This window comes from Haemaphysalis longicornis, unplaced genomic scaffold (genome assembly GCF_048455015.1).
Source record: "Haemaphysalis longicornis isolate Haplotype H1 unplaced genomic scaffold, Haemaphysalis longicornis Haplotype H1 scaffold_8, whole genome shotgun sequence".
NCBI classification, from domain to species: Eukaryota; Metazoa; Arthropoda; class Arachnida; order Ixodida; family Ixodidae; genus Haemaphysalis; species Haemaphysalis longicornis.
The window spans coordinates 37,822,478-37,966,656 of NW_027526445.1; the positions used below are offsets into that span (position 1 = coordinate 37,822,478).

General features: G+C 49.9%; 1 protein-coding gene, 1 long non-coding RNA gene and 2 pseudogenes across 2 annotated transcripts; 3 read left to right on the top strand and 1 right to left on the bottom strand.

The window, feature by feature from the left end:
• Nucleotides 1–8,322: 8,322 nt before the first annotated feature.
• On the top strand, nucleotides 8,323–69,390 carry LOC144148250 (uncharacterized; annotated as a pseudogene).
• Nucleotides 69,391–69,924: 534 nt separating this feature from the next.
• On the top strand, nucleotides 69,925–71,646 carry LOC144148251 (uncharacterized; annotated as a pseudogene).
• A 22,663-nt stretch (nucleotides 71,647–94,309) lies between these two features.
• LOC144148252 (uncharacterized) lies at nucleotides 94,310–95,092 on the top strand. Its single transcript, XM_077679817.1, has 2 exons — nucleotides 94,310–94,527; nucleotides 94,870–95,092. The coding sequence occupies exons 1-2, from the start codon at nucleotides 94,310–94,312 to the stop codon at nucleotides 95,090–95,092; spliced, it is 441 nt and encodes a 146-aa protein (XP_077535943.1).
• A 2,103-nt stretch (nucleotides 95,093–97,195) lies between these two features.
• On the bottom strand, nucleotides 97,196–121,331 carry LOC144150087 (uncharacterized). Its single transcript, XR_013318427.1, has 3 exons — nucleotides 120,755–121,331; nucleotides 115,606–115,763; nucleotides 97,196–97,645 (listed from the first exon to the last, which is right to left on the bottom strand). It is a non-coding gene; the product is annotated as an uncharacterized LOC144150087 (long non-coding RNA).
• Between the last annotated feature and the right edge of the window lie 22,848 nt (nucleotides 121,332–144,179).

Consider the following 144,179-nt stretch of genomic DNA (forward strand, 5'->3'; position numbering starts at 1 on the left):
TAGGATCCCGTAACGCCAAGCGGTGTCATATGCCTTCTCAAGGTCAAAAAATACCGTTGTGCAAAACTGTTTGTGGATGAAAGCGTCCTTTATGTATGATTCAAGGGCGACAAGTTGGTCATTTGTAGATCGCCCCGCCCTGAAGCCTGCCTGGCAGCCCTCGAGAAGACCGTTGTACTCAAGGAAGTACACAAGTCTCCTGTTTATCATCTTCTCGAAGAGCTTGCAAAGGCAGCTTGTAAGGGCGATGGGCCGATAGCTAGCAGGAGAGGAAGGGTCCTTTCCTTCCTTCAGGAAAGCCACTACTATGGCCTCCCTCCAAGAGCGAGGAATGTGCCCCGAAAGCCATATGTTGTTGTATAGATGTAGGAGTGTTTCAAGAGTGTTTGGGTGTAGGTGTTGTATCATGGTGTATGTGATTTTGTCTGCACCTGGAGCTGAAGGCTTACATGTGCTCAGAGCAACCTTCAGCTCATGAATTGAAAAAGGAGAATTGTAAGAAGTGTGCGACTTCTTGCTATCACGCAGGGACTTCTTTTCCGCAGACGTTTTGTGCTTCATGAAAGTGTTTGTGTAGTGTGATGAGCTGGACACGTGTTCGAAGTGTTGTGCAAGTGTGTTGGCCTGGTCTTCGAGTGTGTCCCCTGTTGTGCTAACCAGGGGCAGGCTGTTTTTTTGTTGTCCTTTCAGCTTGCGTATTCGTGTCCAGACTATGTGTGTATCAGTGTATGAGTTGATGGAGGTGAGGAAGGTGCGCCAACTCTCCCTTTTCGCCTCACGACGCACTCGCTTCCCTAAAGCCTTTGCCCGTTTAAAAGAAATGAGGTTGTCTGACGTGGGGTACCGGCGAAGGACACCCCACGCCTTGTTCTGGGCCTCTCGCGCCCGCCTGCAGTCCTCGTTCCACCAGGGCCTCCTTGGGCTGCGGGACCCACTGGAGGCCTGGGGAATGGACTTTTCGGCGGCATCGAGGATGTGCGCCGTGACGAGTTGGGCGGCTTCCTCCACGTGTAGGTGTTCTATGGATGTGTGGTGTAGTTGAGATGTTTGTGTGAATGTGCTCCAGTTTGCTAGTGATTCATTAAACCTTTTATGGGAAGATGGACTGCTCGGGCCTGTACCTATATACGTCAATGAAGTGGGGAAATGGTCACTACCATATGGGTCTGTGCCCACACCCCACTCAAGACATGGAAAGAGAACTGCGGAACCAATAGCCAAGTCAAGATGCGAGTATGTATTGTGTCCTATGTTATGGTATGTAGGCTGTTTTTTGTTGAAAAGGCATGCTCCGGAGGATGTAAGGAACTTCTCTATCAGGCGACCTCGGGCATCCGTTCTGGTGGAGCCCCAAAGAGAGTTGTGCGCATTAAGGTCGCCTGTTAGTATGTATGGTTCGGGCAGCTGGTCAACCAGTGCCTCGAAATCAGAGCTCAGAAGTGCAAAATCAGGAGAGATGTAAATGGAGCATACCGTTATCAACCGATTAAAAATTATGGTACGGATCGCTACAGCCTCGAGGACAGTGTTTAAAGTGACAGGGTGGCATGCTAATGATTTCCGGGCGATAATGGCCACACCTCCTGAGCAGTGGGTGCAGCCAACCCTGTCCTTTCTGAATACCATGTACCTATTTAAGAAATTTGTTTGTTTAGAGTTGAGGTGGGTTTCCTGGAGACACATAATACTTGGCTGACTGGCATGCAGAATCTCATACACATCGTCAAGATTTTTAAGGAGGCCTCTGCAGTTCCATTGGATGATATTTTCTGTTCCCATTATTAAAATTTAAGAATTACTGGAATGTGTGTGTTCGTGTGTGTTCATGTGTCGTCTTTCGGGGCTGTTACTCTTGGATTCGGCTTTTTGGGCCTTTCTGTAGGCTTGGAAGTCGGTGGCCGCTCCTTGCGCTGCGTTGCAGGCAGGAACGGCCCAACATCCATCTCGTCGTCGGATGTCCGAGGGGTGCCCGATGGACCGGGCCCCCCGGACTTGGCCCCCCTTCGGGAGCCCTTCGTTTGAGCCGCCACCGTCGGGGGCGCCAGAGGTGGCACAGGCGGTGCGGTGGCGGTAGGAGCCGGTGCGGGGCCCGTGGTGTCCATCACCTCGGTACCCTCCAATGGACTGGAGGACGGGGAGACAGAGGCGGGAGCGGCACCGGTCCCGACAGAAGTGGTTTGCACCACAACCGCTGCTGCCTCAGCAAGCGGCGTGGTGCCGGGTTGGGCTGCATGAGGCAACCCAGCGGGGGGCGGGGGTGGGACCAGGTCAGACTCGCTGAACTGGGTCCCTGTGGAAACCAGACGCCGCTCCGCCCCCCGGCGAGCCGCGTCTGCGTATCTTCCCAGAGGGAAAGAGGCGAACCTCTTTCGCGCCTCTGGGAAGGTGATGTTCTCCGTGACCTTGATGTTAATTATCTTCTTTTCCATTTGAAATTTTTCACACTTGCGGGAGTAGGCTGCATGCGCCCCCCCGCAGTTCACACAAGAGAGGGTGTCGGATGTACAGTTGTCACTCGGATGGTCATGCGACGCGCATTTTGCACACGTCGTTCGGCCACGGCAGGAGTTTGTACCGTGCCCGAACCGCTGGCACTTAAAACAGCGCCGCGGGTTCGGGATGTAGGGACGGATGGAGCAACGGATAAAACCTGCATTGATGTGTTGTGGCAGAACTGCGCGGTCGAAAGTCAAGATAATGTGCTTGGTGGGAATCTCCTTGTCGTCTCTGCGGATAGTGATGCGTCTCACGGCAGTGACGCCCTGATCCTTCAAGCCGGCAAGGAGATCCGCATCCGTTTCGTTCAAGAGATCTGTCTCGGATATCACACCCTGGGAGCTGTTGAGGCTCCGATGGGGTGTGACCCTGATGTCTAGATCAGCCAGTCTAGTCTGAGCTAGAAGCTTCGTGGACTGCTGCTTGTCATTTATTTCGATGAGGAGTTCACCAGACCTTTGTTTTTTGCATTTATATGATTTTCCTACTATGGCTTCAAGATACTTGGCGATCAAGAAGACTGACTGAGATGCTAGAGGGTGGGTTGGATTGAGCGATTCCATCACAAGAAATCGAGAGAAATTATCCGGTTCAGGAAATGTTAAAGATGGCAATTGGGGAAAAGATACTTCGGTGCGGCCCCTTTTCAGGGACCGATCACGTTTGGGGGGGGGGTTTGAAAATGCCATAGAGCATAGTATAAAAGCAGGGAGACTGGGGTACTTTCTTCTTTGACCTTACCCTGGTAGCCAAAGAGGTCCCGGAGCTCCCTGCCTGGTAGACAGACAGGGAGCCCATCCGCCGGAGCTTGACCTGGGCTCCGACGGCCACCGTTCGTGGTTTCTAACCCTCCACCTATAAACACATCGCCACGGTTGGATCCAGCTTATGTTTGGGGGCTCGGGGTCCGCGGTATCGCCAGTACCGTCACCAAGATTGCTCAAGGTGCCCCGTGCGGGGATTTTGTTAACTGCTGTTTCTTGCTTTAAGAAGCCAGCTTGCACCTATTCAAGTGAGTGGGCACACAGTTAAAGATGCAAACCCTTAATCTGCCTCTCCCCTACCATGGTGGCTCACTTTCATAGAAAAAGTGCCGCTTTTGCGAGCTGGACGGCTGTTGCAAGCCGTGGCAATACTCACGTCTGCTGGAGGGGCCAACTTGGTTTCCGAATGCAGCCTTGCCTTGTACAGCACAGCCTATCCTGCTTTAAGATCTATGAAGTCATTCAACTCGATCGTGTATCGGGATCTGCAGAAGAAAAATCGTGTCAGCAAATAATGAATTTATGCCGGACAGGCACCCACTGTTTCAGTTATACTTGCAGATACCTCCACCTATTTCCCTCCTGGTGCTACATCCAAAGCTAATTTGTTACGGTTTGTCTCATCAAGTATGGTCATCTGTCATAACACAGCTAGTCATAAAGGAAAGTCCTTCACTGGGTCAGAAAACACTTTCTTTTTTTAGAGTAGTGATAAACTAGGCGACTGAGCCATCCGTATTCTGACACCTTATTATTCTGTCACCGAGCTGACAAGCATGATTGGTGCATAGGGTCATTTGTAGCCGCAACCGTTACTACAGCCTTGTTAGCTAACGGAAACCTCGTTCATGGCACCAAATTACTTGTGACTGCATGGTAACAACAACAAAAAAAAAACAGCTGAAATGGAAACGCTATTCTCGCAAACTTACCAACGCTGCATGCCACACACACCTGCCTTAGTTAATTTACCGTGATTGTAGAAGTTTCCGTCACGCAAAACTACAGTGCACTTTTTGGAGCTGCAAGCTCCGTGTCAAAATCGAGTGTCAGATGAATCGAGTAATTTTTGTGTATGGTCTTACTATTGATTATGACAAACTTATTACCAACAAAAGAAGAGTGTGTGCATTGTTCTTCTAAAAAAATTATATCCTTTTTTATGCCCGGCAGACTTGTGTCATGCTACGGCCAACTCGGTTCTCTTCCATAAGGGCATGAATTTGTGTGTTTAATTACGTGGTCTTAGCTGGCGACTGACGGGCCCCGATTGTATACAGACCCCTCATCATCATCCGAAAGGGAATAAAAACATTTCGGTTTCGAACCACGTCGCCGTCGTGGTCCACACTATATGCATTTAATCGTTCGACAGGCTCATAGCATCTTTTACGCATGTCACCGTTTCCTTAATAGGGTGCGCTGTTAGATGTGAAGAGTCGACTCAAGCGAGCAAACAACCCCACCGAATCTACAGGGCACAGTTTTCGAAGGGGGTGGCCGTCTTATCTGCGGCTTTCGCCGACCAGAGCGCTAAGAATGAGTCAGAGCCTTGAACGAAAACAACACAAAGACTTATATTTGGACAGGCAAGCCATCAGAAGCGTTAACAAACAGATATTACAAAGTAGAGCAGTTAACTAAAAAGAACACGAGCAGTTCGATGCATATGAGAGACAGAGTCCCACAATATTCACCGACCGGGCCCGACGATGCACCGCTGTCGGAGGCGATTCGGCTACCTGAGTAACCGTCACGTTGCTTTGAAACGACGCCCCGCGCGACAAACGATGTCATCTCGAATGCCGTGTTACAAACCGGCCTACAAAAGAATGCGAATGCATACCCCAAAAGCCACAAACAAGTACAATAAAACGAGTGTGCGCTTTTTTCTTTGCCCGTGCGTGCACGTGCTGTGAGCGGCACGGGTACTTCGCAGTTAACCCTATCCAAACGTTTGACAAACGCATCGACTGATGACAGACCACTTACCAGCGAGCTGTCCGCAGCTGTCGCCGTATCCAAATGCTGATAGCGGCCGTTCCTCGTGTGACAGGGGCACATAAAAATCTTTCCACCAAATGACACTAGTCATTCTCAAATAAGAAAAAACGATGGCCCAAGGCAAGGCTTGAAGCTCCGGCCGCACCGAGTCACCGGCCGCGCTGCGTTGATAGCACGGAGGTTGTTTACATCCGGGCAGCAAGTCGTGCCGCCAGGGCAAGTTGAGTCGCTGCAGTCGGGTGCGTTGGCGCGCTGGCACGAGAATTTCAATCCTCTATATATGCGCAAGCAAGCGAAGCAGATGAGCATTGCAATTGTTTGAAACTGCGAGAACTGCCTCTTTGTTATCAGCAGAGCTTGACAACACCTATCGCCAAAATAAACAGATTGAAACAACATGGCCGCGCTGTCTGCCTGTGATCGCTGGCTGAAGCATCTATACGGCTATACGTACGGTATCGGGTTTGTAGCTGCATGCAACCGTCGCGTCCTGCTTACTCGTTAGCATTAGGCCACGGTTGAAGTGCTGATACACGGAAACAACAGAAGACTAACATGGCGACCGCCCGCATGAGATGATTATCCCAGATGGGGAGTTTATTTTGGACGTGGTACTATACAAGAAACCGAACGCCATCTCACAAATGGTGTTAAGTGGTTCTAAATCCTCCCTTTTGCTACACGGATGGGCAACGGTACTACCATGGAGGTTCGTCCACATTTTTAGACCATGCGTAGGGAGTACATTTTTTGCTATAAGTACTTTTCAGGGCACATTACTTGATTAAAACTTCATTTCCGGCTAGTTTGCATTTACAGTGTAAAGAGAGCGATGTTATGCCGAGCCATCGACTAATCAAAGCGGCGTTGCAATATCGTACGAGCACCTAGCTTTGTAAATAAGTGTCCGCATTTTTACTCGCAATGCCATGGAATGCTACAACGGCAGTTATTCTGAAGAAAAAATAAATTTCGTACGGTGTACTTCATTTCGATTGAAAGCAACAAAATATCGGAACTGCGCCGAACTCCATTATCCTGGGCAAACTTTAGTTGGAGTTTTGTGGAAATAACAGCGCGAAACGCGACGCTAACACGCGCATTTGAAGGCGGCTCTGAGCGGCCGCCGCGCTCCGTTCCACAACGTACGTCACGTACGGCCGCCGGTAATGAACGCCTTTTCTATTAGAGAGTTTTAGCAGTCCGTATGCTTCGTTCATTATGTTCGTTACGTTGGTTACTTTTTCACCGGGACTCGACTGCGCATGCGCCAGTTGTTCCGTGCGCGGCCGGCGTCTCTCCCTGCGCTGTTTCCGTGTTACCGTAACTTACGTAACATGGTGGCCAGCCGTGCTCCGTAAGCTGCTTTTACGGAGACGTAGAGAGCCGATCCACAGTCACGCGGAAGTGGGATCCCCAACTACATCCGCTATAGACGTCAGCGCCTCCTGAGTTGAAGATTTGATCTAAATGATGATCGGGCCTAGTAGTTTTTGGGTTCGAACTTAATCGGTGGTGTTCAAGGCCATTCCTCCACCTGTACGGCGCGCGACCATGCCTTCACCTGCGCTCGCTCTGGTGCCTTCGCCGCCGCCGCACCCGCTGCCTCACAATGCGTCCGGCCGAGCGCGATTTTCCGCTCGTGATGACATTGCGATCCTCTTACAAGTGATCAACTGCAATCGGTTCACTGAACCTGCCCGGTGGTTCGAGCTGGTTAACCGGGTCAACAGACTTCTAAAGCGGTCCTAAGGAGTAAGGAGCGTGAGGGAGAGAGTTGACCTTATCGCTGGCCATTTTGTTGCCCAAGAGCGGAAGTCCCTCCAAAAGTAAGTAGACGCCAATTTAGGCCATTATTTTTCACGCTGTGTCTGGAGTGCCGTCCGACAGTACTATAACAAAGGCTGCGTCTAATGTCACGGCAGCCGTGAGAATGACCTCCGAGAAATTATAACGGCAGTTTACTTAAAAAGCTGGCTGACATAAAATTTGCTGAATACCTCCAAACGTAACCCACCGTAACCTCCAAGCCAAGCTCAATAACCTCCAAACGTTACCTCCGAGCGTAACCCAACATAACCTAACCTAACGTAACCTAACCAAACGTATCATAAACTACCCTAATCCAACCTAACTCGAACAAACCTAACTTAACCCAGCCCAACAACACTGAACACAATCTATATGAAACCTCATCCAACCATTTCCAGAAGTCTTCTGTGGGGATCTCTTGATATAGTAATAACCAGAATTAAAAAAGAAAACAGCATAAACAAAATCACGAGTGAAAATTTCAGAAACTATGAAAGCTAAAAAAAAAAGTCCCCCTTACTGGAGTTGAACCTGGGCCTTCTGGTTAAAAAAGCAAGTGCGACACCACAGCGCAATGGGAGCAGCTTTCATACGAGTTATTACGAAATATTTGTCCCACCGAATCTGTGGGTGGCGTGCTTAGCCAATCATAGGCAACTGCCATGAGAAATTACTATCGGCAATTTTCATGGCTGCCGTGATAATAGACACACATATGGACAACCTGCGTTTTGTAAAACAAATGCCACATTTTGAACTACATCGCTCATGCTAACGGAAAGCTAAGTAACCTAATCTCAACTAATGTAAAACGACCTAACGAAGAGGAAGCAATCAATTAAAACTGCAGCCTAAGCCATGAAAACTGTAGTTCAATTTCAAGGCGAAACAAGCAAAACAAAAGAGGCAGGAGTTGATTTTGAGCCACCGTCCTTGGAATGAAAGAGCTAAAACGGAACCCCCACACCACACCAACAGATGGTTTGGAGAAAAGGAAGGGGGGGGGGGCGGGACGAGGGAGTAGCATAGTGCTAAATATTCTAATGTCGTCGGGTAGCGCTCTAGCCATGCCTGCAGTAAGGTCCTTGGCCTGCAGTGCTGAGCTAAAGGACTGCACTCCAGACACTGCGTATTTTTTATCCGCAACGTTGCATTGTAATTGGCAAAACTCTACTGTAAATTCAGATCGGGCACGGAGTAAGAATATTACGAACGCGACCGCCTCCTGCAACAAGTGGTTGACCTCATGAAAGAATGCGGCCACAAAATTAAGAAGCCGATGAAGCGAACGAGAAAGCCACTGCAAACTCTCCAGGCGCAAGACTACGAGTCAAGTTGTGTCACGGGGACCGGCTTGCAGACGACGCACTTGCGGAGAGTCGCCGCTGTCGCCTACCGCGACTCGCAGAGCATGGGCTTCGAGGAGGACACACCGGAGAAGCAGGAAGGTGAGATGCTCTAAAAAATAAGAAGTGGGAATACGTTGCCTACGATGATGATGAAATAGACGTTTCAAACGGTGGCGATCATCGTCCGGGCATCTTGCTACGACCTGTAAATCTAGGGCGTTCAGCGTATGAAACGCTGCCCAGTAACTCCTGATGGCCATTACTCATTACTCTAAGTTAATAATGCAATCGTTTACAGATTATCCCGAGAGAAAAGGTAGCTGGTTCCAGCTACCATTTTCTCTGGGTGTACTGCCTGAATTGATGGATTGGTGTTAAATGTTTGTGTTATACTTGCACAGAGTATGAATGCGGTGTAAATTCATGGATGCTTATTAATTCCAAACATAGCCAAAATGTTCAGGCGTTGCCAAAGCAGCAGGAATGATAGCGCCTGTTTGGTATTATTTTTGTGGATATTAAATTTTACTCTGAGAATTTTCTGGGCAGAATGTCGATACAATCCCGGCATGAGACAGATTTAGATTAAAACTTCTCCAAAGTGGTGCATTGCACCTATGTGCAGATGTGTCAAAAGGTATTTTGGTGTTATTGTAGCCAATGACTGTAAGGCAAGCCAGTGTAAGTATGTCATGCTTGCAGTGAGGGTGAAGTGTTCCTACCTCCTTTTGAGCACCACTTTATTCGTGTTCTTGCATGGTTTATGCATCGCCACAATCTGCCAGTTACTGTTCTGTATGGTCTGTGTTTTATGCTACTTTGTGCTGCTTGGTATTGTCATAACTTTCAACCCTCAAATTTTATTACTGTGAAGGACGTGTAGGTGCAGTTAACCTAAACCAGTATGAGAAATGAACCCCTTGGAAGAGTTAGGTGAGCATGTTTTTTATTCAAAAATATTTAACGTGAAAGCAATGATTTCTCACGAATGTACATTTTTATATATTTATACAGCCAAGCTGCAGGCAGTAACTCAGTGGATGTACAATCACAGGTGAATAAAACAGCCACTCAAAAATATGCACCAGAAAGCAGAGATACTGCAATTTTTTCTATGCAAATTGACTGATTGCACGGTTCAATTACAATAATCAAGGGTGATAATAGTGCATTGGAGTCCATGTTTTAATCATTGCGTTCTATTTGACCGTGACTGCACATATGGGTTCCTTTTTATTTGGAGAATAGTAGCTCTACTGCTGTTATCTATTACATTTTACTGCGCCAAGGGTTTGTTTCAGCGCTTGCAGCAAAACGTTTTGTGTGCACATTTCGATCCATGTTCAAGGCCGCAGGGGGTTCTGAATGCATCTGTATCCCTCAACTATGGCATGCACCCTAATATAGCTTCGAGTCAAACCTGAAATTCATCGTTGAGGTAACAAAGAAAGTGCTGCAAAAGAAAGAGGGCCTGCCTGGATGTTACGTCACGATAACACCCAGTTTGAAACCGCTGGCATCTGAGCATGCATTATCACAGTAGCATAACCACCTGTTTTTTATTTTGCCGTTTTGGGCACTGGTGCTACAATGGCTACTAGCTCTACCACGCATGCTGTTGGCAGTACTGGGCGTGGGATGAATAGGATGTTGCTTGGTTTGTGCAGCTGCTGAGTCATTATTCGGAAACTACATCATCGCTCAGAATAGAATGTGTAATGTCATTCTGTAAACCATCTATGTACGTATCTCGTTTCCCGCTATTTAGATTCGGGTTGGGTGCCGATGGTGATGTGTGCATTCCTTAGAGCTGCTTTTAGCGTTCAAGTGGTCATGCTTTGAGTTCAATGAACACGCTGAACGGCATGTGAGCGCGTGATTGAGCGCAGTTGTTGTTAGTTTTCCTGCGTATGGGAAAAGCATGATGATGATGGTTGGGTTTTATTGGCGCAAGGCCGACTATGGGCAAAGAGCGCCAAAGAAGAAGTTACTGAATTATGATGAGACGTACATACTAAAATATCTGACTAAAAGTAAAGGTGATGCAAAACAAAAGACAATGGAGATGGCTGGTGTATAGGGCCAGGGTGATTACACATGGTATGACAAGAGCTGCAGAAAGTTTACCTCAGCTAAAAACTTAAAAACACGTTGACTAGAAAACATGGGTTCGTCGGCTAAAAAGTATGATGGGTGCAAAGGAATGTGTCGTCTGTATAATTCAGGGAAATGTTTGTGTCGTGTTGTGTCAAGTGCCTTGCATGTGATTCGTATGTGGACTACGGATAGGCCCTTTCCACACCTGCTACACGTGGGTCCCGAAGTTCCAGTGAGCAGGTGGGAGTGCGTCGCATGTGTGTGACCTATCCGCAGCCTAGCCAGGGCAACTTCAGTGTATCTGTTGTGTGAGTCAGTAATGTAGCGTCCCAGTTGCGGTTTTGTTACGTGTAGTTTGTTGTCTGTTTGTTGACTCCAGTGTAGTTGCCATGTGTTACGAAGCTGTCGTCTGATGTGTGTCTTTAGGTCGGTGTAAGGTACTGTTGTTATGTCAACTGTGGTCATGAGAGCAGCAGCACTAGCCATTTGATCAGCGGTCTCATTGCCAGGGATCCCACAGTGACCTGGTACCCAGCATATGGTTATTTCTAAATCTGAAGCATATGCAGTCATTATGACCTTTAAAAGAACATTGATTACATAGTTTTTTGACGACCTTCCTGATGACAATGCCTGCACAACGCTTAGAGAATCTGTGTAGACGATGGACTTTCGAATCTTATGTTCGAGGATGTGGTTTGAAACGAGTAATATGCCATAGGCTTCTGCCGTGAAAATACTGGTATGAAAATTCATTGTCTTAGTTACGGTAAAATTTGGTCCGTGTGCTGCACAAGATACAGTAAAACCAGTTTTCGACGCGTCGCTATAGAATTCTGCGCGCCTGTACTTGTCCTGCAGGAACAGGAAGTGCTGCAGAATTGCACTCCTTGGTACCCTATTTTTTTCTACTAATGTGAATGATAGGTCGCATGATATAGGATGTAGATGCCATGGTGGAATTAAATTATGGATGGGTGTCTTGTGCGTATCTGAAAGAGGGACCGTGAGTGCAGAAGCCTCCTCCCTAACTCTGAGAGAGAAAGGTAAGGAAATAGATGGCCTATTTAAAAAGAGTTGCAAGTTTGATGTATTGTTCATGATGGGATTAAAAGGATGGTTGGTAAGGGACACAATCTTAGATGCATACAGCAAGTCAACATACTCCCGCTGATGCCCTAAACACCACTTGGCGCACTCGACATAAAGGCTTTCGACAGGGCTAGTGCGGAAAGCGCCGCATGAGAGGCGAAGGCCAAGATGCAGCACTGGGTCGAGCATTCTCAGTGCGGTCTTTGTCGCCGACCCATACACGACACTGCCGTAGTCGAGCCGGGACCCCGCCAACGCTCTGTACAGGCGCAGCAGGAGTTGTTTGTCGGCCCCATAAGATTGATGTGAGAGAACCTTAAGAATATTCATTGCCTTTAGGCATTTACATTTGAGCTGTTTGACATGAGGAATGAATGTAAGTTTTTCATCGAATAACATGCCTAAAAACTTGTGCTCCTTGTTCACAGGAATTGGCACATTCGCAAGAGTGATGTCTGGGTCCGGGTGGACCCCACGCTTCCTGGAGAATACAACACAAGAGCTCTTTCCGGGATTAATTTTAAAACCATTCTTGTCTGCCCAGCCGGCAAGCTTCTTGACGCCGAGCTGGACTTGACGTTCGCAGATGGACATATTACATGATTTAAAAGATATCTGCACGCCATCTACATACATGGAGTAAGAAATTGTAGGCGGCAGTGACTTCCCAAGGGAGTTCATTTTTACTATGAAGAGAGTGAAGCTTAGAACTCCGCCTTGCGGCACGCCATTTTCTTGCACGTGTACCTTTGACAGTGCAGAACCAACTCTGACGCGAAAGGTTCTCTCCGACAAATACCTAGCAAGTGTGTTAAACATATTACCAGAAACACCGAATGACTTCAGGTCACTGAGGATCCCGTAGCGCCAAGCGGTGTCGTAGGCCTTCTCGAGGTCAAAAAACACAGTCACGACATACTGTTTATGCACGAAGGCATCCTTAATGTAAGATTCAAGAGCTACGAGTTGATCATTCGTGGATCGCCCCGCCCTGAAGCCTGCCTGGCAGCTCTCGAGAAGGCCATTATTCTCCAAAAAGTACACGAGCCTCCGGTTTATCATCTTCTCGAGAAGCTTGCACAGGCAGCTGGTCAGGGCAATGGGTCGATAGCTAGCGGGAGAAGAAGGGTCCTTCCCTTCTTTCAAGAATGCTACAACTATGGCATCCCTCTAAGACTTTGGAATGTGCCCCGAAAGCCATATCTTGTTGAAAAGGTGAAGAAGTGTTACAAGAGTGTCTGTGTGTAAGTTCTGTATCATTGTATATGTAATGTTGTCTGGGCCTGGAGCTGAGGGTTTACACGTGCTCAGAGCACCCCTCAGCTCATGAAGCGTGAATTCGGAGTTATAAGAGGTGGCTGACCTGTCATTGTCATGTAAAGGTTTCTTTTCGGCCACGAGTTTGTGTTTCATGAAGGTGTTTGTGTAGTGTGCTGAACTAGAAACGTGTTGGAAGTGTTGTGCGAGTGTGTCAGCCTGGCCTTCGAGTGTGTCCCCTGTTGTACTGACCAGAGGCAGGCTGTGTGTTTGATGTCCCTTGAGTTTCCGTATTCGTGTCCATACTTTCCTTGTGTCTGTGTAGGAGTTAATTGATGTTATGAATGTACGCCAACTCTCTCGTTTTGCCTCACGGCGCACACGTTTCCCTAACGCCTTGGCCCGTTTGAAGAAGAGGAGGTTACTCGACGTGGGGTACCGGCGAAGGATACCCCACGCCTTGTTCTGGGCCTCTCGCGCCCGCCTACAGTCCTCATTCCACCACGGCCTCCGCTGGTTGCGCGGGGCAACAGAGGCGTGGGGAATGGACTTTTCGGCGGCGTCGAGGATGTGCGCCGTGAGGAGTTGGGTAGCTTCTTCAACGTGTAGGTGTCCTATGGATGTGTGGTGTAGTTTGGATGTCTCTGTAAATGTGTTCCAGTTAGCTCGTGCTTCATTGAACCTATTATGGGAAGATGGACTGCTCGGGCCTTTACCTATATACGTTAATGAAGTGGGGAAATGGTCACTGCCATATGGGTCCGTGCCCACACCCCACTCGAGAAGAGGAAAGAGAACTGCGGAGCCAATAGCCAAGTCAAGACATGAGTATGTGTTGTGACCTATGTTATGGTATGTAGGCTGTTTATTGTTGAAAAGGCATGCTCCAGAGGATGTAAGAAACCTCTCTATCAGGCGACCTCGGGCATCCGTACGAGAAGAGCCCCAAAGAGAATTGTGAGCATTAAGGTCGCCTGTTAGAATGTATGGTTCGGGCAGCTGGTCAACCAGCGCCTCGAAGTCAGAACTCAAAAGTGTAACATCAGGAGGAATGTATATGGAGCATACCGTTATCAACCTATTAAATATTATTAAGCGTATTGCTACAGCCTCAAGGATAGTGTTCAAGGTGACAGGGTGGCATGCTAAGGATTTCCGGACGATTATGGCCACACCGCCAGAAGAGTGTGTGCAGCCATCCCTGTCTTTCCTGTATACCAGGTAACTATTCAAGAAATTTGATTGTTTAGAATTCAAATGTGTTTCCTGAACACACATTACACTTGGCTGATTGGTATGCAGAATCTCATACACGTCGCCAAGATTATTCAGAAGGCCTCTGCAGTTCCATTGAACAATATTTTCTCTTCCCATTATTTAGTGTGAGAGCTACTGGAGTGTGTATGTTTATGTGTCGTCTTTCGGGGCTGTGACTCTTGGATTGGGCTTTTTGGGCGGCCTATCTGTAGGCTTGGACGTCGGAGGCCGCTCCTTGCGCTGCGTTGCAGGCAAGAACGGCACGACGTCCATCTCGTCGTCCGATGTCCTGGGTGTGCCCGTGGAACCGGGCCCCCCCGGACTTGGCCCCCCTTCGGGGGCCCTTCGTTTGACCCGCCACCGCCGGTGGTGTCGGAGGCACCAGAAGTGGCACGGGCGGTGCGGTGGCGGTGGGAGCCGATGCGGGGCTCGTGGTGTCCATGGCACACTCCAACGCACTGGACGATGGGGAGGCACGGACGGGAGCGGCACCGGCCCCGACAGAAGAGGTTGCCACCACAACCGCTGCTGCCTGAGCAAGCGGCGTGGTGGCGGGTTGGGCTACCAGAGGCAACCCAGGGGGGGGGGCGGGGGCGGGACCAAGTCCGACTCTAGGTACTGGGTCCCCGCCGAAACAAGACGCCGCTCCGCCCCCCGGCGAGCTGCGTCGGCGTACCTGCCCAGAGGGAAGGAGGCGAACCTCTTCCGTGCCTCTGGGAAGGTGATGTTTTCGTTGACTTTCAAGGCAATGATCTGTTTTTCTTCTTTGAACTTTCCACAGCTCCTAGAATAGGCAGCGTGTGGTCCCTGGCAGTTGGCACAGGTGAAGTTCTCGGATTTACAATTGTCAGTTTCATGATCATGTGCTGCACATTTTGCGCACGTCAATTTACCACGACAAGACGTTGTGCCGTGCCCAAACCGCTGGCACTTGAAACAGCGGCGCGGGTTCGGCACGTAGGGTCGGATTGGACATCTCAAGAAGCCTGCGTTGACCGACTCAGGAAGGTTAGAGCGGTCAAGTGTCAAGATTATGTGCTTGGTTGGAATTATTTCATCATTTCGGCGTATGGTGATTCGCCTCACTGCTGTCACGCCCTGCTCTCGGAGGCCCTCGAGCAGGTCTGCTTCAGTCTCATTCATTAGATCCCGATCAGAGATCACGCCCTGGCAGCTATTGAGGCTGCGATGGGGCGTGATCTTGATGTCAACATCTACCATGCGCGTTTGCTTGAGGAGGTTAGAGGATTGTTGCTTGCTTTCTACTTCTATCAAAACTTCTCCCGTTGTGAGTTTCTTAGCCTTATACGACTTTCCGATAAGGCTTTCAAGGAACTTGGAGATTAGAAACACAGATTGGGAAGTGATGATGGGGTTTGTCTTGTCAACAGATTCCATGATCAGAAACCGCGAGAAATTATCAGGCTTTGGGGGAGAGATCGATTGCAAAGGAGGAAAAGAAACTTCGGTGCGGCCCCTTTTCGGGGGCCGATCACGTCTGGGGGGGGGTTTAGAAAATGCCATATGATACATTGAAAAGCAGGGAGACGGGGGTACTTTCTTCCACAGCCTTACCCTGATAGCTGAGGAGGTCCCGGAGCTCCCTGCCTGGTAAACAGACAGGGAGCCCATCCGCCGGAGCTTGACCTGGGCTCCGACGGCCACCGTTAGAGGTTTCTACCCTTCACCTTCAAAACACATCACCACGGTAGGACACAGCTTATGTTGGGGGGCTCGGGGTCCGCGGTATCGCCAGTACCGTCACCAAGATTACTCAAGGTGCCCCGTGCGGGGTTCTGAATAATCTTGATGACGTGCATGAGATTCTGCATGCCAATCAGCCAAGTGTAATGTGTGTCCAGGAAACACATCTGAATTCCAAGCACACAAATTTCTTGAATAGTTACCTGGTATACAGAAAGGACAGGGATGGCTGCACGCACTCTTCTGGCGGTGTGGCCGTAATTTCCCGGCAATCCTTAGCCTGCCACCCTGTCACTCTGAACACTGTCCTTGAGGCTGTAGCAATTCAAACAATAATATTTAATGGGTTGATAACGGTGTGCTCCATATACATTCCTCCTGATGTTTCACTTTGGAGCTCTGACTTCGAGGCGCTGGTTGACCAGCTGCCCGAACCGTACATCCTTACAGGCGATATTAATACTCACAACTCTCTTTGGGGCTCTTCTCGCACGGATGCCCGAGGTAGCCTGATAGAGAAATTCCTTACATCTTCAGGAGCATGCCTTTTCAACAGTAAACAGCCTACACACCATAGGACACAACACATACTCATATCTTGACCTGGCGATTGGCTCCGCAGTTCTCTTTCCTCTTCTGGTCACTACACATACGGTAGTGACCCACTTCGCCACCTCACTAACGTATATAGGTAAAGGCCGATGCAGTCCATCTTCCCAAAACAGGTTCAATGAAGCAAGAGCTAACTGGAATACATTTACAGGGACATCCAAACTATACCACACATCTATAGGACACCTACAGGTTGAAGAAGCTACCCAACTGCTCACGGCGCACATCCTCGACGCCGCCGAAAGGTCCATTCCCCACGCCTCTGGTGCCCCGCACAACCAGCGGAGGCTGTGGTGGAATCAGGACTGTAGGCGGGCGCGAGAGACCCACAACAACGCGAGGGGTATCCTTCGTCGGTACCCCACGTCGGGAAACCTCCTCTTGTTCAAACGGGCCAAGGCGTTAGGAAAACGTGTGCGTCGTGAGGCAAAACGAGAGAGTTGGCGTACATTCATAACATCAATGATGATGATGGTTGGTGTTTAATGGCGCAAGGCCGACGAGGGCAAAGAGCGCCAGAGAAGTTATTTAATGAAAACATGTGATTACCACAAAAGCTATGTATAAAATGTGTAAACTGGACATAGTAAGATCAATAAAGATAATGGTGATGGCTGGTGTATAGGGCCAGATATGATTGCGCATGATAGGAAATGAGGTTTAAAAACTTACATCTGACAAATATTTAAAAACGCGTTTCACAGAAACCATGGCATCGTCACCTAGAAACAGAGATGGGTGTAGGGGAATATGTTGTCTGTAGAGTTCTCTGAAGTGTTTGTGTCGTGTTGTGTCAAGTGCCTTGCATTGTATGAGTATGTGGACTACGGATAGGCCCTCCCCACACCTGCTACACAGGGGTCTTGGAGATCCCGTGAGCAGGTGCGAGTGCGTTACATGCGTATGGCCTATCCGTAACCTAGCTAAGGTAACTTCAATGTGCCTGTTGTGTGAGTCAGTAATGTATTGTCCCAAGTGTGGTTTTATTACGTGTAGTTTGTTGTCTGTCTGTTCGCTCCAGTCTGCTTGCCAAGTTTTACGGAGTTGTTGTCTAATGTGTGGCTTGAGGTCTGTGTAAGGTAGTGTTGCCATGTCGACTGTATTTCGGAGTGCAGCATTGGCGGCCATTTCATCCGCCACTTCATTACCGCCAATTCCAGAGTGGCCTGGCACCCAACACACAGTCAACCCAAGGTTTGAAGAATAAGCTACCATAATCGTTTTGAAGATAAGATTAATGACATGGTTTTTTGATGACTTTCCGGATGATAATGCACGGACGACGCTCAACGAATCTGTATAAATGACGGATGTAGGAATATGATGTTCAACTATGTGACTTACAACTAGTAATATGCCATATGCCTCTGCTGTAAAAATACTTGTATTAACATTCATTGTTTTACATGCTTCAAAATTAGGCCCATGCGCAGCACAAGACACCGCAGTGGACGTTTTAGATGCATCGCTGAAAAACTCTGCAGCCCTGTATTTATTCTGGAGATGCATGAAATGCTGCAAAATCCCACTTCTTGGTGTCCTGTTCTTGTTGTATTGTACGAAAGACAAGTCACATGCCACAGGACGAAGATGCCATGGTGCTACAAGATCAGTGTGAGATGATTTGAATGTGTCTAAGAGGGAGACGTCATGAATAGTCATCTCGTCCCTCACTCTCTGCGAGAAAGGAACAGCAATAGATGGGCGGTTTAAAAAGAGTTTAGTTGTGGACGTATCATTAAAAACCGGTTTAAAGGGATGGTTATTCATTGATGAGATTTTGGAGGCATATAGGAGATTAACATAAGTTCGCTGGTACGCTAAGCACCATTTGTCGCACTCTGCATAAAGACTGTGGACAGGACTGGTACGGAACGCCCCACAAGACAGGCGAAGCCCTAAGTGAAGCACTGGGTCGAGCATTTTAAGTGCTGTTTTTGTGGCTGACCCATACACAACGCTTCCGTAGTCCAACCGTGATCCTACCAACGCGGCATAAAGTCGAAGCAGGAGTTGTTTGTCTGCACCGTACGATTGGTGAGACAGGACTTTTAGAATATTCATTGTTTTTAGGCATTTTTGTTTAAGTCGTTTTATGTGGGGTATGAATGAGAGTTTCTCGTCAAACACCACACCCAAAAACTTGTGTTCTCTTTTTACTGGAATCGAGTCACCAAAGAGTTTTACGTCGGGATCGGGCAGGATGCCCCGCCTTTTTGAGAATACAACGCAGGTACTTTTAGAAGGATTAAGTTTAAATCCATTTTCATCTGCCCAGCGAGAAAGTTTATTTACCCCAAGCTGGACCTGACGTTCACAAATGGATATGTTACATGATTTGAAAGATATTTGAACGTCATCTACATACATCAAGCAGGATATGGTTGGCGGCAGTGCCTTTCGGAGAGAGTTCATCTTAGCTATAAACAAGGTGCAGCTCAATACGCCACCTTGAGGCACGCCATTCTCCTGCACGTGAACATTTGAAAGTGCCGAACCGACCCTGACACGAAATGTTCGTGAAGACATGTAACTACAAAGAGTGTTCAGCATGTTACCCGAGATACCAAAAGCTTTTAGGTCTCTAAGAATGCCGTAGCGCCATGCTGTATCATATGCCTTTTCAATGTCAAAAAATACTGTCATACAGTATTGCTTATGAATGAATGCATCCTTTATGTAGGCCTCTAGAGAAACCAGTTGATCATTTGTGCATCGCCCCGCCCGGAAGCCTGCCTGGCAGCCCTCGAGAAGACCATTGTACTCAAGAAAGTACACGAGCCTACGGTTTATCATTTTCTCGAGGAGCTTGCACAGGCAGCTTGTCAAAGCAATGGGCCGGTAACTGGATGGAGAGGAAGGGTCCTTCCCTTCCTTTAGGATAGCCACTACTATGGCCTCCCTCCAAGAGCGAGGAATGTGCCCCGAAAGCCAAATCTTGTTATATAGGTGGAGGAGTGTTAGAAGAGTGTCTGAGTGTAGGTGCTGTATCATTGTATATGTGATGTTGTCTGGGCCTGGAGCTGAGGGTTTACAAGTGCTCAGAGCGGTCCTCAGCTCATGGAGTGAAAACTCCGAGTTATAAGAGGAGGTTGACTTATCATTATCACGTAAAGACTTCTTTTCAGCCCATTGTTTGTGTTTCATGAAAGTGCTAGTGTAGTGTGCTGAACTGGACACGTGTTGGAAGTGTTGTGCGAGTGTGTTAGCCTGGTCTTCCAGTTTGTCCCCTGTTGTACTGACCAGGGGCAGGCTGTGTGTCTGTTGTCCTTTTAGTTTGCGTATTCGTGTCCAGACTTTGCGAGAGTCAGTGTAAGAGTTTATGGATGTTACGAATGAGCGCCAACTCTCTCGTTTTGCCTCACGGCGCACACGTTTTCCCATCGCCTTAGCCCTTTTGAACAATAAAAGGTTTCCCGACGTGGGGTACCTGCGCAGGATACCCCACGCCTTGTTCTGGGCCTCTCGCGCCCGCCTACAGTCCTCATTCCACCACGGCCTCCGCTGGTTGCGCGGGGCACCAGAGGCGTGGGGAATGGACTTTTCGGCGGCGTCGAGGATGTGCGCCGTGAGGAGTTGGGTAGCTTCTTCGACGTGTAGGTGTCCTACGGATGTGTGGTGTAGTTTGGATGTCTCTGTAAATGTGTTCCAGTTAGCTCGTGCTTCATTGAACCTATTATGGGAAGATGGACTGCATGGGCCTTTACCTATGTATGTGAGTGAGGTGGGGAAGTGGTCACTACCGTATGGGTCAGTGCCCACACCCCACTCGAGAAGAGGAAAGAGAACTGCGGAGCCAATCGACAAGTCAAGACATGAATATGTGTTGTGTCCTATGTTATGGTATGTAGGCTGTTTATTGTTGAAAAGGCATGCTCCTGAAGATGTAAGGAATTTCTCTATAAGGCGACCTCGGGCATCCGTGCGAGAAGAGCCCCAAAGAGTGTTGTGAGCATTAAGGTCGCCTGTCAGGATGTATGGTTCGGGCAGCTGGTCAACCAGCGCCTCGAAGTCAGAGCTTAAAAGTGAAACATCAGGGGGAATGTATATGGAGCATACCGTTATCAATCTATTAAATATTATTGTTCGAATTGCCACAGCCTCAACGACAGTGTTCAGAGTGACAGGGTGGCATGCTAAAGATTTCTGGGCAATTATGGCCACACCCCCAGAAGAGTGCGTGCAGCCATCCCTGTCCTTTCTGTATATCAAATAACTATTCAAGAAATTTGTGTTCTTGGAATTCAGGTGTGTTTCCTGAACACACATTACACTTGGCTGATTGGCATGCAGAATCTCATACACGTCGTCAAGATTATTCAGAAGGCCTCTGCAGTTCCATTGAACAATATTTTCTCTTCCCATTATTATGTGTTCAGAGCTACTGGAGTGTGATTAGTTATGTAGGGTCTTTCGGGGCTTGCACTCTTGGAAGGGGTTTTCTGGCCTTCTCTACTGACCTGGACGTCGCAGCCCGTTCCTTGCGCTGCGATGGAAGCCGAAAGGGCTCGACGTCCATGTCGTCATCTGAAGGCAAGGGGGTGCCCAGCGGACTGGGCCCCCTTGGCGTGGTACCCTTTCGGGTGTTCTTTGCCTGCGCTGCCAGTGCCGAAGGCGTGGGGAGCACCACAGGTGGCACAGGCAGTGAGGCGGGGGAGGGGGTCGCTGCGACTGCCTCCGTCTCCATCTCCGTGCCCTTGCATGTGCTTTGGGCCGGTGGAGAGGAAGCAGTGGATGCAGCGGCATCCCCAACAGACGTTGTTGCCACCACAGCCGCTGCTGGGTGAGCTATCGGTGCAGAGGCTGGTTGGGCTGCCTGGGGCAACCCTGGGGGGGGGGCGGCGGCGGGACCAAGTCCGACTCGCGGTACTGGGTCCCCGCCGAAACTAGACGCCGCTCCGCCCCCCGGCGAGCTGCGTCGGCGTACCTCCCCAGGGGGAAAGAGGCGAACCTCTTTCGCGCCTCCGGGAAGGTGATGATGATGATGATCGTTGGATGTTTATGGCGCAAGGCCAACTGGGGCAAAGAGCGCCAGAACAATAGTCGATGATAGGGGTGAAACCTTAAACACTAAGTAAAATCAGCAAAAACAAAAGTAAAATCACAACACGACAATGAGCATGGCTGGTGTATAGGGCCAGATTTCATGATGCGTGATAGGAAATGAGGTTTAAAAACGTGACGTCGGACAAATACTCAAACACACGTTTCACGGAAACAATGGCATCATCACCTAGGAAAAACGATGGATGTAGGGGGAGATGTTGTCTGTAGAGTTCTCTGAAGTGTTTGTGTCGTGTTGTGTGAAGTGCCTTGCATGTGATTAGTATGTGCACTACGGATAGGGCCTCTCCGCACCTGCCGCACTGGGGTCTAGGAGATCCCGTCAGCAGATACGAGTGCGTCGCATGGGTGTGCCCTATCCGTAGCCTTGCCAAGGCGACTTCTGTGTGTCTGTTGTGTGAGTCAGTTGTGTACCGTCCCAAGTGTGGCTTTATTACGTGTAGTTTGTTGTCTGTCTGTTCGTCCCAGTGTGTTTGCCATGTTCTGCGCAGGTGCTGTTTTATGTGAGGCTTGAGGTCTGTATATGGTATGCTTGTTATGTCGACAGTGTTCCGGAGTGCAGCAGCACCGGCCCTCTCGTCCGCCAACTCGTTCCCAGCGATCCCAGCGTGTCCTGGGACCCAGCAGAGGAGCAGCCGATGCTTCTCCGCATACACCGACATGATAGTGTTGAATACAAGATTAATTATGTGGTTTTTGGGGGGTTTATGCGATGATAATGCGCGAACAACACTCAAAGAATCTGTGTAGATGATAGAATTGGGAATTTGATTTTCAAGGATATGTCGTACAATCAGTAAAATTCCGTACGCTTCTGCTGAAAAAATTGTTGTGTGCACGCTCATGGTTCTGGCTGCATTGAAATTCGGACCATGAGCAGCGCACGACACCATAGTGGAGGTTTTAGAAGCGTCACTGTAGAATTCAGCACGTGGGTATTTGAACTGCAAAGAAAGAAAGTGCTGAAGTATTGCAGCTCGCGGTACCCGATTTTTGTCAAGCTTTATAAAAGAAAGGTCACAGGACACAGGGCGAACTTGCCAAGGCGGTAAAATGTTTAAAGAGGATGACCTGTAAACGTCTAAAAACGAAGCACTCAGATCCGAGGCTCGCTCTCTCGCTCGAAGTGAAAAAGGCGGAGTAATGGACGGGCGATTTACAAACAGCACAGATGTGGATGTATTGTTAAGGACAGGATAAAAAGGGTGGTTATTCTGAGATGAAATTTTAAAAGCATAAAGCAAGTCTATGTACGTTCGCTGGTTCTCAAGGCTCCACTTATTACATTCAACATATAGACTCTCGACAGGGCTAGTGCGAAAAGCACCCGACGCAAGCCGTAGCCCCAAGTGTAGTACTGGGTCAAGCATTCGCAATGCTGTTTTACTCGCCGACCCATATACCACACTGCCATAGTCCAAACGAGACCCAACCAAAGCAGTATACAAGCGCAGCAGGAGTTCTTTATCGGAACCATAGGATTGGTGTGAGAGAACCTTAAGGATATTCATTGTTTTAAGACATTTTTGTTTTAGTTGTTTCATATGAGAAATAAAGGAAAGTTTTTCATCAAGAATTATACCGAGGAACTTGTGTTCTTTTTTGACCGGAATCGAGACACCATTCAGTTTGATGTCTGGATCTGGCCTGATCCCACGCCTTTTGGAAAACACAACACAAGTGCTCTTGACTGGGTTCAGTTTAAAACCGTTCTGATCTGCCCAGCCTGCTAGTTTGTTGACACCAAGCTGGACTTGGCGTTCGCAGATTGACATATTGCATGATTTAAAAGAAATTTGCACATCATCTACATATATTGTACAGGAAATGGTTCGTGGCAACGCCTTTCGAAGTGAGTTCATCTTGACAATGAACAATGTGCAGCTCAAAACGCCGCCTTGAGGCACGCCGTTTTCCTGCAGGAAAACATTTGAAAGGGCAGTGCCAACTCTCACACGAAAGGTTCGCTCCGCCAGGTAGCTACGAAGTGTATTAAACATATTTCCCGAGACACCGAAAGCTTTTAGGTCGCAAAGTATCCCGTATCGCCAAGCGGTATCGTAGGCTTTCTCGAGATCAAAAAAGACCGTAGCACAAAACTGTTTGTGGACAAAGGCATCCTTTATATACGACTCAAGGGCGACGAGTTGGTCGTTTGTGGATCGCCCCACCCTGAAGCCGGCCTGGCAGCTCTCGAGAAGACCATTATATTCTAAGAAGTACACGAGTCTCCTGTTAATCATCTTCTCGAGAAGCTTGCACAGGCAGCTTGTGAGGGCGATGGGTCGGTAACTGGCGGGAGAAGACGGGTCCTTACCCTCCTTCAAGAACGCCACTACAATAGCCTCCCTCCAAGATTTCGGAATGTGCTCCGAAAGCCATATGTTGTTGTATAAGTGTAGGAGTGTTTCAAGAGTATCTGGGTGTAGGTGTTGCATCATTGTGTATGTAATCTGATCTGCGCCTGGAGCTGAAGGTTTACATGTGCTCAGGGCTGCCTTCAGCTCATAAAGAGTAAATTCAGAGTTGTAACCAGATTTTGACCTGTTATTATCATGTAAGGACTTCTTTTCACAGGTATTTTTACGTTTCAGGAAAGTGTTTGTGTAGTGTGCAGAGCTGGAAACGTGTTGGAAGTGTTGTGCAAGAGTGTTAGCCTGGTCTTCGAGTGTGTCCCCTGTTGTACTGACCAGGGGCAGGCTATGTGTATGTTGTCCTTTAAGTTTGCGTATTCTTGTCCATACCTTATGTGCATCTGTGTATGAGTTAATGGATGTAAGGAAGGTGCGCCAACTCTCTCGTTTTGCCTCACGGCGCACACGTTTTCCGAACGCCTTGGCCCGTTTGAACAAAATGAGGTTACCCGACGTGGGGTACCGACGAAGGATACCCCACGCCTTGTTCTGGGCCTCTCGCGCCCGCCTACAGTCCTCATTCCACCACGGCCTCCGCTGGTTGCGCGGGGCTCCAGAGGCGTGGGGAATGGACCTTTCGGCGGCGTCGAGGATGTGCGCCGTGAGGAGTTGGGTAGCTTCTTCAACGTGTAGGTGTTCAATGAATGTGTGGTGTAGTTTAGATGTTTCTGTAAATGTACTCCAGTTCGCTCTATCTTCATTGAACCTGTTATGGGAAGATGGACTGCTCGGGCCTTTACCTAAGTATGTTAATGTGGTTGGGAAGTGGTCACTGCCATATGGGTTAGTGCCAACGTCCCATTCTAGAGATGGAAAGAGTACTGCAGAGCCAATCGCCAAATCGAGGTGTGAATAACTATTGTGTCCTATATTATGGTATGTAGGCTTGTTTGTATTGAATAGACATGCTCCCGAAGATGTTAGATATTTTTCGATAAGGCGACCTCGGGCATCTGTGCGAGCAGAGCCCCAAAGAGAGTTATGTGCGTTGAGGTCGCCTAAAAGAATGAAAGGTGTGGGTAGCTGATCCATAAGGCCCTCGAAATCCGAGCTCAAGAGCTGGAAATCAGGAGGGATGTAAACTGAGCATAGAGTTATTAGCCTATTGAAAATTATGGTACGAATGGCAACAGCCTCAAGGACGGTCTGTAACAGGATAGAATGACACGCCAAGGACTTTCGGGCAATGATGGCCACACCCCCGGAAGATGTACCACCACCAACCCTGTCCTTCCTAAATACCTGGTAACTATTCAAAAAGTTTGTATGTCTGGAATTTAAGTGTGTTTCTTGTACACACATGACACTTGGCTGATTGGAATGCAGTAACTCATAAACATCATCAAGATTTTTAAGAAGGCCTCTGCAGTTCCATTGTATGATATTTTCTCTTCCCATTATTGAAGTTTAGATCTACTGGAGTATGTGTGTGTTTACGTGTCGGCTTTCGGGGCTTGTACTCTTGGAAGGGGCTTTTTCATTTTGTCTACTGACCTGGACGCCGGAGCCCGTTCCTTCCGCTGTGGTGCATGCCGGAACGGCTCGACGTCTAGGTCGTCATCTGAGGGCAAGGGGGTGCCCAGCGGACTGGGCCCCCTAGACTTGGACTGGGCACCCTTTGCGGTGCCCTTCGTTTTGGCCGCGACCGCCGAGGGCGTCAGGAGCGCCCCGGGTGGCACAGGCGGTGCGGCGGAGGTGGGAACTGCTGCGGTTTCCTCCAGCTCCATCTCCTCCGGGCCCTCGCAGGCGCTTCGGGCCGGTGGAGAGGAGGAAACAGTGGGTGCAGCAGCATCCCCACGAGACGTGGTTGCCACCACAGCCGCTGCTGGCTCAGCGAGCGGTGCGGAGGCGGGTTGGGCTGCCTGAGGCAACCCAGAGGGGGGCGGGGGCGGGACCAAGTCCGACTCGCGGTACTGGGTCCCTGCCGAAACAAGACGCCGCTCCGCCCCCCGGCGAGCTGCGTCGGCGTACCTCCCCAGGGGGAAAGAGGCGAACCTCTTTCGCGCCTCGGGGAAGGAGATGTTCTCGGTTACTTTTACGTGAATTATCTTCTTCTCCTGGTGAAACTTCTCACAGCTGCGGGACCATGCCGCGTGCGGCCCCTGACAGTTTGCGCAGGTGAAGGTGGTGGAGTCACAATTTTCAGTGGGGTGGTCGTGTGCGGCGCATTTTGCGCAGGTCTGTTTGCCGCGGCAAGAAGTCGTAGCGTGCCCGAACCGCTGGCACTTGTAGCAGCGGCGCGGGTTAGGTATGTACGGACGTACACCACACCTAATGAAACCAGCATTGATGTGCTCAGGAAGTTTTGAACTGCTGAATGTTAAGACTACGTGCTTTGTTGGTATTTCTACATTGTCGCGACGGATGGTGATTCTCCTGACAGCTGTTACGCCCTGATCCTTCAGGCCTTCCAGAAGGTCGGCCTCTGTTTCACTTAGCAGATCTGGCTGAGATATCACCCCCTGCGAGCTGTTGAGGCTGCGGTGGGGTGTGACAGTGATGTCCAGATCTGCCATGCGGGTTTGGGTCAGGAGATTTGTGGCTTGCTGCTGCGTCTTGACTTCAACCAACACTTCGCCTGTTCGTAGCTTTTTCGCTTCGAAAGATTTGCCAATGATTCCTTCAAGGAACTTGGAGACGAGGAATACAGATTGGGAGGAGACGGGTTTGGACTTGTCTATTGATTCGAGGACCAAAAAACGGGGATAGTTGTCATGTTTTGGAACGTTGATAGTTGGTAGGGGTGGAAAGGAAACTTCGGTGCGGCCCCTTTTCGGGGGCCGATCACGTCTGGGGGGGGGTTTCGAAAATGCCATATGATACATTGAAAAGCAGGGAGACTGGGGTACTTTCTTCTTTGACCTTACCCTGGTAGCCAAAGAGGTCCCGGAGCTCCCTGCCTGGTAGACAGAGGCTCCGACGGCCACCGTTCGTGGTTTCTAACCCTCCACCTATAAACACATTGCCACGGTTGGATCCAGCGTATGTTTGGGGGCTCGGGGTCCGCGGTATCGCCAGTACCGTCACCAAGATTACTCAAGGTGCCCCGTGCGGGGGCCTCCGGGAAGGTGATGTTTTCCGTGACTTTGACGTTGATGATTTTCTTTTCAATTTTGAATGTCTCGCAGGCTCGCGAATACGCCCCGTGAGGTCCTTTGCAATTCACACAAAGCAATTGGTTAGAGGGACAATCATCAGAGTGATGACCTTGTTGCGCGCACTTGGCGCAGGTTAGTTGGCCCCGACACGAGTTGGTACCATGCCCGAACCGCTGGCACTTGTAACAGCGCCGCGGATTCGGGATGTACGCTCGGACAGAGCACCGGATGAATCCTGCATTGATATGGTCTGAAAGAGTTGCACGGTCGAAAGTGAGAATTATGTGCCTGGTAGGTATTTCCTTATTGTCTCGTCTTATGTTTATCCGCCTGACTGCCGTCACACCCTGATTTCTCAGGCCTTCTAGAAGATCGGCTTCCGTCTCGTTTGCCAGATCTGACTCTGAGATCACGCCCTGTGAGCTGTTGAGGCTGCGGTGGGGCGTGACTTTGATGCCAAGATCAGCAATACGGGTCTGGCTCAGGAGGCTTGTGGCCTGTTGCTGGGTGGTGACTTCTACCAGCAACTCTCCAGTTCTTTGCTTTTTGGCTTTGTAGTGTTTACCTATTATTCCTTCTATGAATTTTGTAGTCAGAAAAACGGACATTGAGGCAACTGGGTTGTCTTTTTCAAGGGATTCGATAATCAAGAATCGGGGATAGTTATCAGGTTTCGGGAGAGTGAGAGTTGGAAGGGGTGGGTACGTAACATCGGTGCGGCCCCTTTTCAGGGACCGATCGGGTTTGCGGGGGGGTTTTGATTTATCCATGTGGCATTGGAAAAAAGTAGGGGACGGGGGTACTTTCGTCTCAAACCTTACCCTAATAGCTTGAGAGGTCCCGGAGCTCCCTGCCTGGTGAACAGAGAGCCCATCCGCCGGAGCTTGACCTGGGCTCCGACGGCCACCGTTCATGGTTTCTAACCCTCCACCTATAAACACATCGCCACGGTTGGATCCAGCTTATGTTTGGGGGCTCGGGGTCCGCGGTATCGCCAGTACCGTCACCATGAATACTCAAGGTGCCCCGTGCGGGGTTCATAACATCAATAAACTCCTACACAGACACACGAAAAGTACGGACGAGAATACGTAAACTCAAAGGACAACAAACACACAGCCTGCATCTGGTCCGCACAACAGGGGACACACTCGAAGACCAGGCTGACACACTCGCACAACACTTCCAACACGTTTCTAGTTCAGCACACTATACAAACACTTTCACGAAACACAAACAAATGGCCGAAAAGAAGCCTATACTAGGTAACAATAGGTCAACACCTTTTTATAACTCAGAGTTTTCACTGCATGAGCTGAGGGCTGCTTTGAGCACGTGTAAACCATCAGCTCCAGGCCCAGACAACATCACATACACAATGATACAACACCTGCACCCAGACACTCTTCTGACACTCTTACACCTATATAACACGATTTGGCTTTCGGGGCACATTCCAAACTCTTGGAAGGAGGCTATAGTTGTAGCTTTCCTGAAGGAGGGAAAGGACCCGTCGTCCCCCTCAAGCTCCAGAGATCACACCCTGAGAGCTGTTGAGGCTGCGGTGGGGTGTGACCTTGATCTCCAGATCTGCCATGCGGGTTTGTTTCAGGAGGATTGCGGACTGCTGCTGAGTTTTTACTTCAACTAGTACTTCGCCTGTTCGTAGTTTTTTTGCCTCGAAAGATTTGCCAATGATTCCTTCAAGGAACTTGGAGACAAGGAATACAGACTGGGAGGAGATGGGTTTCGATTTATCTACTGATTCAAGGACCAAAAACCGGGGATAGTTGTCAGGTTTCGGAGTGTTGATGGTTGGTAGGGATGGAAAAGAAACTTCGGTGCGGCCCCTTTTCGGGGGCCGATCACGTTTGGGGGGGGGGGGGGTTTGAATTATCCATATGGCATAGAAAAAAGCAGGGAGACGGGGGTACTTTCTCCTTTGACCTTACCCTGGTAGTAAAAGAGGTCCCGGAGCTCCCTGCCTGGTAGACAGACAGGGAGCCCATCGGCCGGAGCTTGACCAAGGCTCCGACGGCCACCGTTTACGGCTTCTACCCTTCACCTTTAAACACGTCGCCACGGTTGGACACGGCTTATGTTGGGAGCTCGGGGTCCGCGGTGTCGCTGCTCACCATCACCATGAATACTCAAGGTGCCCCGTGCGGGGCACTAGAGTGCTTCGGACAACAGCGTGGATCAAGCGCTTCCTCTACAACTGCCGAACCTCTTCGGAGAAAAGGATGGGGAGCCTGTCAGCCGAAGAGATGACCGAGGCGGAGAGGATTTCACAGATGGAAACATTCGGAAATGAAGTACGGACCCTCAGTGCATCCAAGCCGCTCGACCAAAAATCCCCGATAAAAGATTTGAACCCGTTCCTAGACAACGAGGGACTGCTACGGGTTGGAGGTCGGCTTCAAAAAGCAGTACAGAGCAAGAGAGAACAATACATCCGATCATTCTGTCTGCGAGGCACCCTTACGCTGGCCTTCTGATTCGCGGTGAACACAAGCGGCTTCTACACGCAGGAGTACGAGATACGTTATCCCACCTCCGTGAGAACTGATGATGATGATGATGGTTGGATGTTTATGGCGCAAGGCCAACTAGGGCAAAGAGCGCCAAAACAATAGTCATATGAGGGTGAGACCTTAACCACTATGTAAAGTCAGCAAAAACAAAAGTAAAATCAGAAAACGGCAATGGGCATGGCTGGTGTATAGGGCCAGATTTCATTATGCATGATAGGAAATGAGGTTTAAAAACTTGACTTCTGACAAATACTCAAACACACGTTTCACTGAAACAATGGCATCGTCACCTAGAAAAAACAATGGATGTAGGGGAATATGTTGTCTGTAGAGTTCTCTGAAGTGTTTGTGTCGTGTTGTGTGAAGTGCCTTGCATGTTATTAGTATGTGCACTACGGATAGGGCCTCTCCGCACCTGCTGCACTGGGGTCTAGGAGATCCCGTCAGCAGATACGAGTGAGTTGCATGCGTGTGCCCTATCCGTAGCCTACCCAAGGCGACTTCCGAGTGTCTGTTGTGTGAGTCAGATATGTACCGTCCCAAGTGTGGCTTTATTACATGTAGTTTGTTGTCTGTCTGTTCGTCCCAGTGTGTTTGCCATGTTCTTCGCAGGTGTTGTCTTATGTGTGGCTTGAGGTCTGTGTAGGGTACTGTTGCTATGTCCGGTGTATTTGTATGTGCAGCACCCCGCACGGGGCACCTTGAGCAATCTTGGTGACGGTACTGGCGATACCGCGGACCCCGAGCCCCCAAACATAAGCTGGATCCAACCGTGGTGATGTGTTTTTAAGGTGAAGGGTAGAAACCTCTAACGGTGGCCGTCGGAGCCCAGGTCAAGCTCCGGCGGATGGGCTCCCTGTCTGTTTACCAGGCAGGGAGCTCCGGCACCTCCTCAGCTATCAGGGTAAGGTTGTGGAAGAAAGTACCCCCGTCTCCCTGCTTCTATACTATGATATATGGCATTTTCTAAACCCCCCCCCCCAGACGTGATCGGCCCCCGAAAAGGGGCCGCACCGAAGTTTCATTCCCACCTCTGTCAACAACTGTCCTTTCAACAAACATGAATAACTATTCTCGTTTTCTTGTGATCGAGTCGGCTGACCCAACGAGACCCGTCGCTTCACTGTCGGTATTCCTTGTCTCGAAATTTTTGCAAAGCACATTAGGTGAAAAGTATGAAGCCAAAAAGCTCAGGACAGGAGAAATCCTTGTCGAACTCAACAATGAAAAACAATCCCGCACACTTCTTGCCCAAACTCGCATCCATGATCTGGACATCAAGATCACGCCCCACCGGAGCCTGAACAGCTCCCAGGGTGTGATTTCAGAGTCGGATCTCCTTTCAGAAACAGATTCCGACCTTCTTGAAGGTTTAAAGGACCAGGGCGTCACAGTTGTGCGGCGCATCACGATGCGCAGGGACGATAAGATAATCCCAACCAAACACATTATCCTGACCTTCGACCGTTCGACACTTCCGCAATATATAAATGCAGGCTACATCCGATGCTCTATTCGACCGTACTATCGCGGTCAAACTTAGTGGGAACACGGGAGCGCGTGGCCCGAGCTACTACTAGAGCTTCCTAACGGCGCCGCGCAGAAACTGCACGCATGCGCGGTGTGAGGGTCCGGAGGGTACAGAGCTCATCGCGCGCATCGCGTCACCGGGCGGCAGCGCGTCGTCTGCTACAAGCGAGCTGCCGGCGCTAACCGAGCAACAGACGTTACCAGTGGCCGTGAAACACAGCAATAAACAACTGTAGACGTCTAGGATTTTTTTTTTTTTTTTGCAGATAAGAATTGTCCCCGCGAGCTCCGCAATAGGCAGAACCATAACTTTACGAACTTTGTTTGAAGGTTAATACATTTTGCATGCTTTTCAAGGCGAAAAGGTATCAGCGACGGGCTTATCGCTGACGCGAGCGCGCAAATTATTTCGCATGGTAATGCCAGTAACAAAGGTGCTGTAAAGTAAATGTCCGAGGAAACACTTTATTGCAAGCTTTTCTAATGAAATACGGTGGTACCGTCTGGGCCATTAAAAATAATAAGGAACCAGTTGAGACGCCCTTAGTAGTGCCTCATGTCGCCGTTGACTTCGACGACAGCAGACATTCTTGACGGAAGCGATTCGTAGAGCGCTGTCACAAGTGAGGTGTCGCTTGCCAGCCGCTGCCAATCGGCGAGCACTGCGGCCCACAGCTCGTCCTCAGTGGCTGAATATATGGCGGTCCGGTTCACCTCTACTTTCATGCGACCCCAAACATTCTCGATGACGTTGAGGTCGGCTCCCTTCACGTTGAGGTCGGCTTACTTACACGAAGCTGGCATGCATGCCAGCTTCGCGTAAGTAAGCGCGAAAGGAACAAGGACGAACGAAGTTTGTTGATGAAGTTTTTTGATGAAGTAAAAACACGCACAAACGATATATATGCGTGGATCCCGACATCAGTGGCGTAAAACGTATTTCCCCATGACCGGCGTTTCGGCCATATTTACGCTCACAAAGAAAAAAAACTTCCCTTAAAGATGAGATCCCCACAGACGAAGCGGGCAGTGGCCGCGCACAGCCAGTGTGGTCACGCATCAAAGATTCATCAGCTCGCGGTGACAATTCTTGCTTGTGAACGCCAAGACGGCAGAATAGCGGTTCGTATCTGAGGAACGAACGGCGATCTGATCTTGATTTCCAGCAACAAATTGCTGCGGATACCTGCGAATGCTGCTCACGGCTGCTGGCAACGGCTGCTCGTTTAGCGCCGGCAGCTCGCATGTAGCAGACGACGCTCTGCCGCCCGGTGACGCGATGCGCGCGATGAGCTCTGTATTCTCCGGACCCTCACAGCGCGCATGCGTGCGGTTTCCGCGCCGCGCCGTTAGGATGCTCTAGTAGTAGCTCGCGCCACGCGCTCCCGTGTTCCCACTAAGTGTGACCGCGATAGTACATACCGAACCCGCGCCGCTGCTTTAAGTGCCAGCGGTTCGGGCACAGCACAACCTCTTGCCGCGGCAAAACTACCTGTGCGAAATGTGCAGCGCAGGACCACCCCACTGACAATTGCAATTCTGACAACCTCACATGTGCAAACTGCAGGGGCCCTCATGCGGCCTACTCCAGGAAGTGTGAGAAATTCCAAGTGGAAAAGAAAATAATCCATCTAAAAGTGACAGAAAACATCACCTTCCCAGAGGCGCGGAAGAGGTTCGCCTTTTTCCCCCTGGGGAGGTACGCCGACGCTGCTCGCCGGGGGGCGGAGCGGCGTCTGGTTTCGGCGGGGACCCAGTACCGCGAGTCGGACTTGGTCCCGCCCCCGCTCCCCCCTGGGTTGCCTCTGGCCGCCCAACCCGCCACCACGCCGCTTGCTGAGGCAGCAGCGGTTGTGGTCGCAACCTCTTCCGTCGGGACCGGTGCCGCTCCCGTCCGTGCCTCCCCATCGTCCAGTGCGTTGGAGTGTGCCATGGACACCACGAGCCCCGCACCGGCTCCCACCGCCACCGCACCGCCCGTGCCACTTCTGGTGCCTCCGACACCACCGGCGGTGGCGGCTCAAACGAAGGGCCCCCGAAGGGGGGCCAAGTCCGGGGGGCCCGGTTCGACGGGCACACCCAGGACATCGGACGACGAGATGGACGTCGTGCCGTTCTTGCCTGCAACGCAGCGCAAGGAGCGGCCTCCGACGTCCAAGCCTTCAGATAGGCCGCCCAAAAAGCCCAATCCAAGAGTCACAGCCCCGAAAGACGACACATAAACATACACACTCCAGTAGCTCTCACACTAAATAATGGGAAGGGAAAATATTGTTCAATGGAACTGCAGAGGCCTTCTGAATAATCTTGACGACGTGTATGAGATTCTGCATACCAATCAGCCAAGTGTAATGTGTGTTCAGGAAACACATTTGAATTCTAAACACAAATTTCTTGAATAGTTACCGGGTATACAGGAAAGACAGGGATGGCTGCACACACTCTTCTGGCGGTGTGGCCATAATCGTCCAGAAATCCTTAGCGTGCAACCCTGTCACCTTGAACACTATCCTTGAGGCTGTAGCAATACGCTTAATAATATTTAATAGGTTGATAACGATATGCTCCATATACATTCCTCCTGATGTTTCACTTACGAGCTCTGACTTCGAGGTGCTGGTTGACCAGCTGCCCGAACCATACATCCTTACAGGCGACCTTAATGCTCACAACTCTCTTTGGGGCTCTTCCAGAACGGATGCCCGAGGTCGCCTGATAGAAAAATTCCTTACATCTTCTGGAGCATGCCTTTTCAACAATAAACAGCCTACATACCATAACATAGGTCACAACACATACTCATGTCTTGACTTGGCTATTGGCTCCGCAGTTCTCTTTCCTCTTGTCGAGTGGGGAGTGGGAACTGACCCATATGGCAGTGACCACTTCCCCACCTCACTCACATACATAGGTAAAGGCCCAAGTAGTCCATCTTCCCATAATAGGTTCAATGAAGCACGAGCTAACTGGAATACATTTACACAGACATCCAAACTACACCACTCATCCATAGGACACCTACACGTTGAAGAAGCTACCCAACTCCTCACGGCGCACATCCTCGACGCCGCCGAAAGGTCCATTCCCCACGCCTCTGGAGCCCCGCGCAACCAGCGGAGGCCGTGGTGGAATGAGGACTGTAGGCGGGCGCGAGAGGCCCAGAACAAGGCGTGGGGTATCCTTCGTCGGTACCCCACGTCGGGTAACCTCATTTTGTTCAAACGGGCCAAGGCGTTCGGAAAACGTGTGCGCCGTGAGGCAAAACGAGAGAGTTGGCGCACCTTCCTTACATCCATTAACTCATACACAGATGCACATAAGGTATGGACAAGAATACGCAAACTTAAAGGACAACATACACATAGCCTGCCCCTGGTCAGTACAACAGGGGACACACTCGAAGACCAGGCTAACACTCTTGCACAACACTTCCAACACGTTTCCAGCTCTGCACACTACACAAACACTTTCCTGAAACGTAAAAATACCTGTGAAAAGAAGTCCCTACATTGCAATAACAGGTCAAAATCTGGTTACAATTCTGAATTTACACTCAATGAGTTGAGGGCTGCACTGAGCACGTGTAAACCTTCAGCTCCCGGCGCAGATAAGATTACATACACCATGATACAACACCTACACCCGGACACTCTTGAAACACTCCTACACCTATACAACAACATATGGCTTTCGGGGCACATCCCAAAATCTTGGAGGGAGGCTATTGTAGTGGCGTTCCTGAAGGAGGGTAAGGACTCTTCTTCTCCCGCCAGTTATCGACCCATCGCCCTCACAAGCTGCCTGGGCAAGCTTCTCGAGAAGATGATCAACAGGAGACTTGTGTACTTCTTAGAGTTCAATGGTCTTCTCGAGAGCTGCCAGGCCGGCTTCAGGGTGGGGCGATCCACAAACGACCAACTCGTCGCCCTTGAGTCGTATATCAAGGATGCGTTTGTCCATAAGCAGTTTTGTGCTACGGTGTTTTTTGATCTCGAGAAAGCCTACGATACCGCTTGGCGATACGGGATACTTTGCGACCTAAAAGCCTTCGGTGTCTCGGGAAATATGTTTAATACACTTCATAGCTACCTGGCGGAGCGAACATTTCGTGTGAGAGTTGGCACTGCCCTTTCAAATGTTTTCCTGCAGGAAAACGGCGTGCCTCAAGGCGGCGTTTTGAGCTGCACATTGTTCATTGTCAAGATGAACTCACTTCGAAAGGCGTTGCCACGAACCATTTCCTGTACAATATATGTAGATGATGTGCAAATATCTTTTAAATCATGCAATATGTCAATCTGCGAACGCCAAGTCCAGCTTGGTGTCAACAAACTAGCAGGCTGGGCAGATCAGAACGGTTTTAAGCTGAACCCAGTGAAGAGCTCTTGTGTTGTGTTTTCCAAAAGGCGTGGGATCAGGCCAGATCCAGACATCAAACTGAATGGTGTCTCGATTCCGGTCAAAAAAGAACACAAGTTCCTTGGTATAATTCTTGATGAAAAACTTTCCTTTATCCCTCATATGAAACAACTAAAACAAAAATGTCTTAAAACAATGAATATCCTGAAGGTTCTTTCCCACCATTCGTATGGTTCTGACAAAGAACTCCTACTGCGGCTCTATACTGCTTTGGTTGGGTCTCGTTTGGACTATGGCAGTGTGGTATATGGGTCGGCGAGTAAAACAGCATTGCGAATGCTTGACCCAGTACTACACTTGGGGCTACGGCTTGCGTCGGGTGCTTTTCGCACTAGCCCTGTCGAGAGTCTATATGTTGAATGTAATAAGTGGAGCCTTGAGAACCAGCGAACGTACATGGACTTACTTTATGCTTTTAAAATTTCATCTCAGAATAACCACCCTTTTTATCCTGTCCTTAACGATACATCCACATCTGTGCTGTTTGTAAATCGCCCGTCCGTTACTCCGCCTTTTTCACTTCGAGCGAGAGAGCGAGCCTCGGATCTGAGTGCTTCGTTTTTAGACGTGTACAGGTCATCCTCTTTAAACATTTTACCGCCTTGGCAAGTTCGCCCTGTGTCCTGTGACCTTTCTTTTATAAAGCTTGACAAAAATCGGGTACCGCGAGCTGCAATACTTCAGCACTTTCTTTCTTTGCAGTTCAAATACCCACGTGCTGAATTCTACAGTGACGCTTCTAAAACCTCCACTATGGTGTCGTGCGCTGCTCATGGTCCAAATTTCAATGCAGCCAGAACCATGAGCGTGCACACAACAATTTTTTCAGCAGAAGCGTACGGAATTTTACTGATTGTACGACATATCCTTGAAAATCAAATTCCCAATTCTATCATCTACACAGATTCTTTGAGTGTTGTTCGCGCATTATCATCGCATAAACCCCCCAAAAACCACATAATTAATCTTGTATTAACACTATAATGTCGGTGTATGCGGAGAAGCATCGGCTGCTCCTCTGCTGGGTCCCAGGACACGCTGGGATCGCTGGGAACGAGTTGGCGGACGAGAGGGCCGGTGCTGCTGCACTCAGGAACACTGTCGACATAACAAGCGTACCATATACAGACCTCAAGCCTCACATAAAACAACACCTGCGCAGAACATGGCAAACACACTGGGACGAACAGACAGACAACAAACTACACGTAATAAAGCCACACTTGGGACGGTACACAACTGACTCACACAACAGACACACAGAAGTCGCCTTGGCAAGGCTGCGGATAGGGCACACCCATGCGACGCACTCGCATCTGCTGACGGGATCTTCTAGACCCCAGTGCAGCAGGTGCGGAGAGGCCCTATCCGTAGTGCACATACTAATCACATGCAAGGCACTTCACACAACACGACACAAACACTTCAGAGAACTCTACAGACAACATATTCCCCTACATCCATCATTTTTTCTAGGTGACGATGCCATTGTTTCTGTGAAACGTGTGTTTGAGTATTTGTTAGACGTCAAGTTTTTAAACCTCATTTCCTATCACGCATAATCAAATCTGGCCCTGTACACCAGCCATCACCATTTTCTTTAATTGATTTTACTATGTTCGGTTTACACTTTTTTTTTCTTCTTTTTTATACCTACCTTTGTATGGTAATCACTTCTCCATTAAATAACGTCTTCTCTGGCGCTCTTTGCCCTCGTTGGCCTTGCGCCATTAAACACTAACCATCATCATCATCATGTATGTGCAGCAGCAGCGGCCATCTGATCAGCGGTCTCATTTCCCGCAATCCCAGAGTGGCCTGGAACCCAACACATGATCACCTCGAGATTTAATGCATACGCGGACATAATGGTTTTATAGACTACATTAAGAACATGGTTTTTAGACGACTTGTTGGATGACAATGCATGTACAACACTCAGTGAATCTGTGAAAATGATAGACTTGGGTATTTCATGTTGCACTATGTGATTTAAAACAAGCAAAACGCCATGGGCTTCTGCCGTAAAAATGCTGGTCTTCGAGTTCAAGGTCTTAGAGACTCTAAAATCGGGTCCGTGCGCCGCACAGGACACAGTAAGGGCAGTTTTTGATGCGTCACTGTAAAACTCTGCACATTCATACTTGAACTGCAGGGACAAGAAGTGCTGCAAAATAGCAGTTTGTGGTACCCTGGTTTTATCAATTTTCACGAAGGACAAGTCACAACACACAGGTTGAAGCTCCCAGGGTGGTAAGACGTCAGTAAAAGAAGATGTGTGAATGTCTAAAAAGGAGATGTCGAAATTTGAAGCTTCCTGTCTCACTCTAAGTGAGAACGGCAAAGGAACAGACGGGCGATTTACAAACAGTGGCGATGTGGATGTATCATTAAAAACACGTTTAAAAGGATGGTCCTTCAAAGACGAAATTTTAAAAGCGTAGAGAAAGTCCACATACGTCCGTTGGTACTCAAGGCACCACTTATTACATTCAACATATAGACTCTGGGCCGGGCTAGTGCGGAACGCACCCGACGCAAGGCGCAGACCCAAGTGCAGTACTGGATCAAGACTTTTTAGCGTTGTTTTCGATGCCGACCCATACACGACACTGCCGTAGTCTAATCGAGACCCGACTAACGCGGTGAAGACCCGGAGAAGCAGTTCTTTGTCTGCACCATAGGATTGGTGGGAGAGGACCTTGAGAATGTTTAGTGTTTTGAGGCATTTATGTTTAAGTGTTTTGACGTGAGGTATGAACGTGAGCTTGTTATCAAATATGACACCTAAAAACTTGTGCTCCCGTTTAACAGGAATAGGTGCACGGTTAAGCGTAATCTCAGGGTCGGCGTTAATCCCGCGCTTGCGGGAAAATACAACACAAGTACTCTTGGCCGGGTTCAGTTTAAACCCGTTAAGGTCCGCCCAGCCAGCTAGTTTCTTAACACCGAGTTGTACTTGACGTTCGCATATTGACAGGTTACAGGATTTAAAAGATATTTGCACATCGTCTACATAGATGGAACAGGAAATGGTCGGCGGCAATGACTTTCGGAGGGAGTTCATCTTAACTATAAACAAGGTGCAGCTTAGAACTCCACCTTGCGGCACACCATTTTCCTGCAAATATACAGTGGAGAGTGCACCACCAACCCTCACTCGAAAGGTTCGTTCGGCCAAATAACTACAAAGAGTGTTCATCATGTTGCCAGAGACACCAAATGACTTAAGGTCCCTGAGGATGCCGTAGCGCCAGGCTGTATCATAAGCTTTTTCAATATCGAAAAATACAGTAAGGCAGAACTGGTTATGGACAAATGCATCTTTTATGTAGGACTCCAGTGCAAGAAGTTGATCATTGGTAGATCGCCCCACCCTGAAGCCTGCCTGGCAGCCCTCGAGAAGACCATTGTACTCCAGAAAGTACACTAGCCTACGGTTTATCATCTTCTCGAGGAGCTTACACAGGCAGCTTGTGAGGGCGATGGGACGATAACTTGCGGGAGAGGAAGGGTCCTTCCCCTCCTTCAGAAAGGCCACAACTATAGCCTCCTTCCAAGACCTTGGAAGCTGCCCCGAAAGCCATATTCTGTTGTAGAGGTGTAGGAGTGTCTCAAGAGTGTCTGTGTGTAGGTGTTGTATCATGGTGTATGTAATGCTGTCTGCCCCTGGAGCTGAGGGCTTACAGGTGGAAAGAGCAACCTTCAGCTCATGAAGTGTGAATTCAGAGTTGTAAGCAGAATTCGACTTGTTCTTGTCTCGTAAGGGCTTCTTTTCTGCATTAGTTTTGTGTTGCATGAAAGTATTAGTGTAGTGTGCTGAGCTGGACACGTGTTGGAAGTGTTGTGCGAGTGTGTTAGCCTGGTCTTCCAGTGTGTCCCCTGTTGTACTAACCAGGGGCAGGCTGTGTGTCTGTTGTCCTTTTAGTTTTCGTATTCGTGTCCAGACTTTGTGAGTGTCGGTGTATGAGTTTATGGAAGTGAGGAAGGCGCGCCAACTCTCCCTTTTTGCCTCACGACGCACTCGCTTCCCCAAAGCCTTTGCCCGTTTAAACGAAATGAGGTTATCTGACGTGGGGTACCGGCGAAGGACACCCCACGCCTTGTTCTGGGCCTCTCGCGCCCGCCTGCAGTCCTCGTTCCACCAGGGCCTCCTTGGGTTGCGGGACGCACTGGAGGCCTGGGGCATGGACTTTTCGGCGGCGTCGACTATGTGCGCCGTGACGAGTTGGGCTGCTTCCTCCACGTGTAGGTGTTTTATGGTTGTGTGGTGTAGTTTAGATGTTTCTGTGAATGTACTCCAGTTTGCTTTTGATTCATTAAACCTTTTATGGGCAGATGGACTGCATGGGCCTTTACCTCTGTATGTTAGGGATGTGGGGAAGTGGTCACTACCATATGGGTCCGTGCCCACGCCCCACTCAAGACATGGAAAGAGAATTGCAGAACCAATAGCCAAGTCAAGATTTGAGTATGTATTGTGTCCTATGTTATGATATGTAGGCTGTTTATTATTGAAAAGGCATGCTCCAGAGGATGTAAGAAACCTCTCTATCAGGCGACCCCGGGCATCCGTACGAGAAGAGCCCCAAAGAGAATTGTGAGCATTAAGGTCGCCTGTTAGAATGTACGGCTCCGGCAGCTGGTCGACCAGCGCCTCAAAGTCAGAGCTCGAAAGTGCAAGATCAGGAGGAATGTAAATGGAGCACACCGTTACCAACCTATTAAATATTATTGTTCGAATTGCTACAGCCTCGAGGACAGTGTTCAGAGTGACAGGGTGGCAGGCTAAGGATTTCCGGGCGACAATTGCCACACCTCCTGAAGAGTGTGTGCAGCCAACCCTGTCCTTTCTGAATACCATGTATCTATTTAAGAAATTTGTCTGTTTGGAATTGAGGTGAGTCTCTTGGAGACACATGAGACTTGGCTGATTGGCATGCAGGATATCATACACATCATCAAGATTTTTAAGGAGGCCTCTGCAGTTCCATTGAATGATGTTTTCTGTTCCCATTATTTAGGTTTAAGAATGAATGGAGTGTGTGTATGTGTTCATGTGTCGTCTTTCGGGGCTGTTACTCTGGGGTTAGGCTTTTTAGGCCTGTCTGTAGGCTTGGAAGTCGGTGGCCGCTCCTTGCGCTGCGTTGCAGGCAGGAACGGCCCGACATCCATCTCGTCGTCGGATGTCCGAGGGGTGCCCGACGGACCGGGCCCCCCGGACTTGGCCCCCCCTCGGGAGCCCTTCGTTTGAGCCGCCACCGCCGAGGGCGTCCGGGGCACCAGAGGTGGCACGGGCGGTGCGGTGACGGTGGGAGCCGGTGCGGGGCCCGTGGTGTCCATCACCTCGGTACCCTCCAACGGACTGGAGGACGGGGAGACAGAGGCGGGAGCGGCACCGGTCCCGACAGAAGTGGTTTGCACCACAACCGCTGCTGCCTCAGCAAGCGGCGTGGTGCCGGGTTGGGCTGCGTGAGGCAACCCAGCGGGGGGCGGGGGCGGGACCAGGTCAGACTCGCTGAACTGGGTCCCTGTGGAAACCAGACGCCGCTCCGCCCCCCGGCGAGCTGCGTCTGCGTACCTCCCCAGAGGAAAAGAGGCGAACCTCTTTCGCGCCTCTAGGAAGGTGATGTTCTCCGTGACCTTGATGTTAATTATCTTTTTTTCCATTTGGAATTTTTCACACTTGCGGGAGTACGCTGCATGCGGACCGCCGCAGTTCACACAAGTGAGGGTTTCGGATGGACAGTTGTCAGTCGGATGATCGTGCGCCGCGCATTTCGCACACGTCGTTCGGCCACGGCAAGAGGTTGTACCGTGCCCGAACCGCTGGCACTTAAAACAGCGCCGCGGATTCGGGATGTACGGACGGATGGAGCAACGGATGAAACCTGCATTGATGTGTTGTGGAAGAACTGCGCGGTCGAATGTCAAGATAATGTGCTTGGTGGGAATCTCCTTGTCGTCTCTGCGGATAGTGATGCGTCTCACGGCAGTGACGCCCTGATCCTTCAAGCCGGCAAGGAGATCCGCATCCGTTTCGTTCAGGAGATCTGTTTCGGATATCACACCCTGGGAGCTGTTGAGGCTCCGATGGGGTGTGACCCGGATGTCTAGATCAGCCAGTCTAGTCTGAGCTAGAAGCTTCGTGGACTGCTGCTTGTCATTTGTTTCGATGAGGAGTTCACCAGACCTTTGTTTTTTGCATTTATATGATTTTCCTACTATGGCTTCAAGATACTTGGCGATCAAGAAGACTGACTGAGATGCTAGAGGGTGGGTTGGATTGAGCGATTCCATCACAAGAAATCGAGAGAAATTATCCGGTTCAGGAAATGTTAAAGATGGCAATTGGGGAAAAGATACTTCGGTGCGGCCCCTTTTCAGGGACCGATCACGTTTGGGGGGGGGGTTTGAAAATGCCATAGAGCATAGTATAAAAGCAGGGAGACTGGGGTACTTTCTTCTTTGACCTTACCCTGGTAGCCAAAGAGGTCCCGGAGCTCCCTGCCTGGTAGACAGACAGGGAGCCCATCCGCCGGAGCTTGACCTGGGCTCCGACGGCCACCGTTAGAGGTTTCTACCCTTCACCTTAAAAACACATCACCACGGTTGGATCCAGCTTATGTTTGGGGGCTCGGGGTCCGCGGTATCGCCAGTACCGTCACCAAGATTGCTCAAGGTGCCCCGTGCGGGGGTGAGAACTACTGGATCATTCGTGCAAGACAAGCCGTGAAATCAGCCATAAGACGCTGCGTGCCGTGTCAAAGACAGAGTTGTCGACCTGCCGCGGAAGCTCAGGCCCCGCTACCAGCTGACAGGCTGACTCAGGCGGACCCCTTTGAGGTTACAGGTGTAGACTTCGCGGGCCCCATATTTTACACGGACCAAGGAAGCATGCGGAAGTCTTATATAGCGCTCTTTACTTGCACTACAACCAGGGCGGTACACCTAGAGCTGGTAAGAGACCTCACTACTGAGACATTTCTTATGGTGTTGAGATTTATTGCGAGAAGAGGAATACCGAAAACTGTGTACTCGGACAACGCTCTCACGTTCAAGCGAGCTTCAGCGGACATGAACAAAATCTTCCACGCCATCAAGGGAAGCGACACTCAGGCATACCTAAGTGACCATCGAATAACTTGGAAATTCATAGTGGAAAGAGCAGCATGGTGGGGTGGTTTCTGGGAGAGAATGGTACGTAGTCAAGAACGTTCTCCGAAAGGTTCTTGGAAGAAGTGCAGTCGACTACGACAACATAGTAACCATTCTCACTCAGGCGGAAGTGGTTGTCAATTCTCGTCCGCTCACCTACGTGCACTCTCAGGTGGAAGAACTCGCGCCTTTGACCCCGTCGCACTTACTCATCGGACACAGGCTTACAAGTTTGCCCTCCCCCGGCGGTAATATCGTAACGACCTCTACGAAAAGTACAGTCACAAGGCAATCGCAGCGACGCAGCGCCCTTATGGATTTGTTCTGGAGACGATGGAGACGCGAATATCTGCTGGAGCTACGTTCGGCGCACTTCGCAGCGGGGCTCCCACAGAAGAGCGTCAAGGAGGGAGACATTGTCTTGCTCGGCGAAGATAAAACACCTCGCCAGCTGTCGAAACTTTGCAGGGTGGTCGAGACGTTTCCCGGACGAGACGGAAAGGCTCGGGCCTGCAGAATAATTCTTCCTAACAAGAAAGAATTTTTACCCTCTGGAGCTGTAATAAGAATGAGCAGAGGCTCATTGGGGGGGAGGATGTTAAGAATTCCTCCGTTCTCGGAAGGCGTGTCTAAAGTACACGTCGCTGACGGGGAAGAGCTCGGGAGGACTTTGGAGGCCCCGGATCAAGTAACCGAAGACAAGGATCGGAACAAAAAGCGGCCGCTGTTTACACCTTGCGGCGCATCCAAAGTGCCACAGACCCCCGGACGGTGCGGCGCCAGCGAGCGACGTGTGTTTATATGTGTGCGCGCTTGCAGACGAACCGACGCCAACCATCGCCATTTGAGGCACTGAGACTTTCCTCTTTGTTCGTGCCCTTACCCTCTTTCAGTAGTGTATACCTGTGCGTATAATAAACAGTTCTTCAAGTGAACCCCACACTGTTCGCATCGTTCCTTGGAGATCTCCTGCGCGCGCGGCACCAGCCGCCCCTTTAAGTTATGCGCAGTCGAGTGGGAACTCGCTAATATCGAAAGGCAAGTTCACGCCTGCGGTTTTCCGTACTGTTTTCGACAAAGAAAACACTACTCAACAACTTGTGCTCCTTGTTCACAGGAAGCGACACGCCATTGAGGGTAATGTCTGGGTCCGGATGGACCCCGCGCTTCCTGGAGAACACAACGCAGGAGCTTTTTGCAGGATTCAATTTAAACCCATTCCTGTCTGCCCAGCCGGCAAGCTTCTTGACACCGAGCTGGACTTGACGTTCGCATATTGACATATTCCATGATTTAAAAGATATTTGCACGTTGTCTACATACATAGAATAAAAGATTGTTGGTGGCAGTCCCTTTCCAAGAGAGTTCATATTTACTATGAAGAAAGTGCAACTCAACACGCCAGCTTGCGGCACGCCATTTTCTTGGACGTGAACCTTTGAAAGTGCTATAACACGCTCTCAAATGGGGCGGCGTATTCAGCTGGTTGAAATGGGGCACCCTGAGAGCGTTTGGCTGCTTCTTTGAGATTGTGCGGCTCTCGCCAAGAGCGCTCCAATGCGCTCCGACGTAGACTGCCAGAGCAACGGCATGCAGCGGGCGAGATGATGTCACGTAACCGGTTTTGCCGCCAGTCACGTGACCCTATCTCGCCGTTTCATGGAAATGCGTTGTTTGGTTGGCGGTGAAAGGTCTTGTGGTGGGCTGCGCCGACTGCATGTCTCTTGTTCTTCACATACCGGCTCTGCTCCCAGTTCTTGCCATGTCAAGGCGAGTGTGCTTAGCGTTGGGGACACCGTCGGTGCTTCTGGCTTGCACGAAGAACAGCACCGACACTAGCTCTGACTACGACGACGCTCGAGTTTACGCAACGAAGTTCGCCGAGTTGTTCACTGGGCCGTCCAAGATACCTAAGGTGAACAACTACGTGGACACAGCAGTGAAATTTTACTCGAAGAAAGAAGTAAGAAATCGCCTGCGCAAATGTATCAAACAGTAACATTGCTTTATTTTTCGAACAGTTTCGCAGAAACTTCCGCCTACCACGAAAGGCGTGCTGTGAGTTCATTCGAATATTTGAAGAGTCAATCTTTTGCCCGTCAGGCAGATGTGGTGGCTCGCCTGCAAAAATACCGGACGAACACATTCTTTTGTTTTTTTTTGGTAAGCTTGAAAATTGTAGTTAAACAAGGAGGTTAGGATTTGCGTGCACGCTAGGAGCTTAATAGCTTTACATGGTTCGATGGTAAAGGGCTTTTTTTTCTGTGTTCATGTTTGCTTACTGCTGTTGCTTTGGCTTGAATCTGCGATGCCCGATTCCCTTGTAATGAGCAGCTTCGCGCAATGATCTCCGCAGGATCAATTTTGTTGTCACTTCCGTGTATATCGGAGTACAAAACCACCTGGAAAGCCTTGCCTGTGGGAGAAACCGAAGGTTATACAACGCTCTTTTCACGATGTGCACATTTACGCCTCTTTTTCGGATTACTACTGCACGTTGGCACCATTTGAGAGGCCGTGCAGTTTCAATAAACTATAGGGCTAAAAGGCGCACGAGCAATGCAGAATGATTGCATTTTCCACCTTTTCTTTTTCGACTGACACATTTTATATCTACAGTTGAGGGTTTTTCAGAGCAGATACCTGATGATGATGTTTGGAGTTTAATGGCGCAAGGCCGACTAAGGGCAAAGAGCGCCAAACAATAGTGATTACATGAAAGTGGCATGGAAGTAAAAGTAGAACATTTCAGTAAAAATAAACAAAGTAAAACACAACGTAATGAAGATGACTGGTGTAAAGGGCCAGGTTGTCAACATGCATGATAAGAAATGAGATGTAAAAATTTTACGTCGGTAAGAAACTCGAAAACGCGTTTGATTGAAAACATGGCTTCATCTCCTAAGAAGTATGACGGGTGTGGTGGAATATGTCGCGTGTGTAGTTGTGGGAAGTATTTGTGTCGTGTTGTGTCAAGTGCCTTACATTGTATAAGGATGTGGATCACGGATAGGGCCTCTCCGCACCTGCTGCAAAGAGGTCTTGGAGACCCCGTGAGAAGGTGCGAGTGCGTTGCATGAGTGTGCCCTATCCGTAATCTAGCCAAGGCGACTTCAGTGTATCCAATGATTACGTGTGTCGGTGGTGTATGGTCCACAGTCTGGTTTTATTACGTGTAACTTGTTGTCTGTTTGTTCACTCCAGTGTGTTTGCCATGTTTTGCGAAGTTGTTGTCTGATGTGTGGTTTCACGTCGGTGTAGGGTAATGTGGTTATGTCTACTGTATTCGAGAGTGTAGCAGCAGCAGCCATTCGGTCCGCTGCTTCGTTCCCGGCTATACCACAGTGGCCAGGGACCCAGCAAAGAACCAGTTCAAATTTGCGTACATACACAGACATAATACCCTTGACGATCAGATTGACAATGTGGTTTTTTGAAGGCATTGTTGACGACAGTGCCCGCACAACACTGAGGGAATCTGTATAGATAGTGGATTGTGGGATGTGGCTTTGAAGTATGTGATTGACAACAAGAAGTACACCGTAAGCCTCTGCCGTAATGATACTAGTATGATTATTCAGAGTTCTAGTGACACTAAGGCCGGGCCCATGCGCCGCGCAGAACACTTACAGGACATCACTTACAGGACGCGCAGGATATCACTTACCTGCAACTCTGTAGCAGGCAGGCTTGTTTCGCGTTGCTGTTACTACGCTGTCATGCGAAAGCTGGCTCGTTAGGCAGTTGATAGCTTTACAGTTTTGGCGGGATAGGCAATAACGAACGGAGTGCTCACCTGTGTATGTTGAAGAGGCAGTGCTTTTCTTTTTTTTCTAGGTATGCAAGCAACAAGGCATCGATGCGGGAAGTGGCCACTCTCTTCAACATGGCCGAGTCCACGCAGCTTCCAGTAATTTAAAGAGTTTTTCGATTTCTCTGCTACATTGCTCCAGATATAATCAACTTTGGCGACAAGGCCGCTTTGGCAGAAGCTTTTGAGAAAGTGAGCACCTTTGCATGATTTATGTGTAACAGGTAGCAAAGTCTAAGCTGGCATGCTGTCTAGACTAGAAACACTAAGTACGAATATATAAGTGCACCACAAGATTCCACCACGATTTCCACTTTAGGCAGTGCTTTTCTGCAAAGAGGGGACATACCACTGCATTACACGTACCTCTTACAGGATATTATGCCGCAGAATTATTTACGCTGTGTAACAGCAATGGTACATAGCTTTCCCATACATAGCTTTCCTTAAAGGCCGGTTTTAAGATCTTTTTACTGGAACAGCAGGAAAAATTCACGACGCTAGAGTTCTGAGACTGTACTTGGTACATGAAGATCTAACAATATGTGAGATCAACAAATAGCACCTTCTTGGCAATGCTGCTTAGCCCATCAGAGAACATTTACTCAGACCTTACAAGCACTACGGGACCATGACACCAGCCAAACTCGCACACAACTACCAACATGCTGTCACAAGAGTGAAAATTGAAAACGCGTTTGGTTTGCTGAAGCAAGGATTCAGGCAACTTCGATACGTGGAGTTGATGAGGATGATGGTTTGAGTTTAATGACGCAAGGCTGACATGGGCAAAGAACGCCACACACAAAGTTATTTGATGAGGAGGGAACACAAATAAAATCAGTTAAAGACTATGAGCACGGCTGGCGTAAAGGGCCATGGTGAAGAACAAGAATGGTTAAAAGATACATAAGGTGGCTGGCATATAGAACCAGAAGTAAAACTATGGGTGGTATGAGATGAGTTCTAAGAAGTGAACTTGTGATAGGAATTTAAAGGTGCGCTAACAGAAAACATGGCATCGTCTTGTAAGAAGTATGCTGTGTGTGGTGGAATATGTCGTGTGTATAGTTGTGGGAAGTGTTTGTGTCGTGTAGTGTTGAGTGCCTTACTTTGTATGAGGATGTGGATCACGGATAGGGCCTCTTCGCACCTGCTGCACAGAGGTCTTGGAGATCCAGTGAGAAGGTGCGAGTGCGTTGCATATGTGTGCCCTACCCGTAATCTAGCCAAGGCGACTTCAGTGTATCTATTGCATGTGTCGGTGGTGTATGGTCCCAAGTGTGGTTTTATTATGTGTAACTTGTTGTCTGTTTGTTCACTCGAGTGCATTTGCCATGTTTCGCGAAGTTGTTGTCTGATGTGTGCTTTCACGTCGGTGTAGGGTAATGTGGTTCTGTCTACTGTATTCACGAGTGTAGCAGCAGCAGCCATTCGATCCGCTGCTTCGTTCCCGGCTATACCACAGTGGCCATGGCAGGACCCAGCAAAGGACCAGTTCAAATTTGTGGACATACAGACATAATACCCAATAATACCTAATATTGAAGTACCAGCATTTTATTGTGTAACATGCTGCCATTACAAGCATTCAGTGGCCGCACGTCAGTAGGTGCTTCTAAAGATTACGTCGGGTCTGAAGTGATTTACATGATGTGGAATGATGGAACTTGAAAACCGAGATTACTTTTCCAAATTTGTCCTTGAGATTTTTTGCAGAGTTGAAAATGTTGCCTTTACTGCACTTAGGTCCTACTGCAGTTCGGCACATTTCACTCAATTGATAACTAAAAATAAAGCTGCAACTAAAAATCTGTGTCACAGTTGTTGTACTTGCACAGGTGGCATGCATAAATGAGGTCCTTTAAACCTTTTCCTGACCAAATATTATTTAAAGCTCTCACAAAATTGATAGGTATTATTTTTAATGACTTTTTTCATCTTTTTCAGGAACACTGAAGTAAATTTTTCGAGGGGTTGAGATGTTGGAGAGGTTTCATGAAGTGATCACCGATCCAATAAAAGTTGCTGTTCAATGCAGCTGTTTTATGGATGGTGTAAAAGGTCCATCTTCAGTTGTTGGACAACCTGCACTTGACCAGGGCGGTGTGGGGCTTGCCCCCGGACTGTTTACATTGTGTGCTTCAAGGACATAGCTATGTCGCAGGTAATGGATCTTTGGCTCTCTTAACCGATGCATTACTGATACAATTACGGGCAAAGTTGATGAAATTAACGAGCACCTGATGAACATTCAGCCCCAATAATTTTACAAGCTTCCCTAAGTCACTTTCAGGGAAAACATTTCAAAAAGCCAGAGTGGAAACGTTGACTTCTGTATTACGGCATGCCTTGTGTCAAAGGTATTTTGCCATCAAAATACGTGGAGCATTTCTTTCTTCTTTCGCAAAGTGAGTTGATCTTGCTAAGGGTAGAATCGAAGAGTGAAGTTTTTCTTGCGGGTGAAATGCTCGCGCAACTTGTTGAAGGTGTGTTTGCTCTGTACAATGATGCTGCACTTACAGTTAATGTTCACCAGTCGGTGTACCTTGCCAAGTTGGTGAGAATGACTTGATCTATTTGGGTGAGGTAAGAATTTCCTTTTGAAGGGGCTCATGGAAAGCTGGTGTCCAGCAGCCAAGGGAATCCCTCAGCATATAGCTGAATGCTGTGTCATCAGAGAATCATTGCAATCACTTCAACGACTGGCGTCCCTACAACCATTTTCGAGAGGCCAGCAGCGAGCAATTGCAGGAATTAAAGCTGGGAAAGGGCATTTAGGTGTGCTGGGTGCACCCCTGCCACCATCGCCTTTAGAAGACCATGTTGAAACACTTATGACTGCATTGGTTGGACCTGCGACAGCGGTTTGCAAGTACTTGAGGGTCCACATCAATACAGTCGTTCTACACACTGCCAAATATGAAAGGCTACAGCGCACTTGCCGAGTATGTTGAGTCTAGTGATGGAAAACTGTGTAAGGTTGTAGGATTTTTCAGACTTAATGGTGAAGTGTTGGTTTTGTGCCGAGAAATTATTTCAGAACAGAGCTTCCCACCTATGGTGTTTGCGAAGGACGTAAGCACCAGCAGCACCACGGTACGAAAGCCGTTTATTGTACTTAACACATCGAATATATACATAAAAGACAGACGCGCCCCCTGGGCATGAAAGAACACAAAGTAAACCGAAACTGAATATAACATACTCCCTCCCTTATATTTAGTGATTAGTTGTTAGTAAGTGTTAGAAACCCCTATGCATGTACTGTACATATTTACACGCTGTATACACACATATTTAGACTACATACACACTGTGCAGGGGTGAGACAGCCCTAACAGATTTGGGAGCAGTTTTCGGAGCAGCAAAATTTCGATTTTGGAGCAGAAGAATCTTGATTTGGAGCAGTTAGGGACATTTAATATATCGTCTTATGGACTTAAAAAAATCATTATTTCAGCAATTTGCAGGGTTGCAGGTCAAGTGCACATTTCAATCAGTTTTGAACAGACCACTCAAACAGCCTTACCGGAAAGAGTTTTTAAGAGTATCACAAAGTACTAACTGCACTACCTTTTTCCTAACTGGTGATATTGTGTTGCGCCTGCACGCAACACTGACAACAAAACAGCCGTTAACATTAGAGAGTTTTAGCAGTCCGTCTGTTCTGTTGGTTACTTTGTTACCGGGTTTACCGGACCGGTCTGCGCCTGCACGCGCGGAAGGGCGAGGAAGCGCGGACAAGGCGAAGGCAGGTCCGCGCAACTAATCCCCCTACGGCTACGAATGCCCAAGTGCCCAGACGAGTCCCGGTGAGCATGGTAACTACGTACACGACGGAACAGACGGACTGCTAAAACTCTTATCAAATTTAAGGGCTCCGCAATTGTGGCGTCTTTTTTTGCTGTTTTAATGCTAAAATTATTATTTTTGTAATCCCAGGCTGCGTTATACGAACGACTGTAGTCACGGCAACAGTTGAGCAGTTTCGAGCTAACGGTCGCATAGCCCAACCACCTACCCGTTTCAGTCCCCGGGGCGCAGGTTCACCCTATGGTCATTTGAGTAGCGCTAATGTTTAGCCACCTAGATTCTGGCACTAAATTTCACTTTGCATACATCAAGGGTTATAGTCGCGTTCTATGGCAACCGTGTAGTCCTGCAGCTATTGGGCGCTGCCTGAACAGGTCGCGGCGCCGCAGCACAGCCCGCAACTTTCGTGTCGACTGTTCCATCCCCGAGGCTCGCGATCGCGAAGCACAGCAACACCTCAGCATTTTACAACAGCACAACAAGCCAAAAAATTCACTTTACGAACCCGATTATAGACGCGCGCACCGCGTTTCGCACTCAAGGACACGCCGAAGTCGTAGGCCCCACATTTCAATGAACTTTTTTTCGAGCCACCCAACTTCCCGTAATCTGGCACCAATCTCAAACCATATCCCCGCTTTAACGTCACTGTTCAGAGCCACAACACATAGAATGAATAGACTGGAACCCAGCTGATAGCATAAAATAAACCAGGAAAAATATTGGCGATACGCACTGAGCGCGTTGGTAGCAGCCAGACCAGGCGGCGGCCATGTTTGTTGCCACAGCGATGCCTAATCAAGAAGGCCGTTTCAGCGAACCCGGACGGAAAGCGAATCGAGTTTTAGAAGCTATTGCTTGCTTCGTTTCAGTCTTTCTATTTGTGCCATTTCTGTGTTTGCGATTGATCGACGATAAAAGCGGTGACCGGGATGTGGGAGGCTTTCGTCTCCGCCGAAACTGACATGAGCATCAAAATCCGTGCCGTTGAGGCTCTTCTGGAGCAGTTTGGCGCAATTTTCGCCGTTTTCGTGCTTTTGGAGCAGCTTGGCGCAGAAAAATGGAATTGTATCAGAAAGGCGCAATATGCGCAGCTGTCTCACCCCTGACTGTGCTATACACACAGACAACTAGTGCGTCTGATAGTCTTTGAGCCAGGCCGGTGGCCGGCGCTCTCGGGACGGCCGATGGGGACACTGCACGGCCGGAGATGCTAGTGAGCTTGTAGAGCTCTGTAGCACGCCAGGAGACCGCGGTTGCAGCCCAGGAGAAGGTGGCTGCGGCAGTGGAAACGATGACGCTCGACGACGACGTTGCACGACGGCGAAAACTGCTGCCGTAAGACGATGAGTGCAGACTCGTACTCGTCAGTAGCGGGCGCGGGAGGCTTCTCTTGTTTCTCTTGTACTGCCGGTGCTGTGGCGCTTGCTGGTGCTGCGGCGCTTGACCCTGCAGATAAAGTCCGGTAAATACGCTGCCCTTCCGCCCCCAAACAATGCAGAAGAATAGCCTTGCGTCGCTCGGGAGGGAACTCAGCTGCTCCAGACGCTAGAAGGTAGACTGTGAAAGTCTGCTCCCACTCCTCCCATGGAAGTGACGTACGGCTGGGCGCCGGGAGGAACGGCGGCGGCGGAGCAAGGCCGTAGAAACTCATGGCGGGCATCTGCAGACGGCACTCGATGCTGAAGGTAGCCTGACATGTCGTTATCCCATCCTCGTTGCCAATATGGTGTTTGCGAAGGAGTGTTTGCGAAGAATGGTGTTTGCAAGGTATCTCGCCGCTTCCAGAGAAAGTTGACTCGGTAGTTAACACTCCAGTGCCAACAGACGTTGCCACTCCTCCCATGGAAGTGACGGACGGCCGGGCGCCGGGAGGAACGGCGGCGGCGGCGGAGCAAGGCCGGAGAAACTCATGGCGAGGCAGATCTGGACGGTGACGAAGGTAGCCTGACGATGCCGAAGGTAGCCTGACGTGTCGTTATCCCATCCTCGTCGCCAACGTGGTGTTTGCGAAGGACGTAAGCACCGGCAGCACCACCAAAAGAAAGCCGTTTATTGTACTTAACACATCGAATATATATATATAAAAGACAGACGCGCCCCCTGGGCATGAAAGAACACAAAGTAAACCGAAACTGAATATAACACCACCTTTTATTTTTTAAATAGAACACCCGCTGTTTGGTTTTGTAGCTAGTTATGGCAAAGTGTGGGCCGTAACCTTTTCTGTGGAAAACATGCACACGTGCCTTGTGCCCAGCTGCACGAGTGGCTACAGAAATGACGGAAGCCGCTCGCAGCAGCATTTGTTTTGCGCAGTAAGTAACGAAGGACCAAGACTGCTTGTGCAAAAGACTTTGCTCCAAGTGAAATAGAGCATTTCCACGTACGGGCAACATACTTACTAGAAAGTCAACGGTATGTGATTGGCATTTCCACGAACAAGACATCGAGAAGACGTACCCTCATGTCATTGAGGGAAAACGAGTGAAAACCCATCGTGGAAAGTGGAGCTCGATAATGCCGTAAGAAGCTTCAGTAGGGACGAGGATCATCCCTCGGTAACCAACTTCAGCCAGATATTCTGACTTCTGTTCCTCTACACCCCACTGAAGATGGCAACAAAGTGAAATTGCTCTGACAAAGAAGACTCAGTCCTAGTTGCAGTCGACGACAGCCTCAGAAAACAGTTGGATGCACTGCCTAGGAAGGAAGTCCAAGAGGACAAAAGCTGGGAAAGAATAGTTCCAAGATTGAATTTCGGGTGCCAGCAGCTGAAAATGAACTGCAACACAGTTATCGCCGCTCATCTGCAAGACAAAGTGCTCTGTATTACTTTGCAGGGTATGTTGCCAAGTAGGCTCACAAGTCCACTACCTGTGCGGAGTGCCTTGCAACACTTGTGTCCACAGATCATGTCGCCCTGTAGCCAACTGACTGAAATGAGGTCATTTGTGCCGGGTGCCATACAACATGCATCAGATTCACTGACGAGTATGCTCAATGACATCAAATGTGTCCTTGAGAGGACAGAGAAAAAGGAAGTTTTCGGAGACCTCTTCTGGGTTGTCATGCGTGCTTGAAGCCTGCACAGAAGGAGGGACTCCGCTACCATCTGTCAGCGTGGGTGGCCACCTCAACCTCCGCCAGCTCGGGAAGTGACTTAGGCCCGAATTTTAAAACTTTCCTTACCTTACCCCATTTCCTCACCTTACTGAAGGAACCCTTCTTGCTCATTTAAGTGAGGCGACCTTACAGCTCCGATCCTCATTTTTAAAGCCTCCCTCAAACTCCCTTTCCAAAGGGCGCCCTTACTCCCCAAAGGAAGCCATTCGTGCACATGGGTGTGAGGGTAAACGCAATTTGTTCTTAAAATGTGCGTTTATTAGCCGTGATAGGCATGCAATTTATCATGTTTTACATTTATACGGGCATATATATTTATTGTTTGCTTATTGCGCAGTTCTTGAAACAAGTTGTACCGGTCGGTTACTACAGTTGGTGGTAACCCAGATCTAGTCTGGCAACAGTCTCACGTTGATTTTGTCAACATCGCATTTAGCGTCGAAACGTGCAAGCCAACGTTTTGTGCGAGCATAGCGCCAGTATAACCATGCCCGGGAAAGTAGATTACACTGAAGAAAAAAAAGAACTTCTCCAAGAAATGGTACGAAAATACAAAAACTTTGTAGAGTGCAAGAAGAGCAACGCCGTGTCGCTGCAAGCGAAACCTAAAGTGTGGAAGCGGCTTTGCGACGAATACAACAGCATGCCCAACATGCGCCCGCGAGATGTAGAACAACTCCGCGTCATTAGCAAGGTGCCCTGTGCTTGAGTCTCAACCTCACTCAGAGAAAAGCTTAGAGTTATGGCTGTTGACTTGCAGCGACGTAAAGATTATGGTCACAATAGACATGTGCAGCCATTTTACGTAGACTTCGAAGGCCTGGTACTCTATCGCAGAAACATGAGAAATACCTTTCATTCATGTGAGTGGTTCCATTGCGATTTTGGGGGGATCATAAGACTTAACACTCAACAGCTAAAAATACAACAATGCGTGGATCAAACTCTGAAGCGAAGTTTCTATTGGTATATCATATTTTATGCCGGCCAAACATGCGTGAAAAAATGCACTGTAGGAAAACCAGCTTGCAAAGACAAAGCTTATTGCCAAAAGAATCATATATCATCACTTGCTCTCTCCTGCTTAGAAAGGTAGAGTTAAAGAGGTAACAAAACCAAACACATATCACCAAGGCAAGTGTATTCCAGCGCTTGCGTCAAAGCTATGTATACCTCTGAATGTATGACATAGTCCTTGATTTAATGTGCACTTGATAAGGCGAACAAGCACCTGGTGTTGTAAAACAAACACCCTGGTGTGTATGATACTAACACACATGCTATTCAAAATATGACTTATACCTTCTTCTAGGCCTTCTTCTTCTTCTTCTATACCTTCTTCTAGGCACCATCTTCAAAATCAGCAAAGTCAAGATGAAGGCGTGTGTGGGTATGTAGGCGTTTTTTTATAGATGACTGCAGTAAATGCTCAAAGGACGTGAATTTCCTATAGAGTTCCAACCTAAATTCTGTGTCACCTGTACGTGGTGTCCTATAATGCTTTACTGGTGTAAGTTTTTATGCACTGACTCCTGTGGAGGGCCTCAACAAAGCCATTGAGGGCCCTAGGGGCAGCAGCCACGAAGCCGGCAAGGCGTGCATCCAGGCCTTCTTGCAGCAGCGGCAGGAGGAGTGGTTATTGCTGTGCCGTGCAGAACTGACTACACGAGGCCATAACACGAACAACTTTGCAGAAGCCTCAATTAGGATTTTGAAAGATATAGTGTTGTCGCAGACAAAGGCTTTCAATGCTGTGGCGCTTGTGGAATCGGTTGGCCAAGTCATGGAAGAACATTTCAAAAGCTGCATACTGCAGCACGCTAACAAACGGGCCTCCATGCACCACCTGCTCTACCACAGCCTGCCCAAAGGGATCACTGAAGAGGCTGCAGCTGACATTCGCGAGGTTGGAGACAGCTGCTTCTCCGTACCCAGCTCCAAGAGCAACGGAAAGTAATACGAGGTGTGCGGTAGCACAGGCCTGTGCACGTGCCCAGCTGGGAACTCGGGGGCTTTCTGCAAGCACCAAGCTCCGGCGCACAAGGACTACAGAGGGATTTTCCTGTATTGCCCTCACTGACCGCTGAGGACCAAAATGAACCGGGGTGGCTTGCACTAGGCAGTCAGTGCCCCAGCATTGACTATTTCAAGGGCATCAGGTGACGAATGGGCGCCAAGCCAATCTGTTTCCTTGCCGAGGTTTCAGAACGACGAACATGTGGACTGTAGCGGACGGCACTTTGACAGAACCAGCGGCCAGTCCCCGTCAGTAAGAGCAACCAGAAGAGGAAGATGTACGTGATGTGCTACCATCCACATCAGGTTCGCAGCAGCAAGACAGGAAGGTGTGTTCACCATTTGACAGACCAGTCTCATTTCACGACAAATATTTTTAAAAAAGTCACCTTGCATATGAATAAGCGATTGTCTACGCAACAAATAGCCTAAATTAATACACCAAAAAGACAACTTCCACAAAATCTCCTAGCACAAAAACATAAGAGCATAAGACAAGCACAAAGACAAGCACAACAAGACAAGCACTATCTCATACGTGTTCTTATGCTTCCAAATATTTTTGGCGCTGGGAACTTCTATCAATTACCTGGAAGCCTTTCCCCATCTTTCTGCTTGCTTGTAATACCACCCACCCCAGTACTCACATGGTCACTCACACCAAACCAGTGGTTAAAATTTTCAGCCTGTAGCCTAGTAACACCCCTCTGCCATACAGTAGGAATGGTAAATTGTAGGCATTTCATGTTTCGAGGTTACAAAGCCATTAACACCTCATTATGCACAACTACAGCTACAAGAAGGCAATGGTGGACCTCAAATCGTACAGGGCGGTATGGTAAAGCGGACGGAAATTGAAGCGGTTGTCAATTCCTGTCCGCTCACCTACAAACGCGGGAGAGCTCATGCCTTTGAACCCATCACAATTACTCATCGAATGTAGGTTAACAAGCTTGCCCTCCCCTGGTGATAATGTTGTGATGGCTTCTAGAAAGAGCACAATTGCAAGGAAATTGCACCGGTAACAATGCACGGTAATGATGTAACTTGTTTACATGCCACAAACAAGACGACCAATTACAGCTTGGCAAATGACATGACAGCTGGGGTTTTCGTGGCGTACCTTGAAACGCCAGCATGCATTGCCAAGGCTATAGCTGTTTTCATTGAGTGGAACGAAAGTCGCTCACAATACGGGATGATTGACTGCTGTCAAGCCGAGATTTCGGCCATCCAGAATATCTTACCGGAAAGTAAAATTATGCTATGCAACTTTCACCAAGAGCAAGCATGGGAAAGGTGGGTGAAACGGAAAGAAAACGATACGCCTCCAGGCGAAAAAGACGCACTCCTGAACCATTTAGGAAGAGTCGCAAACTAAAACTCTCACGATGAATGCGACAAAGTACACAGCTCTTTGAAAGCTTCTGTTTTCTCGCAAAACCCCAAGATGGTGGCATATTTCGCAGTCTCAGTGGACGCACAGCTAAAACGTGGGTGCAGTTGCAGTGAAGAAAGTTTGGTGTCATTATCACAACTAACAATGGGACTGAAACACATAACGGATTCCTCAAGGAGCGCTACCTGAAATAGAGCCATGGCAAAAGGAGCTTACCAAGCCTAAAAACCATGGTGTTCAAACACTATCTGCTAGCAAGACAGAGCATCTTCATTGCATGTCACCGTAAATACATGCTTAACAAGCACATATATCACTTCCCATTACTGTCTCTCCTTTTGAGTTAAAGACACTGCTAATAACTATATTACATTCTACCTACACATTTTTAGTACTTGACATAAAAAGTGTGAAACCAAAGGAAATATTTTTGCGTGAAATTCGTGAGTTAGGGCAGACACTTGGGAAGTATATGGCAGCGGACACGCTTGGTTTCGCTTACTCACGCTTCTGACAAACACATGCAGCTAAAACAGTTATATATGGCTTTTTGGCAGGATTTGGGCGTGCCAGCAAGAATAAAAAAAACAAGAACATGATCTGCCATAGGTACATGCCCAAATACAAACTGTTACCTAAGCCAATACACGCTACATTTCTCAGTCTTACACGCTCATGTGTTTTGGACAGATGTGTTGACGTGAAAAGATAGGCTTTGCATTATGTATACATCCCAGCCAGGACCTCCTTGGCAGTGATGGGGTACATACGTAGTACACAATCGAAGTAACTGCTACGTGCTTCCCTGAGTGCAAATGAACTGTCAAGACGCTGCACTTGCATTTTGGATATCCTCTTCAAAAATCGAAGGAGTCCTTTGTCTATGCGCCCACAAACATTTGCTTGCCTGCTTCTTCTGAACCCTGCACACAGCAATCTGGGATGGTGGTGAATCCTCAAGTCCACGCCTTGATGGGCACAGAGCAGGGTGTGGTGTAGCACCACTGCCTAGTTTTGGCCTTCTGGGCACTCCCTGTGACCCACCAAGGCATGAGGCAGCAAAATGCTGGAACCAAAATTTGAGGTGCCGTGCTGTGTAACGAAGCTGATGGAATGCTTGTTTTTGTCCAAAAAGACACCAAATGTCGCATCCATTAAAATGCTTCCCACGTACAGAAACTTTGATGCATCCTGGGAAATAAACCTCCGCCTCAACGCAGGGAATGGTAATCTGAATGTCACCATAGAGCTTTGCGTTCCGTTCGCTGCGAACTCTGCCGCACATCTGATCGCAGTCAGGAAGCCTTTGAGATTTCATCAGGTAGAAAACCAGCAACGGAGTGTGTGAGAAAAGAGTGCATGCAGCAGACACGAAGCAGACTTGAAAGCGCGGGATCAATGAAGTGTTGTCTCCGTCACATGAGGGACCACGCTTTCCCTGGCAAAATCAAGAAGAGGAACTCTGGAGTGTTTTCCACAGCCCGACTCCGACTCATTTGGAGTTGTGGTGCGTGACCTACAGGAACTGCTGCTGCTGCGTGTTCGGGGGGTGGGACATTCTACCATGCCGCATTTTCTGAGCGGGATTCAAGCCACAACTTGGATTGTCTTGGCCTCTCCAGCCAACGGGGTGCTGAGCCAGCGTGAAGAGCAGGGGGCAGGGCAGATTTTGCACACAACGAGCAAAGGAGAAGTCTTAAAGCGCGGCAGCCTCTTCTTTGCTGCAACTGCAAGGAACCAGGGCAAGGCAGCTACTGTTTGTTAAGAACCAGCGAAGTTTTTTTGTGCATGAAGGAATGCCTAGGGAACGAGAAACACCTTTGTCCCTCAGTGGCGCACACTGTCAGTAAATGGTAAACCCTGCCAGGTGCTCAAGAATGCCACGGCTACTGTCATGTGTCAAGGGCACCCTGGAGAGGGTAGGCATCCAAATCCCCCGAAAAGAAAAAAAGAAAAAGGAACAAAGAAACGGACATTTGAAGTGCGCACCACGAGCGTATCAATGAATGAATGCCGCGCCGAAACCCCGAGGCCTCATGGTCAAATATGGCAGCGCACTGGTCAGCCAATCAAAGAACGCCGTGCAGGAGACCAGTGGCGTTGTGACCATATATGAACACGAAAAGGCAAGGAGCCAATGAGAGTGTGCCACGATCGAGCCCAGAGGGGTTAAAAGCAGGGCGCACAAGGAGCAGGAGGGAGGCAAGAAACCAGGAGTTTGTGAGCTTCAAGGAACGGCCACGGGGATGCAACCAAGACATCGACTATGCCTACCAAGCCTGGCCTGGAGCGGGCCGACTTCGAATCACGAACCTGTGTCTTTGTGGCCCCAGCGGCTGCAGTCAGGCACCTGCAGCCAACGTCTATGCTTCGTTGACCTTCGTTTTGACGGCTCCGAAAGGCAACGTTCGTGCCGAGACTACCTGGGACCTCCAACGGCAGCGGCTACCAGGGGGCAGCCATCGAGGAAACACGATGGGGCGCACGGAGCCCGTGCCGTCCAAGTAACGACCGCGCGCATCGAACGCCGGCACCGAAGTGAGACGAGGACGGCTATTACCGAGTCGCGGCCACGAAACGGGTGCGACACGTCAGCGCCGACGACCGGGGTAGGCCAGTCCATTAGGGACGCAGTCGTAGGACACAACTAGGAAGTTGTGGTGTGAAAGGATTTAACTGGGACTTGATGTAATGAGTGCATTTGGACTAATTGAGTAGAATTGTGTTGTCAAGACTTTGGGTTTTGGTTTGAATTGTATTTTGGGATTTTTAGTTAGGGGTTTGAGTGTGTACTGGTTGAATGTAATTGATATATTAAGTGGTTTGCCTTAAGGTATTTTCAAGTGTGCGTTAAATGTGTGTTTTGTCAAACCCGTCAACGGCTTTCCTGCGTCCATCTCTCTGAGCTGGTCAAGACAACCTCACCATTCGTTCCCATGACAGCTACCCTAGATGTAATTCATCTGAATCTTGTAAAAATGTATAGTTACATCAGGGAATGCGCCTGGATCAGACAAGTCTTAGAGTCACAAAGTGTTTGCTCCCCAAGCAGCACAGCCCGATTGCCATCCCCTGGGTCCCCATCAACGTCCAAACTATCAGCCACTCATTGGTAACTCGGCTCAAAGATTGATTGAACGTTAAGCAAATGGCGACCGGAAGTAGCGTCACACGGACAGCCCATCGGAGGCCAAGCTTTAGCAGACGGATAAAAGCGGTTTTTGGCCAAGCTCTTGGCCAAACTCGATGGTTAGTGCAGTAAATGGGCAACTCAGCAAAAAGTAGTAACCTAAAGAGCCACAGCACCAAGTCACGAAACAACGCCTACTCAAACTAGAATGCAGCGTATTCAAAATAGTGCGCGAGATAGTGTTACACGTTCTGTGGGAATACGTCATTTGTGTGTCCTAATGCAACGGTGTTCGTCGGACTAGTTTAGCGTAGTGCCCTTGCCGGTTCTTTTTCTCGTCTTGGCTGGTGGACAAACGCGTCGCTGCAATGTTGGCTTCTCTTTTGTGGCATTGAAACCGCCGTAGTACTCCTGTAGCTGAGAGGTGCGTTTTGGTGTTGCTGGCTGTATTTGAAGTATACCTGACTGGCGGAATAACATCGTTTGCATACTGCGGCCGGCCGCTGAAAACATGAGTAACCATTTCATTTTTCCGTGCACAATTTGGGAGAGCTCGCACTTATTTGCGGCTAAACCTCAGCTGTCGTTTATAAAAACTGGCGCGCATGAGTGCTGCTGAGTGTTGGTTCTTGCGAAGAATTAAGTGGTCACATACGTGTGCTTCCATTTCTGTGCTGCTAGTTCTAGCTATCCTCTTTCCAGCTTTGTGTCTTCTGAGCAAGCGGCCGTGCTCCCACTGCTGGATCAGGACGTCTAGCATCCGTTGAAGCAAGACTCGAGCGCAGTATAGGAGTTACGAATATAATAAGCTGGCGTCATTAAACACGAGCTATAAATGAAGCTTTCGTTTCATTTCTGTGAGCAACGTAAAGATATTGTCGAGCGACAAATTATTTACACTGCCGCTGGGCTTCTCCATCAGTTCCCTTGGCTTTGGTCATGTCGGACGAAGTAGAAATGAGCGACGGCGACAGCAACACCGTAACCAGTTTAACACCCAAACAGTTAGGTTTGTAGCGTCGCTCGGAATGGTCGCTTTATTTGGTTACCCCTTAGAAATATAACGCATTAAAAGGACACAAGGCTTCTCGTGTAGCTCCAGGCTGACAAAGATGTCTTGCAGAAAAACGTGAACGTTCATGCATTCCCAACCCATCGTGCAACGTGTTGTCTTGTAGTCTGATCCTTGTGTTGTTAAAAAAACAAAACTTATGCTAATGATACATTGACAGCATGATATTTCTGTCTGTTGCGATTAAGTGTTTCTGTGACTACGGTAGGCACAACAAAATGTGCAACCACAAGAGAAAAAAGACCACAGAAACTACACCAGCGACATCAAAAAAGGCTAAGAGCACTGGTGTGGCAGACAAGACTGAAAGGTTACCATATGTAACATGTGAGGAACGGCTGTTCATGTTCTTGAGCTCTGATCTCAACAAAGCATGCTGCCGGTTTTTGAAGACCACTATCCCTGCTTTTGAGGCATTGGACTGCCGCCTGCAAGCACAAGCTCCTGAAATGCACGCACTGCGATCGCTGCTCTTTGGGCTTCTTTAAGAGCTCCTGTCAAGGTTCACGAGGCCAGGCCTGCTAAAGGAGCACAAGGACCTACTTGAGATTTGTTACAAGAACCACGGTGCACAGAGGGATAATGAAGACATTGTGATTGGGCAAGAAGCTAAACACATTGTAGATAGACTCTTGCCAAGTGAGTGACAATAATTTTTTGAGGCAGTTCAAAGATTTATGGTCTCTGCTTGTGACTATATTCGCCTCAAATTTCCATTAGCTTATGACGCACTCAGTAACGCACATGTAGCGGACCTGAAATCCATCGAAACCATGTCATTTCGGAACATCCTCTTTTTTTGTGGAGCAGTTTCCAGCCTTACTGCCGGTCTAAAGACGTCTTTAGACCGGCTTAGACCGGCTTAGATCGTCTTTAGACTCTTTAGAGTCTAAAGACGAAGCTCTGAACTTTCTGGAGATGAAATTTGTGAAGCTGCAGGCATTTGACATTCCTCCAAATGTGCTTCAAGAGGAGCGAGCTATGTTCAGTGGAACACCATTTCCCACATCAAAGGTGCAGACGGACTCCTGAAGTTTGGCCGTATCTCAGCAGTAATGCTTGGAATCCTGTCAATACCACACAGCAATCCTGAATGCGAAAGGCAGTTCAACGTAGTAAAGAAAAGTCGCACCCAGTTCCGAGCATCAATGTCTGACACAACCCTTGGCAACGTTCTTTGGCGAAGTGTCACAGGGGCAAAAATTGTTATGCCCGACAGTATTGCCAGGACTTCGTGAAAAAGGCGGTGGCAGCCACGTCAAAGATTTAGAAAGCCTCCAGTGGTGCAGCTTGTTGTTAGTTTAGATGAAACAAGAAAACAGTTCAGTTCGTGCTGCTTTGTGTTGCGCTTGGCTGTTTCCAGGAATTTCTGAAAAGAGCGGCGTCAGCCACGTCGAACATTTAAGTGGTGTAGCTTGTTGGTAGTTTGGCCGAAGAAACAGTTCATTTCCTGGTATGTTGTAAGTAACGAAAAAAATGTCTTCAAAGTGTAAAGTTACCCGTTCTGTTGTTTCTATTACCCCCCTCCCTTGGTCAGATCCTCCCTAATGCCATCCCGGCAAACCTGGCAGGTATGGTTCACACTTCATAAACTTTTTCATTTTTTCTCTACTACTGTGTTTCTGTTTGCTTTCGTGTTTAAGTTTTGAGCAAACTTATTTCGTATTCTTGCCACTGTTAAGTCAGGTTTCTCGTAAATTTGATGTGCATAATAAAAAAATAAGCAAAGAGACGTGGCGTGGTATGCTGCTCAATTGTTTTTGGGAAGTCCCGTAATTGCTTCGCAAACTTGATGCAGTTCGTTTATTATGCCATGCGGCTTTTTATTTTATACGTCATTGCGCAGTTAATTATTTATTGCGTGCAAATTAAATAATTTTTCGTATAATGGTATGTATACAGCAGAAATCGGGAGTGAGGCAACTCATAGAATAGGCATTGGCCGTAAGGACTGGCCAGAAAGCTAAAAATGTGCATCAAAATAGCAAGGGGTCCACACATAGGCATTATCCTGGCAATATGCCTTGCCAAGCATTGTCCAATATTGGCCTTCCAGAGCTTGGCTGATTGTTGGTTTGACAGCTTTCTTAAACAACAGCCAATGGCGGCCGAGGTATTTTGGAACTTCTTGCTGCTTGGGTTGTTCATGAAACAGGCAGCGATAAAGGGTTGTTTTGTGAAGTTTGGAACAGGCGGCGATGTAGAACAACCGCCTGCCACAGCTTCCACATTTGTTTTCAAACAATTCAGACCAGTTCTTGAGAGAAAAAGGTCTCAACTCCTGTGAGGAAACAGTATGGCGCTGACACGAGCAAAGGCACATGAAATAGCAGTGAGGTTCCAGTAAATGAGATCACATGACAAGAACATCTCCACAGGTGAGAATGAGCACAAATGCTCCGCCGACAGTGAAGGAAGGCAGGTTGAGGGCTGAGAGGACCACCAGAGGGAACTGATGGTCTTAACACACGTCCACAGATACCTCACAATGCCAGGTAATGGGGCACTGTGTGCATGCTTGTGCATATACATTGTGACAAATATAGTGACCTGTAGTTTGCTTGAGACGTTCCCTCAAGCACTGCTTTTGCAGCATTGACTGGTGCCAAAATCTCCTAGACCAATGGTTCATACTCTGGCAGCATTTATTTGCGCTGCTGTCTGTTGCCCTTCAGGGCAGTTTAAAGAAACTTCACTGCAAATATTCATACATAAAGGATCTTCTGAAAGACCTCGGTTGAGAAGTCATGCACTGGGCCCTTTGTGTTGCAGAGCCGTGAGTAAATTGTTGACTGGTTGCCTTCCAAGGAAGAGGCTATACAATCCAAGAGCACTTTTGTGCACCACCATCATCAGCCACCCTTGTCTCTAGCTGTAGCCGTTTTTCCATATGCAATCAGTCCGTCAGCGTTGCCGATGCAGTAACAGGGTGTTTCTGTTATTGCCCCAAGCTGAACAGGTGTTCTGCACTACCATACCCAAATGGAAGGCGATTCCTGTTTCAAAGGTATTTGTTTCCCTAGCTTGTGCCACCGTAGCATTGCTCAACGACTCTGTTGCAAGTGCTGGTCAATCAGACCTATCTCAAGAGACTGCTTATCGATGCCTTGCCAAACTGGGCCTCAGTAGTCGCAACCTAGATGTGTATTTCGGATATGCGTGTCTTGCCTTGTAGGGCCGTGCATTTGTAGCTGAAGTTTGACAGTAATGTGCATCTTTTAGCCACATTTACGGCAAACCTCATTCATTCATCACTGTAGCAAGAGTGTGGTCCTGCCTTTCGTGGGAGGCAGCTGGGGACGGGTAGACACTGGAGTAGATGATGATGATGATGGTTGGGTTTTATTGGTGCAAGGCCGACTATGGGCAAAGAGCGCCAAAGAAGTTACTAAATTTTGATGAGAACCTAAACACGAAAACATGTGACTAAAAGTAAAGGTGATGCAAAACAAAAGACAATGGAGATGGCTGGTGTTTAGGGCCACGATGATTACACGTGATATGACAAGAGCTGCAGAAAGTTTGCCTCAGCTAAAAACTTACAAACACGCTGACTAGAGAATATTGGTTCGTCGGCTAAATAGTATGATGGGTGCAAAGGAATGTATCGTCTGTATAATTCAGGGAAATGTTTGTGTTGTGTTGCGTCAAGTGCCTTGCGTGTGATTAGTATGTGGACTATGGATAGGCCCTTTCCACACCTGCTACACATGGGTCCCGAAGTTCCAGTGAGCAGGTGGGAGTGCGTCATGTGTGTGGCCTATCCGCAGCCTAGCCAGGGCGACTTCAGTGTATCTGTTGTGTGAGTCAGTTATGTAGCGTCCCAGTTGTGGTTTTATTACGTGTAGTTTGTTGCCTGTTTGTTGACTCCAGTGTAATTGCCATGTGTTATGAAGCTGTCGTCCGATGTGTGTCTTTAGGTCGGTGTAAGGTACTGTTATGTCAACTGTGGTCATGAGAGCAGCAGCACCAGCCATTTGATCAGCGGTCTCATTGCCAGGGATCCCACAGTGACCTGGTACCCAGCATATAGTTATTTCTAAATTTGAAGCATATGCAGTCTAAATATGAAGCATATGCATATGAAGGTGCCCCCGCACAAGGCACCTTGAGTATTCATGGTGACGGTGAGCAGCGACAGCGCGGACCCCGAGCTCCCAACATAAGCCGTGTCAACCGTGGCGAGGTGTTTAAAGGTGAAGGGTAGAAGCCGTAAACGGTGGCCGTCGGAGCCTTGGTCAAGCTCCGGCCGATGGGCTCCCTGCCTGTCTACCAGGCAGGGAGCTCTGAGACCTCTTTGACTACCAGGGTAAGGTCAAAGGAGAAAGTACCCCCGTCTCCCTGCTTTTATACTGTGCTATATGGCATTTTCAAAACCCCCCTCCAAACGTGATCGGCCTCCGAAAAGGGGCCGCACCGAAGTTTCATTTCCACCTCTTACAACAACTGTCTTTCTAACAACCGTAAACAACTATTCCCGTTTTCTTGTAATTGAGTCAACTCACACAGAAAGATCTGTCGCTTTATTGCCTGTCTTCTTGGTATCGAAGTTCCTGACAAGTATAATTGGTGAGGCATACAAAGCCAAGAAACAAAGAACCGGGAAATTGCTGGTCGAAGTCACCACACAGAAGCAGGCAGAAAAACTCGTCAGCCAGACCCGAATCGGTGATCTTGACATCAGGGTCATGCTCCACTGCAGCTTAAACAGCTCCCAGGGCGTGATCTCCAATCCCAATCTACTGAACGAAACTGAAGCCAACCTGCTGGAGGGCCTTCGAGGTCAGGGTGTAACAGGGGTCAGGCGCATAAACATACGTAGAGAGGACAAACAAATACCTACAAAGCATCTTATCTTAACTTTTGACAGGTCGAGCCTTCCAGAATACATCGTTGCAGGTTTTGTGCAATGTCCGCTCCGGCCGTACATCCCTAACCCGCGGCGCTGTTTTAAGTGCCAACGATTTGGGCATGGCACCAACTCCTGCCGCGGCCGCCTTACCTGTGCAAAATGCGGAGAACATGACCACCCGTCCGAAAACTGCAACACCCAGAGTTTCACTGGAGTAGATGTACATCCCTTTTCAGGAGTTGGATTAGGTATGTCTGTGCATATTACCATATGCCATCATAATCCCTATTATTTCAATTTTATGTTCGAGAAAAGTTCATTGATGTTTAATGACTTTTACAAGTGGACATGACACCTGAAAAGATCAGTACACCTTCTCTGGCCTTCCTACAAACTGTCACCTCACCAAAGGAGCCTCTACTGACACCACCCTCCCCGTCCTCTCAGGCAAAGCTGTGCAAAAAAAGTGTGGCTGAGCTGCTTGGAACCCACACCTCGCAGGCACCAAACTTTTCCACAGCTTAAAAAAGGCAGTTTTTACTGTTCAGTGCAAAGCCACCATTTATTCCTGCACCAACAAGCAGGCGACCGTCTTGCTTCAATGTGCTTCATCTTTGTTTAATTTGGCGAGAAAACTACTACTTCTGGAAATATTGTTGGCATAGAACGGATCATCAGCGCAGCCCAACCAAGCCAGTACCGGCAGCCATTGTTTTTTTTTTGTTTTTTTTTCAACCAGCGGCAGTGTAGCTGGTTTCACTGTCTGATAAATTAGGCATAAAATATGCAAGCTGAGAATGCGATAGTTACCCTGTATCTACCTGCTAAATTCTTTAAACCATGTAATAAGCAGTGCACGTATGGAATGACTGCTACTTTCTCCTTCTTTTGATCTTAGTTTTTGCTCATGGTCAAGTGTGCTTTCTCAGCCCCGCTCAGAATTAGCCATGTTTGCCGGGCCATACAGACATAGATGATAAATTGAGCACATCAAAAAGAGGCCGCAGCATCAACCACGATGATAAGTTTGTGGCCTGTCGTACAGGTGTTGTGTACAGGTTGCCACTCGATTGTGGAAAAGCGTATATTGGGCAGTCGGGTAGCTGTGTTTACACGCGCCTGCGGGAACATTTGAATAATCTAACAACAGGCACCCCACCCCACTTATCAGCGCACTGCCGAGCATGTGGCTGCAAGCCGTGTTTTGATGAAGGTGACATTGTGTTCACACATAAAGTCCAGCGAACACGAGAAGTTGTTGAAGCTTATCATATCAACAAGAGGCGAACCGGATGACTAATCCAGCCTTCTCTGACGCTGTACGAGGAGGACGAAGCTTTTTTAGATGCCACCGAACTCAGTGATCGGTTATCAGGCCTTTACGCAGTTTTATCAGAGGTTTCAAATTTTGTTTGTTTTCACCACATAAGATTGTACGTGTCGGCTATAAATTTGTGTTCCTTTCCAATAAAACACAATATTGCGGGTCAGCGCCCGTCTTGTGAATTTCTTCTGTGTCCCTCGTCGTTTATTGCGCTGTTATATTCCACCATGAGTACGTACCAACTTGCCCAACTTTACATCTTAGTGATTTTGGTTAACGTAATTGAAAATATTTTCTCACACTTTGCCCCAAACGCATGTCGAGATGACGTGATTTGCCTCCTTCCATGCATAGCAACATTGTTATGAGTAATGGCAGGGTGGTACGGTTTTTGCAGCTGTCCAGCCTTAACAGCCGAGCAGGGGACTGCACTACATGAAGCGACGATGCGCCAGGCTGAAAACATCCACTAGCACAGTGTACACATTGGGAGGCTGAACGCAATGAAGCTTAAAAAGATTGACCGTTGCCATAAGCCTGACAGCATTGTGCGGGAGATAATATACCCCCAACAGATTTATACGGAGCCTATATGGTATGGCAGGTCTCACAATAATGCTTTGAAGGCATACAGTGTTGTGATGGGGAGCAGGGACAGTGAGATTTCACTTGACCACATGCGCCTCCACTTACATCGTGATCACCCCTTCATTGCTGCTAGACCTGATAGATGTCTCTGAAGGCTACTTGAGGCTGCAACACTACTTGCAACTGAACCACTGCAACGCGCATTGCGTAGCTGGTATGGTCCAAGACACGTCGCAATTCAAACGTCCCATCAGTTTTCACAGCACCAAAGAGTGAAGGCCAGAAATAAAGTGCACAGCAGAATTCAAAGTATGCTGGTGCACCAGGTGCTAGTACAAACAAGTTCCGTCACGAAAATCTGTCAGCTGCATGCAATTAATGACCATGCAGGGTGGCACGGAACATCTCACCACAATTGTTCTTTGGATTGCTGATGCTGTAAAATAGGCTTTTTCTTCTACTTCATTTTTTCCGCTCTCAATCGCATCAGTAGCCAGGACGTGTCTGTCTCATTACACTTAGTGAACACAAGTATTCTGGCCCGTCTGCTGTCCGCCTTGTAAAAGACTAAATCTGATGATTGTCTTGCAGCAATCCCGGCTTTCTTTGTGTATCTCCTGTGAGCAGCACCCTGGGACAAAGGCGGAAAAAGGCTGCCTTTAATGTTCTACTACCAGTACCACAACAAAGTTGGCCCTATGAAAAAGTTTAAGACCAAGAGGGCGGTGCACAAGCAAATCGAATAAGAAATTTTTCACATACTGGAGATATGCTGCACAACTAAGCAATCCGACTCGCGTTTCAAGACCATCACACGAAAGAAAAGGATGTAAAAAGTAACAAATGTCAGTCTACCTCTCCGCAACTCTACAAGGAAGAGTTACAGAGATAAGGGCATCAGACGACAGCATCGAGCCGGAAGTTCTTCGGGGTGCAGGTATGGTGGCCTACAAGGCTGCAGCTGTGCATTCTCTGAGCACCGTTGTACAGACGGAAAGCTTGGGGAGTGCTGAAGAACGAGGCGACGTGCCGGACGTTGAAATCCACAAGAAGTACTGCTACGTTGCATACCGGCAATATGCGAGATGTATTTGGGGAAGACTCAGGAAAGGCGAAAGGAAGGTCATACCATCTGGTGCAGTTTGGATGATCCGGAAAATGTTTCCATTGGAATCTTATACACATTTCAAACATCCTGAACTGTAGGGTTGAAGGCTTTACAAAAGAGGAGGAGCATGATCATAGATTCCTTTCCCTCCAACTCCTTCCTTTCACTCAAATGAATGCTAGCACAATCTTGATTGGAGCCCTCCCTCTTCCATCCTTGCCCGAGACTGGAAGGGACTCCAGTGGAAGCAGCGGTTAGCAAGAAGCCGAAGAAAGGCACGGAAAAAGAACAAAGAGATCATGCGACGCGCGCAAGCACGGGCAGGATGCAGGACATGTCGTTCGTTTTCCAAGAGATGAGGAAGATAAATGAAGAGCGTGAGCGCAAAAAGAAAGAGAGAGCAAAAAGGCGAGAGGAAAGGTACCAAGGGCTGCTTCAAAGCCCATTGTTGCGTGCGGGAGTCTGGGGAGAGCTCTGCGGCCATTAACTCTGGCGCGCCTGCGCATCCCTGTCGCGTCGGAAAGACATTAGGAGGGGATCCAAGTTTTTCTTATTCTGCATTTGTCTTTTATCCTTGAGTTCATGCACTTAAATGACTTTCATTCCGTAACTTCAACATAAGCTATCCTTTCGTGTTTTTTTTTTTTGTATTTGAGAGATGTGTACATTATGTTTCGTGTGTTTCCGTGCGCCAGCACAAAGGCCCCCCCGGCTGTTCCTGGGCACGCAAATAAATGATTGATTGATTGATTGATTGATTGATTGATTGATTGAGTGATCATTGTCTTTCCGTTTGTACTTACAATAATCACTCTGTGCACCTGTCTGTCAGACGAACCTCTGTTGGTGGTGCCTATATTTTCCTTTATTAGCTTTTTATATTTATTATTATTCTCATTACCAATAATTTATCATTATCACTATTGCTGTCCTTCTGTTAGTATTTACATTCACTACCTCGTACTCCTGTCTGTGAGCCGACCCCCTGTTAGTGCTGCTTATATATTCCTTTACTGGCACTATGGGTACTATCACCATGTGTTTTTATCTTTCTTTACTAGCACTACTAGTATTTTCACTATGATTAGCATTACCTTATTATCATTATTACTATTACTTCCCCTTATTAGCGTCAATAGTATTACCATTACTATTATCATTACCTTGTGATTTGTTATTGTCTAGATTCCTGTGTATCCCCTGTTATTCTGCCTTGTTTATTACTTTTTTTATCTTTTTGTTACTTTTTTGGGTGATTCTCTTATTCTTTATTATCCTTTTTCTATTCATTGATCTTCTTCTTTCTATTTTTTTCTTTATTTTTTTTTACTCTACCAGTGTTATTGTATTACCTCTTCCCCCTATTATTATTAATAAATTCCTTTGGTCTTCGCGGGTGGGCGGGGTTGGGTCGCGCGTGGCGTCGGGGTTCGTGGTTGAGGGCACCTTGCAAACAGATTTCCACCGTCTCACTAGTCATCATTATTCATATTATCATTACTATTATTCCTTTTTTTTTTTACATATTATTGCCGCTACCAGAATGCCCTAGAGCCCGGCTGTGGTCTGCGCTGGGTGTGTCGGTTTTTTTTTTAATATTTTATTGTTCTTTTGTTTATTTCTTTTTATTTATTTAGTACACCAGATATACTCTCCTCTTTCCTACCATCCCTCGTCTCTACTTTTGTTCTGTCCCCCTTCTCGCTTCCGTTCGGCTCGTTGAGGTGTCGGCGTAACGCCAGACAGTTATCGGCACCGATCTCCCCTTCCCCCATCCCCAACAATCACTTCCTCCTCCTCCTCCTCAGTTCGAGCAGCTGGACTGAGTGCCGTGCAAAACATTCTGGAGGAAGGTGGAGGGAGGACCACCGAGCCATCTGCCACACGGTGGCTGGGTGTTGGTGGATCATGCGCAGCCATCCACAATAATCTCTCGGCTATCATGGTCAGCATGTCTAGGGTGGCAGAAGAGCGCAGCGACATCAGGGCAGCAGGACTGCTGAAGTTTGTCACGAATGCGAAGTTTGTTGGGACCCTACTGATGATGTGTGAGCCTCTCCCATTAATCGACAGGCTTTCGAGAACACTTCAAACACCATCGCTGCATGTGGACCTTGTGCAGGGACTCATCACATCGTGCATAAAGACCCTGGAAGCACAGAGCAACATTCAGACAACGGTTAAGGATTTTGGCATCAGTCACGACATACATGTCGCAGTCACAGAAGAAGCTGAGGAATGGCTGTGTAGCACCAAAAGGGATTTCATCAATAAACTTGTTCAAAATGTTAAGGACAGGTTTCAAGACCGCCCTATACTGGCCAGTTACTCTATTGCGTTTGCCCGCAGCAGCTACAAAGAGATGGTGGGTAGCAATGGAATCGAAATCGCCAATGCGCTAGAAAAGCTGTGCCCTACACTAGGCAAGCCACATACCGAGGATGTGCTTCCAGAGTGGATTACTTTCACCAATTTTGTGCTGGAGTGTGACCGCTTGCAAAAGCTGATTGCAGTGAACTTTTTGCTTTTTGAGGCGCACGATTTGAAAGAGGTGTTTCCGAATAAACTATTGCGCACACAGCTGGATTGTACCTTGTGCTCTCACCGCACACGGTGGACTGTGAGAAATTTCTCGGCTCTCAAACTTATCAAGATGAAACTGAAAAACCGTCTCAAATACAAGTCGCTGGACTGAGTCCTTCGCGTTGCGGTTGCGGTTGAAGGGCCTGATGTCGACAGCTGAAAGTGTAGAGTGTCTAAAGCAAAGAAATAAACTCTTCTTGCAGTGCTGCATTGTGTGATCGCACTGGGACAGTTGTTGTCTTGCAATTTATCAGTATGTGCCTGGCAGTATGTGCCTGGCACACCCCCCCCCCCCCCCCCCCCCCCCCCCGGTCTTCATATGTCCACCTCTAAAAATTTTTTGGGAAATACCCTGAGTATGTCCCAATTTAGTAAGTACCAACTGGGAATAGCCAGACAGTAGTGAACATCTTTGCTAACATGGCTGAAGATGCAAGGACGCAGTCTGCCCAAGAAGTGGTGGCAGTTTACGACGCGTTTTCGACACCGGGGAAAGATTGCAACTTTTTTGCATTCCGCAAAATGTTTTCCAGGGCTGCATGGTACATCGCCTGGCGTCGCAGATGTGCTTCAGTATATATACGAAGACAATGCGAGGCACCATATTTACATCCCGGAAGACACGCGGAGCAGTGGTGAGGGCCCCAGTGATGACCTTCCAGGCACCACCATCCAAGGCCCCAGCTCCAGTCATGGCCAAGGTGCCAGTGGCAGCCAAGTCCTAAGTGTGCGGGAACTCTTAAGCTTCCCCTCGCAAACGACCAGCCAGTGCACCGACCGCCCCAACAGGGAAGCTCCACAAGGAAGACGGGACCTCTCAGCTTGCTGGCCCCCACATGGCTGAAGATGCAAGGACGCAGTGTGCCCACGAAGTGGTGGCTGTTTACGACGACGTGTTCTCGACACCGGGGAAAGATTGCCGTGTGCTACGATGGCACATAGACGAGACTGTTGCGACATTCTTCGCACCGAGGCATCAATGGAACTTGTTTTCTGGCTATGAAGATGGAACACAGCGCAGTCCTTGCAAACATTTGTTTGGGCTGTCAATTAGGCGCCAAGGCAAGCGTGAGAAGAAACACCTCCGAATGAAGGTGGAGGCTGGAAATATTTTTTGAAAGGACCTTCCTCTGGCGAAACTTGCAAAGCACCTCGTGTTTTGTGACGGCAACAGCTATACAGGCAATGCTATTTATGAGCTGAAAGTGTACGGCTATGTTGAGTTGCTCAAGGAGGACTGCACAAGCCATGTGCCGGTAAACATCGGTATGCCAGGCACGCAACTTGTTGCAGACACAGAGCACTACGTGAAAGCGAAGCCTTGGCAGCCAGGGGAAGCAAATGGCTGATCTAAATGACAAGCTACCCTTGCACTACGGCAGGGCGAGGAAGCCTCTCTTAGGTGCAGCAGGAAGTAATGGCCATCTACTGCACTTGAACCCCGTCACAACAAACGTCAGCAAATGACCATGGATAACTCAAGAGCTCTTAAGTGGCATTCACACGACGGCGAAAACCCATCTTTCAGGTCTGAGGGACTCACTCCCATGACCAGTTTTAGTCTGCGTCCCATAGCAGGGATGGCCTACGAATGGTACGGGAAAAAATATATCGCTGCATCTTTTTGGTTCACCGCAGCGTGCCGATTGCAGTCACGTGGTTTTAGTAGAGCGAACTAGAATAGGGTAGTGGCCCGAGCGGGCGGAGACGGCGTTGCTTTCGGCGTGCCGCGCGCTGTCGACCACCGCTAGGGTGGCTAGGGGCGCTGGTCCACAATCTTGCAGCCGGTAAGCCGCACCCGCGCTGTAGCCACAGCCCTCAGACCGGACAAAACGTGGAAGGCAGTAGGTGCGTGTGTGTTCGGTGGAATTGGTGCGGAGGTTCTGACATGTTTTTCAAAACATTGAGACAGTGCATTTCATCAAGGACCGGCATGTGAGGAAGATGGCAAAAAGAAGGACTGATGCGCACTGTTTTTGCCCAGGCTGTCACACCGACTATCCGGGCGCTCCAAAGGTGTCTTTGTTCGCCGTCCCAAGAGACGAAGAGCTTCGAAAAAAGTGGAAGCGCAATTTGCGCTGGCAGGAGAGAGACAAACCTTTTTTTATTGAGCTTTAAGGTGGGGTGGTTCCTCATTTCAGGTAACCATGTGCCGTTCCGGCTCGACTGGCCCTCTCGACTAGCAGAAGCTGATCTTGAGGGAGGGAGCTGGACAGCAGTATCCCCCACTGCTCAGGGGTAGGGGAAGCAAAAGGGGCCGGCAGGTCTGGATTCTTGATGCACTCCCATATTATGCGCCATAGAGTGCCTGGTGGAGCACAGAATTTACATTGTGCATCAAATTGTGTGGGAAATACAGATTGCATCCTGACTGGATGGGGACACGTATTTGAGCACCGTTTTTTTTTTGTGTGTGCAGGCCGTTCTGCACAGGTTTGTGCTAAACATGGAGAATGCGTTCACTGTATGCGTCAGTCTTCTTGAGCTTCATTGGGATAGCATCCTTGACATTTGGGATAGCATCCTTGACATGGGATAGCATCCTTAACGCCAAGCAGCAGTGTGAACTTGGGTGCAGTGATCATTGTAAGGCTGTTGCAGCAGAGGTGACCGCATTTTACCTCACGACCCGCATTCACTTCTACATCAAAAGCATCAACAGAAGCAATGCAAAAAGACGGCAATCTGCAAAGTCTGCTAAACTAGGTAAATGCTCGTAGTACTGGACCAAACTGCGAAATAAACTGTGCCACCACACTGAAAGGTAATCTGTTTTATCTCGTTCACTGTATGTATATTATTTATATTGCAATCGGGTTTGAAAAAGGTGAAGCTGGGCCATTAGCTATACACAACTTTGCTTAACGTGTAGCACGGCATGCAAGTGTTAACATTAGTTACTATTCTTTTTTTATAGTAATTATAACAAGAAATAACTACAAAATAATGTGCGTTTCGCTATGGTAGCACCTCTGATCTCTGAAAAATAGTAAAGACTCCATACCATATTGGCAAGCAGCAGTTAGTTTCGTTTTCGTGCTATGCCCCGGGTCTAAACTTCCTTTTAGGAGATTGGGGGTGAAGGGGGGTGAGGGGGAGGTCAATGTGCTTATTTGCGCACAGAGTTGACTGCGACACCTCGGCTAAAAAATATGTCGCTCTTAAATGCTGCTATTTGAGCAATGACGTGTTTTTAGAACCGCGATGCTGTGCCCTGTGTAGGGACTAACAGTCCATGCTGAACACCCGCCAGTTCGCGAAAAGTAAGTAATTATCGTTCGTCAGGCACTATTCGGCGTATTGCGAAGAACACAGGTGACAGTTCATTGACATTCAGAAGCGCGCGCAACAGATATAAAGCTCGAGGTGAATCAAAATCGTGGATAGCGAAACTAAGGTGCCTGCAACCAGAACGGCTCACCACATCGAGGCCGCAGTTCTCGTGCTCAACCTGGAGCAGCAGTAAGTAAAGCAAAGTAGCGTTTGGCCGTTTACAATCTTGCTTAGCTTCTGAATGCCTTTGAAAGCAGAAAGATGACAGTGGAAGGCCTGACGCGTAGTCTTGCTGCGCTGGACCAGCTGCGAAAGGGCGCAGTCGCGCCACCTCACAGTGTCGACGCCAACCGGAGTGGCTCGGTGCCGCCGCTCGGGACACTCCCTTTTTCCAGTTCACTCTAGTTTTAGATTGTAGCAGGTGCAAGGCAATCTTTTTTAATGCGTGGTTGACGCTTGTGGATTGACAAGAGCGGGCGCCGCTTGGAATGTTGCTGCCCGTGCTGAGAGAAGAGGGAGGAGCGCACCTTGGCATTTCGGGATGCTGTGGACAATCTAGAGCCACCTCGTTCCCGCCGCTCTGTCACCTCCTAGCCGCTGTGCACGTGTGGATGTGCCGCCAAGTTGGACCATCCTGTGACGTTCTGCCAATGCCACATATACATCGACCTCCACAGGCCCCCTCGTCCATTGTGTCAATCCTACTTTACCGACTGGCAGTTGAATGAGGATAAGAAGATTAGACAGGGGGACTGAATATTTTGATTACTGTTAACGATTTCACAGCACACACTGCCAATGTGTGCCTTCAACACCTGCCACTGAACTGTGCATCGATACTCCAACCACTCAATCAAGCCATAAAGGGAAGTGTCAAGTTTCATTTCGACTAGTGGCTTGTTCAGCATATGCTCATCAACTTGCGCAAGAAGCAGTCGACTCTCATCAATGTCCGACAGGCTGCAGAAATGCTTACCAGCGCACTGTGGAACCTCCCGTCATCGACTATTAAGAACTTCTGGAAGAGAGCAGGATTTGCGAAAGCATATGAGAAGCCACAAATGCCACACAGGCCAAGGAGAGCAATACGGGTGGGCTATGAAGCGAGGCGGGCCATGCTGTGAATTGGTCACGTTTGGCTATTATGTACGGCGTAATGAGGCTACGGCGACATCAGAGGAGCTTACAACAGGGAACATTCTGCAAAGCATCCAGGACGACGAAAGCAGCGAGGATGGTGTGAACGAAGATGTTACAGCCTCTGAGGGTGCAACGGTAGCACTCAAACACCGCGACTAACCCATTACGACTGCAGATGTGTTGGATAGTGTAAGCTCCACTCGTGAGGTCAGTGGCCACGTGCCCCGGCCTGGCGTGCGAAAGGATAGATCCCCGCTGCTCAGTCTAGAGGCACTGCACTGCAAACACTACGCTATGGTCGTCGTCAATTTGCTGTGGCGCATTTGGAAGATGGCTTGTCTGGATGCCGAGAATGCCGCGGGAATAATCCCCTTTATGAAGGCAGACGGCCCCGCCAGGTTCCGAGGATTGTGCACGTAGCTGACAACGAAGGGGTAATTGTCGTCGTCTGACCACACGGCAGTGGCGGCTTTCTCGCGAGATCACTTTGTCATGCGCCACCGTACGAACGGCTGCCTTTCGGAATCTGCCGCTTTTCACATCCAACCTTCGGAATCGTGTACTCACCGCCGCGTGCTTGCTTGCCTGCACGCAGGCTTTTGACTCGAAGGTGGCGATGCATACAGTCAAATCCCACCACAGCAAAGTCCGCTTCAACGAAATTTTCGCTTTAACGAAGGTTTTTTCATTTCTCGCCGACGTCCACAGAACATAATGCATAAAAATACCCTCCAAAATGATCTACCTCACGCGCAATTTTCGCTTCTACAAAGTATTAAGCGAGCCAACCTGAAAAAAAACGACCTAAACTTGAGTATCCAAATGCTGAAACTATACTTTCGCAGTCCTGACACAGGAACAATCCATAAATATTCTAAATGTACAAAATGCGAACGCTGGGAACAGGCAGAACATGGGAAAAAGAAAAAAGACGCCATCGCATGATGCTTATGGCGATGAAGCACCCTGCAACAAAAGAGCATTTCAGCTCCACTGCACCGTCTCACGCCGCTTCTAACAGGAGGCGCTTCCATCCATTGTGGAGCTAGCCCCGTCAATCCAATCCCAGTATGCAACCGAAGAAGCTTTTTATTCGCCATTTTTTTCTCGACCGAGCAGCATGCTGTCGCCAACAAAAAAAAAAAAGAAAAAGGAAATTTCGAATGCTTGAAGATAAGGCGCGAATTATCACGCAGGCCGATGGCGGTAGAAAGAAGATGCGCATCGCTGAGGAGTTCGGAATTCCCGCGAGCTCGCTTTCAACGATATTGAAAAACAAGGATGCCGTAACAGCAGCTCTTGCTTCGGGGAAGCGGCGACGTCCAAGAAACTGACACAGCCGGCTCACGAGGACTTGGACAAGGCTGTTTTCAAGTGGTTTGTTCAGACCCTGGCGAAAGAAATACCACTAAGCGGGGACGTCGTGCATCAGAATGCGCTTGATTATGCCTGTTTGTTGGGCATCAACGACTTTAAGGCCAGCGTGGGTTGGCTTAATCGATTTAAAGCACGCCACGAGATCGTCAGCAAAGTTTTGTGAGGAGAGTCCGCGTCCGCAGACAACAACGGTGCAGCAGCTTGGATGTCGGCCAGTCTTGCGGGCATCCTAAAGGACTATGCCCCAGCAGACATCTACAATGCTGACGAGACTGGCCTTTTCTACGAAATGCTGCCAGCACTAACCTTGGACTTCAAGGGTTCGCGCTGCCAAGGAGGCAAGCAAAGCAAGAAAAGGGTAACCGTCCTGTTATGCACGAACATGGACGGTTCCGACAAACAGCCGCTTTTGGTCATTGCGAAAAGTGCCAAACCAGGCTGCTTTAAGGAAACCAGGCCGTACCAGTGAAGTCCGTTGCCAATAGCCGGGCTTGGATGACCCGAGCTATCTTCGGCGAGTGGTTGGAAACGTTCGACCGGGACATGGGTAGACAAGGCCGGAAGGTTTGTCTCCTCTTAGACAAATCTCCACCCACAACGTCGAGGACATCGAGCTGGACCATGTGCAGTTGAAGTTCTTCCCTTCCAACTGCACTTCAGTCATACAACCCCTCGACCAAGGGGTCATCGAAAGTGTGAAGCAGGCCTACCGTAAACGCGTCATTCGGCTTGTGCTTAATGCTCGAAGAGGCTGTGAAGTGAAGATTGATCTCTTCATAGCGCTGGCTGCATCGTGGTGCGCAACGAGTGGCGTAACAATCACCAATTGCTTCCACCATGCTGGCTTCGCCACACAGGCTTCTGAGACGTCGGGTGCGGATGAGGACGAGGTGTACGAGTCGCCATCTGACGACTACGCAGATGCGTGGGCTGCACTGCGGGAGACAGGAGACGTGCCTGCCGACGTTGACCTCGAGGACTACATTGGTGCCGACTCGTGTGGTGGTGCGCGAGGAACTGACAGATGAGGACATTTTGAAAAGTGTCCGCGCAGAGGATAGTGCTTCGTCGGAGGACGAAGAAGCTGCCGCACAAGTTGAGCCCGCACCCACTACATTGGAAGTAATGGAAGCCTTCAACACCATAAGGCGCATCATCAGCGTTAATGAGGACGATGGCGCAATGGCCTTGCTGATCGAGTGCGAAAGCCGCGTTATGCCCATGCTTGCTGCAAAGCGGAAGCAGGCGAAAATCACCGATTTTTGGCATTAAAGAATTCTTTCACTTTAATAACGATCACAGTTCATGACAACAGTGCAGTGGCATTGCTGGAAAATTGCGAAAAGCATGTTCCTGTAAAGCGGACGCAGGTAAAAGTCAGGTATATGACGTTAGAAACTACTTTTCTGCAAATACGCGTCACGTGGCACATATTTATTTTACCTCTCATCGAGGTGGTTCCGGCCAGGCTACTGTGTTGCTGTGCACGCGGACTCGGGTTCAGTCGCGGCCGTTTCTCTTACTAGGCGGACAACGAAGAGCACGTGAGTACGGAAATTCGGAGCATAGTAAAGGTACGTCCGGAGCCCTATTCAGTGGAGCGTGTCGTAACAAGTTTAGTATTAATGTGGAATCAGCCCCCCCCCCCCCCCCCCCGCACCCCTTCTCGAAAAAAAAAAAAAATTCACAACGAATTTTCGCAGCATCGAAATTTCGCGCGCACCCCGTGAATTTCGTTGTAGCAGGATTTTACTGTAATTGAATATTCGGCAAATGGCTGAGTGACAGCTGTCTACGTGAATTTGGGACGCGTCTACGAAAGCTAGAGGGGCGTTCACTAGAGAGAGTAATACCGAGGTGTTATAAGACCGAACGTAGCCGTTAAGGAGCGTTTTTGTCTGAGTTCGCAGCTAGGCAGCTCCCGACGAGGCAAGAGTCTCGGCCGCTAAAGCTAGGTTGGAATTTGTGAGCCCCCTAAGCGAGAGGCAGACTTGACGATCGCGTCAAAAGTTACAGCTGTGTACCGGGCAACTGCACGGGTCCTGCGGCAGGAACAGAGTCCCAGCCATCGTGGTCGCTTGAGCGGTCTGCATACGCTCCGAGCATAGTATAGTTAGACGGAGTTGAGGCTCTCGAGTGACTTGTGCGCACTTGGAGCTGTAGCATCTAACTGAAGTTTTAAGTTTTTCCTTTTTGTTACTCACGTATCCAGTTACTCTAATGTAAACAGTTGTATATAAACTCTTCATTTCCCTTCATCAAATACAAACGCCTCGAGTTCATCAATTTGGCCACCCTCTCCGAGAACTTCAACACCATTGCCCTGGGACCGTCCTGCCAAATCAACCGGAGCCCGGGCGATTGGGTTCCTGATTGGCACCAGACTTCGGGGAAACGAACTCTTCAATCTTTACTGGCGGAGCCGACAGGATTTGGCAGAACAATGCACCAGGCCACAGCCAAGGGGAACAAGGGGACGCAAGCCCGCCTTCCTCGGCAACAGCCGAGCTATGCGCGGAGTAGAGCGGTCGAGCCAAGGACACGAAGGACACCCGAGGTGCCGGTCCGACTGGCGGTGGTCAGACAACTTTGGTCACCCAGGTAAGGTTGCCTCGGAACATCAATGAGCTAAGAAAGTCGAGGCTACAGCATGTGGAACCCGAATGCGCAAGCGTGACAGTTACCGCAACTGTCGACACGGGAAGCGAACTTACAGTGTTCCGAGAAAGCCTCATTCCACAGGATGCTACGCAGACTTCGGGTACGCTTAGAACGTATTTACACGATTGTAGGTCGACCCTTTTTTTCAAATTTGACAATCCATTGTTGGACTTAGAAGCGAAATCGAACCGTGTACCGCTAGTAATGGCAAGATAAATCAGAAATCAGCGGTGCTACGAGCTGGGGGCAGCTTTGCACCCTTGTTCCCATGGTTACAGCCGAAGCGTGGTGTATTAATTTACCATTGCGTACATTCTGGCGTCGATAAAGGTGATGCCGACTGTAAGGTCCACTTATGAGATCAGCGGCCAGGCACCCGGGCTGCGTGTGTGAGAACCCGCCACTCTGTCTGGGGGCCCAGCACGGTGGACTCTACGCCACAGCCGTCGCCAATTCGTCACATCGCGCATGGGAGACGGATTGTCTGGCCCACCGCATACCACAGGGATAATCCCCCATTAAGAAAGCAGACGGCGCCCCCAGATTCTGGGAACCGTCGACGAGACGCGCGGAGGTGGTGGGATTACCGGCGTCGAAGTGCGCTGCGCGAGACACCATTGTTAACGCGCCCCGGCCGGCACAGTGCACCATCGCCGCCTTTCGCTCTCACCCCGCGGGGTCGCACGCACCTGCTCGTCTGCAAGCATGCCGTTGACCCAAAGATGGCGGCGCCTCATTGAATATTCCATGGCGTGCTTAGTGACAGCTGTCTACGTGAATTTGGGCACTCCCTTACGCGTGTACGAATGCTACAGGGGCGTTCCCGAGAGAGTGTGATCTCGAGGTGTTATAAGGCCGAACTTGGCCGTTAGAAATCGTTCTTGTCTGAGCGCCGAGCTGGGCAGTTCCCGGCAAGACAAGGATTCTCGACCGTTGAAGCTAGGTTGGGATTTGTGAGCCGCCTAGGATAAAGGTTAGGATTGCGTCGGAAGTTTAGGGTGCAGCGCCGGAACGGGCAACTAGACGGATCCTGCGGCGAGACAGGGTCTCGGCCATCGTTTCTCGAGCGGGTTTGTGTACGCTCCGAGAATAGGACAGTTAGACGAAGTTGAGGAGCTCGAGTGATTTGTTGCGCACTCGGAGCTAGCGTCTAGCTGAAGCTCGAAGTTTTTCCTTTTACTACTCATGTACCCAGTTATCCTACTGTAAATAGCTGTATATAAACCTTCGTTTTACTTAATCAACCCCAACGCCTCGAGTTCGTCAATTCGACTGCCGTCTCCAAGAACTTCAACACCATCGCCCTGCCAGCCTCCTGCCAAATCAACCGGAGCCCGGGCGATTGGGTTCCTGATCGACACCGGACTTCGGGGAAACGAACCACTTCGATCTTTACTCCAACTTTGAAAGTTGGCATTCATATGATTGTGGCTACGTCAGCGTCGTGCATTGATTCAAGGGATTCGGTAAAACTCATTTTGTTTATTAGAGACTAGCAAAACGCTTCTTGAATGTGAGTAAGGTATTCACGAGTAAAAGGAAATCGCGAGCGGCCGCTTCTGTCAGCCGCAATGTTGTTTTTTTTTGGTGCGGCGACTGCCGGTTGCTTCGATGGTTGTCATCTCGCAGCGAATGTGCTCTCATATTAGCGAATAAAGTTTTCCGCTAAACCCACAGGATGATTATTCCACGTGCTTATATTCTATTTCTATTCTATTTCTATATTTTCTATTTTAACATCTACTGCGCGCACCACGAGCGCAGTAGAAGTTGATAGAAGAGCCGCCGTGTGGGGGGTATTGGTAGCTGACAAAACAGCTTCTCTTTGTGATACGATTTCGTAGGCAGCCAAGTCACCGCGTGCTTCTGTTGTGCTGAATGGTCCCATCCGTCATGGGTTCCCCGGGCCCCAAGAACTCTCCGCGCTCGTTGGCAGCAGCATTTAAACATGCTGCTATTCTCCATGCCGAGGAAATGAACAACTGCGCAGCAGGGCGCAAGTTTGGAATCAGTGAACGTGTGGTGCGGCAGTGGCGGCTTCACCGCGAGGAAATCTTTTCATGCGACTCCAAGTGCCGTAGCTTTCACAGGCCAAAGAATGGATGCTTTCCGGAGCTGGAGACGAAGCTTGTGGAATACGTGACCGATCTACGCGACCAATCGCTGTTGGTCACCTGTAAGATGATCACTCAACAAGCATGTGTCTACGCATCTCAGGCAGGGATACCAAGGGCTTTGTTCAAAGCCAGCCAGGCTTGGGCATCCAAATTTATGAACAGGGCTGGCTTTTCCCTACAAAAGTTGCTGGCCGCATACGAGGAGAAGGTTTTCGCCTTCCATACGCACATCCTTAAACTGCGCGACACCCAACAGTACTTGCTTGACCAAATCAGCAATGCCGATCAAACTCCCGTGTACTTTGACATGACCAGCAATATGACAGTGGGCATGAAGGGTGCACGCGATGTGCACCTACTCACGACGGGCAATGAAAAGCTCCGTCTTACGGTGATGCTGTCATGCTTGGCGGATGGCACGAAGCTTCGCCCACACATCGTGTTCAAATGAAAGACGATGCCTAAAGAGGTACAGTCTTTGTCAAAATTTTGTGGGCCACGGCGACCGTGGCCGGAGCAGGCGCGCGGCCGAGTAGGGGCGCTGCGCTTGCCGCTGTCGGCTGGTTGCGCGGCTAAAGAGAGCGAGGGGAACTTTTGCTCTTGCTTTTGTAGTGTGTCCGGCGCGACAAGAGCTGCGCGAAGTGCCTGCGCTGAAGCGAAGTGCGCCTGCTCTGAGAAACCTGCCTCACTGCACTTATCGCGCTACGAAAGGAAGCGAGAAAGTTCCCCTCATTCTCTTTAGCCGCGTAACCAGCCAGCAGTGGCAAGCGTAGCGCCCCTGCTCGGCTGCGCGCCTGCTCCGGCCACGGTCGCCGTGGCCCACAAAATTTTGACAAAGACTGTACTTCCCAAAGGCGTTGTGGTACGGGCGAATGCGAAGGGCTTTATACGGATGACATGGTGGTGGAGTGGTACTGTCTGGTGTGGCTTCTGGGGCCGGGGGCATGCCTCAAGGACATCCCCAACCTGCTACTGTTGGACTCATTCCGAGGCCACCTCACCGCCAAGGTGAAAGCGGTGCTCCAGAAGGAGCGTACCGACATGCTCGTAATCCCCGGTGGCTTGACAGGTCAGCTTCAGCCTCTCGACATGGGGGTCAACAAGCCCTTTAAGGACCTCCTGCGCTGCGAATACGAGTGCATTTCGTTCGAAATGACAAACTTACCCCAGGCGGGTGTGTGAGGAGGACCTCCCTGGCTACTGTGTGTGGCTGGGTTCTCGCTGCATGGGCGGCTGTACCACGCGATGTCGTGGTGCGGTCGTTCGCAAAGTGCGGACTCACACTTGATGATGACGTGCTGTGGGGCCGCATCAGCTATGACGCAGCAGCCCCAGTGAGGACGACTCCAGCGAAGATGAGTGATCTTCAGCAATCATGTGAATAAACTGCCTTTGTGTGAAATGCGCTCACTTTTTTTTTCTCTGAGAGATGCAATTTTGGGGGGGTCGACCTACATTCAAGTCGAGTTACAGTCATGTTATTACGCTAGTGCCGGCGTTTGGAGAGTTGGTCAACGCAAGAGTGGTCAGCCTGCCCGTGAGTTTAAAGCAGCCTACATCGGTGGTCGGGAGCCCCAAGATGCAGCCATTTTGTGCAGTCACCGATAGTCTTGCCAAAGGATTACACTGCTTGCTTTCGCGGGAGGATTGGGAGCTGTTGACAGAATGTAACCCTAACCTAGAGAGGTACAACTCCACTACGCCCTGCGCTTCGTCTGGCGGTGACTGTGACGTCAGCGCCTGCGCCAGCACAGAACCGGCTGCTACCGTGTGTGAGATTGCTGGGGAGGCCACTCCCGATAGCGCCGTGGAGGATGATGATGCAGCCAAAGTTGAAGGCCCACGGGCAAAGTTGCAGGCGTCCCAGCTAGCTGATGAGAGCCTAAAGAAAGTGTGGGCCGACGCCAAAACAAGGAATGTGGGCATGTTCGTTTGTGGCGGATCGTTGTTTCATAGAGAGATAACGTAACCGGTGAGAGGGAAAGGCAGCTCGTGCTGCCATCAGACAGACGTGAGGAGGTGCTCTTGCTGGCACACGAGTCGCTATGGGGAGGCCATTTGGGCCCCAGGAAGGCCAAGGCTAGGATAAAGTATAGCCTTTTCTGGCCTGGCCTAGAAGAGGCAGACGTATCGAACCACTGCCAAACTTGCCATGGCTGCCAAATTCAAGCAGACAGACGACAAAGTGACCGGGTCTCGATTAGTCCCCTAACGAGGCCAGACCACCCCTTTCAGGTGGTCAATGTAGACATAATCGGGCCGCTCAACGTAATGTGAGGTTGGGGCCACAAGTATGCTCTATCCCTTGTGGATCTTCGTACACGCTGGCCCGAGGTTGTGTGCTTGCAATCGCTAACGGCGAAGGCCACCTGCAAGGCTCTCCTCACCATGTTTCAAAGAACTGGCATCCCTGAGATATGCTCAGACCAACATACCTGCCAACCTGGGGACTTCACAGTGGTGGGGGGGCATTTTTATTAATGCAGCACATGCGATGTCTAGCATATCAAGCAAACGCAACGCGTTCGCAACAAAGCTAGGCTTGTACACTTCGTGCACACAAACGGCTTGGATTCCAACCTGACTTCGGCTAGCTACCCAGATCGTGATGGCAATCGCAATGCGGCTGTGCTGCATAACGCCGTTCTTTTTTTTTTTTTTTTCGAGATGGTGTTGGGGCCGTTTATCGGGAGATTTATGGCTGTGCCCGTACGATCGGGAGAATAGGTAAGAAATAGGGAGTCTCCCGGGTAAATCAGGAGAATGAATTAATGAATTTGAATTAATTTGAATTTTATTGGCGCAGCAGCCAAATTTGCTATAATGCGCCAACCTCTCAATGAGAGAAAAGCGCAGCGAAGCGCGGGAGCATACGTGACCCGAAAGCGTGCAGCAGGCGCACATGGTGGGAACCAGGGTCCCCCTAGAGGTAGCATTCAGCCGGACGGAGCTGCTGCGGGCCCAGAGGGCAGACGACTTTTGCCGGAAAGCAGTCGCCAGCCTCAGCAAAAACTCAGAACCCCACAGCGCCGGCGGGGCGAGCCCGAGCGCACCCGGTATGGTCGCAGGTGAGCTGGACAGTTTCCTGCTGGATAGCGATGGAGTGCTGTTGAAATATGGGCCAGGAAAAGACGACTCAGACCAGTGCTTTAAGGCCGTAATTCCTCGCGGACTCCGACGGGCCGCGCTGCAGCACTATCATGACGCAGACGGTCACGGTAGCGCACCAAAGACATGGCAAAAGCTTTGTCGGTACGCTACCTGGCCGGGCATGAAAGTCCAGGTGTGCAAGTATGTACGTACATGCCACGTCTGCCAGGAGCGCAAGCCGAGGGGAGGCAAACCGCCGGGCCTGCTGCACCCCATAGTAAGCACAAAGCCGTGGGAAATCCTAGCGTGCGATCTGATGGGCCCGCTGCCGCGCAGCAAACGGGGGTTCAAGTACGTGCTCGTGGTGACATGCCACTTCAGCGGAATCGCAGAAATCTACCCGCTGCGCAAAGCGACGGCGCAGGAAATCCTGCAAAAGCTGTCCGAGGTGTTTTGTCGGTACGGATTCCCGAAACAGCTCATTACCGACAATGCCACGTACTTTACGTCGAAAGTCTTTCGGGACTCGTGCGCCGTCATGGGGGTCAAGCAGCAAACCACATCCTGCTACCACCCCCAGGCCAACGTAACGGAACGCCAAAACCGGGATGTGAAGCCACTCCTCGGTGCCTACGCGCGCACCCACCGCGATTGGGACGAACATCTCAACATCATCTCCTTCGCGCTACGCACAAGCGAGAACCGCTCAACCGGCTTCACACCAGCCTTCCTCACTTTCGGGCGAGAGCTACCGACGCCTACCGACACAGTGTTGGCCAAACGGCTCGACAACAAAGAAGCGCAGACGGCAGTCACCGACTACGCGCGGCGCCTGCGGAACGATTGGCAACTGCCATCACAACCGCAAACCAGAACAGGGAGAAGGCTCGGGCAGTGCAAAAGGTCACCTATGACCACGCCCACCGAAACGTGGAGTACCAAACGGGCGACACAGTGCTGAGACGGAACCACGCACTCAGCGACGCAAACGCAGGCTTCGCGGCCAGTCTCGTGCCCAAATGGGTCGGACCATTCGTCGTGGCCAAGAAATTCCCGCAGCTTAACTATGTGCTTCGAGAGGCCGAAACCAGTCGGATCACTCGGCCCATTCATGTGGGGGAGCTTAAGCCGTACTTCCAAAGGGAAGAAACGGCAAGCAGCACCGAGGAATCGCAGGAGCAGGACCCAGCGAAAGCACCCCCCGCGAACGCAGCGGCCCCTCATGCTACAACACCCGACGGGGACGGCGAAATCGCCCGCGGCAGTTGAGCGGCACTCGGGCGGCTGGGGAATAAGGGAGGAGCCTGCAACGTCATCACCCAATCGCGGGCCAAGTGACCCCCTGGCGGCGAACGCCTCCCAAGCAAGACAAGGAACGGCCAGCCCGCAACCCGCGGGATCAGTCTCGCAGCAGCGGCCGAGCGGTCAGAAGCAGAAATGGAAAACTGCCCACCGACACCACCCCCCAGCAAGATGAGGCCCATGAAGAAGGACCCGGCCCAACTTCAACCAACACCGCCGGGACGCGCGTTACCGGCCGTGGTTTGAGAGGACGGAGAGGGCCGGCGGCGGCGGAGGCGCTCCAACGGCCACATGGGACGACCTGGTGAGGCAGCGCGACCAGGGGCGCCGGCGTACGCGCCACGGCAGAGCTGGGAGAGCCGCGGTGCCCGAGCACCCTCCACGGGCCCCACGCGACAACCAGATCCGCTGCGGGACGGCAATTTCCGCGGCCCAGCGCAGCACACTCGACATCAGCCGGCCCCGGGGGGCAGCGGGGAGCCTTGGAAGAAGCGCAGCGTGGCCACGTGGGTGGCCCAAGAGGGAAGTAGCCCCCCACGTGGCTACTGTAGCTCGGCTCCGTGGAAGGCGCAGCTGCGCACTGAGCCGAGCCTGCCCCTGGAGCTCGTCCCCGGGGTCGACCGGGGCCACACGCCGCGCGACTACCTGGCCCGCTTCCCCAACGGCGTCGTGCCTCCGGACGCGCTGGCCACCTACTGCTCCGACTGCGGGGTGCTGCTGGTGTCGGAGACGAAGCACCGGGCGCTCACGGGGCACGGGCCGGACCTGGAGGACGGAGGCGACCCTACCAGCGTGGCTGCCGTGTGGGCCCGGATGCAGCGGGACCCCGCGTACCGGGCCGCCATTTTGGCCCCGCCGGCGGGCAGCGGCAACACGGTCGGACCGGGTGTGCCCACCGAGGAGGGAGGGGTGCCAGCGGCCCGACCAGGCCGCTCACCGGTGGCGGAGGCCCCGCCGGCCAGGCCTAATCCCGAGGCGCTTAGGCTCTGCGAGGGGTCGCCGTCTTGCGAAGCGGTCCTCCTGCAGCCGGCCCCTGCCCAGCACGAGGAGGCAAACGCCTCCAGCGATGGGGACGCCGACATGCTGGACCTGGGGTGTGGGGAGCCCGACGACACGGACGAGCACGCAGCCCGCCTTCAGAAGCTCTTGGAGGAGCTGGAGGCGGAATGAAAGGTAGGCGAAACCGCTTAGCCTAAGGTGGTTAGAATGCTAGCCATCTTGGATTCGGACACTATCTTGAAACCGGGGTGGTGACAGTCTTAAGGGAGGAGGAGTGTAGAAAGGGTAATAGCGGAAACCCGCACCCACCGGCGCAGGGCACGGAGGGGCGATCGCTCCTCGCCCGGAGGCAACGTCGTCACCTCACGTCATGCACCACGCGAGTCCAGACGGCCCAATGGGGCGCGGGGGAGAACGCAGTGACGTCACGAGCCGTACGGCCGGGCGGGAGAACACGTATCGCTCCGTCTAGGGCTCTGGGCCGTGACTCGCGGTAGCTTCCGCGACATCTTTGGTGCCGAAACCCGGGAACGAACCAGGGACCTTTACAACGATCCCTAGAAAAAGCACATGGACATCAAGTGCTGTTTACCGACAGAAGGCACAATTAGAGCAGAAAATTACGTGCGACATATGCAGACACATCATGATTCCCACGTCTTAAAAGCTGGTGTGCCTGCTTGCTTCTGTGGAACAGCAAAGCTGCAACACACATACAAATAGGCGCTCATCACGAGTGACACAGGATGCCACTGTCAGCCACAGGTCGCACCAACAATCACACTTCCCGCAGCAGCGAAGAATCCCTCCTCCCTTTTCACGCGAACTTCATACGCGGGTGAACCCGTCACGAGCCGAACGGCTCCGGCCGCCGCCACATCGGAGCAAGAAGAAGGGGTACCGGGCTTCGCACAATAAACCCCGCCATTGCTTGTTGGACGGTTGCCTTTGTGTTGCCTGCCTCTCACACCGGCCCGTATACACGGAAGCCGCGTGCGGAGGACCGTCCGAGTCAAACCCACGCAACAACGTAGACTGGGCGGACTTGATTATCTTCCTTTCTTAGTCTACCGTGTTGTGTGAACGGGTGTGTGTGTGTGTCTAGCGGGCCTATTGTTAGAGTAGTTGGGGGAAGCTCCCCAGCCCGCCTATTGTCTGCCTTACTCCTCCCCTCGTGTTACGGTCGCCTGTTTCTTAAGCCGAGCTTCGTTTTCTTTGTCTGTGTCAGTCTGTATTTCCTGTGTGTGTGGATGAGGTAAATCTGCCTTGTTTTGAGACTGTTATCCCGTGCCCCGTCTCGTGCCTCACGCCAGTGGCAAATCAGGCGTGGACCTATCGCCGGTTAGCAGGTCCGAACCACATCCTCTATTCGTAACTTTGTGACAAACTGGCGTCCACAGCAGGACCACTAACTACGATTGGCCCAGGGCGTGAGTCATAGGTTAGCACGAAATAAGTGTTCTTTCCGCATCAGACAGAATGGCAGATCTGGAACGTATAGTTGCTCTTGGTAGAGATGGGCTTCAAAGACCGCCCTTCAGGAATTTTTGAGAGAAGATAAAGCTGCAGAGCGCGAAAGGCGCCGAGAGGAAGATGAGCGTGAGAAGGAGCACGAGGCGCGTGAGAGGGAGCGCGAGGCACGTGAAAAGGAGCGCGCGGCGCGCAATAAAGAGTGCTCAGCACAGAGGGTGCTAGAAATGGATAAAGAAATAGAACTCCTGCGCACGAGCAGCGAGGCTAGTAGTAGCGGCAGTGCAGGGGGCGATTTGAATGATACCGCGGCAGCATCACGACTGCCCGCGGTTAGTCTGCACAAGTTGATGGCGGCTTTTAATGAGAAGGGCGACGATCTGGACGCCTATTTGACTCATTTCGAACGTGTCGCGGAGGCACAGAAGTGACCCCGAAGTCAGTGGGCCACGACGCTCAGTACTTGCCTCACGGGAGGCTCTCAGCGTTTTCGGACGAATGCCCGCGTCCGATTCCGCTGATTATGACAAGGTCAAGCGGGCACTTCTCTGCTTCCGCCTCACGGAAGAAGGCTTTCGAAAGAAGTTCAGGGGGGAAGCCCCGAGAGACAACGAGACTCCATCGCAGTTCTTCACGCGACTGGAGAATTATTGGGAAAGGTGGCAGCAACTTTCCGGGACGGGAAAGGATTACCAGGGGGTGAAAAGTCTGCTCTTGACCGAGCAGTTTTTGGAGAACTGCGGGCCGTCTATGTCAATGTTCTTGAAGGAGAAGAAGGCGCGGGACACGGAAGAGTTGATGCAAAGGGCTGACGACTACGCAATGGCTCGGAACTTGAACAACTTTGGTAGGGAAGAGCAGAAGCGGGAGGACCCCCCGGTGGGAAGGATCACAGACCCAGGCAGGCACGAGCCGTACGATAGACAGCATCGTCCATCAGCGCCCTACATAGGTACGCTGTTACCTATGCTCCAAGCCGGGGCACGTGGCGGCCCAATGTAGGATAAACACAGGGCGACAAGAGCAGAAGAACAGTGGTCCCCGTTGCTGCAAGGAGCGTGTCAATCTGCTGGCAGGATGGGTGCTCGGGATTTGATGATGGCAAGCGGATCCCTGTCGACAGCGTTGGCAGGTTTCCAAGAGCACCAGCCCTGCCGGTGGTGGAAGGCCGCATCGGGGTGAGAACTGCTTGAGTTCTACGGAACACGGGCTGCAATAGCGCCATTGTCAACCGAGGGTTCGTGGACGATAGACAGTTAACAGGGGAGCGTTGGACGGTCCACTTGGCGGACCGCACTGTCAAAACTCTACCAGAAGCTCAGATCCGGATAGACACCCCCTACTATAGCGGGGAGAATGGGCTGAGAACTGGCGGTGGCAGGACAGACGGCCGGGACGCGGCGTCGGCTTTGAGGGCTGTGCTGGGGAGGCCGAGCGACGACGACGGTGAACTCCGGGCCCCCGAAGAGTGCCTCAAAGAGGTGGAAGTGCGTGGCCAAGGTTCGCCCAAATTGCGTCGCTGATGAGCGGCGCCCCACCACAGACGACCAACAGACTACGTCACCCCGGCGAGACCACCAGCCGGACCGCAGCTAAGACGTTCTCCCCTTCTCCACTTTCCTTCAGACTCTTTCTAATCGTCTCCTCTGTTGTATTTCTCTAAGTGGACCGCACGGGCTTCTTATCCGCCTCCTTCAGAGCACCACGATGTATGTGTTCTTCGCGGGCCTTTGTTATCAGTTGGGGGAAGCCTCCAACCCCGCCTATTGTACACTCTACTATCCCCATCATTTACTGTCGCCTCCTTCTTGGGCTCGTAACGGCGAGTACCGTTTCATTCATTCTCATCAATGTACTCAAAGTCGGTCTCTTGGCAGCTCTGACCCCGACGGGGTGTCAACTGCAGTGTGTTATTAAGTTGTCAAACCTTCTGTCTGTCTGTTTTCAATTTCCTGTGAATGTGAAGAAAATAAACGTCCTTTGTTTTGAAACTGTTATCGCGTGCCCCGTCTCGTGCCTCACGCCAGCGGCCAATCAGGCGTGGACCTATCGCCAGTTAGCAGGTCCGAACCACATCCTCTATTCGTATCCAGGGGGGGAGTTGTTTGTCGCTCCTCCCGTCCGAGACATCGGCCACTAAATTACCTCGCGCAATTTTGTGACACAAGTAAAGCCCAACATATGCTTCAATTACACAGAGGCAATGCTCAGATGTTAGTCTAAGGTCCCCAATTACAAGGAACATGTCGGACGCTGTCGTGTTCCACCCATAACAGTAACCGCGGTGACGCTTTAGTTGGATAGCAAAGTTGGCTAACGCCGAAAATATATTGTAAAGGTGTTTCTTGTAGTTAGAGGCTTATTGATCAGTGATGTGTACTGTTCGAAGCAACACTCAGGACACCAAAGTATCCACGCCCCGCATGAATCGCCGCACAGCGTACGTCGCATTACCCACGTTTTATTGCTAATTACAGTGGCGCCATTACATTTGCTTTTTATGATAGCGACGCCTGCGAGTGGGTTTTGGACTTGGAGGAAGTATCATCAAGAACCTTGTTGAAACACTAAAAAGGGATCGAGATACTTTCCTCTTCACCGATTGCTATTTCACAGGCGTGAAGATTGCCGAGCACCTGGTCGGAGAAAGTATCTTTCTGACCGGAACAGTGAAGGCCATTTGGACTGGAGGTGTGGCACTTGCAATGTCACAAGACCGGCACATGAAGCGGGGAGACTCAGACTGCAAGGTACGCAGTGACGGCAAAATGTGCCTTGTCAAGTGGAAGGACAATAAATCCGTTCTAGTTTTGCCCAGTGCATTCGGCGTTGCACCAGGAGGAAGCTGACAGAGATGGTCGAAAGACGAGAAAAAGACGGTCAAAGCGCCGCAACCGGATGCTGTAGCGAAGTACAATCAGTTCATTAGTGGAGTTGACCTGATTGAACGTTTTGTTTCGTACTATCGCATCTCCATGCGAACAAAGAAGTGGACGGTTCGCGTGTTTGCACAATTGCTCGACATGGCCTGCTGCAATGGGCGGATTGAGTACCAGAGGCTTTGTGAGCAAAGTGCGACACCGAAGCAGCAAAGGCTTGACCTCCTAACGTTCAAAATGGACATTGCCATTGCTTTGATCAAAGCAGAAACGGCGCCGCGATCCAAAAAGTTGAGAGAGGCCGAAGTCGACAGTGATGAGGAAGAGGCGCAAGCAAGTGCAACGAAGAGAGGCAAGGTCACTGCCCTCCCCCCTGATGATGTCCGGTATAATATGACGGGGCATTTTCCCGAGCACCAAAAGCTTGGATCCCACAACAGGTGCGGCAATCCAGGCTGCAGTGGAAAATCAAGAGTGAAGTGCTTGAAGTGCGGTATATTTCTGTGCCTGCAAAACCGCAACTGCGTCATGGACTTTCACACCGTTGAGTCCCACAGTCCCCGATCGGGGACAACCAAGTTCCCGCACTTCCCTTGTTTGTTTGAGAATAATCTTTTTTTCTAAGCATGTTTGTATACAGAAGTGTCAAATAAACGAGTTTGAAAGAAAGTGCACCAAAATTGTGTTCTTGGGGCTGAACCCCACAGGACCGGTGGCGACCCTCCAGCACAGTTGGACAGGCGAACTGCCTGTACCGGGCACATTGAAAGAGGAGGCCGCAAAACATCTAAAACAGCTGCGTGAGCAGCTAGAGGTAGCGGCGGAAGTGGCAGGGCTCACGGCAAGTGCGCACCAGGGCAGCTATGTGCAGGCATACAAAAGAACCATGCCTAACAAAACATTCCTCATTGGTGATACGGTTCTGTTGTTCGACACGGATACTAAACGTAAGACGGCTCCAAGCTGGTTGGGCCCATTCGCGGTTATTGCACAGGAGAAACAGCATTCATACAGTCTTGACATGGGGGCAAAGAGAAGTTCAGCCCCACCAAATTCCAAGGATTGTGCACGTAGCTGACAGCGAAGGGGTAATTGTCGTCGCCTGACTGCACGGCAGCGGCGGCTTTCCCGCGAGGCACCTTTGTCGCACGCCACCGTACGAACGGCTGCCTTTCGGTAGCCGCCGCTTTTCACCCCCAACCCTTCGGAATCATGTGTACTCACCACTGCGTGCTTGCTCGCCTGCGCACAGGCTTTTGATCCAAGGTGGCGGTGCCTAATTGAATATTCGGCAAATGACTGAGTGACAGCTGTCTATCTACGTGAATTTGGGATGCGTGTACAAAAGCTAGAGGGGCGTTACTGAGAGAGAGTAACACCGAGGTGTTATAAGGCCGATCTTGGCCGTTAAGAAGCGCTCTTGTCTGAGCTCCCAGCTAGGCAGCTCCCGACGAGACAAGAGCCTCGGCCGTTGAAGCTAGGTTGGGATTTGTGAGGCCCCTATGCGAGAGGTAGACTTGAGGATTGCGTCAGAAGTTAAGGGTACAGCTGTTTACCTGGCAACTAGACGGGTCCTGCGGCGGTAACAGAGTCCCGGCCCTCGTCGTCGCTCGAGCGGTCTGTAAATGCTCCGAGCGTAGTATAGTTGCACGGAGTTGAGGCTCTCGAGTCGAGTGAATTGTGCGCACTTGGAGCTGTAGCATCTAACTGAAGTTTGAAGTTTTTCCTTTTTGTTACTCACGTATCCAGTTACTCTAATGTAGATAGTTGTATACAAACTCTTCGTTTCTCTTTGTCAAATACAAACACCTCGAGTTCGTCAATTCGGCCACCCTCTCCGAGAACTTCAACACCCCCCCCCCCCCCCTCCCCTGCGCCCCCTGTGAGCCTCCTGCCAAATCAACCGGAACCCGGGCGATTGGGTTCCTGATCGGCACCGGACGTCGGGGAAACGAACACTTCAATCTTCACTGACAGCATACAAAAACTCTGCAACGCAAAATTCTGGCAAAAATCTCCATGGCAACTGCATCAGTCCACAGGAAGTCCTTCATGCTACTAAGTTTGCGCTGCTTGCATCAGAGCAGAATTAAGGACTACTTCAAATAAGCGTGCATTGTCTCATAATACTCTTTGCATTTTTTGAGGGAAACCAGTTCAAGGATGCATCGCTGTAAAGGTGGGTCATTTTAGTCATTACAACGAAACTAGTCGTCTTAAAGGAGCACTGACACCAAATTTTTACTTCATGTTTTTATTGGTTAGATCGAGACCTACTGGCCTAACAACCACGAAACAGTGGTTAAAGCACATGAGCGCACGATATATACCGAAATATAAGGCTGTGAAAACTGCCGTCCTCGGCTGCCAGCGCTTCCTGCCCGGAGAGCACGGGCGGCCAAAACGCACGAATATACGTCACAACACTGCCGGCGCTATCACGTGGGTGGGCGAAAACCTGTGACGCTCTACCAGCGCTTGTTCGTCTGCTACAGTCGCGCACGTGGTTTGCACGATGTCGCGAAGCGGGTCGAGCGACGAGTCGTCGAGCGACGTGGAAGATTTTTCGCCACTTGAAGAGCTGCCAGATGCGGCGGCACTTGCAAATGGGTACCATTTCAAGTTTGACCCGCTGGCAAGCAGCAGCGATTCAGACGGCACCAACGAAAGCGACGCCGATGCAAGCGACAGCCCTGAAGACAACAGGGCCGCATGCGTCAGAAACGTGGAGTGGTAAGCTGTCTTGAAAAACATTGTAAGAGCTTTATGTCAGCGTTTTGTAGGTGCTGCGGTGGCGATAGCATACAAATTCATAATTATTTGTCCAATCGTAACGGCATCATTGCAGTTGCAAGCGCTACCCGCCGCAACGTTTTTATAACGCTGTACTGCGCGAGGTGAACTCCATGTATGCCTAACGTCATGAGTTCACTTTGCTCGCTGAACCTGTTATGCAGATCGATGTTGGAAAACGGCGATTCAGAGCGTAACTAAATGGAACCGCGACCTGGCCACGGAAGCCAGCACTGGCAGTGTTTTGCATGTAGGCCTGGTGCAGCGGTCCATTTCCCACAGGTGCCAGTGCGGCCACTGTCGGCCGATGACTGACGGGCTGCAGTCCGTGTGCTGCAGTGAGGTGCCCGAAGTCGACGCCCTGGTGCCGGAGGGCGATTCCTGCATAACAGCCCGCCCCACGTACCTCCACGGCTGCCTGAACATCCACGCGCTGGAAATTGCCTACTACGCATTCCGGCCGAACCGGCCAAGCCTCGTGGACGCCCCGGACATCCACACGTAATAATTTTGGGCTCCAATAACTTGGTCTACAACTTCCAAGTGGCGTTCATTCATTCCGCGACTACAATTGCGCTGTAGTACCTTCAAAATGTGCTTGTTGTGATGCATTTGTTTCCATGCGTTCGCAGCACACACAATCAACACGAGGGAGGGCACCATTACTGAATGAGAACCAGGGTGTACTTCATATGAAAAGTTAGGGGGGAGAATAAAATCCAACCCTCTGCATAGAAATTTGTTGCACCTCTTCCCCCATTTCTTTGTTTTGTTGCTTCACCTTGCGCAATCATCATTTTCATCAGTGATAAATTACAAATCAAGCTGTCATGTTCATTTAAAATTTGCGGTCTCTCATTCTCATTCTAGACGATACAGGCTGACTGCCTACAGGCAGTTTGCCCGGTGGATCTACCACTACCTGGGTGCAGGCCACCGAGAAGTCATTCCAAGCTGTGCAGTCGGGAAAATTAGGGACACATTCCCATCTGAGGCGTACGTTGGGTTCAGGTACCCAGAATATTAAAAGTGGTGGAGCAAAGAGAGTGTTTTTATTCCATAATAGTACACAGTGCAATGTCATGCATTATAACACCTTCTCTCATGCCTCAAGAAAAAATGAACTCTTGAAGTAAACAGACATACACAGGAATGTATCCGTATCGTCACTGCAATCATAATTTTAATTCCCAGGACACATGCACCATACATGGTTGGCAGTGACCCGGGAAAGATCCAGGCGCGACCTTTTGAAAGGTTAAACCTCGCCAGGTATTCCGGGTTCTCACTGTAGCACTCGGTTGAAAAGTGGAGCGAACACAGTTCGCTGCTCTTCTTCGCAACCCACTCAGGGCGACCGCTGCGGCGCACGAATCCGACCCATTTATCACGCACCACCTCGTCGCGAGGAAATGCTACAAAAGAACCTGCACTTCCCGTTTTCGATGGACAGTTCTTCACTGAACACCAATAATGCATCGTGCACTGCTCACAGCACTGCTCACGGAACGAAATAGAAGGCTCGGAACTTGCTTCATGCGACTGCCTTGCGATCCGCCGGTTGTTGTTACGCGACGTCACGGATTTTGGAATCTCGCGATGACGTCACCACCTTTGGCTCTCCTGAGTTGATGTCACGAGATGTCGATTTCGGTGGAAGTCGAAAGAAGAGAGGTCTCGTGGGGGCTACATTTACCATTGAATTAAAATATGTTCCACTCTACACACGCTGTTCATACTTTACGAATGACGTCGTGGCAGGTAAAGGAAGCAAATGGTACAATAATATCAGGCACAAAAATTGGTGTCAGTGGTCCTTTAAATTTTGCACTTATCACCTCGATCTTTCAGAATAATGCACAATTTGCCACAGCCTCCTGAAGGGTGTCATACCGAGATTTTACTGTATAGGAAGAGTGATCCCTACTGCTAATGCTGGGTGTGAGGAGGCGCTGCTCACCGGACAGGGGTCGGCAGGTCGAAGCGAGGAAGACGAGGTGTGTGCGGAGGCCGAAGAAGGGCGCGAGAGAGAAAGAGGAGGAGGAAGCCAGAGGATCGTGGCACGAGAGCGGGAGGAACAAGGTTCGAGGAGCGACCTGCCGGACGAGAACGTTCGGGGAACCTCCGTTACGAGCCCGAGAACGTTCGGAGAACCTCCGTTACGAGCCGCATCTTCCCCGCGGACATCGAGGCAGCTCAGCCGAGACTGGCCACGGAGCACACGGGCCAAAGCGCTCATCTGTCGCCGCACCGGCGTTGACAAGGGCACCGCGGCAGCGCCCCGAGCCTAGCGCACGGGACCCGACTTTGCGGCGGCCAACGCCAGCGTCAAGGAGACAGCGCCTGCAGCCATCACACCGATCAAGTGTACCGCCACAGCTTCCTACCGCCGAGTACTGCAAGACGTGAGCGGGAACTCTATTGAGTTAACAGTGTCTTGCCGGACATCTAGTCCTTTGATTAGATTAGGTCATAGTTAATTGTGTGTATTTTTTTAATTCTGTCCCGTTAATATACGTTGTCCTTGTCTGACGTCACGTGCCTCGCTTCTTCTCTGCCAGTTAAACTTGACCTCCTCATCCACACAACAACCCGCATCACACTGGGTAAGGCACGTCATCAAAAGCTCAGAATCTGAGCAACTCGGACCGGCAGCCCATCAAACTGCTGCTCCGAGGTAATCTAAAACCAAGTGCAAACGAGCACTGCACCCCATGACTTCAGATATGCTAGAGCCACAGAGACTTCTGTCATAGCATCCCGGTACCACAGCAACCACAACGGCTCGGACGGCCATTACCTGACAGGGGGAAGAGACCATTTTCCAGCAGCACACCCGAATATGCTGGCACTAACCACAACTGTTTGCCGTGGCCACCTGGTCCCTCAGGCAGGAAAGGCATTGCCTGCCCAAGTGAAGGGCAATAGAAAGGCGGCTGCTCGTAGACAGCTTGGTGGCCCACTTTGCCGGAGGACGAGCCCAATTCCCCACCGTTGCTGCTGGAACACCAACTCCAGGGCAGAAATGGAGTGGGGGCCGGGCAGCACTGTGGCAACACTGGGTGAAGGAGAATCTCTGAATCAAACTTCTCTCGAGGCAAGCAGGCTGGGCACAGAGACCACGACCTCCTACTTCTGAGAAAGACAAACGTTATGTATTTACTTACATCATGCGAGCGCCTGTGACTTCTCAAAATTTACAGAGTGATGTTCTCCTCTGTTCCCTTCGCACAATTTTTGCACCCTTAACATAGTTGTCACCAGAGCAGTCTACTTTGTTCCTAGTTGGGATAGCACCATACCAAAGCCAGCTGCCATCTTTCATACTTTACGCAAGCTATTTCTGCTTGCAACTGCTGGAGGTGTGATGTAGTTAGAGAAAGAAAGAAAAATAAAAACTTTTTTCCCAAGGCCAAGGAAACGAAGAAGAAGGAATGAGAGCGCACAGAGCTTTTCAGCCATCAGCTACAGGCCCTCTTCAGCCCCTTGTATCAGCTCGTGTTCTTCCGAGCTGAGAAGCACAGTCTCCCATTGCTCGTTATTACATGTTTATTCATTGCGTGTATTTTTACTTTTCTGTGCATGCCCATATCACATCTTTGACATTTGCCCTTTTGTTGCACGGTTTACGAAGACCGCTGACTGTCCCGGGGTAGCAGTACCTAAACAGAAGTGGGTTAGGCAAAGTTCCTGTTTGTATTGGTCTCCAAGCGATGCCTTGGGCCTATTCAGATTTTCGCGTGCCTCTGGATACTTTTTCCTGGTACATATGCAGTGGTACAAGACTTCCCTAAATGAAGTGAGTGCATCTCTTTCTTTTGCTGTTTCATCTGCCCGTGTGTCCGCATGGGGTTGGAAGGCTCGGTTGGCGATATCTTTAGCAGCCTCCTGTGATACTTCACTGCCAGGCATTCCGGAGTGCACTGGAGTCCATACTACTGCGGTTTTGCCTCCAATAATATTGTATGCAGTTATCGAGATGAGTTCTCATGAAAAGTTTATGACTGCTGTTTTAGATGTTGCTAATTACTCTCTTTTCCATTCCGGTAACCATGGCCAGGGCTATTGCCCCGTCCTCTCCGATCTGCGGCGAGTTGGTTAGAACCGTGCAGGCTGCCAAAATTTATTCTGTATTGTTCACGACTGCAAATATACAGTTAAAAGCCGATCAACGAAGTCACTGGGAACCGCGAATTATTTAGTTAAATTGAGAACCTCGTAAAATCGGGACTGTCATTTTGCAAGCACTTAATTTTATAAATTCAGCATTTATAGGTGAACTGCACTCCAAATTTCAACCCCTTGAAAACACTATTTCAGTACAGTCTGCTGAAAAAAAAAAAAAGCAAGATTCAAAATACAACAGCTGAAATATATGCGTGGACACCGCAAGCGGTCAGCAAAAATCGGCAATTTTGAAACCGAAATCGAGAAGACCGCGGCCACAGAAGTGACGCTGCAGCTGTTCAGCAAGTGGCCAGACGGTCAGCAGCTTGGGAGCAAGCCTGCGTGCAAGCTCTACGCGTGCACAGGGAAGCAGTTGGGTGAAGCGTTCACAGCACAGCTCGACCGGTTCTCTAGCTGGGCGGCTGGCCAGAGGAAGAAGCCCCCATTGGCTGGAGCGTCACAGGCGCGTCAAGGCTGTTCACGTGATCCGCCGGCAGGTGCAGTGTGGTCTGCGGTGGAGCTTTTTTAAAGGCTTCTGACTGATTAACGAGGCGTTTCACGGGGCTATCACTCGTGTCCCAGCTGATTTGGTGGTACTTGCTAAGCACTAAAAATAAATTTGGTCGAGGTGAAATTTGAGTGCAGTTGGCCTTTAAAGGGAGGCGCATCCCAACAGCTACCATGACAGCATACTTTCAGCGGACGCAGCAGTACAAACAATAACACATACCTGCCAACACTCCCGATTTACCCGGAAGACTCCCGATTTCTTACCTATTCTCCTGATTGTACGGGCACAGCCATAAATCTCCTGATAAACTGCCCCAACCGTCATCTCGAAAAAAAAAAAAAAACACAGAACAAACAAAAAAGAAACGGCATTATGCAGCACAGCCGCATTCGACTACCATCTCGAGCTGGGTAGCTAGCCGAAGTCGGATGGGAATCCAAGCTGTTTGTATGCACGGAGTGTACAAGCCTATACTCGGTGACAACTTAAGAATGGCACCGGGAGTTGCCGCTGTGCCTTATCACCGTAGCCAGATGTTTCTCCGCGCGGCGCAAGTAGGGCGTTACTGGGAATATTTTGAACATGGCGTGAGCCGTTCCCGTGATTTGTTGGACTTAATATGCTCATAAACGACTCCAGTGACGACAAACAAACTGCGTGAGACAAGGCAGACGATATCACGGATTCATAGCAAACCCCTTTCAAAACGCGCGCGCACTGACGTCACGGGTCCAGCGCTTTGGCGGAGTGATACACTACATGAGGTGGTGCCGTTCTTGAGTTGTAACCGAGTATAGCTTTGTTTACATGTGGTCGGGACAATGCGTTGAGGACTGCATGTAGTAACATTCTGCTTGTCACAGCTCTCTTGACATCATGGCATCGTCGAAACCCAAGAAGAAGTATTTACAATGTTTCTTGAAGTGTTATACTTCAGAATTACCATGTTTCGTGCCGTCCAGGAAAGGCAAACAGTTCAGATATTGCACGACTTGCGCATGCGACGTGAGCGTGGCCCGATTTCTTACCTAAGATCCATAAATAAGGTCCAAGTTCCTTGGTATGCCGGCTATTAAAACACTTTACACTCAATCCAACTGAACATGTTTGTATTGTATAGTTTGCAATGCCCATAGCAAAATTTAAAACAAGATTTTGTGGGGGGATACCTAAGCAGTGAGGTGTTGTGAATGGGAACGCTATAAAGGCCAACTGCACTCGAATTTCACCTCGCCCAAGTTTACTTTGAACGTACAGTATGTACCACCAAACCAACTGGGGCATGACTGGTAGCCCCGTGAAATGCACTGTAAATTAGCAACGTTTAACATGGCTCCACCACAGATGACGCTGCACCTGCCGGGAGATCGCACAAATAACGATTTAGCGGAAGTGACGTTGTGGCTGGCCATGTGTTTGGTCCTCTGGCCAGCTGGAGAACCAGTTAAGCTCCCCTGGGTGGGCTTCTGCAAGGGCTGCTGCGAGTGAGAGTGGCCGCGCGCAGGCTTGCTCGGGACGGCCGGCCGCTCGTTCGCTGGCTGTTACGTCAATTCAGCCTGCCGTAATGGCCGCACTCTTCTCAATCTCAGTTTCAAAATCTCATATTTTCTATGGTTGTCTGCACTGCGGATATGCTTATTTGTCATATTTTGCACCTTGCAGTCTCTTTAGTCGGACTATACAAAAATTGAGTTTTCAGGAGGTCTGACTTTTCAATGCAGTTGGCCTTTAATGTTCTTTTGCTGCTGCACAGCTGGGAGGGAGGAGCAGAAGCAGTTGGCGTATGAAAGTTGGCGCATCACCTGCCTATCAAAACACTTTAACCAGAGGCACTCTCTTCATGTGAATCTGCCCTTGCCTCTCAACTTTTTTATTTTGAAAGGCACATCCTATGAGATGCATTTCAGCTATTGTGTTTGCACATTATTTCCTTTCTTTTTCTTCTGAAGCATGCTCTGTAGAGCAAACCACAGCAAATGGATTTACTCGTCTGAAATAGGAGGCAGGAACTGCAGAATGTGTCACAGCTATGCACTGCTACAGCCAGTTTTTTTCGGTCTGTATACTGTTTAATGCTCTCACATTTAAAAGCAACTCCAGGGGCCGAATTCTCTAAAGCGGAATGGGTCGCTTTGGAGCGACGCAGTGTTGGCATGCAAATGCATGTGTTCTGGGGTTGGGGCGTCGCTTGGAAAGGCAGGAAACGCTGGAAATGGCACGGGGCCTGTTAGGAGGTACACCTCCACCCAGGGGCAAAGTGATGTGCAAAACGACCCGTCCCGTGCCATTTCCCATGACTCCAAAAGATTCCGCAACCCCAGAATACATGCATTTGCATGCCAACACCGCGTCGCCTTACAGACTTCGGCCCCTGTAGTTACTAAACGCCAATGTCGTGCAACCATGGGTCATTTTAAATGCTACGGGAACACGGCTTCACGTCTTTCGCAAGCTGTGTTGTGTTGTGATTTGCCACATGTCTTGAACATGAAGAGATTTTTGTAGCACTGAATTGCGCCTTGCTTTTTATGTTCCATTTTGTTCTCTGGGTCCAACCCGAAATAGTCCCTGCACACGCTCTCCAGCATCGGTGTTGTTACCCCTCAGCTGCGGCAGTTTTTTGTCATTCAAAAGGCTGTGTGTTGTTCCCGGCAGTTCACTACGCAAGTTTTTTTTCATTCATAGGTTCTTCGCCACCTTACTGGCAGCCAGCACTTTGGAATTGGGCATTTGGTAGCAATGTGAATCGTAATGTGTTCAAGCAGGTAGGTGCTTACCAGTTTCCACCGGTGGCCATCAGATGCTCGTTGAAAAGGAGACATGGCGAAGTTTGTTAAAGCGCAGTGAGGTGCAAGAACTGTGGCTGTGAGTGAAATCGACACTTCTTTACTGCCGTTCTTGTATTTGTTCAGGTGTATGCACGAGAAGAGCTGTGTTTGCTGTTTTGCTTAGTGCATTGCTCATGGGCAAAACAAAATGTGAGATAAACGGACGCCCCGACAGGTGACAAGTCCTGCAATCACACGCTCTTTCCCTCTTTTACATGAATCGCTTTCAGTGGTGACATCGTCGAAGCCAACTGTCAATACTGCTGATCAACAAGTATTCTGTTGATACTGCTGATCAACAAGTTGTTATTCTGTTAAGTGTGCTAGCCACAGCGTGCACTCTAAGATGAAATCAAGTACCCCTCTGTCGAAATGACGATTGGGGCGTGTCGCGCACGGAACGCCAGATGAAAGTACATATACGGCCCCCGGCTCTCCCAACTGCGTGGTGTGTTTGTGTTTCGCCTGCGGCCCCCTGCGCTCAGGCGCGTGGTGTTACGTTTCGCCGGATGCTCGCTGCGCGGCGGACTCGTGAAACGGACACCAGACCCGGCGGTGTGAGCGGCGAGACAGCGGGAGAGGCGGGCGCCAGTCGCCATCTAAGCCCCAACGAAGAAGCACCATTTGTATAACGTTCCGTTTCTTACATTAAATAAGTTGTTTAGCTCACCAAAAGTGCATATTTTTGTGTTTTTTTTCTTAACGTCATTGTCACGGACAACATTCTGGTGCCGAAACCCGGGAACTCATCGTGCCGTGGACTTTACATTAACGAAACCACGCCCTAACATCTCCACAATGACCGTGTGATGTGCTTCGGGTGAGCCAAAGGAACTGCGGTGCTCTTTGGTGAAGATGGAATGCGGGTGCAAGAAAGGCACTGCTCTTCGGTCCCAGGCCACACGCCTCATCAACGAATGTCAGCAAAGCCTGCAAGGTAGTCTCGCACAGAACGGGGCGAGAGTGCTACATGCACGCTTGACATCCATTCAAAGGGAGCTCGACACTGTCAACAAGGAGATCGAGCCCCTCATTTCCGAGGACGACCTGGAGGAAGAATACAGCCAAGTATTGGAATACAAGGACCGCATCGTCCAATGCTTGGCACGGCTGGAGCAGCATATTAACGGCAACCCAAGGCAAGACTCTCCAGATCAAGCAATGACAACCCAAGCAACCGTACCAACGAACGGTGATGGATCTCAACCAACGACGTCACAACGGATCAACGCAAAATTACCAAGAATCGAGCTGGGCAAGTTCAGTGGACGGTGGCATGAGTGGCAGTCCTTCTGGGAGCTGTTCGAGCAGATGGTGGACAAAAACGAACATCTCTCCACGCTGGACAAGTTCCACTACCTGAAAACATCCCTAACAGGTGACGCAGCTGCCGTGCTGACCGGTCTGCCGGCCACGTCCCATTGCTACACTGACGCGACGCAGCTTCTGAAACAACGCTTCGGCAACGAAGAGCTCCTAATTCAGGAGCACATGAAGAAGCTCATCGACATACAACCTGTGCGCGCCTCAGACGATGTGCGTAGACTTCGTCGTCTATACGACACTGTGTCAGCGCATATTAGGGGACTCGAGGCCCTTGGCCGAAAACTCAACACCTTCGACTGTATGTTGCTTCCCGTCTTGCAGTGAGCGATTCCGAGAGACATTTTGCTGGACTTCAGCCGCAGGGGAGTACTGGAAACGAGCAGCCCTACTTCCGAACCACAGACAAACCCAGACGGTTCGCCAACAACGACGGGTGGAGAAAAGAAAGGTACCGTTTGCACGTTTTCAAGGCTCTTGTCATTCCTTGGAGTTGAAGTGGAAAGCCGCGAAAACCTTGCTGCACTGCAATGCATGGATGTGAAGCCGCCTACGAGGCACAACACCAACGATCGAGGCTCCAAATCGCACGCAAAAGACCAACAAAGGCATGCTCCATCAGCTGCAATGCTACACCAAAATGCAACTCAAGAATGGTGTTAAACGGCCATACGAAGCAACACTGCGGAGGTGCAAAAACAATAGAAGAAAAGAAAAGGCTTTTGCTGTCCGAGGGAAGGTGCTTCAGGTGCACGAAGAAAGGTCATCAGGCCCGCGCATGCAGGACAAACGTTCGCTGTACCAAGTGTCAGAAGAGACATACTAGCACTATGTGCGATCCGACGTATGCAGGGGCGAATGCAGGAGAAGCGACCAACCCCGTCACAAACGCGCACGTGACTCTTGGGGCTCCCGTCACAGAAAGTGAAACCTTCCCCAAACCGACGGTGTTGCTCCAAACTGCGACAGCTTGGTGTTGCGGAGAGGCTTCTAGAGCTCAGGTGCGAATCCTATTCGACGGCGGTAGTCAACGCTCTTACATAACATCGGCTACATCGAGGAAATTGGGATGCAAATTGCTCGGAAGCGAGAAGCGTACAGTTGGTGTCTTCGGAGGTCACCAAGATGAGAAACTGTATAAGAGAGTGGCGGTAAAACTGCAAACCATAGATCGAAAAGAACTTGAGTTAGATGTTCTGGCGACCGATGTAATTTGTGACCAAATTCTCCCTTCACCACCAAGTATGTGGACCGACTGTCTCACGGCCCTCAGCTACAATGTGGCTGATGTCAGTGGCCCAGAAAGTATCGAGATGCTCATCGGATCAGATCACTTCTGGCGGCACACAACGGGCCGGACCCCAAGCTCGAAGGAAAGCTAAGGGTGGTGGAGATGGCGGTCGGCTGGAGTAATCAAGGACCTGTAGAGGGGAGTTATGCGTCGTCCCAGTGCACGCAAACAATCACGCTGCGAACGTCTGTCATTGAAAGAAATGCGGCTGACGTGCTGACCAAGTTCTGGACGCTGGAATTGATTGGAGTGAACGACATCGAGGAAACGAAGAGCCCACATCCCACCCTCGAATTTTTCGAGGAGACCGTCAAACGAGTGGATGGACGCTACGAGGTGGCGCTTCCTTGGAAGCCAATAACGTCACTACACCATAATAAGGAGATAGCCTTGAAGCGCTTACAGCACTTGGCGAGGCGCCTTCAAAGGTCCCCAGACTTGTGCCAGGACTACGACGCAGTAATCTGAAACTACAAACGCCTGGGAATAGCAGAACTTATCGAAGACAGCATGAGTGAAGCTGATGCCGTTTACTATATGCCACATCAGGCTGTTGTACGTGACGCCCACAAGCTTCGAGAGGTTTTTGACGCACCGTCGCAAAATAATTCAGCAAAATCACTCAACGACAACTTGGAAAGCAGGCCGAACCTGACCGCCGATTTAGTCGGTCTACTGCTTAACTGCGGATATTGAACAAGCATTTCAACAGGTTGGCATAAGACCAGTCGACAGAGACGCGTTGCGTTTTCTGTGGTTTCAAACAACACCAAAACCGGGTGAATCACTTCCACCAATTGCGACTCGGCGCATGACCCGTGTACCTTTCGGAACGACGGCTGGCCCATTTCTGCTTTCTGCAACACTTCAACACCACTTGGGGAAATGCGAAGAACGGTACCCTCAAACTGCGAGTCAGATCAAGAACAGTCTTTACGTGGATGACTTGTTAACAGGGGCTGAAAGCGAGGAAGCAGCAATAAAGCTCTACAACGATGCGACGGAAATGTTTGAAGCAGCGAAAATGAAACTGCACAAATGGTCGTCTAACAGCGAAATGCTACGCCAGCAATTCCAGCGTCACTACCGGGCCGCCATTCATCTCGGCTATCTGTCGGGAGTACTGAAAGTTTTGGGACTTACATGGGACCCATGTGCTGACCAGTTAACGTTCTCTCCAAGCACGGATCGCCTTCGCGACGTAGAACCACCCGCAAAACGGTCCATGCTGCAAACAACGGCGCGGATATATGACCCACTGGGGTGGCTTTCTCCTTTCATCGTGCGGGCCAAGATCCTATTCCAACAACTGTGGCGGAGAAACATAGACTGGGACGACACGTTACCTGACGACATCGCGGCGGCCTGGACGGAGTGGCTAGACGGACTCCAACATCTTTTCGAGGTTCAAGTACCACAGTACTACGGGTCGCAAGTAAATGGAGGGAGGACAGACTGCCTTCACATTTTCGCTGAAGCAAGTCTGCTGGCATACGGAGCGGTCGCCTACCTTACCGCCGAGTGTGAAAACAGTACAAGCTCGACAATCCTGATAAGCAAGTCAAGGGTGGCGCCAGTCAAAGAAATTACACTGGCAAGACTTGAACTAATGGCATGCCTGCTTGCTGCTCGATTGTGTCGCTACATTTTGGAAACCCTCGAGGAACAGCCTTCCAACGTCTACCTGTGGTCGGATTCAACAATCGCGCTCCACTGGATTCATGGAAATTCCGACCGCTGGCAGCAGTTGGTACGCAACAGAGTCACCGAAATTCAACACCTCACGGACAAGTGCATATGGAGACATTGTCCGGGAAAGGAAAATCCTGCGGATCTTCTAACACACGGGATCCCAGCCACGCAACTGTCCACGAACGTCCTATGGTGGAACGTAGCACCGTGGATTTGTCGCAGAGTCGGATTGGTCCACAGTGGTTCCGGAGGCGACATTCAGTGAAATTGAACTAGAAGAAATTAAGGACACTAGGTCATTGCCAGCGACGACATGCCAACTGCTGAGTCGGCTGTGATCGATTTGCATCACTACGGAAATACTCGAAGCTAATCGGAGTCACGGCATGGGTTTTTCGGTTCATCGCTAGAACTAAACGACAAAGCACCGAATTGGGAACCCTCACATCCGACGAGTTGAATGAGGCTGAGGAGTACTGGATACATCGGGAGCAAAAGAGGGGATTCTTAAGAAAAGTTGCGTGTGTCGCGCAAGGAGTAAGAATTCCCCTTGACTCACTTTTGAGTAATGTGTCACTGATGATTGACAGTGTTGGCATTTTAAGAGTTGAGGGAAGGATTCAGCGTAGCCAACTTGGATAATTGAGAAGCACCCCGCCGTCTTACCCAAGAATAGTACCGTATTTACTCGAATCTAAAGCGCACCTTTTTTCCGGAAAAATAGGCCCCAAAATCGCATGCGCGTTACAATCGAGTACTACTCAAAACTGCAGTGCCATATGGCCATATCGCCATCGGCATTTCAAAATGGCCGCTTGACTAAGCGCTGAATGCGTAGCCAGCTCTTCGTAGTCGGCGCACGTTTGCCTCTGTCAGCGTAGTCGATTTTTTTTTTGCGTTCCTCTGTCCTTATTGCCATGAAAGTTCCTACTGCGAAGACACGGCGGGTTCACCACGATGCTGCATTTAAAAGAAAGGTCATCGTGTGCGCGGAAAGCGACGGAAATCGGGCCGCCGCACGTGCATTCAGTGTCCCGGAGACTTGCGTGCGGGATTGGCGCAAGCAGAAAGAGAAGATTTTTGCAAGCAAGGCCACACGGAAAGGTTTCAGCGGACCAAAAAAGGGGCGATATCCCGAAATAGAGGACCCGCTGGCGGAGTACGTGCAGCAGCAGCGAGTGGCTCAGAAGCCTGTAACGACAGAGCTGCTGAAGATACGGGCGATGCAGCTAGCGTTAAGGCAAGGGCTGACGCGTATGGAGTTCAAGGCCAGCAGGTGTTGGATCGCTAATTTTATGAAGAGGAAGGGCTTTTCACTTCGCCGGCGGACAGGCATATGCCAGAATGCCAGAAGTTGCCGGCTGAGTATGAGGAAAAGCTGGACGCATTTCAGCGGTACATATTGAACTTGCGCCGCAACAACTACCAGCTCGGGCAAATCGGAAACGCGGATCAAACGCCGCTATACTTTGACATGCCCGCCACCACTACCGTAGAGAAGAAGGGTACCAAGCAAGTTCGAGTGTTGTCGTCTGGTCACGAGAAAACGAGAGTGACGGCAATGCTTTGCTGCACTGCGGACGGGCACAAACTTCCCCCCTATCTCATATTTAAACGCAAGACGCTCCAAAAAGGGATTGTGTTCCCCAGTGGGGTGATCATACGCGCAAACGAGAAGGGGTGGATGACCACGGACTTAGTTGCCGATTGGATTGACCACGTGTGGCGGAAGCGACCAGGCGCAAGCTTGGGCCTGCGCGCGATGCTCGTTCTGGACGCATTCAGGTGCCACCTCGACGAGCGCATCAAGGACAAGCTCCACGCTTGCAATACAGACCTTGTCGTGATACCTGGTGGCATGACATCGCAACTGCAGCCACTGGATGTTTCGCTGAACAAGCCAGTGAAAGACCGGATTCAAGCGCTGTACACGGAGTGGCTTGTTGGCGACTGCCATGAACTCACGCCTACAAACAGGATCAAGCGCGCCTCTCTGCAAGACTTCGCCGGATGGGCGAAAGATGCGTGGTGCACGATCCCGCCTACCATGGTGAGTAAGGCGTTCAAGAAGTGCGGTATTTCGAATGCAATGGATGGAACAGAGGATGACATGCTTTGGGCCGTCGAGAGCGACAAGGAGTCGTCAGACAGCGACGACGAGTGATAATGTGCCCCCCAACGGGTGCTGCCTCGGACCATCGTTGTGGTGACTGTTGCTGGCGATAACCAGCACCGTTCATTTTGTGGCACATTTAGAATAAACATTGTTTGTTCCAACTAGGAAAAAGCTGCATTTTTGTATGAAATCATAAAAATCTAGTGCGCTTTACAATCAAGGACGTAGGGTTTTTTTTTTTGTTTGTTTTTCCGAACCGCGAAAAACGGGTGCGCGTTACAATCGAGGGCGTGTTAGATTCGAGTAAATACGGTAAAGTGACGGAGCTTCTAGCTTTGCAGTGTCACCAAGAAATGTTGCACGGAGGCATCCGGGATACACTGACGCAAGTGAGAGAGCGGTTCTGGGTGATTGGAGCAAGGCAGATGGTTAAGAGAACCATAAAGACGTGCATAACGTGCCAACGTTTTCATTCGCGGCAAGCAAGCCATGTGACCGGCCCCCTTCCGACTGACCGCATCACCCTGGTCTCTCCCTTTGAGGTGACCGGTGACGACTTTGCCGGCCCTCTTCTCGTTAAAGGAGTGACGAGTACAAAGTCTTACATCGTGCTCTTCACATGCGGTATCACCCGAGCAATACACCTCAATTGGTGAGTGACATGACGGCAGCATCCTTTCTGCTGGCTTTCCGTCGATTCATTTCTTGACGAGGATTACCGAGCACTATGTATAGTGACAACGCCCTCACGTTCAAGAAGACAAGTAGAGATCTAGCCGCGCTCTGGCCAGTCATTACAAATGAAGACGTGAAAAACTTCGTCGCCAACTTTCGCATACAATGTAAGTTCATTGTAGAACGCGCGCCATGGTGGGGCGGTTTTTATGAGCGCTTGGTTGGACTCACTAAGCAGGCTCTAAAAAAGACGCTAGGAACGAGCAGCCTCGGATTTGAAGAACTGTGCACAACGCTGAACCAAGTAGAGGCAATGCTAAATTCGCGCTCCCTCACACGTCTACAGCGAGCCCAACGAACCTGAACCACTTTCTCCAGCCTTGTTTTTGACTGGAAGACGTGCTGAACCATTTCTGGAATGGGCGACAGAATACCTGAGAGAACTACGGAACTCTGATGCAAGGAAACGCACCCAGACCGCTAAAACCCAGCGACTTGGTGCTGTTAGGCGAAACAATGCAGCCCAGACAGATGTGGAAAATGGGAACAGTTGAAACAACATTTCCTGGCCATGACGGAAAGGTCCGATCATGTGAAGTACGACTGCCTGCGGGGACAGTTCTCCTCAACTGATGTACCCATTGGAACTATGTAGCTAAAGGCAAATGACGGAGTCATTTCGGGGGGGGGGGGGAATATGTCGCGTATGGAACGCCAGACGAAACTACATATACGGCCCCCGGCTCTCCCAACTGCGTGGTGTGTTTGTGTTTCGCCTGCGGCCCCCTGCGCTCAGGCGCATGGTGTTAGGTTTTGCCAGATGCTCGCTACGCGGCGGACTCGTGAAACGGACACCAGACCCGGCGGTGTGAGTGGCGAGACAGCGGGAGAGGCGGGCGCCAGTCGCCATCCAAGCCCCAATGAAGAAGCACCATTTGTATAACGTTCCGTTCCTTACATTAAATAAGTTGTTTAGCTCACTAAAAGTGCATATTTTTGTGTTTTTTTTCCTAACGTCATCGTCACGGACAACAGGGCGTTCCAAAGTTTTCGAAATCAAGTCCAGCGTCCAGCACCAAATGAACGAACCCAGGAGTAAGAGACCCACATCGCACCACCTTAACATACACCTAAGGTATTGCTTTTTATTATAGTTTACTGCACTGTCATTGTGCTCTCTAATCTTTTACTGATATAGGTATTCCATGGCTTTGGCTTTCCCAAGTGTTCAGCTATCGTAGTTGTTAGATGGAGGGGTGGATGATTTTGCTGTTTGATTTTGCACATCCATGCGCCCCTCTTCAAATCCAAACTGCTTTGACAATGCCTTAATGGCAAAGTTGGATAGACATGCGCTTCATAAGGTAAGGGACCCAGGTTTGTTGCCGACCAGGAAAGTGTTTTAATTTGCTTCACTTCCCCCATGACCATCATTGCCACAGAAAGTTCGCTTTTCTGCAGTGCATTTTGGGTGGACTACAGATGACTTCAGTGAAAGCCAGACAGCTTTTCTTTAAAACATTAGAGATCCAAAAAACCTGTGCTCTGCAAATCCGCTGTGTAATTTGGGAAATAGACGACATGGCACAGCAGTCTTGTTGCATGGTTCCTATATGTCGTGCTGGTCAGTGTACTGCTCAGCTGAATGGGGTCCACAGTTCTGCACCACTGTCCTGTGCCGCTTTTTCCCCGGTGATATTTTATCCCACTTGCTGATGTTAGCTACAGCAGCGCAGGTCATCTCACTCAATAGGTGACTAGAGGTGTGTGCTGAAAAGTTTTTTTCCTGTCTCGCCCCTTGCCCCCCCATCCTTCCTTGCTACAACTCTGGGAGAAGGAGCACGGGCAGCTTCTGTCCGATATATCAGCGCAGCCACTCACAGCCTTGCAGGGGATGGCAGGTGCGATTTTCCACGCTTTCACACTAAGTATTTGACATATACACTAACGGATGCAAGGTGCGACATCGTCTTGCACACCGAGCTTGTTCAGGTGTGTCTTTTTTTCATTGGTACGAAAGGGGATGAAGGACAGCTGCCACACTTCAAGGCTGTTAATGCTATTCAGGTGACCGAAGCGGGAAACAGCGTCAGAACGGAGCTGGAGGGGCTCAAGAGAGGCTTGCGGTTCCTTCTGCGAAACAGCTGCTCCATCGAGAGAATTGTAACGGACCGGCACAGTTCCATCTGAGCGCTCCTGAGAAAGGAGTACCCATCAGTGCTGCACCTGTTCGACTGCTGGCACATGGCAAAAGGCGAGCTTAAGGAAGCCTTGCAAGAAGTTGCTGCCGCTTGCCCTCAGAACATAAATGTGTACTTAGCCTTGCTTGTATTTCAGGCGTCAAAAAGAAGCTGCTTCCTGCATCAAAGTGCCAGGGGCAGGAAGTTTTGGCCAGTTGGGTGAAAGGCATTGTGAACCACGTGTACTGGTCTGCTGCATCAAGTGATGGCCACCCAGAGCAGATTTTGCCAAAGTGGTGCTCGCTCGCAAGCCACATAGTCAACATACACGAGCACGAGTTTCCCATTTCCAGTGTGCTCCCATGAGGACCTTGCTGAAGAGCAGCGTGTTTGGCTGAATGAAGGTACCTAACATAGTAAAACAAAGCCATCTTTAAAGGTGTGTGATTCAGATGCCCATCGGAAGGTGACTGAGATTGTCCGGTCCCCTGCAATGTTCAAGGTTGTGCCACAGATTTCGACTGCACAGCAAACAAACCTACAGCTGTGAGGCCTTCCACAGCCTCATCAACCAATTTGCCCCCAAGACTTACCACTATAGCCATGGTGGAATGCAAGCAAGGTTAGTAGTTGCAAAATAACCAGTGTCTTTCGTTGCATTTGGCAATGAAAGGCTGTTAGATTACACTGTCTTGTCTTTTTTTTTTGCAGAGTTGCAATTGCAGCCTTGCACTACAACGAGAAACGGGGGCGCAAGCAAGCAGAGACAGGGATTGGGGAGTTGAGATGGGCTGTGCGTTACCGAAAAACAAGCAGGGTGAAGCCAGCCTTTCAGCGGAGAAAAAACCGCCAACTTATCGTAAATATAATCCTCAGCACTATTCTCAATAATGTAGGAACTGTATATTTTTCTATATGATTTGTGGAATAAATACCAAAGCTTCCTTGCAATCACATTTGTAGGTGTTTATGTGTATACCACCGGCTGTGTATAAACAAAAACATTTAGAATAATATGTGGACTGGGTACCACGATGCCTGAAACTTCTTATTGAGCAAGCGTAATGTTTTCTAATTTGTTTGGGTACAAAGTGCCATAAGCTACTAATGCCACCAGCAGCAGTTCACTTCACTGTAGTGTAGCTTAGATTTGCACAATTTTGCTCCGTAGTAGGTGTTATTACATAAGCAAAATTTTTTCATAGGCTATGTGCGTGTACTGCTTGACCGCACGTTGGACGTCTGCACTAAACAGAAAACCTACCAGATGGCGCGGAGCACGAATGCGTGCTCCCTGTGCTCGAAGAGTTTTTACGGGAAACAAAAGTTCCTTCAATGTGCCGACTGTAAGAATCGAGTGCATGTGAAGCGTGTGACCTGGCCAGATGAAGAGCTGACCATTCTGGAGTCTGGGGAGCGGCGGTTTACCTGCAACAAGTGTGAGTGTGCCGCCACTTCTCTTACGACAACCCACGACATCAGCTTGACCGACGGAGCCGACGAAGCCTCGGTGCATTCCACAACTCTACCGGGCGCGGCGACGGCGGTGCCCACTCCGTCCTCTCTGTCGGGGTCAGTGACCCAACCGGTCAAGCAGGCTCCCTCGCGCGGCCTTCCTGTCCGCGCACTCGAGGGAACATTCTCCGACGTCCAGCGCCGTTCGGACATGAAAACTGAGCACAGAGGCTCTGATCCTCAGATTTTATCCGATGACCCCGTTGGTATTGAAGAACGGCCAGCACATACAGCTCCCACATGAACCGAAGTCGTAAGCCGTAGCAGCTAGAGGCGCCTCCGACAACAGCAGTCCCAACTTCTTGGTCAACCCTCCTACCAGCAGCCCGGTTCCTCACCGAGTGGCATCACCCCGCAGCATCATTCCCAATTGGACAAGCACCTACCCCGCCAACTGCGACTGCCACTTCTCCCGCTTGAGGATTACAAAGCGGTCATTCGGCCTCGTACCGGCCTCATCCTTGCCAAGTGGCTCATTCAGCGTGTCACCAACACAATCAGTGCCGCAGCGCAGATATCCGACACAACACACGACCACATCACTTTTCGCATTCGAAGGGATCAAAACCTGGTCGTAGTGGGTACCCCAGACCTGGACATCTTTAAGATCCAGCAAATCACCACCCTCAACATGGCGAGCAAGCAGTATGAAGTCACCACTTACATTGCTGTCCTAGACAACTCAAGCAAAGGTATAATCACGAAATTGCGGCCAACACCACCACCGACAAACATATAGAGCACCTGCGGTACCTGCTGCATGGTGGTGTTGACACTAGCAAGTAGGGCATCATGTCGGACACATCGAGAGCCGATTGCTTTGATATATCGTTGGAGGAGTAAAACTACTCCGAAGGTGTTGTTTTCGGGGTTCGGCCGTACGATTACGAGCCCATCGCCGAGGGAGGAGTGAAATCGAATGTCGAGGTAAAGCCGTCGCCGCCGTTCTTCCCCCGGCCGGCGAGACTACTGAGCTCGGGGTGGTAAGTATTTGCCCTAACAACTTGAAAAACATGAAGCCTATGCGTAGATGATCGTTTCGGGTGCACCTGTGTCCATTGCACAATTATGGACTCCGATGTAGAGAGCGTGTGCTGCCACGAAAAGGCAGCAGTGGACGTGAAAATTTTGCGTCAAAACGGGCACAGCTGCGCCACGGAGAACCCAGAGTTCACCGTGTATTGCCCGACACGTTTCATTCTCGATGCTGAACATAAGAAATTGGTGCACTACCACCCAAGGTTCAAGGACATCGACTACGTGAACGCGTAAGAAAAGTATTGCATCTACTAGTTGTGGAAAGTTGCGGTCCTGCTTCATATACAAATTTCTTCCAGGCGATACGGGTACACTGCGTACAGGCAGTTTGTATGGTGGGCTTTCGGCGGGCTCGGGTCCGGCAACCGCATTGTTCTGCCCACCTGTGTGGTGGCCAAAATTAGAAAGACCTTCCCGTCCCTTGAGTACACAGGGTTTCAAGTGGATGTAGGCAAGTGCACAACAGCGTGTCGCAAGTTTACGTAACTGAACTCCAACAGCTGTTTAGGACAAACTGACCAATACGTTTTTCCTTTTACTTGCAGGTGCTACTACCACTGCTACTTGCAACTACCGCAATGCTCATACACTCTGTGGATTGGGAGAAGGCAATGGTTCCCCATATGCTTCTTGAAATAAATTCACCGCGAAAATGCACGCAACCATATTTTCCGAGCCAAACTTCTAACTTTTTGCATTGAACTGTGTCTCATCCGTAGAAATTACCCCTCGAACATGTCTGAGGTTCTTGTGTCGACGTTATTTCGCAAGTGCGGCACTCAAAAATCATACGAACAGCCAACTGTTGGCAATTCACGGCACGAATCGACGACTGCTTTATGTTAACAGGTCGCAGGCCACGCTTTGCAACGCAGCCACTGGGCCATACTTTTTAAAATGTTTTCTAATGCACAGCTTGAGGCTTGGTCGGAGCGCACGAATAGTGTTGTGGTTGCGGGACAAGCGCTCGCTTCTCCGCTCTCCTCGCACACCCCCGCACGCGCGCGCTCACACTTTCCTCCTGGCTGGCCGAGCGCGCCGCACCGGTCAGTCCGCACAGCTAGCTCGCGCCGTCGGGCCACTCACGCCGACGGCTTCCACCTGCCCGCAATGTACTTCGTACATCGCGGTCTTTTTAGTCATACTATGCAGGAACAGTGATTTTGCGGGGTCGAAATTTTGAGTGCGGTTGGCCTTTAAGGTCATGTTACATCATTGTCGACATCACAGAAACACAATTTAGTGGAAGAATTGAAATTTTCATTTAAAATAGTACTCCGCAAATAAAGCATTGTTTGCTGCTGAAGAAGTGCTTAAAGCCCAATAAACACCAAATCTTTCAAATAAAACAAACTTGTATGCATGGCCCCTTTAATAAGAAACCCTTTAGGTAGCTTCCGATGGTTTTAACAAATCAATGTTCCACCCCCGATAGCCATTAGGAAAAAGTTTGAGAAGATAGGCACGACTGGCTTTCTTGTAAACATCGGTTTTTCAGCTGCGCTGAGCATTCAACGTAGTTAAAAAGCATGCCAATCTGATGGGCTCCCAACAAACCGCAACCCCCTTTAATGTCTGTTTTCCACCTTGAGAACGGCTTTTGTGATTTGGTTTTAAAGTAGCAACTGTGTGTAACAACAGCCCCCAAGAAATACTCAACAGAGCATTGCAGTTGTGCATACCTGTTGAAAGGCACTCCTCTTAATGGGACTGCTTCCCCACAGCCAGCTGGTTCCTCCAGAGGACCAAGGGTGTTGTCCTGTCAAGTGGAGGCTGTTAGAAGCGGTGACCCCTTGGAAACTTTGAGCCAAACAGGGGGTCAAGGATGTCGATTCCTTGTCTTGTCGAAAGAAATGCAAAAAAGGAGGTGGGTGGGGGGGGCAAACAAGAAAACAACAGTGCACCTTATTCTCCCTGGCACGGCCCCACAACACCTCCATCATGTCACATAGTACGGACTCCTGGATGCAATTCTCTCAGTGGAAATCAGCGAGTTAATGCTGTCGCCCGAACCAATGCTTCTTAAGCACCGCTGGAGCATTACTACCCGGACCCAACACTTCCCCGTACATAGGAAGGCTCCCACAAAGTCGAAACACCATTCACCCCTTAAACAAATGCCCTTTCTGCACAACTCAGTATTCCTTTTGCCACGTTACATGGGCCTGCCCCAACATCACGAACATTCCCTGAACCCGCCGCGGTGGCTCAGTGGCTAACGCGTTGCGCTGCTGAGCACGAGGTCACGGGTTCAATTCTTGGTTGCGGCGGCCGCTTTTCTGATGGAGGCGAAAAGCAAAAACGCCCGTGTACAAGATTTCGGCGCATGTTAAAGATCCCCAGGTGGTCGAAATTAATCCGGAGCCCTACACTACGGCGTGCCTCATCGCCTGAGTTGCGCCGGCGCGTTAAACCCTACAGCCAATCAATCAATCAACCGCATTCCCCAAATACCCCAGTGATGACCAGTGAAGGCTGCCTTGCTGAGCTCGGACCTGGAAGAAAAGCGACAGCTCGTATAACAGGCTGCAGGTGTCCAGGGATAGGAGCAGCTCCCTTCCTCCAGAAAACGACACCTTTTTTTAACTAGCGTGAAATAAAGTTATTTCTCCTCCTCCTAAATTACGGTTGCCAGAGGGCAAGTCTGAAATGAAAATGGAGGATGGTTTGCCAGTTGCAACTTTTAGTTTCAGCCGTGTGCACGCCACTACAATGAGAAGAAAGTGTGGTGTGCAGTTTTGGTGCTACACCATAAAGGCCTGCCGTCTGAAACTGCCAATCAAGTGTTATCAGTGTGCGCGGTGCTAAAATGTTACTTCGGACGTTCCACACACCTTCCGTTCTGGGCAGTAAGCCAACAGCGCTCAAATGCTGACACCCCATAGCTCATTTTTGCAACTACCTTTCCAGCTTCTCCATCGGATAGCCAGGATCTTTTCAGATCTTTACGAATCGTGAAAATCTTTCGGAACAGGGTTCTGCCCACATTCTGCCAACCAAGCCAATGGAGGCCGCATGTGCTTTTTCGCGGCTCTGTTCCCTTTTACTTTTCCTTGTGCTTTTGAAGTTGCGCTCCGAGTGCTCTGTGCACCTCGCGACCCATGAACACGGGTCGCGAGGGTCGTCGGACATCCCTCGCATCGTTCCGGGGGATGTCGTTCGAGAGAGATGCCTCTCCTGTGACTTGTCGCTGCCCTGCCGCTAGGCCTACTCTGTGGCCCGTCGTAGTTCCTCCTTCAGCTCATACGTACTGCCGGAGCTTTCCTTCAGCGGAGCTCGCCTGGAGCACTCGCCGCCACTACATCGTCGTATATCTCCTCCTCGCTGGCGACGTTTTGCCTAACCCCCGGACCCCACCACCCTGGACGGCCCACGCGACCTATATGCCCCCGTTGTGATTGAGCTGTGTATGACCATGTTGCTGCACTCCAGTGTGATGGGTGCGATCGGTGGCTGCACCAATCGTATGAGGGAGTTTCTCTTGCTGCGTATCGTCGCCTGTCCACATCGTCTTCACCGTGGTTTTGTGCGCCGTGCCAACTTCCGGCTTTTGATGATCCACTCTTTACCAGACATCAGCTGCTATCCCCTGCTTCTCAAGCAAGTCCTCCTTCGTCCAACCCACCTCTCCCGCATCAGCCGGCCCCTAAGGACCCTATGATCTGGTTCGCAAATGCCCGCTCCGTAAGGAACAAAATACCGGAGCTTCAGGCTACCATGGCTTTCATGCCACATACGATATTCGCACCATGTGGAAACGGGGTTGGACGGGTCTAATCACGATGGACAGCTTGCTCCACTCGACCAGTTAACCATTTTCTGCAAGGATCGAACGACCTCCCGAGGGGGCGGTGTTTTGGTAGCGGTACCCAGCTCGCTGACATGCCGCCGGCGCCAGGAATTTGAATCAGAGGATTTAGAATCCCTATTCATCGAACTAACAATTAAGGGGCGCAATTATCTTGTGATTTGTGCCTACTGGCCGCCCGCTTCGCGTGCCGATTCCTACAGCCTCTTCCGTCATTCAGTTGAGCATGCAGTTTCCCTAAGCAGCACGTTCCGCAACATATACATTATTGGCGATTTTAATGCACATATAGACTGGAGTGATCCACTAAACCCTATCCCGCAGGACCCCACCTCTGACTCCTTCCTCGAAAGTATGGAATCCACGGGGTTCACACCAACTGTGCACTGAACCAACCTATACCTCACATGCAGGCAGTAAGTCCTACCTTGACCTGTGCTTCCCTTTGGACCCTACACTCGTCCAGGAGCGCACTACAACAGCTGGCCTAGGCTCATCAGACCACCGTGGCCTGCATATTACCACATTCACATCCCACCCAAGCTGTGGCCCGAACACTCGGCTTGTCTATTCCTATAGACACCTGAACTCCGACCATTTTCATCGACTTGTTGCCCTTACACCCTTAGACATTGTACTGTCTGAAGCCAACACCGACATGTATGACCTTTACGCTTCTCTGATCACCTCGCTAACATCCGACACTCCCAGCGGAGGCAGTCTCGGTGTCCATCCTTTGTCATCAATTGTGACACCACGACCTCACCATCCCTCATCGCTGAAGCAATCAGCCAGCATTTTTCCTCAGTGTGGACACGTGACCTAACACCTTCGTCTACTGCCAGCTACCCTGTCCAACCTGCGGGACTCGTCTCACCAGAAATGCCTACCCCACAAATAACCTCGGAAGACGACTTAGATGCAGTTTCACACATAAACCCTTTTCAAAATCCTGGTCCCAACGGCATCCACCCATTGATATTCAAATCTGCAGCTCCATCCATGGTCCACCTCTTGTGCTCTGTTCCAAAAAATCCTGGACTCCGGTGTAACCCCAGATGCATGGAGGATAGCCCAGGTCTCACCTGTGCACAAGGGTCACAGTGCCCGTGCAGACGTCCTATCCTCGTACCGGCCCATCGCCAACACCTCCATTGTCTGTCGTACCTTCGAGCGTGTTTTAAATGCGAAAATTCAGACGCACCTAGAGGGGCATGGACTCTTGTCCCCGGCCCAGCATGACTTTCGCCGCAACCGCAGTTGTGAGACTGCACTTGGCGCTCTGGTGCACACAGTAAGTGCCCATCTTGATGAGCGTACCCCATGCAAGCTCGTACAGCTGGACCCGTCTCGAACTTTTGACCGCCTTCCACACGCAGCCCTGCTGAGTTGCATTGAAATGAAGGGGATCTCAGGTGGCTTACTCTCATGGATCTCGTCATTCATAAGTAACTGCACCCAGCGTGTCATCTACCAGGGCGCGACCTCTTCCAGCACGGCAGTCCTCGCGGGTGTACCACAGGGAAGTGTACTTGGGCCAACACTGTTCACAATCTGCATTGACAGTGTCACTCGCAATTTCTTTACGCTGATGACATTACGCTGCTCCAGCCCATCCACCGACCTGCTGACTACACCTCCCTTCAGGCTGACCTTGACGTGTGTCACCGCTGGACTTGAAGAACACCAACTGCCTGTAAACACCGCCAAATCGTGCACAATGACATTCACCGGACTGTGTTGCCCTCGTGAAGTCCCAGTGCTCACTCTTGGAGGTCGCGAACTTAAGCGAGTGATATCAACAACTGTTCTCGGTGTTGAACTTGACTCGCGCCTATCCTTTGCTCCTCACGTCCACCAGATCCTGCCAGATGTGGCCAGATCCTGCCGCATGCTTGGCTTTGTCACGCGCAGCCCTGTTGGCATGCCCCCCACGGCGTTTCGGCAGCTGTACACTGCCCTAGTCCTGCCTGTCCTAGTACTGCCCTAGTCCTGCCTGTACACTGCCCTAGTCCTGCCTAGTCCTGCCTGTACACTGCCCTAGTCTGCCATCTGGTTGCCCCACTCTGCTGCCCTTCATGCTCGCCTTGCCAGTGTGCAACGATGTGCGGCTTATACCTTCTACTCTCGGAGCACGCCGAAAAGCCAGCGCCTGTCCTACACACAAATGCAGACTGCCGCCCTGCTGCAATTTTCATCCTGGCAACCCCTTATGTCTCGAATCCAGGCTGCCAGCATCCGCCTCCTATGCCGTCTTTTTGGTCCCCGACACCATACCCTAATGGGTGCGCCACGCCTCAACCGCCCCACAAAGTGCCTCGAGCCACTTCTGACCCGAACGGAGAGACATAGTTCCTCGTGGCTCTCCCGTGCTGTTGCGCTGTGGCGACAGCTTCCAGCAGACCTCGTTGGAGCATTCCCACCCGAAAATGACCGACATCAGACTTGTGTCCAAGGCTCCACAGCGCCTGAAGTAGCCACTGGACTACCTGGTCATCACCCCACGTTTTCCCCTACTCTGATTTGCATTCTGTATTTATTCTCTGCCATGCCATTCCGCCCTCTTTTCGTCCTCCTACTTTCCCTCCCCACTTCTCCCCCCCCCCCCCCTTTTTTTCTTAACTCCCCTTTCTCTCGTCCACTTTGAACTGTAATTTGGGTCCCAGGTTGGGTACGCAAGCCTGACTGGTATGGATAAAGTATTACTATTATTATTATTGCGTAAATAATGTACGCTCACGAGCCAGGCAAGGCACACCGGGGTTTGGTGCCAGCAAAGACATCGCAAGCGCCCGGGGCAACGGTCTAAAAGAAATAAAGTGACTGCTCGCATGACCGCCATGATGCACAACTATTTAGACCATCGCAAGCGCAACGGCCGCCGGCAGTGCCGTACCCACCTGCCACGACAGCCCCTGACAATGCTTCTAGCGTTATCACTGCAGAAGGTCTGTTCAGACGGCCTATTATAATTTCCGCGGCCGCTATCTCACTATTTTTCTCAGGCAACACAGCAGACTCACGCATTATTTGTTGTCATCCGATGTCCCCGGGATCATCACGTTACGAGGTGGACACGTTCGCCGCACTGACGGGAGTCGACACGGGTGTTCTCGGCAGCACAGTCCACGAACATGGCACACACAACGCTCTAACCACCCGAACAGGAAGCCCCAAGTCTAATTTGCACAACGATCCTTCGACTACGGCGTCTCCGTTTGCGCAAGCCTCTTGACCACGGAGTCCGTACGTTGCGCCGACGCTTTTGTCAGCTCGTGAAGGACAAGACAGTACGGATGGGACAGGATGAACGCTGTCCTGTCCCATCCTTACTGTCTCGTCCTTCACGAGCAGTTTTTCTACTAATAAAACCCACGCTTTTGATTGCGCACATGTCCGTTGAACCACGGAGTGTAGTGCCCGCCACATGCGACGTGTGAAGACTGAGGCACTGAGGCTTCCGAAAAGACGACAGAGCTACAAACGTTTCCCGAAGCGAGAGCCAACGTTTTTAGATTAGGTCTAAAAACGTTGGCGAGAGCTACAAACGCACATTGCTTTGCGTCGAAACGTCGGCTGCCACATGTTTTCAAAACAAAGCACGCATCTCGCCTTTTTTCCATCGCAGTGTCTAGAGTGCCGTCCGACGGCTCTTTAGTGGGGCCTTGGAGTGCCGTCCGACGGCGCTGCAAGCGTATGCTCCCGTACTATGCCCGTACCGTCCGGCCGGCCGGCCAGTGCGGCCAGTCCGCGCTTGAGCGGCAGAAGTTTCAGCACACGGCCAGGACCGCGCCGTCGAGCTTCAGTCGTCTTAGATACCTATACGAAAGAAAAGAAGCTTCTTACGACGCACTAGCCAGCTCAAGGTCGGACGCTCGCGGGTGGTTATATAAGACGTGTAAATGTATCCCTAGCTGTGAACAAGCGAGCCGAAACCGCCGAAAGCAATGTGCACTCGCCCAGTGACTCGAGCACGTCGGGCGCGCGACGCGTGTCGCGCGATGCGGCGGTGTTCGCACTTGCGACGAGAGCTGATGCGGCTTCATTTGGAATAGTACTAAATCATTGCGGGTTGCGCGAAGAGTCGGAAATGACGAACTCAAGCAGACACTTTTCAACGTCTTATTACATCAAGAAATACACACGTTTGCTTTCACGCCACACCTGTATCCCATACCGCAAAGTTCGCTTCTTTTCACAGACGCAAAAGTCCTGGCACCTTCGAACTCCACGTTGAAACTCTATGAGTTTCAACGTGGAACAACGTCTGAACGTGTCGTACCGGTAGAGGTACGACAAGCCTGCAAGTACAGTGGATAGAACCTGCAAGTCAGCCTACCGTCCCGCTATGCATCCAGCCATAGACTCCTTAGTATAAAGGAGGCTATGATCCAGCTATACCTACGAAGATGAAGCTTACTCTGACAAATCAAAGTAGTTTCTGGGCAATGATGAGTTCCACGCTCTTCGTCGATTACGTGTGTACGCTGAACCGGTGAGCACGGGACGCTGCTTGCCGGCCCAATGGGCCCTCCTTGGCGGGCCGGGCCAACTTCAACCGGGCGGCGGCGAGCCGCCGCTTGCCATTGGGGATGTAAACAAACGTTTCGTTACCGACTACGTCAGGCGACTGCAGCCGTGATTAACTATCCGGTTTTGCGATGATCGGCTCCTCGCCGCCTATCGCTTCGCGAACTGGCGCGGCGCGCTAATAGTCGCCCGTTGGAATGAGTACGCGCACATTGCACCTAATTGGTTTCGGCTCGCTTGCTCACAGAGATACATTAACACAACGGCTTTATAACCGCCCGCGAGCGTCCGATGCTGAGCTGGCTGATGCGTCATAAGGAACTGAGCACTTTTCTTTTCTTTCATGCTGGCCGTGGGCTGAGAGCTCTGCCGCTCAAGAGGCGGACCGGCCCATGGAGGAAGAAAAATGGAAGAAAATTCCCCCGCATTTCCCCGAGGGGGAGAATGTGAAAGTGCGAATGCACGGTTGTCGGCCCGCTTGCGGCGCTTGCGCTCGGCCCCCGCAGCCCACCGCCTCGCCGCCTTCTCTTCCATCTCTTCCATCGGGTTTGTAGTATCACGTGTACACCACGCAGTTATCAAGCCGCTATAACGCCGCTGAGTCGCCAACGCACGCCGCTGACGACGTAGTTTGAATGCGTTAAAGATATAAGGCGCGTCACTAACTCTGATATCAGCGTCGCGTCCGTGGCTTGGTCGGTAGAGCGTCGCGCTGCGGCCGCAAAGTCCTCGGATCGAAACCTGGCGCCGGATGCTGTTTCTTTTTTAAATATAGAGGAGCACTGCGGACGCCGACGCCGCCGCCGCCGCCGCCGGCGGTGGATGGTTTGGGGTCGCTTATAAAGTGCATTCGCACTTAAAAAACTTTTCTTTCCTCCACGGACCGGCCGGACGGCACGGGAGCGTACGCTTGCAGCGCCGTCGGACGGCACTGCAAGGCCCCGCTAAAGAGCCGTCGGACGCATAGCGGCACTCTAGATACTGCGTTTTTCGCATACTCTTCTGCGAAAGCCTCCTATATATATAACAGGTCGCCTGTCCAGTTGCGCAAAAAACCTGCAAAGACCTTGCACTCTCTTTTGGACGCATGGTGGCGCTACTAAACTACTACGACTAAAATGAGATTAGAAAACTGGTGGACGAAAAGAAGAGAGGGGAATGTTGCCTAGGGCAGCTAACACCTGTTACAGAAAAAAATAAGTATTTCGTGCTTAATAGGGTTTTTGTGCCTGCCCTTAGAGCAGCGCTAGTAGTAAACGATGAAAGTAAAACATAGGGTGAGCTGGTGCGTCATGAGCCCGCTATTAACGGCATCATCATCATCATGAACAGCGGGGGGGGGGTAGTACGCTCTTTGCGGGGGAGGATGCGTGGTGGCCATGGAAAAAAGAAAAGGTGATGGTGGCCCTACTAAACTCATTTTGAAGAGCGGGGAAGGGAAAAGGGGGGAGAGAGCAGTAGGAGTCTAAAACTGGGGTGAGGGGGAGGCAATTAAGTTACCTAGAATTGGGGCAAGTAAATGGAATAAAACAAGCCATTCGGTTGCTGCCAACCAACACCCAGTAAGGAATTTTTAATAAAGACGATAGTCTTTCTTGGGCTACTTAAACGGAGAAATTTTGGTCTGTCTGTATGCTGTACTGTCTGTCTGTCTGTCACTCGATTCAGCCACCCGGCCGGACTGGACGGGAAAGGACTTGGCCCTTGGCCAAAGTGAAACAAGGCCTGCGCAATAGTCTTATATAGTCACAGCTAAATCTACCCATCTAAGTCCGGTGTAATGTTCATACTTGTCAACATTGTTGAAGAAGAACAAGATCTTCATTACGCAAATACAAGACAACAAATTAATACAGAAGTGATATTTGCAGTGTTCCAATTTATAAAAAATCGCCCGTCACTGTTTCAACGTTACGGTATTTCTCGACAAATACGTGTATATTTGCTGTTTCCACAACGAAGATGGTGCTGCTGGCACGGATACTGTGCAGACGTTACAAACTCTAAGCGCAGAAAACGCGGTACACGTATGCACGGGCATGTTCATATCCCCAGTCTCTTTCAGGCCACGTCGGAACTATACGCCTCGAGCGCGGCCTGTAGGGGCGCCACTGAAATCCCCCTAGCGGCCCGTTTCGAAAGCAGGCGCGGGAGTCCGCGTCCCGCTCCCCAGTGCCGCCGCTGCTTTTGCGGCACTTCACGACTGAGATTTACCGTTTGTGGGCGTTTTAAATCCATGTTTGTGTGGAGCAGTCACTCTGTTCGCCAATGGGGTGTGTTTAAGAGAGTGTAAATGTTTCCGACGCGATCGTAGTGTGGTATTTTCGGTCTGTATAAGCGCCAGGTGTGTGTCACAGGCCAGCGTCGCGGAACCGGCGTATGATGGAGCCGATTGTAGTTACACTGACCTGAATTTACTAGCCATGTCTCCGTAACCACCGGTTCCTCAGATGTTCATGCTACGGCTATACACTACGATTTAAATCGGTTTTGTGCGCTTACATAATCAGCGGAGCACTCATACCTGACAGCACACCAGTTACGTTTGCCAATATTATACCTCAGATATTGATCACCACCATTTACAAGCCATGGTCTGTGTTAATTTCGGGAATATTCAACAAAAGTAGGATGGACAATGCATAGGGGATCAACACACGACAGAGTCGTCTTGTTGTGAGGTCCCAGTAAACGCAAAACGTCCTGAGGACGTCCTCAAATGGTCTAAACGTCCTGGATCCTTTACTGGGCGTCCAGGGGACATCCACAGGGTTAGATATTGTAAATGATCCCTCAATGGTCCATCCTAGAGCTTATTTTGGACCACAATGGATCCGTTGTATTACTTCTTTTGGATCACAATCCGTATGGACGTCTGACGCTGCCGTTACCATGGAGGAAAGGCTATTACACTCGTATCCCTAGCAAAAATTCTGATAGAAACTTGTATTAGTCTTATACATTTTTGTATTGGGTGTATATATAAGACGCTTATTAGTCTTATACAAACTTTTATCAGTTTAAATCTCCGTAAATCTCTAACCAAATTATTATGCAAAATAGGTCAACATTTTTTTTCTCACTTTCGCTCCTAAAAAATGCGCTGCTATCAGACATGAAGAGAGCTGATGGGAGCTAAGAGCGCTAAAAGTGCTGCGCCTGTGAGGCCGCAAAAAGAGCAAGAATCTAACCCGAAAAGACTGCAACGAAGTCAAGCCAAGCCATGCCATGGTCTTCGTTGGGTAGCCAATATGGCGACAAACATCAAAGTGCGGTTGGCGTGTGTGAACGTTCAGGAAGAAGACGGCTAGAAGCAAACAGCTTGTAGCATTATTTCACATCGGACGCGTGTGCATCGCGTCATCGAGAAGTGTTGGAGATGTGTCTAACGCTCGCATAACTTTGGCAAGTATGGACCAGGCCGCCGCGCAACCCATCTTGGACCCGTCACCTCGCCGCTTCGAACATCTTTGCTCCTTCTGCTATGCTGTGTAACGAACGCCTGACATGGAAGAAAGCGTGCGCATCACGTCATCGAGAGGTGTTGGAGATGAGTAACGCCCGCCTAACATTTACACATACAATCCGGGCCGCCGCCCGACCATGGAGGAAAGAATGCGCCCGACCCATCTTTCACCCATCACCTCGCCGCTGCGGACATTTTTGTTTATTCTCAAGGGAATGCCTCACGACGAAGAGATTCCATTCTAATCGCGTGTTGCGGAAGGGTGAATGCCGTTTTGAAGTTGCATCACAATGGGAATGGTGTTCAATCGGTCATTAATGCGCTCGATGTGTGCCTATGACTGGACCGTGCAGGTTTGACTTGAGCTTTTTTGATTGCATGCTGCAGCTATTTTGTGGATTCGCATTGCAATTTATTCGTTTGTTCTTAATCAGGTTATGAAATTATGCATCGTTAAATTATTCAGCCAGATTTCTGTCAGCCAGAGGAATTTGCCTGTGTACAGGGGGGGACTAAAAGAAATACGAACGGAGCACACAGCCTCCGACGCATGCCACACCGTCTGGCTGCGCTGTCAGTAAACGGCGTGCATGCGTAATTCTTTCAGAGTGTTTGAGAGTGTGGCCTACTGTTAGTGGAAATCCTTGATAAAGAAGGGACGCCGGCCATTTATTTTGGGGCGTCTTCTTATGCTCTGTCGCCACACATATTGTTATGTACTACATTCGGGAGCCAAGCTCGCAGCAGGCTGATTGCAGCTAGCATGATGCCCTTGAACGATCACCCTACTCAGTGGCGACGCAGCGTGAAAAGACGCCTCTCAATAAACGATCGGGGTCGCGTCTTGATCAAGCATTTCCCATAAATATAGGCCACACTCTCAAATGCTCTCAAAGAAATGCGCATGCGCGCAGTTTACTGACTTTGCAGCCAGACGGTGCAGCATGCGTCGGAAGCTGTGTGCTCCGCTGTTCGCATTTCTTTTAATCGCCCCTGTACCCTGATAATAAAACGTGTTGCCATGTTTCATTGCTTTGTTTGAACTTGCCACTGGTTCTGATAGAACTAGTACACTCTGGTAGACCTACCAGACTGATAGATCTAATAGACGAATACAGACTGATGGACCTAATAGACTAATACAGACTGATAGGTCTATTAGCGGCAATAAGTAAGTACGTGTATTAGAATTTGTATCAGAATTTCGCCAATAAAAGAAAAACAGTTAAAAAGTTTATCAGAAGTTCTTTTTTTTTTTTTCAAAACTAGCTAAGTCCACTTTGGGTGGAATCGAGAAAAACGTCGTTTTTTGCTCCCAAAATAACGGTGGCAACTGCTGAAATATTTTTTTGCTATGGTGTAGAAGCAAGGAAAGGATGAAGTTGAACAGTGCAGGGACGGGACTAAGGGCAGAGGCGACAAACACGGGCGCCTCTGTTCTTAGTCCCGTCCCTGCGCTGTTCAACTTCATGCAATGAACCAACTAGCCCAGTTACAAACCTTCCTAAAGGAAAGGATCTTATTTGAGCACTGAAATAGAAATGTGGCTGCATTACTTCCCTAAATGGTAAGTACTTGTAAAGTTCGGATCTGGCACACATTGATGTGACATGCAGGATTTGACCCATTTTGGATGAAAAGTTGTTAATTGCACAGGTCTTTGCGAGTGAATAACGGCTGGAAACATATCACTTAAGGGCTTTTTAAAGTAACCTGCACAAAAGTAGTAATATGACTCATTTTTCAGCGGCAATGCCTTGCTGCTCTGGAACTGAGGTCACTGGGTGTCGAGAGCACGATTGATGCGGACAGAAGTGTCTTCTTGGCAACATCCGCACTCTTCCTGTTCAAACAGCTGCCTTTTCTTTATCTTGGAATATCCTCAAAAAGTCGGAAAAGTACTTCAACTCTTCATGCAGCTGCCATGATTCTCCTAAGCTAGAGAAGTCCCGTGATACCTTTCACCTTCAGGGGGGCTTACGTTGTGCTCGTACAAGCCACGCCTCTCTGGGGCACCTGAAAGATTCTTCCCTTTGCCTGAAACTGAAACAAAATTTGACACCAAGAATTGGTAATGTGGTTCTGCTCGCACTTCCAGGGTTTGTCTGTTGGGGTTCAGCTAGCCTATATACTCCGCTTTAGTTTTCTTGGGTTACCCATGCCGTCTTTTCGGATGCAGTGTTTTTGCCTTCCCACCAGGCACGGCTTCCCCAGGTTCTACTGTAATCATTTAGGACGTGCCCGATTTCTGTAGTGAGGCCTGTTGCATTAGCTTGTGAAAAAAAAGACCGAGAAAAAAGAACATTAGTTTGTATCCTGGAAGTGTACGAAAATTGTCCAGCGGCATCATTTTGACGACGTTCTGAGGATGTACGCTGGACGGACAAACGGACCCCGATTGGACTGGCTGAGGATAAGATATGGACAACCTGAGGATGCTGAAATGTCCAGAGCCGGACATCCTGAGGATTTACCCAGGTTTGTTTTGCGTTATCTGGGGTGAGCGCCCGCAAACATTCATCTGCTACATATACCCTCTGCGAGCAGCGCGGAGACGGGCTTACAATATAATCCGCGTCCACGACTAAATGCTTCTTCGAAATATCATAATATGGCACAGGGAGCCTGCAGAATAAACCAGCAACTGAAATCAGAGGGCCTTATCACATACCACACTCTTCCAACGACACATTTCATTGCTTGTTGAACAGCCTACCCTGTATACTTCCAAAAATGCGTCCGTCGTACGATGAGCTCTTCGTTGAAGTAGAAAAATAAAAGGAAAGTGAACGCGAGATTTATGTGTGGGATTACTAAAACGTTCATTGCCTGATTCCGCTCCGCATTTCTACACGGCGTCCCCCCCCCCCCCCACCCCCCACCGATTTTTCGCGAAATAGCAGTGCGTTTCTCGTATAGTTGGTCCAGTGAAACCGTCTTTAGCATGCCAGAAGCTGCACTGTTTTTTTTTTCATTTCCGTTAGAGCTATTATGTTTCTAAATTTCGCATTGGCACAGCATTTATTTTTCTGTGGTTTCATTTCCTTGGTTCTTGCTATATGGGGTGTGTGGGCACATATTTAACGACGCACAGGCTTGGAATATACTTTACATTTTCGCATGGTTTATATTCTTATAAAAGGCATAAGTTATTGTCCGGGATTGAGTAATCACATCCCCGAAACATATTTTTTGCGGCGTATATATGCGAAACGAAGCCGCATTCGTTGTCCACGCTGCGAAATGAAGCCAACCTCTCATTGTGCCAGTATCAGGTCTAAACGGGGCGACAGTAGAATTCATTTGTGCCTGATGTTTTGGAGGTGACAGGGGTGATACGTTGCTGCCGTCGCCGACGCCCGGAAGAGCGGCGACGAAGCGCGCAGAACAGCGTCCCCGGGTAGCTCTTGCAGGCGATCGCGTACTCTACGAAGACGCAGCTGCTTTTTAAGTGCCTATAGTCATCACCATAACAAGTTCTTTTAGGGCGCGGAGAGGCGAAAAGAAGCGAAATAGAACCAAAACACCGCACGAGCCCCTATCAGTCAAGCAGCGCAAATCCCGTCAACGCCGCTGAGAAGCGGCGGCAGGCGGCGCAGCGATCGTGAAGCTCGAGGCGTATACGCCTCGAGCTTCGCGATCGATGCGCCGCCTGCCGCCGCTTCTCCGCGGCGTTGACGGGATGTGCGCTGCTTGGCTGATAGGGGCTCGTGCAGTGTTTTGGTTCTGTTTCGGTTCTTTTCGCCTTTCCACGCCCTAAAAAAAACTTATGGTGACGTCTATAAGCAAAGAGTACGTTTAGGTCACTTAAAAAGCAGCTGCGTCTTCGTAGAGCACGCGATCGCCTGCAAGAGCTACCCGAGGACGCGGTTCAGCGCGCATCGTTGCCGCTCTTCTGGTCGTCGGCGAAGGTAGCAGCATATCACCCCTGTAGCTTCCAAATAAGTAAGGCACAAATGGATTCTACTGTCGCCTCTTTTAGACCTGATACTGGCACAGTGAGAGGGTGGCTTCATTTTGCAGCGTGGACAACGAATGCGGCTTCGTTTCAAATATATACGTTGCAGAAAAAAATTTTTCGGGGGTGTGATTAGCCAGTCCCGAACAATATGCCATTTATAAGAATATGAACCATGCAAAAATATTAAGTATATTCCAAGCCTGTACCGTTAAATATGTGCCCACACACGCCTTATAGCAAGAATTAAGGCAATCTAATATGAAACTACACAAAAATACATGCTGTGCAAGTGCTTAAGAAACATAATAGCTCTAACGGAAATGAAAAAAAAAATACGGTGCAGCAACATGCTAACGACGTTCGTAAGCCAGGTAGGGCTCACCAGACCAACAATACGCGAAATGCACTGATATTTCGCGAGACATAGGGGGGGGGGGGGTAAGGAGAGGGGGACGCTGTGTACAAATGCGGGCCGGAATCAAGCTATGAACGTTTTAGTAATCACGCACACAAATCTCGCGTTCACTGTCGTTTTGTTTTTCAACTTCAACGAACAGCTGATCGTTCGGCAGACGCATTTTCGGAAGTATACAGGGTAGGCAGTTCACAAGCGATGAAGGGTGTCGTTGGAAGTGTGTGGTACGTGATAAGGCCCTCTGATTTCAGTTTCTCCTTTATTCTGCAGGCTCCTTGTGCCATGTGACGATATTTCGAAGAAGCGTTTAGTTGCGGACGCCGATTATATTCTAAGTCCGTCTGCGCGCTGCTCGCAGAGGATATATGTAGCAGATGAATGTTTGCTGGCGCTCACCTCACGACAAGACGACTACACTTTGTCTTGTGCTGATCCACGAGTATAATTCTGCATTATCCGTCGTACTTACGTTGAATATTTCCGAAATAATGTTAAATAAAGAGAACGAAGTGCGCCACGAGCGCAGCCAGCGGGAGCTCGCTCCACGAGCGCGGCTCTCGCGGCTCTCGCGGCAGTCGGTCGTAGCCATCTTGGATAGCCGGACGTCTGGTCTCCTTGTTCCCAAGCGCCCCCTGAAGACGCCGCCGCTGACGTTGAATTGTCGTCCATGTGGCGCCTGGAAGCAATCGGCATTCAGGGATTATCGGAAAACTAAGGATTCAATGACCCCGCCATCCTCCAGTTCCAGCATGGAGTTCGCAAAGCAAGCGACCGCTATGAAGTGCCCCTTCTAATTCGAGAGCCAGGGCTCGATGTCTCCGATAACAATTATCGGCTTGCAGAGCAGAGACTCTGTATGCAGCTCAAACGCTTCCGCGGTCAGCCAGATTTACTACGGCAATATGACAAGACCATCCGCGCATACTTTGATGAGGGCCATGCGGAACGAGTGACCTGCGACAAAGAGGATGGGAAACCGAACACCTACTGTTAACGGAAGAACGAGAGAAGCGAGACCTGGGCCATGGCTGCCCTTAGCGGGGACCATCACTTTACTCGCACGGGCGCTTTCATGATGATTATGATGAATGGCGCATACCCAGAGGGAGATTTAACATCCTCCCGCGCCCGAGGTGATCGATGGGTGAACAATATATTCGCAGTCCTAACATTTTGGTTTTTCTGTCCATAAGGTAAGTCCTGAAAGAGCTGTCGGGATATGCTGTCGTCTTGTGTCTCCAGCGGTGCATGCGCCGTCGTGCAGCTTTGAGCACAGCCTGGCGTCGCCAAAGCGAAGTGGACGTCAACAATACCCTGTACCCAGCCTTTTGAATAGCTTGAAATTCCACAGACTTGTAGCCATTTCCCGAAAGGTGTTGTCGCGGAACTTAGTGCCTTGGTGGTGCGGCGGCTCGTGCGAAGACAGCCGAGCCATGTTCTTAGAAAAGTCTTGTAACTTCTTCGGATGAATCTTTCGGTAGTTTTGTCTGTTGACGAGCTCTGTTTGGTGCTCGTTTTCGGCTCACTGTATGGTTCTCGTTGTTCTCGATGAGTCCTCTGGATCTCCTCGCAGTTCAGAGAAGTAAACACAAGCGGGACAGATTTTCTATCTCCACGAATACGGAAGCGCTTATATCTGTGTTCGGGTGAAACCTCCCGGAGTACTGAGATTGGTGGTAGTGGGCCTTTCCAAAGGTCCGGTAACAATTCACTCTTTATGAAGTCTGGTGGAAAGACGTACTCGAACTCAAAATCAAACCGCGGCGGTTCTATCCTTTTGTTCACGTCCTTAAATTGAAGTGTTTCGTCGTCTACTTGAACGGGATCCACTAAGTCGTCGTTATCTGCGGCCCGCGTGGCCTCGCGTTCGTCACGTTTAGCTTTCTCCGGGACACTCGAAGCTAACTCCGTGCTGGCTCCCACCTGCATGTTTTTGAGCTGAGGATCATCTTTGGCATGGTGGAACCTTGAATCGTGCATTGCAACGATGGCTTGTTCCTGCACGAGGACTTGCGGGACGTTGTCAGAAAAATTGTTCTCGATCGCCTGATCTTGTTCGGTTTGAGCTAGGCAGCCGGTTTGAGGTAGACAGCCCTTCTCAGCGTTGTACGGAACCGGTTCTTGCAAAGCCGTCATAGAGCAGTTGTACTCCGACGGACCTGCCGGCGACACGCTATCTCCAATCGATGTTCTGTACGTCGTCATGTGCACAACACGGTGTGCACTCTCCCTTCGTTTTCCCGGGGTGACAGACGTGGACGACCCCGTATCTGGCAGCTCCATCGGCTCCATCTCGGACAAGTCACTGCGCTCGCGCCGAGCGCCGTTGAGCCCAGATATCAATGGGCGAGGGCAAATTGGCGTGCCTGATGTGCCGTTGGTAGTGGCTGTCACGCCGGGCGCCTTGCGAGAGTTCAAAGCAGAGCGCAGATGGTTGATGGTATGATCTATGGTTTCTCGGAAAGCCAATGCGTCAAAGTTATATCGCTCAACCGTATCATCGTCCAGAAGCTCTACAATTTTCACTTCAACTTCATAAAGTGCGCTGTCCTTACTTTCCAGAAGGTCAATGGCCTCTTGAAGGTCGTGAGGAGTCGCTGAGACAGCTTCAAGAAGATAGTTTGCTGCCTTGAGCAGTCTAGTACTTGCGTCGCGAAGGATACGATGATGCCGGCGCAGCTTATCGATCGCACGCATTCGGTCGGTCGTTACTACGTGGTTAGGGCCAGCCATGCTGACCTCCGGCTGAGGGCGGGGCTAAGCAGCGTAGTAGCAGTCAAAGGAGTGGGGTTTGACGAACCTCAAGCCGGAGGGGACGTCGGTGGTCTCCTTCGCCGCACGTGTTCATTCTCCCGGGCTTAACGGCACCAGAAATGTTAACGGAAGAACGAGAGAAGCGAGACCTGGGCCATGGCTGCCCTTAGCGGGGACCATCACTTTACTCGCAGGGGCGCTTTCATGATGATTATGATGAATGGCGCATACCCAGCGGGAGATTTAACACCTACTATATGTCACACCATGGTGTCGTGCGTCGTGATGCTGTGACAACCAAGCTTCGAGTTGTTTTCGACGCGTCGTCCGATGTTCCCTGCCATCCATCCTTGAACAGCGTGCTACTGAAAGGCCCAAAGTTAGACGCAAACTTACTGAAGTTGCTGGTTGAGTTCCGGTGCCATCACGTCGTTCTCGTGGCAGACATAAAGAAAGCGTACCTGCAGACGGTTATTCGCGAGGAAGATCGGGACGCTTTAAGGTTCCTCTGGGTGGAGCACCTTCCGAATGAAGAAGACCCTCTTCCTCAGATAGTCCACTGGCGCATGCCAAGAGTGCCATTCGGAGCCACGTCTAGCCCATTCCTACTCGCCGCAACACTTCGTCACCACCTAAAGGAATGTAAAGAGCAGTTCCCAGACACGGTCGCCAAGCTGGTCGACGCGTTTTACGTGGACGACCTTGTCGTCGGGGTCGACAACGCCGAGCAAGCCAAGTGTATCTACGCCGAGTCGAGGTCCATTTTGGCGGGTGCTGGTATGGAACTGAGGAAATGGGCCTCCAACCTTTCGTCCCTGCGAAGCCAATTCCTTGAAGACAACGTGGCCTTCGAAACGGAAGGAGGGGACCCTTGTAACATGAAGGTGCTCGGTATGCAGTGGGACCGCTCAGACGACAGTGTCGTGCTAAGTGCGGACAATGTCGCCACCTTTGTATCCACAAAGCCAGTGACAAAGAGGACAATGCTCCAGTCGTTCGCGCGGCTCTACGACCCTCTAGGATTTCCGGCCCCTTTCACCGTTCGAGCGAAGATCTTTTTCCAAGACTTATGGAAACTGCAGCATCCGTGGGATTAACCACTGCCGACGGCTCAACTCAATGCGTGGAACAGCTGGTGCGGCGAGCTCAGCGACCTAAGACGCATTTGCTTGCCACGGCATTCCTTCACGATGAAGTACACGGAACACGACACTCGAGAGCTCCACGTGTTCGCTGACGCAAGCCTGAGAGCTTATGGTACTGCAGTCTACGTCCGGTCGTTATCATGGGAAACCGGAAGATGGGAAGTGAACCTGCTGCTCAGCAAAGGCCGCATTGCACCGATCAAAACCACCTCTCTCCCACGCCTTGAGCTCCTCGCCTGTTTGATAGCTGCCCGACTTTTTGATTTCCTGAAACGGCTACCGTGCCTGTCAGAAGTTCGGTCTTTATTCTGGACTGATTCAAAAATCGCCCTGCATTGGATTGCGGGGGAACCGAGCCGATGGCCGCCATTCGTGAGAAATCGCGTGTCCGAGATACAACGTCTGACACAAGGCCAAGGGACGTGGGCTCATTGTCGCAGCAAGGATAACCCAGCCGATTTGATTACTCGAGGCCTTGCCGCATCCGCTGTCGCAGCCACAGAAATGTGGTGGCATGGCCCACATTGGCTCGCACGGCAATCTCAGGATAGACCAACGGACAGAGAAAGAGTTGCGGACGTCGGTGAGCCGCCATTTCTACAGACAGCTTCATGCGCGCTAGTAACAACGCCAGCTGAGCCGTTGCTGAGTATCAAGTCGTACAGTCGGTACTCCAGGCTTCTTCGGGCAACTGCCTGGATACATCGCTTCTTCGAAAATACGCGAAAGTTAACGCATTCAGCACAAGGACCACTGACGAGCGATGAAGTTCTCAAGGCGGAACGCTACTGGCTCCGGTTCGTACAGAAAGAAGCTTTTCCGGAGGATATGCGAGCGTTGTCACGTGGTCAGCGTGCCGGAATTGCAACTCGCCTCATTTTACCACGGCCGTTTTTGGACGACGATGGAATCCTGCGCGTCGGCGGACGCCTACAGCAGTTAGGATCCTCGGTTGACACCGGTCACCTCATCATCCTGCCGGGCCGTCACGACTTTTCCCGGCTACTAATCATCGCAACCCACCAGCGCCTGTTGCACGCGGGTGTTGACAGCACTCTCACAGAACTGAGAGACCGATTTTGGATTATCAAGTGTCGTCAAGTGGTGAAGACAGTGCTGCACGTATGCTTGCTTTGTCGTCGACACAAGCTCACACCAGAAACAGCTCCAATTGCGCCTCTACCCCGAGATCGTATCACCGAATCCAATCCGTTCGACGTTGTCTTCGGTGGACCGCTGTTCTGTCGCATGAAAAATCCTGCGAAAACAAAGGCCTACGTCGCCGTTTTCTCCTGTGGTGACACGAGCCGTCCACCTTGAGCTTACATCTCAGATGACGTCATCGAGCTTCTTGTCTGCTTTCAGGCGGTTTATCGCTAGACGCGGCATTCCATCGACAATTTACTCGGATAACGCCTTAGCCTTCCACCACTGCGCATGCTCTCTCCGTTCGGCTCCGGAATACCCCGTCTATGATTTTTGCAGCGGCCGCAACATCTCCTGGAAATTTAACGTCGAAAGAGCTCCGTGGTGGGGTGGTTGGTGGGAACGCTTAATCCGGCTCACCAAGGAGACATTACGGCGAATCCTCGGCCGCAGTTGCCTGACTGCTGAAGAGCTGCAGACGACGCTTTGCGAAGTCGAGGCAGTAATTAACAGCCGGCCCCTTACGTATTTCTCGGCAGACGCGGCTGAGCCATACCCGCTGACCCCAGCGCACTTCTGGCTGGGAAGAAGCAACACGTGCCTGCCTCAGCAACTCGGCCTTCCAGAACCGCTGTCCACGGGCAGCGAGCTACGCAGACGAGCTCGGCACCGTCAAATCGTAACGGAGCGTCTTTGGCGATGATGGGAACGAGAGTACCTCTTGTTGCTCCGATCCGCTCACGAGGCATCAGCGCAGCTTCCCTCCAGGCTCGAAGTGGGGGACGTAGTGCTCGTACAGGACAATTCGCCACCGGCCTTCTGGCAACTTGGGCGCATTCTTCAACTATTTCCCGGACGCGACGGAGTTGTGCGCTCGTGTTCCCTACGCCTGTCATCGGGACGGGAAATACGCCGTCCAGTGCAGCGGCTGTGCTTTTTTGAAGCAAACCCCTGATCAAGTTGGGGCCGCGGGAGTGTGTTAAATAAAGAGAACGAAGTGGGCCACGAGCGCAGCCAGCGGGAGCTCGCTCCACCAGCGCGGCTCACGCGGCTCTCGCGGCAGTCGGTCGTAGCCATCTTGGATAGCCGGACGTCTGGTCTCCTCGTTCCCTTTCGCTACAATTAACACACACTGGCTTGTAAATGGTGGTGATCAATATGTGAGGTATATTATTGGCAAAAGGGCAAAAGTAACTCGCGTGCTGTCAGGTATGAGTGTTCCGCTGCATATGTAAGCGCACGAAACTGATTTACATCGTATGTATACCCGTGGCATGAACATCTGAAGAACCGGTGGTTACGGAGACACTGCTTGTAAATTCAGGGCAGTGTAACTTCAGTCAGGTCCATGCATACGCCGGTTCCGCGACGCTGGCCTGTGACACACACCTGGCGTTTATACAGACCGAATATAGCACACTAAGATCGCTTCAGAAACATTTACACTCTCGTAAAGACACCCCATTTGCGAATGGAGTGACTGCTCCACATAAACATGGATTTCCAACACCCGCAAACGCTAAATCTCAGTCGTGAACATGCTGCAAAAGCAGCGGCAACAGTGGGGAGCAGGACGGAGACTCCCGCGCCTGCTTTCGAAACGGGCCGCTAGGGGGATTTCAGTGGCGCCCCTACAGGCCGCGCTCGAGGCGTATATCTGGAGGTCAGAGTTTTATCTTGTACGCAGCCCCGGTGCCCTCCCCCACGCAGTCTCACAAGCCAGCATTGTGTGGGGTGAGATAAACACCTACATTGCTTCAAGCCAGAAAGCAACTGCTTATACCTACCGAAAGCTGTGCGGGTATTAAAATGGCCCGAAGGCACATTTTGTAACATGAATTGTCCTAACATGGATACATAAAGTGCAATTGTTGAGATGCGAATTTTATAATACCAGTCACCGCAGCAGGGTGTCCTACTGAATGAGAATGCGACCAGACTTTGCACGCCTCCAACACATAAGGGAACTAAAATTTTTTTTGTCACTGTATCTTGGCCGCTTACCTTGGTGGTGTGTACAAGTGGACATATATGTGCCAAATGGCGGCATATGCATGCGTTGTTCTAAATTAGCTGCCACTGGCAGTCACTTTCGTTTGCCCTCCTTTTTATTTGTATTGTAGGTAATTTCTACCTAATTAAAGAGCACGAACAAGCGCAAAATACAAAAAAAAATCCCGTGACAAAGAAGAGCGCACACACAAGTACGAAACACAAAAATAATCGTGTGACACAATATTGGAAATAAAATCAACCACGAAATTGACCGCTTTTGATACCCTTATCAGAGTACCAAGTGGGAGGAACAATTTCTGTAGTTTAAGTATTGCTTTAAAATTTAACACTGGGTGTTTTTACTCTAGCCTGTGACAAGTAGATTTTAGCAAAAATCAGCCGCTTTTCTGGTGTAGACTCAACATAATCATGATTCATTAGTATAATAAATCCACTGCATAAGGATGGCGTCTCCTATTCTCTATGGAATAGCTGTTATCGTGCGCTGCGAGAGTCATTTGTTTAGCACTGCATTTTTTGGTGCCTCCCTCAATCGAGTTAGGTGCCTTCCCCTTAATTTAGTCTAGTCTCGCAGTAGCCACTCTGTAACCCTGATGGCCAACAGGTTGTCTTATTGCGCAATACAAGGTCATCCGAAGTACATTTGTTGTTTTATGTTGGCTATCATATCTCCCACTTGGGTTTATTCCCGATGGTCAAGCTTGTTTCCTGCCTCTGAGCGTTAAAGATATCATTGTCCATTAAATAGCCGGTTGGGATGACCTACGTTTTTAAGTCCAGTTGTTCAGTGAAACGAAAAGTATCTGCTCCATGTGTAGTCACTGGTAGCATGGATTATTTTTATATTATTCTTCTGAGTGAAAGAGATAGCTTACTTTTCATGATTTGGTGGCGCTTTCCAGGCTCCGCAACGAACGCCCATTTTGTGCCAGATTGTTCGCTCGTGGTTTGAATAAGCAATGAGAATGTAGGTGCTAAAACAGGCAACAACGCATTAGGCACTGCGTATTCCCCTCTACATTTACAGGGTAAAGTTATCTAAGATGAAATAGGTGGTGTAGGCATACTTATTTAAGAATTTTCAATTATTACGCATTTCACGCCCTCTGCTAAGGTTTTTTTAGTGTTGTTTCTCGAGTATTTTGCCGAGTTTTCGGACTTGCTGATCAAGAAAATGTCGTGTTGAGCAGCCAGCATACCCCTTACAGAAATGCTGTGAACAGTTTTGGAGTCTTGGTGTCATTCTGTCGTAGCCTCTTTCTTGTATGTTGGGAAACATTATCCGGGCAATGGATCTCTTATGTATGCCACCCAAGAGTCTCACGTAGAGCTGCTTTTTTCTAGATGCTTTCAACACTGTTATTGTGCCTCATTTGTCGATATCTTTTAGCAGGGGAGCTGTTAACGGGCTTGTGGTGCCAGCTGATAATGCCCGTCACGCCAGGAGATGGTACCCCGAATGGTGCAAAAAATGCAGCCACCGCATTGATCCCCGTGCAGTTCGCGATCTGCACCCTTGTGCGTACCATGCAGTCTACGTCCAGATTTATATATATATACAACAGTACACTACCAGAGTTCCGTCGGTGAGCTTCGCGTACGTACATACCGCGAGGCGTGGCGTTGTGAGAGATCTTCGCCTGTGCGGGACGTGGCCGCCAGTGGGCCGAAGTCTGCAGATACCGCTGCCGTTCCCAAACAAAATGTTTGGGAACGGCCCATGATCATCACGGGCCGTCGTGCACCGGCCGTGCGTGCCTACAACCACCACCGGCAGCCTACTTCGGAGCCTTACCTGGGCCCAAATGTAGTCCCAGAACGACACAAAGGCCGTCCGGTGCGCGATCTGGGGTTGTGCGCAGGCGCACGGTGCGCTACACCCCCATGTATACCCACGAATAAACAAATGCACCTCTGTGGGTCATTTAGAATACGAGCACACCGCGACGAGGGGCCTTTGTAGCCACCCCTGCCTCGGCCGCAGGTGACCGGCAGCGTCCTCAATTCAGCTCTACTCTCTATCAGAAATATTAGGCTGGTACCACTCTCTAATTAAAAAAAAAACAAAATTCCAAGTAAATGGGAGAAATACGCTAGCGCATTTCTCTATTATTTCATTGGTGACATGGGTGTTGTGTCTCAGAAAGTGTCCTTTTTAAAACCCAGCCTGTTCTTGGCGTTGTTGAGAATCTATAATCCCTTTATATTTTTTGATCCACACACGGCACCAACTATCGCTAAGCGAATATAGCACTTGAGGGCCTACTTTCAGTATGAACATGCGGAAACGTTCATCCTAAAATCTTAAATTTTGCAATGAGTTAGTAGTGCCACATGTGCATGATGGCAGTACGTTCAGATGCTTGACAGTCAAAGAATAAATCTATTAGGATACTAGCCCCTTGACATGAATGAGAAAGTCAGTCTAGCAAGTAGCCACGGTAATAGTCGTTAGGACAACGTAGGTCTGATGAGGACAGGCCGGGGGAGTGCAAAGCCATGTCTTACATACTCTTCATAAACGCTCCTCTAGAAGGGCCTGAGACACGTTTACTACTAACCAATTCTGTAAACTAAAATTTACCTTACTTACCAACAACAGTAAAGAGAGTGTGTTGGGTATTGCGTATTATGGTGCTTGCACGCTCAAAAATGTTCTCCTGCAACACATTATTGCGCAAATATCCAAAAGTAACCAATTCGCGTGCCGAGAAATTAGGTCCACAATACTCGAAGGGCGTGAGTTGGCAGACGTGTTGCGCGGTATGCACGCAATATAAGTATGCAGCTGATACCTTGCTGGTTCAAGCTTTTCAGTCAGTAATTCAGTCAGTCAGTCAGAAAGGATTGTATTAGGCAAGAGATCAATTACAAAATATTTGTTTTTGTATTTGGAGGAGTAAAACGAGAACAAGAGTTTGTTTACGGAGTGCATTGGAAACGTAGTCAAGACTTTTTCTTCATTGTACCTTGCGTTATGGTTAAAACACGTTTTGACCGGCAACACCTCGACATAACAGTTTAATTCGTGACTTTTCTCCACCCCTTTTAGGTATCATGTAAAAGTACCCAGGAACCTGAAAGGTTGCTTGTTGCAAGGTAAACACAAAGTGAAGCGCTTTACTGAGCATGATAGGGTTGAACACAGAACGTTGCTGTATTAACTCAGCAAATTTTGGTGCACATGTGAGTAGCAATAACATCCTTCAGGACAGTAAGTCGTAGAAGGGATCCTGTAGTACAGTTGATCAAGCAGGCAAGGTTGTTTAGTACTTTAACTTACTCCACGCCGTTATGCACAGAATACAAAGTAACAGCAATGCCACAAACAATGTTCGCTTTTCACCAGAAAAATAACGGCGCCAGTACACAGTGGTAACTTCAAGGTAATTCTTGGGTTCACCAATGACAGTCTAAAACCCAGTTGCTTGAACTGACAAAAGGTACAAGTGCTTCCCTGAAGGTGATGATGATGATAAGCAGTTTCTTGGCGCAAAGCCAGTGACGGCCAAAGAATGCCAGTCAAGAAGTGTTTTGAAATTTGCGGGGGGCATAACTATACAAAAAGAATAAAACTAGAACTGCTTAGAGGATAAAATGACTGGTGTATAGGGCCAGGATAATCATGGTTGATACGAAATGAGCTGTAAAAACTTGACCTCTGATGAAACCTCAAAATCTACCTAACAAAAACATTGGTTCGGCGCCTAAATGTGTCATGGGTATTGGGGAATGTGTTGTTTGTAGAGTTGAGAAAAATGTTTGCGTCGTGTCGCGTCGAACGCCGTACATGTAATTAGTAAGTGAACGACGGACATGTCCACACCTGCTACGAATGGTTCTTGAGGACCCAGAGAACAGGGGTGTGTCCCATACGTTTGGCCTACACGTAGCCTACTTAAGGTTACTTCCCTTTGTCTGTTTTGTCGATCTGTTATAAACGGGCCCAAACATGGTTTTGCATTGTTCAGTTTGCTTATTTTTGTGTGCCCAAACATTGTTTTACATTGTTTAGTTTGTTTCTTTTTGTGTGTCGCATTGTTTCCTGCCAAGATTTATGGATAGTCCTGAAGACCAGTTGTTTCAGGTCGAGGTAGGGGACAATAGGTACAACCACGGCTCTGTAGAGAGCGGCCAGAGCAGCATTCTGGTCAGCGATTTCGCCGCCAAAAATGGCGCGGTGACCCGGAACACAGCAAATACTTAGGTTTAGTTTTAAGTTTTAGGCAGATGTGAAAAACCTAATTAAGAAATGAGAGCAGAAGTTCTTTGTTTTTACGATTGTACGGCTCTAACTACACTTAGAGTGTCTGCAAAAATTATGAAGTGTTGTGGTTTGGTTTATATGATGTCATGTACTGCAATTAAAATTCCATACACTTCTGCTGTGAATACACTACAGTTTATGTTTAATGTCCTCGTGCTTGAAAAACGGGAACCATGTGCACACAAGACACAGCAGAAGACTTGGATGCATCAGTGTATAAGACGGTGTGTGGGTGTTTGTCCTTGGGTTGTAAAAAAATGTTGCATGATCATATCTCCGGGGGCGTTTTGCTCGTCAGTATATTTAAAAGACGTCACAAAAGACTGATGACCTGTATCAAAGCGGGACGAAGTCAGCATTAGAGGACTGCATGCTCTCTTCAATTAGAATCCCTGGTTCCTTCCCATGGGCTCTCATTGTCGAGGCGAATGGAGCTGGTGACGTTGGGCGGGCTGTGCACAAATGAGCGGATGAAATATCGTTAAGGATAAAATACAAGGTAGATTTTTATGGAGTCACCTAAATCGAATGAAGCAGTGGTATGAAAGTGCGTTGGTGTTCGAAGCTCCACTTCTCGCATTCTGTGTATAGGCTTTCGATTAGGCTCGTCCGCAAAGCTCGGGGCGCTACACGTAGCCCCGAAGTACAGCACTGGGTTTTACAAGCGGACCCATGCCGTTTTACAGGCGGACCCATACACGGCACTCTCATAGTCCAACCGTGACCAAGAAAGACTGGTAAAAACCCGCAGGGGTATTTGTTTGTCTACTCCGTATGAGCAATGCGAGAGGACCTTCAGGATATTCAGTGTTTTTATGCACTTTGTTTCAGATGTTTGATGTGGGGAGTGAATGTCACTTTTTTATCAAGTACCAGCCTAAATATTTGTGTTCCTTCTTGAACACTTCCAAGCTTTATATCAGGCCCAGGATGGATCAACCGCCTTCTTAAAATACAACGCAAGTACCCTTTTCTCGATTAAGATTAAAAGCATTCTTGTAGGCACAGTCAGCAAGTTTTTAATCAAGCCGTACTTTGCGCTCCACACAGACAGGTTAGAGGATTCAAAGGACATTAGAACATCACTACGTACATAGAGTTAAAGACTGTTGGTGGTACGGCCTTCCCTGTTGTGTTCGTTTTTTCTATAAACAGTGCGCAACTTCAAAATACCTCTTGATGCATTCCGGTTTCCTTGGCATGAACCCGCGAAACTGCAGTGCCCACTCTTCCACAAAGGGTTCCTTCTGAGATGTAGCTTGCAAGCATATTCCACATGTTGCCTGACAAGTTAAAAGACTCAAGGTCACTAAGAATACCGCTGCTCCATGCAGTATCGCAATCCTTCTGAATGTCAACAAATACCGTCATCAATATTGTTTATGGACGAATGCATCTTTGATATAAAATTATAAGGCAACCAGCTGATGGTTTGCAGATACGACCGCCCTGAAGCCTGCTTGGCAGCTCTCGAGAAGACCATTGTACTGTAAATTGTGCACGTGTTATATTAATCATCTTCTACAGGAGCTCGCACAGTCAGCTTGTCAGGGCGATGAGGCGACAACTTGTTGCGGAAGTTATCTTCACCTCTTTTTAAAAAAACGTCCCTACAATGGCCTCCCTCCAAGACCTTGGTAGGTGATCTGAAAGCAGGATTTTATTGCATAGATGTAGGAGTGTTTCCGTGGTGTCGGTGTTTTAAGTGCTGTGTCATAGTGTATGTAATGTTGTCTGCTCCAGGAGCTTAAAACTTACACGTGTTCAGAGTAGCCCTAATCGCATAAAGCAAAACCTCTGCGTTGTAAGACGTGGCTAATCTGTTACCACGCAAGGGCTTCTTTTAGTAGATATTTTATGTTTCATGAAAGTTATCCTGTAATGTGCAGAGCTAGACACGGTTTGGAAGTGTTGGCTAAGTGTGTTAGCCTGGTGTTCGAGGTGTGTCCCCTGTTATGCAAACCAGGGGTAGGCTGTGTGTTTGTTGTGCTTTGAGTTTTCATATTCATGTCCATACCTTGTGTTTGTCTGTGTACGAATTGATTGATTTATATTAGAAAAAATGTGCCAACTACCACATTTTGCCTCACCGCACCCGCGCTTCACCAGTGTATTTGTACGTTTAAAAGATATGGGGTACTGTGGCGTGCGATCCCGACAGAGGACAACGTAAGCCTTGTTCTGGGCCTCTCTCGCGCGCCGACATTCCACGTTCCACCAGTGTCCACGCGGGTTGTGTGGAGCACCGGAGGCCTGCGGAATGAACTTAGCTGTGGTGTCGAGGATGTGTGTTGTAAGGAGTCTGGTAGCTTCATCAGCGTGTAGGTGTTTAATAGAAGTGTCATGAAGTTTAGATGTCTCTGTAAATGTGTTCAAATTGATACTTGCCCCATTAAACCTTCTATGGGAAGACGAACTGCACATATCTTTGCCTATGTATGGTAATGTAATAGGGAAGTGGTCACTACCATACGGATTGTGTTCACTGTCACGATTTAGCTCCGCGTTCGTGAACCTGAGAGGGTAGGGGTACCCTCCAGCCGAGAGACGACATGCAGCGTGCTGGTGGTGACGGTGACTGACCCCCGAGCAGCCGTGCTCGGCGGTGTTTATTGCCCGGCCACCCACAATGTTTCCCACCGAGCCTAGTGGGGCCACTGAACTTAGCGGCCAACGAATATCAGAGATGGGGGCGCCACACACTTGTCCCACCCCTCACCCCCAAGTTTGTTTGTCTTACGCAAACAC

Excerpts from the sequence above, each read along its gene's own strand:
- LOC144148252 (XM_077679817.1), top strand. The coding sequence starts at position 94,310 with ATGTCGCGAAGCGGGTCGAGCGACGAGTCGTCGAGCGACGTGGAAGAT. Across the intron at positions 94,528-94,869 it reads TGCGTCAGAAACGTGGAGTG|GTGCCAGTGCGGCCACTGTC; the intron begins GTAAGCTGTCTT and ends CATTTCCCACAG.